The 144,179-nt window shown below is 36.8% G+C and overlaps 2 protein-coding genes and 1 pseudogene across 6 annotated transcripts; 2 read left to right on the top strand and 1 right to left on the bottom strand.

Moving 5' to 3' along the window:
* Positions 1–64,217: 64,217 nt before the first annotated feature.
* Positions 64,218–105,488, bottom strand: NUFIP1 (nuclear FMR1 interacting protein 1). Its single transcript, XM_074299139.1, has 10 exons — positions 105,098–105,488; positions 104,053–104,138; positions 102,246–102,344; positions 101,555–101,617; positions 100,999–101,075; positions 83,125–83,217; positions 78,557–78,807; positions 71,947–72,063; positions 66,924–67,156; positions 64,218–65,165 (listed from the first exon to the last, which is right to left on the bottom strand). Exons 1-10 carry the CDS (start codon positions 105,369–105,371, stop codon positions 65,016–65,018), a joined length of 1,443 nt encoding a protein of 480 aa, XP_074155240.1. The 5' UTR covers positions 105,372–105,488; the 3' UTR covers positions 64,218–65,015.
* Positions 105,489–105,584: 96 nt separating this feature from the next.
* Positions 105,585–143,813, top strand: GPALPP1 (GPALPP motifs containing 1). 5 transcript variants are annotated; one of them, XM_074299143.1, is made up of 9 exons: positions 105,585–105,754; positions 110,857–110,998; positions 116,311–116,412; positions 120,034–120,142; positions 127,631–127,765; positions 127,961–128,125; positions 132,006–132,104; positions 134,730–134,949; positions 143,381–143,813. In XM_074299143.1, the coding sequence occupies exons 1-8, from the start codon at positions 105,670–105,672 to the stop codon at positions 134,946–134,948; spliced, it is 1,056 nt and encodes a 351-aa protein (XP_074155244.1). In that variant the 5' UTR covers positions 105,585–105,669; the 3' UTR covers position 134,949; positions 143,381–143,813. The 5 variants fall into 5 exon arrangements, with proteins under 5 accessions (XP_074155244.1, XP_074155245.1, XP_074155243.1 ...); XM_074299144.1 differs by lacking the exon at positions 143,381–143,813 and adding an exon at positions 140,000–140,256; XM_074299142.1 differs by lacking the exon at positions 143,381–143,813 and adding an exon at positions 139,735–140,256.
* On the top strand, positions 117,798–120,020 carry LOC141560619 (ragulator complex protein LAMTOR3 pseudogene; annotated as a pseudogene).
* Positions 143,814–144,179: the final 366 nt, after the last annotated feature.

Raw genomic sequence — 144,179 nt, 5'->3', positions numbered from 1 at the left:
AAATTCTGGACCTCAAAGAAAACTTTCAAAGAGGACTCCTTTATCTTTGCTAATTACAAATCTACAATTTTTCCAGTGAGAACAGAACCTTCCTTTTGAGTTTTTTCCTGTTTGCATAATGCCCCAATTTTGAGACTATCCATGTCAGGATTTAAGTTTCTGATGAATGAGAGCAAAAACCCAAAGAGGTATTTGGAAATGTATTAAAACTCAATAGGATACATTTAACTTGTAGTCCGTAAATTTTTATTAGATTCAACTGGTGGCATAGAAGATACAACAATGAACCTGAAGTGAGGAGGAACTGAGTTCAAGATCTGCCAGAGATATATTTGAGCCATGTGGCTCCGAGCAAGTCACCTGACCTCCTAATTCTTAATTTCCTCATATTAAAATGAGGATAATAATAGCATCTACCTCCCAGAGCTGTGAAGATCAAAGGGCTTTGCAAACCTTAAAGTGCTACGTGCTTTCTCTTGTTATCATTGTTCTTTATGCTACAAGTCAATAATGCTCAGTAACTGCAAACATTGAAGTTGCTTTTCTTTACTGTGGTTTAAAAGAGAATGCCAGGTTTTTCTAGCCCATTAAAGCTCTGTCTCTAAATCTCTGTCCAGACATTCACAAAATGAGAGAATCTTGCATTTGGAAAAGGCAGTGGAAGCCAGCTAGTCCAATTTGTACAGGAACTCCTGTCTAACTTTACCTGCTGAAGCAGCTTTTTCTAGGACAGCACCAATAATTAGGAAGCTCTCCCTTACACAAATCCTGCATCTGACACTGTATAGCTTCCACCCATTGTGACAAGGTCTCATTCTGTACAGAAGGCTCTTCCTTAAATTTTCCTCCAAAGTTCATCCAATCAGGCTGATCCAATGTGTCCCAGGTTTTCCTCTAAGTTAAAATACAAACAAAACATTTTGTGGTTATTGGCACAACATCTGAGCTGTCCTTCTGTTAATCCAACAGCTTACCACCACGTTAATCTTCCAAAAATATCCCTTTCATCATATCACTAGCTTGCTCAAAAGCCTTCAATAATAATAGCTGGCATTAAACATAACAGTAATAGCCATACACATTTAATGGTTCTTCAACATGTGTAGGCAGGGGTATGCTGGAACCAACTCAAACTGGCTCTAGAGAACCCATTTGTTAAATTTTCAATGGGCATTTCAATAGTACCTTGAAAATGAGCAAAAGCTACAAATCAGAACTTGATTTATTAGTTTGCTGATTTTCTACCAAAGTGGTTTTGTGCAACAACTTAGTACAGACAAATCAGATTAAAATATAATTGAGAAATGTTTAACAAAATGACTAAAAATATGATACAACATAGATAATGTTATTTTGTGGTTTTCTAAATCTATATGTTGCCATAGGTTTCCATTTATATTTGAGCTTGAAAGCTCTGGTCTCTAGACTTATGTAAATGATAGAGAAAATGGTAGTACTACATATTAAACTTAAAAGTATGTTCTGTATACATCATTTTTCCCCAGACCTGATTATTAAACATTTACCAGCATACTCTTGCCTATAGGATAAATTCCAGCCTGCTTAGCCTAGACACAAGGATCTTCATAGTAATGATCTAAACTATCTTGATTGCCTGGTATTTGCTAACAGTAACTCTCCAGTCCAGCTAAGCTAGTTCAGTCACTTCTTGTTTTGAATCCTTCCTCAACTGTCAAAATAATACTCTTAAGCATAATTTTTATCTTACACCTCCCCTGCACAAGAAACACCATTGGCGTTCTATGACCTCGGTGATCAAATAAAAGTCTTCAGTTTGGTATTTAAAGACCTTTACCATCTTCTATTGAGGTTTTCTACTTGATATATTCTATGATTTAGCCAAACTGGACCTCTTGTTATTTCTTATGAATAATCTTCCATCTCTCTTTCTTCCTTTTCATCAACTAAACTCCATGTCTGAAATGTGAACTCTCTTACTTTCACCTCTTTATATTCGGAATTCTCTTCAAAGTTCAGCCCAGACTCCACTCCCAAAATGAAGCTTTTCCTAATCCCTTAATCTCTAGTGTCCTCTCCATAATATTACCTTGAATTTACTCTGGATATGCATATGGAAAGAAAAACAGTAGTGCAATGAATGTGCAACTCAAAGATGGTTTGACAAACCTCAGTTCAAATCCTGATAGATGTAGACATAGACAAAGACATGGACATAGACATAGATAGGATGTGTAACACATGAGAGTCATTTAAACTCCCAAAGTTCTGGGCATCTCTGTAAGATGATAAATTGTAGAGAACAAGCCAATTTCTGTTGGTAGAGTCTTTCTTAACCAGGAGTTTCTTTGGCCATTTTGATTGTACATATGCATATACATTGTTTCCCCTTGCTAGAATACAAGTTCTCTGAGGTTAGAGATTGTTTCATTTTTGTCTCTGTGTTGGCCACATATTAAGCACCTAATAAATACTTGTTGTTTGCTTGATTTTTCAGTACTTATGCATTCTTCATCATACTTCCCCCCATTTCTTCTCTACATATTCAAATAGAATATTTATTTTCTCCTCTCCATTTATTCAAATCCTATTCCAGGCACAGCTTGGGCTCTTTTTTATTCCCAAATTACCTTTGCCCACAATGTCTAGCTCTTTTTTTGATCTCTAGTTGTTTCCATCCCAGTCCTAAGTTGGAGTCATATTGGACTGTGGTCCATCTCTCTACATAACTCATTTCAGGCTTAAAATATACTATCTTTTATGACTATTTAGCTTTTTATAGGTGTAGGTCTTATATTCAAGGGTAAGGAGTATTCTTTAATTCCTTCATATTTTGCACAGTGCCTGATGTAATGTTATAAATATAAAAAGTACTTAATAATATCAACAAACTAAATAATGATTTATAACTCTATAGAAGTTAGTCTTATAAATTTGGATCAGTTCTTTATTTATGTTGGAAATGAGACCTTTAATAGAGAAACTTGCTGGAAAGATTTTTATCCCCAGTTAATTGCTTTCCTTTTCATCTTAGCTTTATTGGATTTGTTTATGCAGAAACTTTAAAATTTTTATGTAATTGAAATTAGCTATTTTATCTTCTATGATAAAAGCCAATTTTTTTTTTGATTAAGAAAAAGTCTCAGTATATAAACAGACAGTTCTCAAGGCTATCTATAAGCATATGGGGAGGGGGGAATAATGTTCCAAATCATAACTAATTAGAGGAAGCTAGTGGCTAAAGTTCTGGAATCAGAACTAAACCAATAAACAGTACTATGTATATGCTAAGTTCTGAGAATACAAAAATAGACAAAAGTCAGTTCTTGCTCTCAAGGAGCTTATAATAAAATCAGGGAGATAACATGCAAAAAAAATATATATATACATATATATATATATATACATATATATATATATATAATATATGCAGGATAAATAACAAATAATTAACAGAAGGAAGCCATTAGAATTAAATGAGTTTGCAAAAGGCTCAATACTAATCTAAGCTCAGATACTCTCTAGATATATTATCCAGGGTAAATCACTTAACCTCTGTTTGCCTCAGTTTCCTCACTGTAAAATAATAATAATAATAACATCTACTTCACAAGGCTGTTGTGAAGATCAAATGATATAATATTTATAAAAGTGCTCAGCACAGTGCCTGGCACATAGTAGCAATTACATAAATGTTCATTTTCCACTCTTAATTAGAGAATAGATATTAAAATAAGTCTGAATACCTCACACTCAGATTGACAAATGACAAAAAGGAAAAAGGATAAATGGAATAAAAGGGGTAGTGGGAAGACAAGCATATTGAGTCACTGTTGATGGAACTGTGAATCGGTGCAGCCCTTCTGAAAAGTAATTTGGAATTCTACACAGACACACAAATTGCTAAAAAATAAAAAAAAACAAAAAGTGTTTTCTCTTTGATCCAGTTATATTATTGCTAGGCCTATGTTCAGCAAAGATAAAAGAAATTTTTAAAATGTCTTATATGTACAAAAGCATTTATAGCATCCCTTTTTAATGGTAGTAAAAAAAAAAACTAAACTAAAATCTAAATATATGTCCATCAATTGAGGAATGGCTAAATAAACTGTAGTACATGAATGGTCCAGATACTCTTGTGCTGTAAGAAATGAGGAAAGAAATGTGGAAAAACCTAAATGCATTGATATAGAGGGAAATAAGCAGAACCAAAGGAATGATTAAAACTCTAATATCATAATATAAAAATAAATAATTTTGAGAATTTTTATAATCTGATAAAGACTGAAATGAACAAACCAGGAGAAAAATGTATATGCAGCATGTCTTTTCATATGAGGTCATTGTATTATTAATTTTGTTAATTATTTTAACTTTATTACAAAGGATAATTGGTGGAGTTGTAGTAACCTGTAAATGTTTATAGTGTTTATAAAATGAAACATATCAATAAAACTTTTCAACACTTTCTTAAAGATAAAAAATATTATCCATGGTACACTAAAGATCATAAAGATATTTTTCATTATATCTAGGTGAAGTTGGTAATACAGATATTATTATCCTCATTCTTTTAGGTGAGGACCCAGAAGCCATTTGAGATTAAATGACTTTATCAAAAGTCACCCAGCTAACAAATGGATCCAAAACTCAAACAAACCACTATGTCTTCTATGTGAATGCAGGTTCTTGTTGCTTAGCCATACTATTTGAATGATCCAGACTGACTCCTCCCAGAGTACCTTTAGTATAGGATTTTATTCCTATCTAATAAGCCTATTGTTGTTAAGAGTCTCAATCCCACCACTCTTCATTACTCCATTTGGGGTTTTCTTGGCATAGATAGTGCAGTGGTTGGCCATTTCCTTCTCTAGCTCATTTTACAGAAAAGGAAACTGAGGCAAACAGGGTTAAGTGACTTACCCAAGGTCACACAGCTAAGGGTCTGAGACTAGATTTGTACTCAGACCTTCATGAGTCTAGGCCCAGTGTTCTATCCATTGTATAACCTTGCTGCCCTCCTAACAGCTTCCAGAGACACAAGATCAGGATAGTAAAGCCACAGTTTTGTTAAAATAGAGAGGTAGTGTTGCAGAGTGAATAATATACTGAACTTAAGATTGGGAACACCTAGGTTCATAAATCTTGCCTTTCATTTTGTGACTGTGACCATGCTTTTTAATCTCCCTAAATCTGTTTCCTTATCTATAAAATGGAGATAATGATACCCATACTCCTACCTCCCTGTGGTAAACTCAAATGAAATGACATATGTAAAGTGCTTTGTAAACTCTTAGATACTACATGAATATCAATTATAATGCCATCCATATTGTAGAACTGTAGCATAGATTAAAATTTAGTGTTTGAATAAAAGTTTCCGTTTATTTGTTGGTTGATTGACTGACTTGTTGGTTGAATGATTCTTCAGATCATTCTGGCAATAAATGCCTGGATGGGATCCAATGTAAATCCAATGATTTATTTCAAACAACGAAAGATGGAGTTATCAGAAGGTACTAGGGCACTGAATGTGTTTAGATACCAAATGGATGCTCTTCTATCCCATGACCTTGAAGATTTCATAATAATAGAAGTCCCTGCTCATTTATGGCAGTTATTCATCTTGTTTCTTGTCAGTTGGGATTTCTAGGAATGATTTTATATTTGTTTTTGTTTACCAGAATTCATGCTTTGCTTTAGTTATGGTAAACTGCCAAAATGCCTCTAAATTCCCAAATGATTCCTCCTTCCTCATGTAGTGAGGAACCTGCCCTTCCCTAATCCCAAGGACAGAGGCTATCAAGATGTTTGTCCAGAAGAAATTGTACTTGTGTTTATAAAGAATTCTATATAATCATCAGCCTTTCCTCACCTGTTCTCCTCCAATTGGGAAATTCCTCCCTGGAACCTCCATTTGAGGAAGTACCCATACTACTTCAAATACTACTAATTCTAAGACTCTCTGGACCATACTCCATCTTAACTCAAGTGTCCTTCTCTTTTTCATCTCCATTTTCATCTCTTTCTTATGTTTAATTTCCCCTCTCCCATTAGAATATAAAGCAGCTAGATGGTACAATGCTAGTGTGCTATACCTGGAGTCAGGAACATTCATCTTCCTGAATTCAAAGCCTCAGACACTGTGTAACCCTTACTTATCTGCCTCAGTTTCCTTATCTATAAAATGAACTGGAGGAAGAAATAGCAAGCCATATTAGTATCTTTGCCCCCACAAATCCAAATGAGGTCAGATGCTGTTTTTCTTTGTTATTACATTTGTAATACCAGAGCATATAGTAAGCATTTAATAAACTCTCCCTCTTCTTCCCTTCCTTTCTCTCTCCTTCCCTCCTTCCTTCTCTTCCTTTCTCCCTCTTTTGCTCTCTCTCTCTCTTCTTCTTTCCTTCCCTCTCTCCTTCCTTGCCCTACTCCCCCCATCTATCTCTACATTTCCCCAGAGCTTGAGAGGTGAAATGGCCACATTGTTTAACAAAATCAACAGATGTGTTGGGACTTGAGCTGATGCTAAAGCATGATCATACTAGGCACTAAAGATTTCCTTCCTCAGCCCACACTTTTTCTTCATAACCCTTCTATGCATTTAGCATTAATTATTATGCATTCTAGTTTTCAGTATTTGTATCTTAAGACCCTACTAGATCGAAAACCCCCTGAGGAAAGGAAGAAATGATTCTGATAAATTACAGGAACTTTAATTCTCATTTTGTTCCCAACACAATGCATTCATGTTTGATGGATGAACAAATGAAAAAATGACAAATGTCATGGTATTGTGGGTCTAGGATTGGAAAGAATTTCAGAGATTCCCTTGTCCAACTACTTCATCTTACAGATCTGAGAAATTTGCTACCAAGATGTCTCCCTCAATTTTGAACATATCATCTTAGCATGACATATTATTTCTCCTTCCCACTCCTCTTTCGTATATATTTTAGGGAGGACTACCATCCACAAAACACATACCAGTCATAGGTTTTTTCCTTCTAAATTTAGGGACATTATTAATCATATTTGCTACCTTGTATCAGAACCTCTAATTCCTCTTTCTTAATACCTTAAATTCTGAACATTTGTCTATAAATATTTGAGTTCATGGGTTTACTATTGGCTGTCTTTTTGCATTTTGTCTCCTATGAACAATTGGATGATTCATTTTTTGTTTTTTCTTCATCGTTGCAACAGTCTATGATAAATAGTTTGCTGGACATACATTAGTCAGTTCTCCCATTCTATTCTTTTTTTTTTATTTTAAAATCTTTTTGCTTTAAAATAAATAGATTAGATTTGCAAAACATTAGGCAAATATTCTTACCATCCTTTGTTAGGCAAACTCCATCCCTGAACAGAAGCCTGTCATATGTATAATTTTAGCTTTAGTACAGAAATTCAAATTCCATTCTTAGTAAGTTGTTCACAAATTAATTTCTTCCTTTTACATTCCTGCCTGCTCCTGGGCAGCAGCAAGGAAAACAAAGCTTATCCCCTTGGAGTCTTCAGTTTCCAACTCAAAACTTCATAATCCTCAGCAGTACTTTCTAAATTCCTTCTGACAGCATCATTTGTGTTCCTTTGGTGTCTGCTTGAATAGTTCTAGTATTAGCTCACTATTTTGCAAAGCGCCTGTTCCTCTTCCATTTGGCAGTCCTTCAAATATCTGAATGGCAGCTTTTATATGTCCCCTTAACTATTTATCATGTGACATGGTTTTGGGAACTATTTTCATTCTATCCATACTCCTTTGAATGCTCTCTAGTTTGATAAAGTTTTTGTTTTTTAAATATGGTGCCCCAAACTGAACACATTACTTCAAATGTGTTCTAACACAGAGTATAGTGACAGTGGAGATATTAGCTCTCTTACTCTGAAAACTATTTTTCTGTTAATACAAGTCAAGATCATTTTAGACTTTTTTTTCTCTTAGCAATTTCTCATGTTTAGTCAACTGAAATTTATAGGGTTTTTTTTTAACATAAACTATGATAAACTCAGGCATTCATTATCCTATAGGTATAAAACTGACCTATCCATTAATTGATAACATCCTTGTTTAGCCTAAATGCAGTACTTAATCATTCATCCTTGTTCAATTACATCCTGTTGATTTTGGCTAATGCTCATCATTCCATCCTTTTACAAGTTTTTAAAATACTCTTTTTTTTTTTTTTTACCTATGATAGTCATCTAGTATATTTGTTCTTTCTCCAAATTTATGTCAGCAGTGAATTTTTAAGGTATACTTTCTGTGCCTTTGAGTGAATAATGAAAATGTTGACAAGGCTGGGTCAGTACCCTGAGCTACACTATTTCAAAAACTCCTCTTTCTACCTTCTATTCTGGATTCTAGGATTAGAATATCATTTTGTATCTATCTACAAAGAGTCAATGTTTATGAATATACTATAAGCAATCATTCTATAACAAGGTCAACTAGCTCTACTAATTGGTGATTTTTCTATGATACCATTCTTCACCTTGTATCAGTCCCATTGGTCTGACTCCTACAACTATATACTTGCTCTAATTTCATTCTTGTCCTTGTAACCTAGTCAGGCCACTTTTATTTAACTCTGGGAAAAATCAATTCAACCTAGACTGATTGTTTCAAAGCCAGACTCCGGGTCTGTATTTTACCACCTTTGAGTTTGGATGTTCTAATCCAATAATCAATTCTCTTTGAATACAGTTCTTTAATCTATCTAATTGTATTATGATCTAACATGCCTTGCTGAGATTTAGATGAATGTTTTATCTAAATAAACTACTTTATGAAACTTCCTTACTTTATCAATCTACAAACCTTTCGAAAAAGTAAATGAAGTTACTTTCATATGAACTGTTTGTAATAAATCTGTAAGTTTCCAGGGATCACTATATCCCTTTCTAAAATCTCACCAATTCTTTGCTTAACAATCTATGCTAGTATGTCCCCTGAGATCATTAGCTCTTAGTTAGTCTTAGTTTTCCTGATTCTTCAAATACCTTTGGGATTCTCCAAGATACAGTCTTCTTTATATTTTTTTTGACTGGTTCCACAGTCTTTTCCTTTAGCAACCTGAAGTGGGGACTGTCTCTTTAATTTTCTTTCTCAAAACTGAAAACCTGTTTTATGCTCTGCTTGAAGAAGACTTTCCCCAAAAAAGTTTTCACTAGAAGAGTTTCCAAAGGGGATACTGAGAACTGAAGTTCTTATTTCTTACCAAATCCATTCTGCCCAATAGACAGGTTAAGATCTTCATCTCCACTAATAAGAAGAGAGTCCCATAACAATGGATTTTGGGAAAGAAATTGCATTTATAAAAACAAAGATGGTAGAGTCTATAAATAAAAGGTTAGGAAGTTTGATGTTCCTGTAAAATTGATGCTATTACATTTTCATGGTAAACTGGAAGGAAACATGGAAACTGAAGTTGAGAGAATTTAAGGGACTTGCCTAGGGTTACACCCTTAGATTCTGGGGCTGAACTCATATTTTTCTGACTATAGGATTAACACTCTATTCCCTTAATTACTTTTCTTTTAAATGTAATAAGTTTGTTATCCAAATGGCTCAGTTCTAGGCTTAGTTGAAGCATTTGAGTTCAGACTAATATAGCTCAGAACGTCCCCAGTGGAATTTATTCTCATTGACAATGATTCTGGAGAACACTACTGAATCAAGTTGGTTTTGAGAACTTTCTAAGTGTTTGACTTACTGGGGTATAGAATTCCAGATTTTTATTCTTTCCTATATATTCTTCCACTTCTCATAAGCTTGCCTTCCCCAAAGTTATCACAGAATAGTCCCACTCACCCCAGTGGGCCCAGGTAAGAATCATGATTGGTTTTGCCCCTCATTTCTCATTTATGAGTTGGGACCTGAGATTTCTATAGTGTTTAGTGAATCAGCAGGAAAAACATAGCATGGCAGATGGTGGGTTGGTTCTCCACTACCCAGGGTGCCAGTGTCTGCTCAGTGAGCCTTTTCCATTAATACAGAGTGGGGACAGCTCCTATGCCTGAGTATATCCCTCCTCAGCCAGTCAGTCTCACAAAGAAAGGTCACCATTGGCAGCTGACATATCAACAGACAGGCAAATCTTTCACATGAAAGCTGCCCAAGGAAACCACCATAATCCTTTATTGTAAAGTTCTACATTAATAATGTGGAAATATGTTTAATATGATTGTACATGTATAATCTTTATCAGATTGATTGCCATTTGAGGGAAGAGGAAAAGGAGGGAGAAAAATGGAAATCAAAATGTTATAAAAGTAAATGTTGAAAACTAATGCATACATTTTTTAAAAAAATATGTGGAAGGCAAAAAAAAATAGTTCCAGTAATTGCTGTGTGACCTCATACAGGCCGGTGGGAATTCAGCAGGCAGACAGGCATGCAGGCAAACTGTGGGTGGATTAGTCTGGTGTTTAAATACAAACATGTGAAAAATCATGTATATTGAAAGGAAATTAAAGTCACTTTTCCCACTTCAGTTAAAGAGATGGTTTGGTAAATTCAGTTCAGAACTGGCTTCTGCATGGACGGGTCTTACTGCCAAAAACAATTATCAGAGAGACAAGTGGGGACTGATAACAAAAGACTGGTTGTCACTGTAATGATGTAGAGGATGGGGGAGGCGGAGAGGATACCATGTGTTGTCCCCATCGTCACTCTGGTGGATAAGTCCAGTTGGTAGGCTCCATAGAATTCAATGAACTGAATATTGTCACCAGCATGGAACTAAGAGAGCCCAGATCTTGGGCTGCCAATGTCAGTTCCCATAGCTGACTCCCTAGGCTGGGTGCCAAGGTTGTTCAGTGAGTCACAGAGAGAAACTTACACAAGGAACATCCCTTGAAACAGGATGTGGCCCTTTTGTAGGGAACTGGAGGGTGGTCACCCCACCCCACAATCTTTCTTTCTATGGGGAGACCCTCCTGTCAGTTTGGCCACCTTTTTAATTCCAGGAAACACATTCCTTTCTTGTGGATTAGGAACAACTCGGGGGGAGTATGAGTGTGTGTATATATGAGTATGTGTGTCTTAAACAAACGCTGTTAAATTGTCTATTGTGTAAGAGCTAAAATTTTCCCCCTTCAATCAATTTACCCCTCATCTGAAGTAGACATTACTGAGTGTCACCAAATCCTCTGTATCAGACAGTGACCACTATTGTTTCTCTGAAACACTGGCTCATTTATATGCTGGAATATGACCATCTTGGAAATTCCAAATTAAGAAGCACTCTGAAGAGTTGAACCTGCTCAGGGGAAAGAAGAAGAAGAAGGGGGAGGGGAAGAGACTTTGAAGTGTTTAAAACAGTGATCAGGAGACTGCTATCATTTTCACTTACTGCGATCATAACCATGCATTGATCTCATCTCTTAAATTCAGTTTAAGATATCTTCTCTTCCACATACACTGCAAAAAAATACAGAACATTTTAGGCTCTAGAAACTTCATCTTGGGATTCTTAGTTATGATTCCAGGATTGTTGAAAAAAGATTTCCTGGAGTTATTAAGAAAGTGTATTTTTTTCAGTTTATAGAAATATTAACCCGTAAGAATTCACTAAAATCCTGTGTTATATCTCCAAAGACAAAATAATAGCCACAGCAATTCTAGCTGTTCAGTTGAACAGAGTACATATCTAGAGAAATAGTATATAATAGTCCTGTTTACTGATGACTAAAATCTTATAAACTCTACTGTACACTCTAAGTTCCAGCACTAAGGGCTGGGAAGATGTCCTCAACAACCAAACACAGAAATCTATATTAAGAGCTATCTCAGGGGAAAGAAACACAGTTTCCCCTTACTTCGATTATCACCTCTCCCTCAGAGCAGGAATGAAATGTTCCTCTCATTGATCAGGGTTGACTTTGCTACAAATAATATGTTTCTGAAAAAAAATAATATGTTCCCCAATATTCAGAACAGAATTAAAAAGGACAAAGACTGAAGACAAGACTTCCAAGACAGAAGGAAAAGTCCCCTATGTTGGGATAAGGGGTACACCTGTGATTTCATTGGTGTTTATATAATCTCCCCCCTTTCAATGTGAGTTAGATTTGTGGATTTAAAAAGTGATCTAGAATACTTAGTGGTTAAATAGTTAGTCCAAAGTCACCCAGCTAAATGTTAGAAACCAGATACATAGGCAAAAAGATTTACAGCAAAATGTTTTAATGTAGCAAAAAACTGGAAACATTTTCCCCCAGGTGGAAAAATCTGATTGACAGATGATTAAAAGTGTGAATGTAATGGTACATGATTAGCTAGTAAAAGAAGCAGGAAAACAAGCTATCCAATGACTCACGATGAAAGAAAAGAAAAACAATATTGAAACACAGAAAAATTTGGACCAATGAAGTAGCCAATGTTGAACTTAAGGAGCTAATAGTAAAAGCCATCCTTCATTATTATTATTATTATTTTGCTGAGGCAATTGGGGTTAAGTGACTTGCCCAAGGTCACACAGCTAGGAAATGTTAAATGTCTAAGGTCAAATTTGAACTCAGGTCCTCCTGACTTCAGGGCTGGTTCTCTATCCACTGTGCCACTTAGCTGCTCCTAAAAGCTATCCTTCATGACTGTAGTGTCAAAATACTGAATTGGACTTTTAGTTCTGCTCTCTATACTGACCTAGCTTTGGGTAAATCACTTCTCAGTCTGTCTGGACTTCTTTATTTCTCCTCTACAAAAGAAAGGTGTTGAATAGCCTTCAAAATTCTTTCTACCTCTTATCTTTTAACAGATAGTTGATATAATATAGATGCTTAAAAAGCATCTATATATATTTTATTATATATATTTTTATTATAAGGAAGAAGTCATTGCAAATTGAGAATGATGCATAGAAAAAAGACAATTAAATATATGGTTTTAATTTCTTTTTTAGGTTAAATATGTGTAATTCTTCTAAACATATTTCCATGTTCATCCTGCTGCACAGGCAAAAAATCAGATAAAAAGAGGAAAACATGAGAAAGGGGAAAAAACAAGCAAACAATAATAAAAGGTGAAAATACTATGCTGTGATCCATATTCATTCTCCATAGTTCCCTCTCTGGATGTGGATGGCACTTTCCATGACAAGTCTATTAGAATTGTCTTGAATTTCCTCATTGTTGAAAAGAGCCAAGTTCATCACAATCAATAATCACATAATCTTGTTATTGTGCATCAATGCATACAAGTTTTTCCAGGATTTTCTGAAATCAGCCTCCTCATCATGTCTTATAGAACAATAATATTCCATTACATTCATATACCATAATTTATTCAGCCATTCTCCAATTGAAGAGCAACCACTCAATTTCCAGTTCCTTGCCACTACAAAAAGGGCTGGGTCCTTTTCCCTCTTTGGTAATACCTTTGGGATAAAGACCCAGTAGAGACACTGCTGAATCAAAAATTTTGCATGATTTTATAGCACTTTGAGCATACTTCTAAATTGCTTTCCAGAATGATTAGATCAGTTCACAACTCCACCAACAATGTATTAGTGTCCCAGTTTTCCCGCATTCCTTCCAACATTTATCATTATCTTTATCTGTCGTCTAGCCAATCTGAGAGATGTGAAGTGTTACCTTAGAGTTGTTTTAATTTGCATTTTTCTAATCAATGAGAATTTAGAGCCTGTTTTCATATGACTAGAGATGGCTTTAATTTCTTCATCTGAAAATTGTCTGTTCGAACAGCTACACCCAGAGAAAGAACACTGGGAAAATGAGTATGGACCACAACATAACATTGCCACTCTTTCTGTTATTGTTTGCTTGTATTTTTGTTTTTTTCTTCTCAGATTATTTTTACCTTCTTTCTAAATCCAATCTTTCCTGTGCAACAAGATAACTATATAAATATATTGGATTTAACATATACTTTAACATTTATACATTAACATATGGGACTACCTGCCATCTAAGGGAGGGGGTGGGGGAAGGAGGGGGAAAGTTGGAACAGAAGGTTTTGCTTGAAAAATTATCCATGCATATGTTTTGTATATAAAAAGCTATAATAAAAACTTAAATTAAAAAAGAAAATTGTCTATTCATATGTTTTGACCATTCATCAATTGGAAAATGGCTTGGATTCTTGTAAATTTAAGGCAACTCTACATATTTTAGAAATGAGGCCTAGAAACAATAGCTGAAAAATTTCTCCTCAGTTTCTGTTTCCCTTCTAATTTTGGACATATTGGTTTTATTTGTGCAAAACCCTTTTAATTTAATGTAATCAAAATTACTCATTTTGCATTTCATAATGTTCTCTAGTTCTTCTTTAGCCATAAATTCCTCTATTCCCTACAGATCTGAGAGTTAGACTATCCCTTGTTCTCCTAATTTGCTTATAGTGTCATCCTTTATTATAAATCACAAACCCATTTCAATCTTATCTTGATATAGGGTCAATGCCTAGTTTCTGCCATACTATTTTCCAGTTTTCCCAGCAATTTTTGTCAATAGTTTTGACAACATTTTTGTCAAAATGTTTTAATTTCTAACACAGTAAACGTGGATAAACAGTAGATATAACCTACATAGACAAAAGTTATGTTGAGACTCTTATGTAATTTTTAGAAGCATAAAGGGGCCCCAAGGCCAAAAAGTTAGAATGGCTATAATAGACGTTGTGCTAAATGTTGGTGAATGTAAAGAAAAAGTGAGAGCAATCTCTGACCTTAAGGAGCTTATAAACCAATAAGATAGTAGGCTAAACTAGTAATTGAGGTTTATCTTTAACTTGAAAGTAGTCAGTTACTAAACCAGTTTGTATGTAAGTCTATTTCCTAACACATTTACATTTGAAACCATTGAATTAAAAACAATTAAGTAATGTTAAATTCTTGATTGTTATATTAATAAAAATTAATAAGGCTTACCTAACCTTCAGCATCAAATTTCTTGCTAATCTTTCAGACTATTAGGTAAAAATATTACTATTGGGGAAGATGACACATACATAAAGATATAGGCATTGAGTAGAAACACAGAATTTATAGGAGGGTTGTAATAGGGTTAGAAACAAGATTTGACTACTGATTGGAATAACTGGGCTGAGGGAAAGTGAAGAGTTGAGGGTGACCATGATTGTTCTCAGGGAGGTTTATGAGGGCTAAGATACTTAGGGAAGTGGTAGTTAGGGAAGGGTATTTTAGTGTGAGAAGTCACAGGGAAGGTAAATGATTTCATAAGTCTTTTCACAAGCACTTTCCTTATGCTAAAGTAGTTTTGAGTGGATTATTACCAATCATATCAAGAGATAGAGAAAGGAGAAGAAAGATCAAATAGAAAGATAATTAGAGATCTGGGGCTGCTAGATATAGTGGATTCTTACCAAATTGTCTCTCTACTTTCTTGGCTTCTTTCCTGTCCATCTCCCTTCTTCCTTGCCTTCTTAACCTAACAATTTGTTTTTGGGGTTTATTATTATTATTAATTTATAAAACGTATGCAATTTTTCAGTACTGACCCTTGCAAAACCTTCTGTTCCAACTTTTCCCCTCCTTCCCCCCACCCCTTCCCCTAGATGCCAGGTAGTCCCATACATGCTAAATCTAATGTATGTATACATATTTATATAATTATCTTGCTATACAAGAAAAATCAGATCTAGAAAGAAAGAAAAAAATCTGAAAGGGAAAACAAGAATGCAAGCAAACAACAGAAAAAGTAGAAATGCTATGTTGTGGTTCACACTCATCTCCCATAGTTCTCTCTCTGGGTGTAGCTGATTCTCTTCATTACTTAAACAGTTGGAATTGGTTTGAATCATCTCATTGTTGAAGAGAGCCATGTCCATCAGAATTGATCATTGTATAATCTTGTTGTTGCCAGACATAATGATCTCCTGGTTTTGCTTCTTTCACTTAGCATCAGTTCATGTAAGTTTCTCCAGGACTCTCTGAAATCATCCTGTTGGTCATTTCTTACAGAACAGTAATTATTCCATATCTTGTTCAGTCATTCTCCACTATCCACTCAGTTTCCAGTCTCTAGCCACTACAAAAAGGGCTGCCACAAACATTCTTGCACATACGGGTCCCTTTCCCTTCTTTAAGATCTCCTTGGGATATAAGCCCCAAAGTAACATTGCTGGGTCAAAAGGTATGCACAGTTTGATAACTTTTTGAGCATAGTTCCAGATTGCTGTCCTAAGGGTTGGATCTGTTCATAGTTCCACCAACAATGTATCAGTGTCCCAGTTTTTGCACATCCCCTCCAACATTTGTCACTATCTTTTCCTGTCATCTTAGCCAATCTGACAGGTGTGTAGTGGTATCTTAAAGTTGTCTTAATTTGCATTTCTCTGATCAATAGTGATTTGGAACACTTTCATATGAGTGGAAATAGTTTCAATTTCATTATCTGAAAATTGTCTGTTCATATCCTTTGACCATTTATCAACTGGAGAATGTTAGCCTAACAATTTGTTATGCATTCATCTTGTTGATTCTGTACTACAACTGTTTCTGTCTGTGTTGTTCTTTGGTTTCCTCATCGCATCTCCTCCTCCTCTCCTCTCCACTAAACTGCAAGATTCCTGTGGGTAAGGACTTATCTCATTTGCTCTTCATATCCCACCTAGTTTCAAACACAAGTACTGGGCACAAAGCAGGTGCTTAACAGGTGTTTGTTGAATTGAATAACTTTCCATTTTGCACCTTTTATTTGACTTTTTTCCTTTCCAGGAATTACTAACTTAATAATCACCAACACATGCTAACAATAAAAACCTCCCACTTTGTCCCACAGACCAGAGGCAAAGACTGTTCCCAGCACAAAACCCTCCCAAGGGTCTTTTTTTAGTACTTGCCTGATATAAGAACTGAGAAAGCATTAATCAAACATCCCCCCAAGAAAAATGGTCTCTGGCTTGATAATAATGTTCACAACCAGGCAGTCTTTCCTTTTTCTTTCTCTTCCTATCCTAGAAGCCAAAATACAGACAGAGGTTCCAGCCTACCGAGAATTTCCATTTATATGAAAAACACATGGAAATTCTCAGTGGAAAAATTGCAGAGATAAAGATCTGCAAGACTGGATGCTCTAGTATGTATAGAACAATAGAAAGACAAGTTCAGGGCCTCTACATATCCTCTACACCGTGTCACCCCAACTATCAGAGCTTCCCACAAAATAATAAACCTCCTTCAAGTCCCAGTTTTATTCTTCTCCAATGCTGAAAACTTTTTTCATTTACAGAAGACAACCTGGAGATATGACCTAACACAGCTTTGCCAAGACTTTTAAAGTGGTTTTCAGCTTGCAACATTTCCCCCTCCTTCTCCAATTTAACTAAGATCATAAAAAGCTAGGGTCCTTTAAGATAGACACTTTTTTTGCAGTAGATTTCAGCCACCATTAATTATAGAGAAAGTCTGAGGTAGTCCACAAATAGAGAGAACTGGTCATGACAGGCTTCTGCAAGCCTCAAGAAATTCAGAAATACTAATCCCAACTACTTCTTTGGACCAGTAAGTAGGTCAAACCTCCCTTCTTCTTTATGAGCAGTGAGGTGGTGCAGTGGTTAGAGTGCTGGGGATGGGAGTCAGGAAGACTCTTCTTCCTGAATTCAAATCAAACCTCAGATACTTACTAGTTTTGTGATCCTGGACAAGTTATTTAATCCTGTTTTCCTCAGTTTCCTCATATGTAAAATGAGCTGGAAAAAAAATGTCAAACATCTCCATGATCTCTGCCAACAAAACTTCAAATGGAACCATATGACTGAGAAATGACTGAACAATTCTACATGTTCAATGACTTTGGACAAAAGTATCACAGTTTTATAGCTGGAAGGGTCTTCCTCAGTCATGTTGTCCAATTTATTCACTTTATCAAAGAGGAAGATGAGATACAGAAGATCTAATTAACCTGGCCCCCAACTTCCTAGCCAGCAATTTATTACCTCCTGTGAAGGAGGACCTTGCTCTCTATTCTTACAAGCACAAAGTCCACAAGTGATAACAATTCTAAGATTTTCTCTGAACTCTATAAAATCTTCCAGTGCCAAAAGAGTATTCAATGTGCCTTCTTTTCATCATGACAAGCAGGGATTTTGGTACAACTGCTTTATGGTAGGCTCAATCCAAGCCAAACTGAGATAAGTGAGTTGAGACCATGGTGTTCACTATGGCAGGAAGAGAAAAGGAGATCATGGAATAAGGCGTAAATAAAATGGATTTATAAGAGATAGAGCTATCCCTGGCAATTCTGGTGGCCAGAGTAGACATCATAAAAGAGACAGGGAAAGCCAGGCATTTATAAGACATCCCTAAATCAACTTGTTGAGACCTGGGACACAAGTCTCTATGAAAAGAGACCCTAGGACAATAGCATCATAGGAAAGCAAACATCTTCCTCTACCATGGGTGGGACACCCTAAGATTGCTAGGAGGGAACAGGAAAGGGACAGGGAGTTAAGGAAGAGCTAAGGAGAGATGGTGCAGCCTACCATCTGGTAGTACTTATTTTAACTAATTATGATTATTAACTCAATACTATCTTCAGTTGTTTTACTTTCTGGCGGAGTTCAAGAACTGTCAGTACCTACTAAATTTCTACACTTGTGTGCAAAGCCACTATAGTGCCTGGTTAGGCTTCTGATGAATCATTTAATGACTCCATTGCCTTTTGTTTGTATAGCATTTAGCATGGAGGACCAGAATTCTGTGTCCCTAAAAACTCCAACCATCTGTTTAGGGGATTATGTGAAAGGAACCAAGATTCTCCTATGAGATCCAATTTCCCTATAAAAATAAAAATAAAACACAACAATCCCACAACAACTGAGTAGAGGCAAACTTTATCTTTGAACTTTGCAGATATTGTTTTGTCTTTTTTTTTTTAAAGAAATTGGAGTTTTGTGACAACCCTGCACCAAATAAATCTATTGGCTACATTTTCCCAATAATATATGCTCACATCATGTCTCTGTGTCACGTTTTGGCAATTCTCATGGTATTTCAAATGTTTTCCATTATTATTATATCTGTCACGATGATCATTGATCTTTGATGTTACTATTGTAATTGTTTTGGGGCACCATGAACTATACCCATATATGATAATGGTAATTTAATAAGTATTGTTTCTGTTCTGACTGTTCCACTGACTAGCCATTCCCCTATCTCTCTTCCTCTTCTCACGCCTCCGTATTCCTGAGACACAACAATATTGAAGACTGTTATATAAACTAGGTTGATAAAATAGCCACAGGGTTTCAGAGGATTGACTTTAATTTTGAAACTTACTGTGAGTAAAATGCCATCAAATAATATTGCATGCTACAGAGAAAGCTTTCATGAAAGGAAAAGTCAATTGATTCAACAAACTTCATTGTTATCAGCCAGTGTTGCTACAATCATCCCAATCTTCAGCAGCCACCATCCTGATCCATGAGCATTCATCAACATTAAGGCAAGCACCCCACTCCCATCGGCAAAAAGATTATGACTTCCTGAAAGCTCAGATGATGATTGATTTTTTTTTTTAACAATAAAGCATTTTTAAACTAAGGTATGTACATTGTATTTTTTAAGACATAAAACCATCGAACACTTAATTAAACTACATTGTAGTGTAAATATATCTTTATATGCACTAGGAAACAAAAAATTCATGTGGCTCACTTTATTGCCATATTTGCTTTATCACAGTGGTCTGGAGTAGAAGCCACAATATCTCTGAAATATGCCTTTGCTATTTTCAACTACAATAGTCATTTATCTCTCATTCAAAGTCTCAAGGAAGAAGATTGAGCCCAGCTAGAGAGTTTGAGGTAAAGCAAGCTAAGCAAGAATACCCCCTTCTTTTTTCTAGTAAATTTATTTATTTTTAATACACATTGCTTTATGAATCATATTAGGAGAGAAAAATCAGAGCAAAAAGGAAAAACTATTGTAAAGGTAAAGAAGTGAACATAGCATGTGTTAATTTACATTCAGTCTCCTTAATTCTTTTCCTGATGTAGATGGCATTTTCTGTCAAAAGTCTATTGGGGGGGCAGCTAGGTAGTGCAGTGGATAGAGCACCAGCCTTGAATTCAGGAGGACCCGAGTTCAAATTTGATCTCAGACACTTAACACTTCCTAGCTGTGTGACCCTGGGCAAGTCACTTAACCCCAGCCTAAAAAAAAAAAAAAAGTAGAAAAAGTCTATTGGATTGCTTTGGATCACTGAACTACTGAGAAGAACCAAGTCTTTCATAGAGGAGCATCACACATTCTTTTAAAAATTTTTATTAAAGCTTTTTTATTTTTTGAAACAGATACATAGATAATTCTGCAACATTAGCCCTTGCAAAACCTTGTGTTCTAGTTTTGCTCCCTTCTGCCACTCCCCTGCCCTAGATGAAAGTAGTCCAATATATAGTCCAATATATGTGAAACATGGTAGAAATATATGTTAAATTCAATATCTGCATACATGTTTATACAATTATCTTGCTGTATAAGAAAAATCAAATCAAACCAGAAAACAAAATAAGGAAGAAAATAAAATGCAAGCTAGTAAGAACAAAAAGAATGAAAATGCTATGTTGTGAACCACACTCAGTTCCCACAGGCCTCTCTCTGGATGTAGATGGTTCTCTTCATCATAAGATCATTGGAATTGGCCTGAATCACCTCATTGTTGAAAAGAGCCAAATTCGTCAGAATTGATTATCATATAATCTTGTTGCTATGTACAGTGATGTCCTGGTTCTGCTCATTTCACTCAGCATCAGTTCATATAAGTCTCTCCAGGTCTCTCTGAAATCATCCTACTGGTCGTTTCTCATAGAACAATAATATTCCATAACATTCATATACCAAAACTTATTCAATCACTCCCCAACTGATGGGCATCCACTCAGTTTCCAGTTTCTTACTGCTACAAAAAGGGCTGTCACAAATATTTTTGCACATTTGAGTCCCTTTCCCTTCTTTAAGATTTTTTTGGGATTTAAGTCCACTAGAAACAGTGCTGGATCAAAGGGTATGCACAGTTTGATAAATGGGCATAATTCCAAATTGTTCTCCAGAATTTTTGGATCTATTCACAATTCCACCAACAATGTATCAGTGTCCCAGTTTTCCCATATCCCTTCCAACATTCAGCATCTTTTCCTGTCATCTTAGCCAATCTGAAAGGTGTGTAGTGGTATCTTATAGTTGTCTTAATTTTCATTTCTCTGATCATTAATGATTTAGAGCACATTTTCATATAACTAGAAATGGTTTCAATTTTTTCATATAAAAATTATTCATATTCTTTGACCATTTATCAATTGGAGAATGGTTTGAATTCTTATACATTTGGGTCAATTCTTTATATATTTTAGAAATAAGGCCTTTATCAAAACCCTTGAATGTAAAAATTTTTTCCCAGTTTATTGCTTCTCTCCTAATCTTGTCTGCATTAGTTTTGTTTGTATAAAAACTTTTTAACTAAATATAATCAAAATTGTCTTTTGTGATCAATAATGCTCTCCAGTTCTTCTTTGGTCCCAAATTTCTTCCTCCTCCACAGATCTTAGTTTACCAACTATTCTATGTTCTTCTAATTTGTTCATGATAATCATTCTTTATGTCTAGATCATGAACCCATTTCCACCTTATCTTGATATGTGGTCTTAGGTGTGGGTCAATGCCCTGCTTCTGCCATACTAGTTTCCAGTTTTCCCAACAGTTTTTGTCAAATAATGAATTCTTATCCCAAAAGCTAGGGTGATCATCACACATTCTTGTTGTTAATTGTGTGAAGTGTATTACTGGTTTTGCTTGTTTTGCTCTGCATTAGTTCATGTAAAACTTTCCAGGCCTTTCTATAATCAGCTTGTTCATCATTTTTTATAGAACAATAATATTCCATTACCTTCATGTATGACGCCATTCCCCACATGTTGGTCATGTACTCATCTTCCAATTCTTTGCTACCACAAAAAGAGCTGGCACAAACATTTTTGCACATGTGGGTCCTTTCCCTCCTTTATGATTTCCTTGGAATAGAGATCCAGTAATGGCACTGTTGAGTCAAACCCCCTTCTTGTTTCTGATACTTCGATTAGTAAAAAATCTTCTGCTCTGCCTCTGGTGACTTCAGCAATGATCCAAGATTCTCATAGAAAAGGAGAACTTACTAAAGGAGTCTTTCATTCTCTGACCACAGCAACTCACTTGAAACCTCCAAATGCTACTGAAAGTACAAGTCCAGCTCGGCTGGGACAACAGCATCTGAAAGCAGAGTTGAAGCTTAGGATGGCAATATTACGAATTTCAGTGGCTATCATGTAAACTAATTGGCAGAATTGGAGTTCTGCCACAAAGCTAGGATCTACTCCTCTGTATCTCCCCCAAAATGATCTCCAGTTACCCCTAAGATCATAGATATGCCCCCAAAGCCTCAGACTTCAAGGGAAAATGTCTTTACTCTCAATGTTGGTGCTAGAGCAGAATCCTAGGATTGTTTTTTTTTTCCTAAAGGATGTTCTTCATCTCCACTCCCAAAGGTCTAGTAACCTGGCATAAATATCTAATTTTTCTCAGATTCACACCAGGCAAATTAGTACCTTTCCTTCCTGCATCATGCACTTGAATTTATAGTCTACATTCTGTTTTATATGTATCTAACTTGGAACTGTCTGTCCAAAAGATATTTGTCTTTCTTGTTTGGACTTCCTATTAAAGAAAAGGGATGGTGGTATCTGGCTTTGTTCTGTAGTCACACCCTTCAGTGCAGGTGTAACTTAAGATAAATGCCCTTTGAATCAAGCAGGGTCCTGGCAGTTTCAAAGTCCTGAGATTCTAACTTTAATTCTTTAAAAGAAAGGCAGATCCAGGGCAGCTAGGTGGTGCAGTGGGTAGAGCATCAGCCAGTCAGGAGGACCTGAGTTCAAATGTGGTCTCAGACACTTAACACTTTCTAGCTGTGTGACCCTGGGCAAGTCATTTAAACCCAATTGCCTCAGCAAGAGAGAGAGAGAGAGAGAGAGAGAGAGAGAGAGAGAGAGAGAGAGAGAGAGAGAGAGAGAGAGAGAGATCCTTTCACTCCTTTTGATAATGTAACCTGTTTAAGTCACTTCTCTTTAGTATAGAATAATACACATCTCTATATGTATATATGTATATGTATAAATTTCCTCAATTCGTGTTAAAACATTTTTAGTATTTTTAACATTTTAAAAAAGTTTTAAAAGTTTATACCTTTCTGGATCATAGATCCCTATGGCAATCTAGTAAAACTTAATGATCATTTTTAGATAATTGAAGGGAATGCTTAATTTCAGTTACAAGTTAATAAAAATAAAGCTGTAATTGTTTTACCATCCAAGTCTATAAACCGCCCTCCCTCATAAATCTATCCAGCAACCCCTGATGAAGGACCCCTGCTTTAGAAGAACATTTTTAATATTCTGTTTAACTTCACATGTGCCTTTTCAATGGAGGGAGAGGTTGGGGAAGAAGGGAGATAATTTGAAACTCAAAGTTTTAAAAATAAATTTAAAAAGTTGTTTTATATGTAACTGGGGAAAATAATGATTAATTTAAAAAATAGAAGAACATTTATAGATATAGAAATACCTCGCCCACACAAAAGCTCTCTGAAGGTCTCCAATAATTTTCAAGAACAACAAATAAGTCCTAAGACCAAAAACTTTCAGAACCACTACTCTAGGTTGTTTTTTAATTTTTTAACCTAGTCTTAAATATGGTGAGTAACTGGTATGATATTTTTCCATCTTTTGGTGGACCAGGGATGGACTACAAACAAATGGATCCATATATAGGAGGTGTTCCATACATGACACAAGCTAAAAGTGTGAATTTTCTGGGTAATTTCTTCTTTCCTATCCTGTGTGGGAGATGATATCCCCCTCATTTAAGGATAGATAGAGAATGGATCTACTACTTGATTTTTCTCTTGTTATCTAATTTCCTATTTTGTCTAAACTAAATGTTTTGTCATAAAATTTTTGGTCTGCTGGTAAAAAAAAAGAAAAAGGCACCGATAGGGACTCGAAATAAATGCTTCACTCTGAACCTGGATTATTGAGAAGTTCCAAAAGCAAGTGAAACCCTACTTACAAGTAATTAACCTGAATATATATATATATATATATATGCATATTTTTTCTGTGTCCATAATAATAATTTGACTTTAGTCTTCATGCAGCAGAGTGGTATTCAGAAAAACACTTGAAGTCAGAGGACTTGAGTTCAAAATTTAACTCAGTTATTTAGTGCCTATATGATTTAGAGCAAGTCACTTAATTCTGAGTCTTAGTTTTCCTGATCTATAAAATGGGAGACTTGTACTAGATGATTTCTGAGATTCCTTTCTGCCCTAAAGTAATGATCCCATGATCTTAAGTTATTCAAGGAGTTGGGAGATTTGGCCTTGTTTAATATGACCAAACACGAAGCAGGAATTATTTAATTCTATTTCCTGCTGTTTGCAGTCATTGGAACTCTGTGTTATGATCAATTTTCCTGGACAGGAGTTTTTGAAGACCTTGGTCTGTCTGTGTTCTGATTTTCTACCAAAATAAAAAGCATCAACCTTGTGGTATAGTATTCGGACATGATTTCTCTTCTTGCTTTCCATCCTCCAGCAATGGAATAGTGCTTTTCATTGTTTGTTTATTTCTCTGAAAATTAAACATGTCCCTTACAAGCACGGGGCTTCACAGGGGGCTGGTCTTATATTTTCTAATTCCACACTCTACTTGTATGTCTCAGGAATACCTCAAATTTATTAGAGAAGATAAATCTCATTCTCTCTGTCCCACACTCTGTCTCTAGGGATGTTACCAATCTCTGGGGCTGTCAGCAAATCTACCCTTTTTTTCACAGCCCACTGTCAACCTGTTGTCAAATTCTACTTCTTTCTTCTTCCTTTTTGTAAAGTCTCTATCTGTCTCTCCTATCTCCCTCCCCTGACTCTATTTATCCCCCCCAAATCACATGGAAAATAACATTTAATCCCTATAAAATAACAACCAATCTCTAATCTAAACAAGGTGTGGAAAAAACTCCAGTTTCTGATAATAATCAGACTGACTTCTCACCTCAAATTCAATGAACAAATTTGATGCTTTTAAATCCTAGAATCTGTTCCTGAAATCTCCTGCCCTTGTGCTGGCATTTATAAAGAGAGCACGGGGTAGAGATGCTTGGAAGAAAAATCATACACAAGCAAATTTAAATGATTTTTGCCAAAAAGGATTAGCTAAGTTTATAAACAAGGAAACAGTTAAGGCACAAGCTGACCCAACTGACTATAGTTGTTTGACGAATATTGCTGAAACTCACTAATAGCAGTCCCTGAAGAACAACAAACTAAACTGCAAGATCCTGTTGTTTGCTAATCAGCAGAGACAGACAAGGACAGAACTGGCCCAAAAAACACTAATGTTTTCTATGCCACAGAAGTTTAATTCCCCATCTCTCTGTCATGTGGGTCTTTGCTATTCAGTGAGGGACATTTCTCAAATCAAATTCCAGGCCACTGAAGCATAAATATCAATTTTCAGAGAGCTCAAAACATCCTTCAAAAAAGACTATTTCCATATTAAGATTTAAAACATACCATTGTGAGACAGCCAGCTAGCTATCTACCTTTCACAGTGGGGTACTTATGGGAAGCCAATTTTGGTCCAGTCGCTTTCTTTTCCCCTCTTAATTAATGTTAGGACCCCAAAAGAAGAAGTGGACTATCAACCATGATCCACTAGGATCTCTTGTTTTGGAACCAAAATCTCAGCCTGAATCCCAGGTCAACCACTTCCTAGTTGTGCAACCCTGGCCAAGTGACTTCATCTCTGAGTCTTAACTTTGTTGTTATTGGGTTATTTCAGTAATGTCTGATTTTTCATGATCCCATTTGGGGTTTTCTTGGCAAAGACATTGGAGTGGTTTGCCATTTCCTTCTCCAGTTCATTTTTTGGATGAGGAAACTGAGTCTTAGCTTACTCCTTTGTAAAATGGTAATAACACTTACCCTGTTGCCTCACAAGGTTGTTGTAAAGGGAAGGTTAAAAACTATAAAAACATAATTTTTTGAAGGGGAAAGGAAGAAGAACTGGATTAATCCTATTGACCATGGCAAATTATTTAGCCACTGTGAGTCTAATTTACAGGGGAAGGACCATTTGGCCTCTGAGGATAGTCCTTTCTAGTTCTGGAACTATGATTCTATGGTTTCATCAAAGTAGGGGACTCCTAGTGTGACCACTCCTTCTATCAATATGGTTTAGCAACTGTTTTACCTTGTAGATTTAGAAAATTACTGAAGGCCCTAAGTTGTTACTTACCCAAGAACATAAAACTTCTAGTCTAGAAGTCAGACTTGACTTCCTGACTAAAAAGTCAGTTTTTATTTAAAACAAAAAACAAAACAAAAAACAAAAACAAAAAAACAACACATCAGAATGTCTCACCTTGTCCATAAATTCCTGCTGCTTCAAAATTTCTAGAGGATCATCTCATGTCCTTACAACCACTCAGTGAGACAGGTAATTCATAAAAATGAAAACTAAGGCACATGCTAATTTGGCACACAATAAGGACCCTGACTAGTAAGTAATAGACTTGCAACTGAATTCAACATCTCCTGAAATAGTAGCTATGCTTCAATAAATCTTTCCTTTAGCTGTAATCCTGACAACCTGGACATTGTTGTCTTTTAAAAATAATATATAACACTGAGGTCTGAATATGCCCAAAGAATTCTGATTCTAGAATCCCTTGACAATTTCCTCAGTATCAGTGTGGCTATATTTGGTAATAAATTATGGGAATCTTGGACTTCAGTACCCAAAAGTGAAATGTTCTCTATTAACACATTATGTAAGCCATAAATCCAATAGTACAGCATTTAATTAAGACACAAAAGAGAATAAAGTAATAGTGTAATTCTCTTTCTTCTGACCTCAAATAAAAGTAGCCTTTAAGGGAATTATGATATAATTTTTTTCCTTAATCCCTGCTAAGTCCCAAAATCTAAAAGGGGAAAGCAATACAGTGACCTCCACACCTATGACAAAAATCTTAGGAGTTTAAACTATTTCTTGATAGAATGGATGTCTTTGATGCATACTTAGTACAATTTGTTATGGTCTCTTGTCTCAATTCCAGGGATGTCAGGATTCTTTTGGGATGCTGATGTTTGAAAACATTCCACTATTCCATTAATTTTCCCTTCTAGATCTAGAAATCATCTATTCCAATCACTGTCCCTCTTCTTTTATGCCTTTTGGTCATCTCTACAAGTCCAGCTCTGTAAACTTTCAATATTAAAGAATTAATTAAATAAAGAATCCTTTATTAGTGTAGCCTGGGTGTGCTAACAGATCCACCCAACTGGGCAGTGTAGCCTGCAGGTGTGGTACCTAATGTGCCTTTTGCCTTCAGTTTCTATTGAATGGATCAATCACCACAACCTGTACTCACACTGATAGGTCTGTACGTTTTCTCATGGTGGAAACTACCTAATGAGAACTCAGAAATGTATCTTTCTTATCCAAGAGATAAGGTGGGAAGAATATAATCCTGCTATTCATGACCATAGGGGGCTTCCTATTTACACAAAAATAGTCATCATATCAGCATTAACTCTTCAATTTTTTTAAAAAAATTTACTTCAGTTCCAAATATTCTCCTCTCCCATTCCTCTCCATTCATTGAGAAAGCAATTATATATATGAAGTCATTAAAAATGTATTTTTACATTAGCCATATTACAAAAAGGAGAAAAAAGCAAAAAATATAAAATTAAAGAAAATATGCTTCCATTTGAACTTGGAGTTCTTTAATTCTCTCTCTGGAGATAGATAGCATTTTTCATCATGCTGTTGTTAATGAGTCATTCAGTCATGAACAATCTTCCATAACCCCACTTGGAGTTTTCTTGGAAAAGATACTGGTGGGATTTGCCCTTTTCTTCTCTAGTTCCAGCAAATTTCACAGATGAAGAACTGAGGCAAACATTGTTAATGACTTGTCCAGGTCATACAAATAGTAAGTTTCTGAAATCAGATTTCAACTCAGATTCTCCAGATTTAAGAGCCAGTGCTCTATTCACTATGCCACCTAGTTGCCCTTTTCATCATGAATCCTTTGGAATTGTCTTGGACCACTGTATTGATCAAAGTAGTTAAATTCTTCATGATTGATTGTTGTTATAATTTTGCTATTATTGTATACAATGTTCTCCTAGTTCTGTTCGTTTCACTTTGTATCAGTTCAATTAAGTCTTTCCAGTTTTTTTTCTGAACCCATCTATTTCATTATTTCTTACAACACAATAGTATTCCATCATAAATATATATTACAATGTGTTCAGTCATTCTTCAATTGATGAGCATCTCCTCAATTCTCAATTCTTTGCCACCACAAGAAAAACTGCTAGGGAACAGCTAGATGGCCCAGTGGGTAAAGAATCAGCCTTGAAGTCAGGTGGACCTGAGTTCAAATCTGACCTTAGACATTTAATACGTCCTAGCTGTGTTACCCTGAGCAAGGCACTTAACCCCAATTGCCTCAATTTTTTAAAAAAATTGCTAAAAATGTTTTTGCTGTGTGTTGCACATGAGTGTTTTTCCTTTTTCTTTGATCTCTTTGGGATATTCATACTAGTGATATTTCTGGTTCAAAGGGTATATATAGTTTTATAATCCATTTGGATATAGTTCCAAATTGTTCTCCAAACAATTACAGTTTATAATTTTATCAACAGTGTATCAGTGTACTAATATCCCCACACTCCCTCTAAAACTAACATTTTCCTTTTCTGTTTTGTCAGTCAATTTGATGGGTATGAGATGAATCTTAAAGTTGTTTTAATTTGCATTTCTCTCATTATTAGTGATTTGTACATGATTATTGATAACTGATTTTTCCCCTGAAAACTGCCTGTGTACATCTTGTGAAAATTTACCAACTAGGGGATGGCTCTTATTTCAATAAATTTGGCTCAATTCTCTATATATTTAAGAAGTGAGACTTTTATCAGATAAACTTACTGTACAAATTTTCTCCTAGTTTCCTGCTTTCCTTCCCTGTTAATATGGGCAATTTTTTCATCTATTTCATTTAGATTAATAGTTTCATTTGTCATAAAGTTGGGCAAAAAAGCTCCTAACAATTGCTTTAATTTCATCTTCATTGGTTATACATTTTTGATACTGGTAAATAGGTTTTCTCCTTTTTAAAAAAATCAAATTACTCAATGGTTATTTTATTGGCTTTTTATAAAATTAGATACTAGCTTTATTTATTAGTTCATTTTTTGCATTCAATTTATTAATCTCCCATTTGATTTTCAGGGTTCCTTATTTAGTGACTAATTGGAGATATTTAATTAGTTCTTTTTTAAATGTGCTTTTTATTTGCATGGCCAATTTTTCATCAGTTCTTTCTCTCTTCTATTTATGTAAGTGTTTAGTTACACATTTTCTCCTCAAAATTGCGATATTATATTTCTAATATGTTTAACATATATTGAACTACTTGCCATCTAGGGAAAAGGATGGGTGAAGGGGGAGGAATTGGAACATAAGGTTTTGCAAGGGTTAATGTCACCGAATTATCCATACATATGTTTTGAAAAATAAAAAGCTTTAATAATAAGGTATATTCACAACACAAATAAACAAAACCTGCTATGTTGCATTCCACAAATTTTGGTATGTTAATTCATTGTTATCACTCTCCTTAATGAAGTTGTTCATTTTTCTATGATTTATTCTTTAACCCACTCATTCTTTAGAATTAGATTATATATGCTCAATAGAAGACAAAATCAAAAATAATCAAAACATTATGATCCATTTATCAACCTGGGTCACACTTTCTTGCCAATGCATTCAGTATCCACAGCAATAAGATGGCACATACTGATACAGTAAGAAGACATTTAAGTGAAGAAGTCCATGTGTCCAGGGCAACTTAGTACACGGGACTGCAGGTCTTGGTATCCTTGATCCCTTTAGAAATATTCTGCAACAAAGAAAGCTGCTTCTTTGCTAATTGGTCTCTTTTTAGTCCTCAGTATTTTCCTAGTAGAAAAAGCTGTTCCTTTTCTTGTGTCAAACCAATGAAGTAGTGACAAGTCTTTCTGCTCACAGCCATTCTTAGCAGGGTGCTGAGAAAAATGTGTTATGTTCATTTAGTGACAAGCAGTTCCTTTAAGTTGAAGAAATGCCAGGCTCTTTGGATCTGAAAATAGCAAAGGATTCCACTTTCTGTGATCAATTCTAAGTCTCTTCTCACAGCAAAGCTTGAATTTCCCCCTTCTATTTCTCACTCAGAAAGGGCAAAATAGGTATCTAAGAGGTTTTGATGGCATTGAAAGAAATAACCCTGCCTATTCTTTGTGCAGCAGCAGGTTTCAACTTTCTACCAATGTGTTTATGGCAACTTTTCCATACTTTTTTATCAGTCAATAAAATAATGTTTCTTTTTTAATCAGCAAATTCCCAGCAAAGCAGCTGAAAGCCTTTTATGTTTTTGATCCCAGTTTTTTGTATCTTTTCCTGTGCACAGCTTATTCTCCTGCTTGCATCTTTCTCCTCCTATAGCTTCTTCTCTATCAGAGCCTCCTAGTGGTCAGTAATTAATCTTTACTTTATGAAATAAAACTCAAGAAATCCACCTTCTATTAGATTTAAATTCAATAGTGCTAACAGCAGCAGCAGCAACAATAACAAATTTATACAGTACTTTTAAATTTGTAAACTGCTTTATAGATATTTTCTCACTTAATATAATCTTCCCAGTCCACAGTTACTTGATTTATGAATTTGTCATTTACAAATTTTAAGACTCTGAAAAGTCACATGTAAATAAGCTAATGGACAGCAATACAATACTCATAGCCATCTGTCTTCAACAAGGGGTTTTCAGTACATTTTCCTGAAGGCACCTTTCCTTTCATTATGAATTTAAAAAAAAACTATCCATGAAAAGGGGTTCATAGACTTCACCAGACCACCAAAGGGTCCATGATATGAAAAAAAAATTAAGAATCCCTGCCCTACATGTAGAGGGGAGATTAGATTTAGAATGTGACCAAGAGCTTAAAGAGAAATTATAAAGTCATGGGACTAGAAGAGATTTGTTGTTGTTATTGTTTTCAGTCATTCACTTATGTCCAACTCTTCCCCTATAGACCATACTATCCATGGGATTTTCCTGACAAAGATATTGGAGTGGTTTGCCATTTCCTTCTCCCTTGGCTGTAGGCTTGGCCAAACCAACAGTATTTTAGGGCAAATGAAGATTTTTAAAAAACATCCAGTAGCTTCTTTTTCAGAGTTATGATACCCAAGCCTCAAGAAATATTTTCTTATGCCTAACCTAAATCTGTCTTATAGCTGCTTAATCTAATTTCTTCTTGGTTTCTCCTCACTGAAGACAGAGAACAGCTGGTCAGAGAGATTCATTCTAATTCAGACATCTATATCAGAGGGATAGGAAACCTTCTTTACTAAGCTCATCAGAGGTACTATTTCATCAAGCTTTCTTTTACTAGTTTAGGAGGAAGATTTCCTATCCTTTGAATAAGTATACTCATTATATGATAAATCCAATCCTGAAAAATATTTTAAAAAATTATTTTTCAGCATCACGTTGTCTTTAGCTTCACATTAATCATTGATGTAGGTAGCATCCTGAAGACCCAATAAAAGTAAATAGCTCTCAAAATTTTTTATCTGCTACATGGGCAAAATTCTACAATAACATGACAGCTTCAGGGAACTAAATTTTTTGATTTGTCTTTGATGTTCATATTTGTTTCCTTGCTTTTTTTTTCTGTTGTGGTGGAGTTTGGGGATTTTTTGTTTTATTTTGTTTTGTTTTTGTGGGAATAGAAAGGGTAGATTGGTGGATATGGACCACTGATGTTCTATGCATGGGAATCCCTTGAAATGGAAAATGCATTCAACAATAAAGACCAGTGACTCATCTGTAATCTGAGCAGTGTTTTGTCACTGTTCACAAAACTAGTATTTTTCAGAGATTGATCTGAAATCCAGATCTTGCTAATGTCAAGCCAAGACCCTAAGCACTATGCCTTACTACCTCCATAGTGCTACAATTTGTTATTTAGGTTGCTATGTGGTATAGCAAATATGCAGAAAGAATATCATCCTACAATCTATGATTAAATGGTTCCTTTTCTTTGTTCTATATGGACTAAATAAATATCAATCTTTCTAATCAGTGTGACACCTTTGAAACCAAGGTCCCATATTTTGTAGTCATTCTCTAAGTTGTATTTCAATTTCTTAATTCCAATTTGCATAGATAACTGTAAGCTTGTCAACCTAAAACTTAATAGCAATGGCCATGAAGAGCAAAGAAGCAATTCCAGAATATCAGGACTCAGAATAAACTACAAAATATACTCCTCAAGGACACTGTTCATATTATAATTCTACTTTTGTCGCTCTTCATATTATAATTCTACTTTTGTTGCTCTTCTCTGGCTCTTCTCCAAATTCTCTACTTATGTCTAAGTTGTATATTGTAATATTAATTAATATCGTGCCCTAATTAGTCCCTTCATAGTTTCAAAGACTTGATGATCACCCATGACTTCATTATTATCCAAGTAATTTAGTCCTCATTCTCCTTGAACATATGGTAGCATTTTACATTGTTGGACACGATGTCCTAGATCCGTATGCAACCTCAGCAAGCAATACCTTGTTACGGATGATCTATCATCTCTTTAAATGCCTCCAATGACAGAAAACTCCCTCTCTTTAGGGGGAAGCCCATTACAATGTTGAAAAGCTCAGTTTATTAGATGCTTCTTTCTTATGTTGAAGAAAAATCCACCTCTTTGAAACTATCATCTCTTGGCTTTCTGAAGCCTTCCCTTTTAATACAAAAACTTTTCAAATATGGAGATACTCTGGGTCTCCTTAGTCTTTTTTGCAATAGCCTACCAAGTTACTGGGCTATCTAACTTAAGGGAATCCAGTTCTTTCCATTATTTCTTAGAAAACAAAGTTTCCAGCCACCTCACCAACCCTACCTTTCTCTGAATATACTCCAATTCTCTCCTCTTTTTGGCCTCTATGCTCTTCCATTTTTGAGGAAGGGGATTATATTTCTACCCTTTTTATATTTTTCTGGCTCTTCCCCTTCCTCCTCTACTCTAACTCATGTGTTCTTTAGGGCTTACCTTATAGCTTCCTCTCCTTTTATCTCTTTCAATAATTTCTTGCTTATTGAAATAATCCTGCCTTGTGGATTCAATTATCATCATGCTGGTGATCCCCAAATTAATATTTATTCCTTTAGCATTTTATTTAAACTTCAGAATCATCTACCGCCTATAGAATACCTTCACTTGGCTTTTCTGCTGTCAACTTAAATTTGACATGATCAAACTAAGTTTATTTTGTTTCCTTTCATACCTCCATTTTCCTATATCTGTCAATGATATTACTATTTTCCAGTTCCTCCAAGAGAAATGTATTATCAGTTTTTTTCTTATCCTTTCTCAATATAATAATCACCAAATGCTGTTGATTCTTTCTCAGAAATGTCTCTCACATTTCTGTGATAGAGAATGTCTTCTCTATCCTCACTGCAATCGCCCTCAATGTAGATATTCATCAGCTCACAACTGTATCAAACAACAGATGTCTTAGTAGAATCTCTATCTCTATTTTTCCTTCTTTAATCTATTCTGCAGGATCATCACACTAGCATTCCTAAAATGTCATGTCAGTTTCTTACTCAAAAAAAATTCAGTGGTTACCTACAAAATAAAATTTGAAATCTTTATCCTGCCTTTAAAGGCTTTACCTGCCTCTTCCTAGTCTATTCAACTTTATTTCCCATTTTATCTTCTATTTGGCCCAATTGATCTGGTCTTCTTCTTCAGCAACTCATATTCCTCCTCCATATTCATGCATTTCACCTCATATTTCCTTCTGAGAAGCCTTGGTTTCCTTCAGGGCTTTATCTCAAGGGCTACTTTCTATGAAAAGCCTTTCTTGACCTATTTAGTCGTTGTGGTGCTATCCTTTCTCAAATTATGCTGTTTCTCTTTCTCTTTTTACATGTTGCACAAGCATATATAAGAGAGAGAGAATGTGGCATAGTGGATATAGGGTAAACCTTTAAATTAAGAAGCTACAGGTTCAACTCTTATCTTGACACAAAAGTGAGCAAGTCACTAAACATCTTAGCACTCTAAGCAAATCTTTATAAATTGCAGAGTAAATATGCCCTATGTTGATAGAGGGAGACTTTTCAGTAGCTCCTATATCAATCAAATGACAGTTTCAGTCTATCTCTATTCTTATATGTTATGTTATCCAGTGAAAAGCAGAGACTACTTTCCATTTTCAAATTTTATTTTCAGTACCCTGGACAGCGCTTTGTGAACTAGAGGGTCTTAATATGACTATTTAATTGAACCCAAAACTTTCCTCAATATAGTCTCCTATTTGGAACAGTCATCTGTCTCCTTTCTCCCATATCTCATCCCTTGAACCTGGTTCACTTCCTACCTACTCCATAAGGCCTTCCTCATTGTACCAGACCAGAGTAAGCTCCTCTCTGAGTTACTAGAATACTTATAGTCTATGTTGTTCATTCCTTTAAATGCTACTAGACATTGCTACTTAATTGTGGTAGGATTGTATGTCATGCTTTCCTGTGACATTTGCCATCACTTTATAGGTGGGAGTTTACAAGGTTAGCATTTGTGAAATTGTTTATTTCCTCCAAGGTATTTGCTCTTGCGGTACAGAAATAATCAAAACTGACATTTATATATCACTTGAAAGCTTGCAAAGGCCTTTATATTTAAAATTTCATTTGATACTCAAAATAGCCTGGTGAGGTATGTAGCGTAGCTATTATTACATCAATTTTTACAACTTAAGAAACTGATGCACAAAGAGATTACATAAATTGGACAAGGACACAAGTGTTAAGTGTGTGGGGTCAGATTTAAACCCATTTGACTGTGAGGCAGTATTTTACCCAGTAGAGAAGCTGTCATTAGGTGGATGATGCTATTTCTATTATGTCCTGAATCACTGAATTCAAAGAATGATTAACGGGTTAACTAAGTCTTGCTTTTTTGTACAACAATCTAGTGAGGTATATGCTAGAATTATCCCTAGTTTACAGATGAGAAAACTGAAGTAAATAGAAATTCATCCGTGTAGTAAATGTCTGAAGCTCACAAGGAGATCAGAAGAGTCAAGACATAGACACTTTCAGGGTCTCTCTGAAGAATTTTGGCATCCATTGCCATTCACAGGAGACACTGTCACAGAACTACCCAGCATGGCGTGCTTGGATCAAAAAAAGTTCTGTGCTTTATGAGCAAAGCAGAACTACAGTAATTCCAAGAAAATGTGAGATACACAAATTTAGAGACATCCCTGCTCCAAATGTTCATGTGGACTATTTGTGCCAGATCTGTGTTAAAGCCTACCAAGCTCATATTGATCTGATCAGCCACAGTCAGACACACTGTTCCTTGATCCCATTTTGGTCCTCTTTGAGTATGAAGGACAACAACAAATAAAGTGTCTGAAGCAAGATTTTAACTTAGATCTTCCTAACTCCAAGGGCTACAGACCTTATATCATCTAGCTGTTCTTTTTTCATCTATACTTGAATAGACTGATGAGACCAATGACCACTTTACTTAAGAATTGATATTCTATGTTATACTTACTTTTACTTTTTTGTTTTTTATAGTATTTTTCCAATTATATGTAAAGAAAAATTTTAGCATTCATTTTTCCAAGATCTTGAGTTCCAAATTTTTCTCCCTCCCTCCCATCTACTTTTCCTAAAATGTTAAGCAATTTGATATAGCTTATATGTGTGCAATCATGTAAAACATATTTGCAGATTAGTTTCAGTTATGAAAGACTGGTGAGCAATGTAGCATAGCTATTATTATTACATCAATTTGTAATTGATGTAAAGGGGGAAAAAACACAAAAAGTAAAGCAAAAATAGTATGCTTTGATCTGCATTAGTCCATTAGTTCTTTATCTGGATGTGGATAGCATTTTCTATCGTGAATCCTTTGTCCTCTTGGTCCTCTTGGACTATTACATTGCTGAGAAGAACTAAATCATTCACAGTTGATCATTATACACAGTATTGCTGTGTATAATGTTTTCCTCATCAATCTAAAAGGTATATAGCAGCACCTTAAAATAGTCTTAATTTCCATTTTTCTGATCAAAAGTGATTTAGAGCATTTTTCATATTACTAGAAATGGTTTTAATTTCTTCATCTGAAAATTGTCTGCTCATATCCTTTGGCAATTTATCAATTGGAGAATGGCTTGCATTCTTATAAATTTGCTGCTCATCATTTCTTATAACACAATAGTATTCTCCTGCACTCATATATCACAACTTAGCCATTTCTCAATTGATACACATCCTCTTAATTTCCAATTCTTTGCCCCCACAAAAAGAGCTGCTATAAATATTTTGTGCATTTTTAGATGCTTCCTCCACTCTTATTTTAACTATCTCTAGGATAGAGACCTATTAGTAGTATTGCTAAATCAAAGGGTATTTTGCTTACTTTTTCAAAACAAGTATCATCCCTCTCTGACCTACTTTTAGTTTTTGACCTAGTAAATCCCTCAATCTTGGTCTGTCCTGCTTATGTACTATACTTCAGTCTTGAAGATGCTTATATGGATTTAAGCTCTCTTGTCTACTTGCTTCCAGTTTGTTCTCTTGTGGCCTCCAAGATCCTTGCTAGCTCTAGGTCTATGATCCTATGACCTCATTCCAGATAAGGCTACATCAATATCTCCAACCTATCAAAGAAATCCAAGTGCTAATCTTATCCTCCTATATTTTAGATTTGGCCTTCTCCTCCCCTTTGTCATCAGCTCAGCAATAGTGACAGCACTGACTTTTAAGTCAAAGAACCTGAGCTTGAATTGGGGTTGTATCCATCACCAGCTGGGTAACCTTGAGCAGAGGGCAAGAAAGCTGGTTAGGTTGTAGGAGGAGAGTAAGTGCCTTAAGCTTTAGATGCCTCATTTTCCAAAACATGGATCCTTTCTGTGCTACCTACTCACTTACTGAGTTAACTTTGAGAAAAGTTCTCTTTATTTCTTGTTTAAAATTTTATGAAATAGAAGTTTGTGATATTTCATACAATCTTTAATGTTCCTCTTTATGTGTTAGTATGTTTGTGTTGGCAATTGTTAAGTTCATTTTTTTAAAAAAAGAATGCAATAAACTAGACTCAAGAGTTACCCCTAATGTTGGCTTTGAATATCTCTTTGAGTATCACTCTTCAATTAATCTTGCATATACCCACTACTGTGCCTGTCATCTCTCATTTATTTTCTTATCTAATGGACATGTGCATAGTGAAGTACAAAACCCAAAGCCCTCCTAAAATCAAGGTGGATGGTGTGTTTTGCTTTTCCTAATCTTCCATGCCTGTCACTCCATCACAAAAAGAAATTAGATTCATCTCCTAAGCCTTGTTTTTTTCCCCTCAAAGCCCTGTAGATCATTACCCAGTATCCTGTGGTCTTCTAGGTGTTTGCAAATTGATTTTTTGATAATTTGTTCCAGTGTTTTTCCAGGTATCCAGTGTTTTTCCAGCTTTCTCAGATGTGTAAGATGGATAAATTACTTGTTATATTTTTGCCTTTTCTCTTCCCTGTGTTAACTTACAATACAATGTTGTATTTCCATAGGGGATTTTAGAAACTGTATATCTCCATGGGGATATAGGCACATTTATGCCAAGACATATGCATGGCCATATGTGTCTGTGCATATAGCAATCTGTGTTTTCAGTGAGACACAGAATTTTACGTATCTGTATCATAGGGACTCATAACTGCACCCAAATCTAAAAGCATGTTTAAAACATCTGGATATTCTGGGTACTGTCAATAAACTGGGCTCACAGATTTCCAGAAAGTGTTTATGTAGTGAAAAAATAAAGCATGGCTTCAAATGGGAGAACTGTGCTGATCACATTCACTTGGCTTCTAAGTGCATCCCCAAAAGTTGGCTATCTTATATTCTCCCTTCTTTGACTCAAAGACTGCCTGAAATCAGGATGGAGAGGGGAATACAATCACACTACAAAAGACATTGCCATGAGTTTTGTAGATGGCATATCCTAATCCTATTTATGATATCTCTCACTCTTATCTTTCCAGTCTCAGACCCTACTCCTTGATTGATTCAGGGACATTAGCTCCTTACTGTTCCATCAACAAGACACTCCTTATCTTGGCTCTGGACATTTTTTCTGGTTGTCCCCCATATCAAGAACATCCTCCCTCCAGTTCTCCATCTACTGCCTTTCCAAGCTTCCTTTAAGTCCCAACTAAAAGCTCATTCTCTACAGGAAGCCTTTCCCGATGTCTCTAAATTCTAATGTCTTCTTTCTCTTAAATTATTAAATTAAATTTCCCCAAATTATTAAAATATTATTAAATTATTTCTATTAAAGTATTAATAATTTAAATTATTAAATTATTATCCTGCAAAAAGCTTATTTGTACCTTTTTGGGTGCTTGTCTCCTCCACTAGATTGTAAGCTCCTTGAGGTCACAGGGACTGGCTTTTGCCTTTCTTTGTATTCCTAGTCCTTAACATAGTGTCTGGCACAAAGCAGGCGCTTAATATATGCTTATTTTCTGATTGACTGGGTTTAATAGTTTCCCTAGTAGAACATAAGCCCATTAAGGATAAGATCTGTTTCATTTTTGTTTTTGTATTCCTAGTACAGTGTACATTCTATAATCACTTAATCAATGATAATCATCATAAATAATAATAATAATAAAGAAAGAAGACATTAGAATTGGAACAGTAAGGAGCTAGTATCCCTGGATCAAAGAATATGTATCAAGAAGTAGGGTCTGAGACTGGAAAGATAGAGGGAGCGATGTCATGAATAGGATTGGGATATGTCATCTATAAAACTCACGACAATGTTTTTTTGTAGCATGATTGCATTCTCCTCTCCATCTCCATAAAAAACCCAATGAAATTAGAAGACAACCAAATAGATAATGAGCTGGGTGCACCAGCCATTTTCTAATTAAATATTAGGATATTGATTTTTTTTTATCAATCATATACTCTTGAATTTGGTGATTGTCCATTAATGTCTTTTAAAATGGTCAAAAGAAAGCTGGAATTGGCCAAAATCAGATTAATTATAATGATCAGTCTTGGACCTGAAGTATAAGTGATGAAACATGTTATCCTTCTCTGGGTACAGTAGTAGGGAGCTGTGTATAGAATATTGCATTTGTTGTAAGTCAAATTTACTTGACTAAATATGATAAAATTACAGATTGGAAGGATTTGTAAAGATGTTAGAATTAACCTAGTGCAACCCTCTCCTTTTTATAGTTTGGAAAACTTAAAATTAAAACTGAGAAAGGTTAAATGGCTTACCCAATATCATATGGATAGTAGTCCAAGAGTCAGGATCTAAATCCAGATCCTAAAACACTTTTTTTTTACAAGGGAATGGTGGTAGCTGGAGATGGTATATTGAGGAATTTTAAAAAGAGAGGCAGCCTTGATGCAGTAAATAAAGACTTGAAGCTGCTGGATATACTTTAGGTAAGTCAGTTTTTCAGTGCTCTATAAAGCTCTTTAAGACAATCATTTTAGAGAAAGTGAAGAATTGCATTGCTAGAGGGAGTTTTCTTATGTGAGAGTTTTCTATATTAATAAAATCTCAGATCTAATCACTGTCCCTATAAAAAGAATCAGTAAAACCAGATGAAGAAAAAAGATATATTTGATCTAGAATGTGCCAAAAGATAATAATTATTTGGCTTTGCTCTGAAAAATCCTGAAAAATTATGAAATATAAAGATTTCTTTATATTTCTTTCTGCTTCCCAAATGAGCAAATCTCGGAAAATTTTTACATCAAATTAACAGTGAACCTTGAAAAGTGATTTTCCACATCACTTTCCATAGCCTCAACTGTAGAAAACAACTGACAAGCTATCCAAAAGCACAGCTTTCATGGAAAAGAAGGGCAGCTTAGCTTTTCAGGATATTTCTTAAGGATTTTCCCTACAGGCAAATGTCTCAATATGCAAGTCAGGTAACCTAGTATGGAACAACATACAATGTAACATGAGGAAAGCCATTTTGACCCATCTATATTAGACATGGTTTCCCATTCTAATTGGAAATGTTATGAATTTTAAATTTTGTTCTTTAACTTAAAATTTTTAATTTTATATTTTTAAGGACAAGAATAAATTGAAACAACATCCTATCATCTTTCTTCCTTATTTTGCACTTCTCCCCTATTTAAAAAAATATCAACTTTCTTATCCTTAAGAAAACTAGTCTTTGGATAATAAAACATTGATTTATTTAATGCCTCAAAGAAACTATGCTGGGTACTACAGGAGATGCAAAGAACCCTAAGATATAATAGAAATCTTTCCAAAGCTTATGGTCCAGAAGGGGCGATAGGATATGAACTATAAGGTAGTTAATATTGTAAGATAATAAAAAATAATATGGTAAGGCAGAGTAAAATAAGTAAGTGATTGGTGGGAAAGGACTTGAGGATTCAAAGAAGACTTCTTGACTGAGTTAAATCTTGAAGAAAAGGAAACAACAAGATGAGTTTCTGCCTTCTATTCTTAAGAATATATTCAATATTCAGGGAAATGGTTTCTGATTCTAACAATTCTGTAGTGTCTGGCTTTTTTTTTTCTTTTAAAAGGGAGCTATCTTTTACTTTCAATCCCTTAAAACTGCCAGCTTTACTACAAACAAATGCTATGGTGGGCAATCTGCTGAAATATCTCTCTTCTTGGCAGTTATAGTGGATAGCCAGCTCTCTGGATGAAATAATAAAGATGACATCTTGGATCAAGTCACCCACCTCAACAATAAATGAAATAAGCTCTGATATCTACCTACAGAGATTCTTCCTAGGGACTTGATCCCAGGGTCTTCTCCTTCCTGTGGGTCATTCATAGTGTTTTCTTCTTCACTGTGTGGTTTGATGCTTTTGTTACTGTCAACTACATTTGACTGAGTTATTTATATCCCTAAGAAGGTGAATTTAAGTGATAAACTCAAAACTGGGTCAAAATACTCCTGGACTCTGTTTCCTTATAGTTTAGTCTTTGCCACAGAAAAGGTTTTTAATCGGTTTGCTTTGTTTTAAAAAACACCTTTTATACTCCCATATTATCCCTCTTTCTGACCCACCTCTACACTTTTTTTCCCTCAAAAAATGGAATTATTGATGTTTCCTCCTCAAACATTGATCTCCGTATATGACTTGGAGTAAAATGTGGGAGGATGTTCTCCATAAACTTTTACCTCATTGGATCCCAATTCTTTGTATTCTTATATCTTAGGTTTTTTCTTTCTTTCTTTTTTTTTCCTTTTCTTTGTCTTTCTTTCCTTTTTTTTTTTTTTTTTTTTGTGAGGCATTTGTGGTTAAGTTACTTGCCTAGGGTCACACTGCTAATTAGTGTTAGGTGTCAAAGGCTGGATTTGAATTCAGGTCCTCTCAATTTCCCGGATCAATACTCTATCCACTGTACTATCTAGCTGCCCCATAGATTTTCTTTTTTTTTTTAATGAGTTTAATAATTACAAATAAACATAAACATTTCAACATACAAAGAACAACAAAGAAAGAGATATGTATAGTACATAGCAAAAATAATTCTAATCTTATTTCTATATGACAGGTCATGAGATATCATTCTAGACATTCTATCTTCCACACTTTGCGAGGCTGTTAAAATGTACTCATTCCTTGCTTCCAAGTTTTAGAATATTTTTTGTTGTTTTTCAATTGTGTCCAACTCTCTGTGACCCCATTTGGGGTTTTCCTAGCAAAGATATTGGAGTGGCTTGCCATTTCCTTTTCTAGCTCATTTTACAGATGAGGAAGCTGAGGCAAACAAGGCTAAGTGATTTAGCCAGTCACATAGACAGTAAGTGATTGAGTAGATTTGAACCCACTGCTCTATCCACTGCACACCAAGCTGCCCTTAGAATCATTAGTATCCTTCAAAGCTCAGTAGAAGCACTGCTCTCTACGTGATTTCTTTCCTGAAGCTCCTAGTTGCTAATGTCCCCTCTTACCTTGAATTTACTTTGTATATGTTCTATGTATATACACGATGTTTCCTCCAAATAAATGCAAGTCCTTAAGAGTAGGCCACTTTTATTTTTGTCTTTGTGGTTCCAGAACATACAGTTTCTGACATACAGTAAATGCTTATTGATCGACTGATTGATTTACACAATTCTTAGCTCTATTTCCAAAACAATAAAGTGTAAATTTTAACAATAAGAGAACATTTAAAGAATAAACAAATGCATGGGAAAACATAGGGAAAAGATAGAAAATCTAGTGGTTTTTTTTTTTTTTAAGTCTCTACTGTTTTTATGTGCAGTTTTTATTTCTAACTGATAGAAATGTGGAATAGTGAATTTTTGCTCCTCCTTACTTCGTTTTAAGGGCTGTTTTGAGGACCCCTAGAGGTTATATGAGAAAAGTACTTTGCAAATTATAAAGCACTATATAAATGCCTTCATAATATTTTACATATATATATGTGTATATATATATATGTATATATACATATATACATATGTTGCTGACAGTTTGAAACAATACTTCTCATGATTCACAGGTAAATAATAAAACCCCAAGGTTATAAGGGTTATCAGTAATCATCCAGTCCAATCCATCCATGAACAAGAAATCCTTTTACAATACACCCCACCAATAGTCATCCACTTGAGGATCTGAAGTAAGGAAGGGGAAAATCATGACTTCTTGACACATCCCATTCTATTTCACACAGTTTAAATTGTTAGAGGAGCTTCCTTACATCACACCTTCACTAATAAATGTCCACTAATCTTCCTGACTTCAAGCAAGTCCAGTGCTCTTTTCACAATGTTCTACTGCCCTAAAGTTTAATAAACATTTTACCTTATGTAAATATATGTGTTTGTATATACATATACATATATATTTATGTGTACGTATAAAGCACTATATAATAAAGACAGCTAGGTGGTGCAGTGGATCAAGTACCAGGCCTAGAGTCAGGAAGACTCATTTTCCTAAGTTAAAATCTGATCTGTCTCAGACCCTTACTAGCTGTGTCACTCTGGGCAACTCAATCTTGTTTGCCTCAGTTTCCTCATCTGTAAAATGAGCTAGAGAAAGAAATGGCAAACTACACTAGTGTCTGTGCCAAAAGAAAATCCAAAAGGCATCATGAAAAGACAGACATGATTAAAATAACTCAACAACATATAAATGCAAATTGTTGTAGCAATATAATAGTATTATTACATAGTGACTAAAATTTATTGCAGTTCTAAAATTCTCTGTCTTCTTTAATTAGGAAGAAGGAATAAAAATATACTAAGAGATTTCTACCTCTATGACCAAAAATTTTGTGGTGCTTGTTTTGTTAAACTTTAGAGGAAGTAAAACATTGTGGAAAGAGCATTGAGCTTGCTTGAAGTCAGGAAGATCAATGGACATTTATTAGTGGAGGTGTGATGTAAGGAAGCCCCTCTAACAATTTAAACTGCATAAAATAGATTGGGCTATGTCAAGAAACTGGTTTCCCCTTTCCTTCAGATCCTCAAGTAGAAGGTGGAGGACCATTGATGGGATGTATTGTAAAAGGAATTCTTGTTCAGGATAGATTAGACTGGATAGTCACTGACAACCCTTCTAACCTTGGAGTTTTGTGATCTATCTATGAATCATGAGAAGCATTGTTTCAAAATATTTAAGCAATCAACAAGTATTCATTAAATGGAGGCACTGCTATCCACTGTTGGAAGTAAGGAGGTCAGACCGTGAAAAAAGACAAGGACAAAAGTGTGAGGAACAAGAAGACTAGTTTGGCTGGATCACAAAGTGTCCATTGGGGTTATTAGAAAGCCAGGTTGGGACCAGCTTTGATAAGGATTTAAAAGCTAGAATTTATATTTGATCCTGGAAGCAGTAGGAAGCCACTGGAGTTGACTGAATAGAAGAATCACATAGTTCAACCCATATTTAAGGAACATTTAGTCATAGTATAAAGAAGGAACTAGGGTTAAAGGGGATTAATTAGGAGGCTATTGAAATAATCTAGGAGTGAGATGATAACCACCTAAACTTAAAGTGGCATCTGGGTATGGAGAAAGAAGGGATCAAATACAAGGGGTGTTTCGAAGGCAAAAATGGCAAGATTTGACAAGTGATTGGATATTTGAGATGAGGAAGAGAGGGTGGTTTAGGTTAATGTTGAGGTTACCAAGCTGGGAGATTGGGTGGAGGATTGAAATAGTTGGGGAAATACAAAATCTACCGAAGTTTGGAAGAAGAAAGATAATGAGTTCAGTTTTGAACATGTTAACTTTGAAATGTCTTTGAGATATCTAGTCTTAAATGCCCAATAAATAATTAGTAATGAGGGACTGAAGCTCAGGGGAGAGACTAGGACTAAATATAGATACCTGAAAGTCATCTGCATAGATGACAATTAAACCCATGGGACCTGATGAGGTTACTAATAGAAAGTTTTTGTGTTCTAGGACAAAATTCACACAAATATTTCCATTCTTGGAGATCAAACTATATAAAGTCCCCTGAGCCATAATTGGTTAGCCAGCTTTAACCAGAGTATAATGGTGTTTAAAGTATACATACAGTAATAACAATATGAACACATTTTATAGCACTTTTTACCAGGAGCTTTCTACCCCCTGTAGAATACGCAGATTTTAACTCTGGCATAGCTAAGGAGGACATGTCTATACACTGCGTTTATCAGCATTTATGATATCGTTGAAAATGTTTTACTGATGTTTTATTTATAATTCTTTGCAGCTAGCCCAAATTCTCCCCACTTCCTGGTCATCTCCTCCTGATATTTCTTCTACTTGGACTTCCAAGACCATTTTCTCCCCACCAGAATTTGGGACTCCTTCCCTGGCTCCAATCAAGTAAGATTTTGCCTTTTCTTGCCAGGATCAGCCTCCAAGTCAGGGACGACAGGATAATTCTTCCCGGAGTTCTGTCTGTCTGTTTGTCCCTCTATCCACATTTCTCTTTCGCTGTGTTTCTATCTATTTCTGTCTCTTCGTTCCGCTGGGTCTGAATGCATCGATTTCTGTCTCTGCCTCTTTGTGTGTGTGTGTGTGTGTGTGTGTGTGTGTGTGTGTGTGTGTGTGTGTGTGAGAGAGAGAGAGAGAGAGAGAGAGAGAGAGAGAGAGAGAGAGAGAGAGAGAGAGAGAGAGAGAGAGAAACAGAGAGAGAGACAGAGACAGAGAGAGAGACAGAGACAGAGAGAGAATGAGAGAATGAGAGAGAGACAGAGAGAGATACAGAGAGAGAGAGACAGAGAGAGAGAGATACAGAGAGAGACAGAGAGACAGAGAGACAGAGAGACAGAGAGAGATACAGAGAGAGAGAGAGATACAGAGAGAGAGACAGAGAGAGAGAGAGACACAGAGAGAGAGACAGAGACAGAGACAGAGAGAGACAGAGAGAGATACAGAGAGAGAGACAGACAGAGAGACAGACAGAGAGACACAGAGAGAGAGACAGAGAGAGAGAGAGACAGACACACACACACACAGAGTCCCTTTCCCCGTGTCTCTGCCCTGCCTCTATCTCTTCAGCACCGGACAACCGTAGTCTCTTCCCCAGCAAAGCCCGTCCCCAGACCACTCCCGCCACGCTCATTGCACGGAGGGATATGTCATTGTCCTCCCGTTAGGCTCAGGAAATGTGGCCGCAGCGTCCACGTTTGGGAGCCCCTAGCTCCCCCTGACGCCGGCTTTCTCCCGGCCTGGCCCCAACCGCGCCCCCCACGAACGTCCGAGGGAAGGCCGGCCCCCGCGCTCCCGGAGGCCGCCGCTGCCGTCTCTCGGCAGGCTCTCTCCCGCAGCTCGGCTCGGAGCGGACTTGGAGCGGCTGCTAAGGGGGCCCGAGGCCCGGTAACCTTAGCTCAGGAAACTGGAGGCTCCCCGCGAGGGCCCGCATTCATTATGGATGCAGCGCCTGGTGGTTTTTAAACAAACCCTCGGCCTAGACTGCATTCCGCCCGGGGCCACTCCGCTTTCCACCAGCTCCCGGTGTCACCCAGAAAAACTAGGGCGCTGAAGTCGCCGGAGACGGGCCGGGAGTGCACGAGACCTGGGCCCGGATCCCTCACTGGGTCACAAGCGGCACGCGCGTTTTCCCTATCAGGGGAGGCTTTGGAACCTATCTCAATTCTGAAGTTCCTGTTCTCATTTCCTTTCCCTCTCCGCCCATTCCAGGGGCTCATAGGCCACGGCCTCCCTGAGACCAAAATGGGCACGGCCTTCCAGGGCCTCATGGTGCCGGCGGGGAGAAGCCGGGAGGCTGCGGGTTCACCTGGCTCAGTGCAAATTGGTTCCGTCGGGTCCAAAGCTACCCAGGGATCAAATAGCAGCAGCCAGCTTACATGACTGAAGTCATAAGCACGGTCCTGCCCTCAAGGAGGATGGGGTTTAAAAGAGACAAGAGAGAAAAGGAGAGAGAAGGTAGCCAGAGACAAAGGGAGAGACTGAGACCCAGAGGAAGAGAAAGACAGAGAGGGACACACAGAAAACAAGAGAGAGAGAGACAGAGAGAGGAGAGAGAGAGAGAGAGAGAGAGAGAGAGAGAGAGAGAGAGAGAGAGAGAGAGAGAGAGAGAGAGAGAGAGAGAGAGAGAGAGAGAGAGAGAGAGAGAGAGAGAGAGAGAGAGAGAGAGAGAGAGAGAGAGAGAGAGAGAGAGAGAGAGAGAGAAGAGAGAGAGAGAGAGAGAGAGAGAGAGAGAGAGAGAGAGAGAGAGAGAGAGAGAGAGAGAGAGAGGATAGAAACAGATATTTATGAAAGACAGACAGAAACAGAGAGATAGCAACACATAGAAAAACAGATAGAAACAAGAAACATCGTAGAAAGAGATCCAAGAGAGAGATTCAGAGGGACAGAAACAGAAAAAGATAGAGATAGTTGTAGAAACACAAAGAGAAACATAGAAAAAAGAGAGTGATAAGGACATAGAGAGAGAAACACTAAGAGGGAATAGTATTCAAAGGGACAGAAGAAAAATCCTTCTACAGGTGCCTTTTATACCATCTCTCCTATCTCCTTCAGGATACTGAAATGAAAATAAGGTTTTGTTATTTATTTATAATTAATTAATTATTAAACACATATTTATTGAGCTAGGGCTCTGCTCAAACTTCAGGATTCAGCATGGAGCTCATGAGCTCCATAACAATCCTTTAAGGGAAGCATTACAAGAATTATTATCTCCATTTTACAGATGAAGATAGGTTTATGAAGAAACTGGTACAGTTTCTCTTCTCCCAGAGGAAATAACAGGTGCATGTATATAAATTATTTTAATACAAAGGATAAAGCAAAAGTGCTATGGAAGTTTAGAGAAAGCTTTGGCACCTGTGTTGCTTTTTAAAGGCTGGGTAAAAAGTGAATAAATGATGCTGATTGGGTGAGAGAGGATATGCCTTATTAATTAGTAAAAGAGAGCAATGGGGCACTGGCCTTGGCACCTGGGTTCTAGTCTAGCTTTGTCACTCATTCACTGGGTACAACCATGGTCAAGTGACTTAAACAATCGGGAGCTTTGTGGTCCCTCCAATTCCTAACACTGATTCTCTGAACTCCATAAATCTCACAATCTGTAAAATGGGGAGGATAATTCCTGGAGGGCCACCCTTACAGGAGCTCACATGAGACAATTTAAGTAGAATGCTTAACGAACATTATAATTTACAACTCATTCTGGAGTGAGACCCTATGCATGAAAACATGTAGAAAAGCATTGAGTTTAATCCTTATAAGAATGCTGGAAAATGTGTGCTGGTGAGAAACCTAAATAAACTGAATGTGGGAAAACCTTTAAGCAAGCAAAGCTTAACCATTACTAAATGGGAGATCTGGATTTGGAATCAGAGAATCTAGATTTGATTTTTTTTTATTCTACTCCTGTCTCTCTGTGTGCCTTCTACCAACTGAGCTGTAACAGTTTTAGAAAGTTGTCCAGGATTGAGTGTTAAATGACTTATCCAGAGTCAAATGCTAAAAGGCATCAACCCCAGTCTTCTTGACTCTAAGGTGACCTTTTATGCCATACTACCTCTCTCCCTCCTCCCTTTCTTTCTTTCTTTTTTGTTCTTTCTTCCCTCCCTCCCTCCTTTCTTTTTTTCCTTCCTTCCTTCCTCTTTTTTCTTCCTTCTTTTCTTCTTTCCTTCCTCCCTTTCCTCCATCCTCTCTCCTTTCTCCTTTTCTTCATTTGTTTGTTCCTCAGTACTTGTGATTTCATTAGAATGGGGAATGTTGATAAGGACACTGGGAGCAATGTGAGTCAGTATCTGCTCTGTAACTTAAAGCTCTGCAGAATGGCCCAGGGTTCTAACAGATTAAATGATTTATGCACGCTCATGTAGCCAATGTGTGTCAGAGATGGGACTCTTGAATTCAGCCTTTTCTGATGCTGAAGACTGCTTTCTATCAACCAAAATAAACTGCCTCTCTTACTTTGCTCATTAAGGGTTTTTATCCTTTTCAGAAATAATTGCATTCTCTCAGCTGCACTACAAATTACTTTAAGGTTAGTTACCAGGTGAAAGGTATACATTTGACACCACTCCTACTCTTCACTGGGGAAATCACTTCAAAATGTTTAAAAGAGACTTCTGCTTTCTGACTGCCTTAAAATTAAAAGACAATATTCAGCCCAGAAGAAAGTTTCACTATGAAACCAGTGGTCCTCAAGAAAACGCATGTATTTTTTTTCCCCTTTACCTATCATTCTGTTCATCTCAAATCCCTTTGACATCATACCCTATAATTGCCTCCTTTTTCCAGTCCTTGATGGCCCTACTCCTTACAAAGACAAACAGATGCCTTTGATCTAATCCTTTTCTGGCTCCTCAGGAACAACATATTCACAGAAATTCCAAAGCACCTTATGAGAAATCACTGTTCATAATGAGTCTCACAAAAAGAGAGGGAAGATTAGTATTTTATGGTTTGTTTTTATTATTGTTTCTATTTAGGACCAAAGATCCTATTGGTGAGGAGAGTCCCCTCTCCCAGCACAGAATTACACTTCTCTGTCACTTAATCTGAAATGTCCTCTGGATTACAGTAAAGTTAATCCTTTTAGAGTAGAAGGAAATCTTGAACCACCAGATCTTTTTTCCCTTGACCATGAGGTTGGCTTTCAGTCAATGAACTGCCTTACAGTACAACTAATATTATAACTCAGTGCTTTTCTAGATGAATTCTTCCACTCTCCACTAGGGAAATCACTTCAAAATGTTCAAAAGACACTCCTGCTTTCTGCCTGCCTTAGAATTAAAAAACAATGGTCAGGTTGGCTTTTAGTCAATGAACTGCCTTTCAGTACAACTAGTATTAATTCAGTACAGCTAGTATTATAACTCAGTGCTTTTCTAGAAGAATTCATCAAAGTTCAGAAAAGCTGTAGCTTCTTCAAGTTTAGAGCTACTCATGAAATTTAGTTTGATGGAGATGACTCAAACATAAGTCTTTTGACTCCAAATTTAGAAATTCTTAGATTATTCTGTGCTTTTAAAGCACAGAAAATATTTCTCTTGAAGTGTGTTATGAGCTATTAAATATAATGTGAATCATGATGAAAGTCCCATAACCATTCACAAAGCTAAGAAGTCTTTCCATTTGTCTATTACTCAGACAGGACAATTAGATGAAAAAGTGGAAGAGTATCGAACCTGTAGTTAATTGCAAAGATCTGAGTTCAAATTCCATTTTAAGCACTAATTATGAGTCTAGGCAATTCACTTAATCTGTTTGCCTCAGTTTCCCATCTGCAAAATGGAATAATAATAGCAAATAAACTACTTAAAATTGTTGTTAGGATCAAATGAGATATTTATTAAGTGTTTTGCAAATCCTAAAGCACTATGTAAATGCTAGCTATTACTAGAAAGACCTCAGTCCAAAATTTTAAAATGCCCAAGTTTTACTAATAATATTAATGTGGCTGCTTACTCTCCAAAGACGCCTGGTTTTAGTTTTTGTTTTTTAGCTTTCCAAAGACAATCATAACAATTTATGAAAGGAGCATTGACAGTGCAGAAAATTTTTGTCATGTTAAGTAATAGAATCCCAGAACTATGGAATCATAGAAACTGAATCCTTTGGGTCAGATCTTAAAGTTCTTTTTTTAATGACCTCCAGGAAATATGGTACCACCACAACCCCCTTGGGAAACCAGTTTTAGCACGTAGGTACTCTACCCAGTTCTTCATATCTAACTCAAATCCTTCCTGCTGCAGATCATTGTGGAAGCTTCCATTCCTTAACCAACAGTACGAACACCATGTTCCTGGAGGGAGGAAACAACATGAATTTTTGAAGTTTGGCCAGCCTAGTAAGAGAGCTGCATTTCTTTAACACTGCACAAAAAAAGCTTTCTCCTTGTTGACACAAAGAATAGCTATTAATTCCCATGTGTCTAAGGCTGAATCTATGCTGGGCACCTATCCCATTTTCTTCACTGTTTGATCTTTTTTTTCCTTCCTCCTTAAGAAAACACATTGTATTTACAGGGCATCTATATTAGCCAAAGAGATTCGGTGTGCGATTCAGTTCACAACAGCCAGTCATTCAAGGGTTTGGGCCTGGTTTCCATTTCAGCAAGCAAAACTTGGCTCTGAATCCATTCTTTATGCGGACATTTAAAACAATGGCCACAAGACTTGGCTGTCTCAACCAGAGCCATGTCTAAAGGAGGCACAGACTGATAGACATCATTCTTATCAAAGCTTTTTGGATAGTACCACCTACCACTGTCACTCACTCAGCCATGGGGAGTGGATTTGCAGGATTCACTACAGGATTCAATTTCTAATGGGGCCTGCTTGCTAACGCAATGAGGGTTAACAGTGTTCCCCAAGTGTTTACTTGGATTATTTATACTTCAAATAACCCAGGAGGACTGCAACACCCTTGGGAGCTCTCTGTAAGTGAGGTGGCTTCTCCCCCAAGGCTGCTGCTTAAAGCCAAAATTATATATATATATGTATGAAAAGGAAACAAAGGACCATAGATCAGGTAAATTATGTTGAAGGGATATGTTGACTTCAGTCTAGCACCTCAAGGTCAGAACTGTTTTGGATTTAGGGGAAGGGCTTAGAAAGTATATATGCAATATATAATATATTAAATATATTAAATAAATATATTAGAAAGTATATATTCAATATATAATATATAAAGATAATGGTCTTCCATTATAGTCCACATTGAAATGATCAACACATTACACTTATAATTTTCTAATTTATATTTTATACATAATAAACACATCTATATTTCTAATTTATATATTATATATATATATTATATAATGGTATTAACGCCTATGATTTTTCACATTTCTAATTCCATTCATCTCCCTGTCCCCTTTTTTATACAACCTAATAAAAGGAAAGCTAGAGAGGGGAGAGACAGACAGACAGAGGTAGGGTAACAGAGAGAGACACAGAGACAGAGAGACAGATGGAAATAATCTCATGTTATTCCTTTTAAGTATTTTACATCCAGACAAATGGCACTGCTCTCCCTCCATTCTTCTCCTCTTCCTCTTCCCCATTTCTGTAGTTATGCTCTTTCTGTCCTTCCCATACCTGGATGGAATGGCCCCTGGCTTTTTCCTGTTTTCCCTCCTCCTTCAATAGCTGGCTCGGATGCCTTTCTCCCTGATCCACCTCAACCACCAAGAGAAAGTGGTCCCTTTCTCCTCAAAGTGCTCCTGTCCTTTGCCTAAATGTCACTAAGTTCACTTACCTCATCCTCTTTTATCATATTTGCATTTGTTCTTTCTTTCCCTGATGCCCTATATTATTGTAGATTCCTGGAGAAAAGGACCGATATTCCATCTTTGGATCTTCCATGTTTTGCATAGCATCAGGTACATGTTAAATGCTTAATAAATATCTGTGGGATTGAATTGAGTTGAATTGGGAATGCTTCTTAATCTGAAATCATGAGTGGTCTATGACTATCAACCAACATGAATAGACTGTGATCTCCAAGGTCTGGCTTCTTGAAAATGGGCTTACTTACATAACCTGTCAAAGGTCTTGCCATGTTAAGGAATGAGTAGTAAAGGAGGGAGATTATTTGGAATTCAAAAAAAAAAGAATATTAAAATACTAAATTAAATTTTAAAATTAAGTAAAAAGGAATGTTAAAAATTAAAATTTTAGAATGAAATTATTTTAATTTATTAAAGTAAATTTAGAATTAAAGTCTTTAAAATTAAAATGTTAAAGAATATTAAAAATTATAAATTTCAGGTAGCTAGGTGGCATTGACCCTAAAATCAGGAATCAGGAGGACCGATTACAAATCTGGCCCCAGACAACACTTACTAGATGGGCAAGTCACTTAATCCCAATTGCCTTGCAAAAAAAAAAAAAAAAAAAAAAGTCTTCACATGTAATTGGAAAAAAAATCAAATACTACTTTAAAGTGTCTCATCTGTCCAGAGAATCCTGGCTTTGGGTGAGACACTGGATGTGTAGGCTGGAACTAAAATAGTTTTTAAATTACCTGTGAACTTATATTATTCATGTCCCCCCCCAATCCCTGTATACAGCTTTTATGTACATAATGGTTTACATGTTGAATTCTCCATTAGTGTGAACTTCTTAAGAGCAAAGATTGCTTTTTCCTTTCTTTGCACAGTTGGTATATATGAAACAATTAATAAATAATTGTTGATTGACAGTTATGCATTAAGGCCTAGTAGTACCTTAAGGTGAAACCATGTTAAAATGTTTTTGAAATCTCAATTTTGGCCCCAGAAGCTGACACAGTCCTTTACATACTGCCAGTCTTCCAGACCATTTTTTATTTATGCATAATAGAAAGGGAATTGGACTTAATAGTATCAGGAGGTTTGAGTTCAATTCCTGGCCTTGATAGTTCTGAAATTATGGCATTTGGGGCAAGCTTTTTTATCTTTCAAATATTTCTAAAATCTCAAAGCACTCTAATATCATTAATATAGTAATCATTATTTATAATAACAGAGGCAGCACAATATACTGGAAAAAGCCCTAGGCTTTGAATTGGAAGAACCTTGTTAAAATTCTGTTTGTCATTATAATTACAATTTTAAAGAAGCTCCCCCTCACTAAATTTGATAGCTTCTCCACTCTTTTCCAACTCCAAATTTATATTATGATTATTATAACAATATTTGGGCCTTATTTTGGTGGCTCTTTTCACTGGCAGATTCTAATCCATTCTGACCTTGTCCACTCCTGTCATGCTCTTCCATACATCCTCCAGAGTTGATCTATCCTCCTCTGAGCTTTTCAGCATTTCCTGGGTACCAATTGCAGCACTTGGCTGTCCAACTGTTAAGCTTTAGTCTCACTGACTGACCGGCCTGTTTCTTCTGATCAGATACTTCCCTGAGCATTATCCCTCCTACTACTTCTTGCATGCCCAGTCATTATTGGGAATATATTGTAGCCTATTACAGATATAGCAATGAGAACAATAAAAACCCAAGTTCTGAATGAAACTTTTAGGAGTTTAGTAGAGAAATGTTGGCAAGGTTATCACAAAAATTAAATGAACCAGAAAGCAAAAACTTGTTCATTGCCAGCCCTCTATCAGAATATTTGCATACTTTCCGATCTCAGTGAGAGCTAATGTTTATATGGCACTTTGGGGTTTGCAATCTTTTTATAAATAGGGACATTTGAATTGTGGAGAGGGAGGTGTGTGTCAGGATTTTCAAGTGAGTCAAGGGCAGTAATCTGAATAGCTAATGACAAGCTCAGTATAGATGATATATGGGATAGATTAGCAAGATGGAAGAAATTGGGCAGGATGTATGACATGTATGACATCCTGTAGAATTTTTTGGAATATATTCCAAATACTGATTTTTTTCCTCTTAACATTTGCCTTTTTCTCCTAAAAGTAGAAAAATTTTGAAGGGAAAAATTGCCTTTGACTAGAGTTAAATTCTACAGAAGTTGGATTCTAAGTCTCTAATAGGTCATAAATGTCGGATATATCAAGATTATTGCTGACACTGTCCCTTCTCCATCTTCTATCTTATCCTATACTCTGCCATTATAGAATTTCTAGATGTAAAAGCTAAGTTTCTTTCTGTCACCTGGGGAAATGGTAGCAAATTCTGCCACCTTATTGTATTACAAGATAAAGCAGGAACTGAGCTCCACTAATTCCACTGCCATCTCTGAGGAGAAAAGCACTAAGTAACAAGGATAGAGAAGTCAAGGAGAACGTGGCATGTGGGCAGAGGGCAACAACCACTGTACTATAGGACTACTAGTTACCAACTGTATAATAGGGCATGAATTTAGCTTAAATTCCTATTTGCCAATGATTAGTCGATTCTAACAGCCCACTCCGGAGAAGTCACATTTCTTCTGTCACAAATTCCTTCTAGCCCCTGCCTTCCCTTGAGGTAATTTGCTTGACTGTTCCAGGGATATCACAAAGGAATTGCCAGTATTTTTCCATTCAGCCTTTGGGGGTCTAAAAGCTCTTTTTTTCCTAAAGGCCTCAAGTCACTCAGAACATGGATGGAGAAACCCAACTGGTGCATCTTAAATTATTTTTTTAAATAAAATCAACTTATATCTCTTTATATCCCAGATATTTCCAAAGATGTTGCTCCCTTCTCCCCTTGTTTTATCGGTGGGGCTTGCCATCTCTCTAGAATTGGGAATCCGGGGTATTCCTGACTCTGACTGACTGGGCTGTCAGCTTAGAGCCTGCTGAAGCTGCATTCACCAGAGAACAAGGCTGCTGAATAATAATTGTGTCTACAGATTCTTTCAATAAATCTGGATTCACTTCATAGCTAAGTTTCTCCTGAGCCTGAGCACTTCCTTCAGCCCACTGTGTTTCCCTGAGTTTTTATCTAGTCCTCTTCAATATAATACAGCCTAAGGAAATAGTCTGTTATGATACAATCTATCACATTTAACAGAGTGAGGTAGTTTTCCTTTCTAAAAGACTCAAGGAAATGACACCCCAGCTAGTCATCCTCAGCCATGTTTTAATTCAGTATTTTCTCATTTTTTCCTTGCCTCTTTTTTAAAAACAGCACTTCTTAGGGATTTCATAGTTTATGTTCATTGCTTTCTAAAATGACACCAGAAAATATCTTCTCTCCAAACAATACAAGGTATATTTCCTTGTCCCATTTCCCTCAAGCCACCAAAAATAGTGTAAGTGCTAAGTTCTCACCTAATTTGAGCCCTGGTATTTTTAGCTATGATCCAGAAAGCAGTTTTTAAAACTTTCCCCAATCTGGAAATAAGGAGCAAGGAACTTGCAACCCTATAAAGGACTGATGACTTTCAGTCAGTACTTTTCCTTTTTCTCCCATCAGTATGATCTCAGGACGTTCCTGATAAAATAATGCAACACCAAATGAAACACATTATGCTTTATAAAACTTTATTCAAAGAACAGATTTATTTCCATTTTTCTTCTCTAATGCTTAACAACACTTTTCTGTAAACTTTTGTAAACAATGACTGATAATTAGGTTAGTATCTTTCCATCAATTTGTAAGGAGACACTAAGGGACTTGCTTCCCCAAGGCCACCAAAGATAAGGAGCAGAGCTCCCTTGGTGAAATGGGAAATGGTGAAAATCCTTTGCCTTTGAATTCAAAAAATATCAAAGATGGGTCATGCTGTATTTCTCTATTTCTCTATTTCAGGTTAAGTCAGGGGGCAGGGCCAGGCAATTGTCTCATGCTGGATCTCATCACTTAGGCTGAGTAAAATTTTAAAAGGATTCTCAGTTGACTGTTGCCATCTTCTAAAGGCAACACACTAGTCTTTTAATAGAGCTAACTAAAAAGAAGGCACTACAGAGGAAAAAAAAATGTAATATAAACATCCCTTAGTTTTTTTTGCAAAAATGAATTAGTAAGTTGGGAAAAGAAATGGAAAGGAGAAAAAACACCACCTCTGGTTGCCTCTTTTTAAAAATGTGTACTAATTAGCTCCTCATGCTACCTCTTATCTTATTGAGCAAATTAAAAGATCGATTAAAAAAATACTAAAGCCCTCAATGCATAGGTGTAAAGTCTAGGAAAACAAATTCCCATGTTAGCTATGTCAAAAAATTTGAAAGAAGGTGAATGTCATGCTTCATTTTCCTTCTTTTGGACTTCAAGTTTATCATTGCATTAATGAGGTCTAAATCCTTTCAAAGTTGTTTTTTTTTTTTTCTATCAAATTGTTATTATCCTCATTCTTTTCACTTTATCCTTCATCAATTTATAAAGATCTTTCCAGTTTCTTAAATTATTTATCATTTTTTATGGCATATTTATTATTATTTGTTTATCCAATAGAATTTGTTCCCCAATAGTTTCCAATTTCTGGTTACCATGAAATGAACTGCTATATATACTTTTAAGCTTTGTCTTTGGTTTTATTTTGGTCTGTTTTCTTTTACAGCATGACAATTATGCAAAACATTTCCATAAAAGTCACATTGCAAAAGAAAACATAGTTCTCCTCCCACCCATCCCCCAAAGAAAAATAAAGTTAAAAAGAAAAGTATGTTTCAATTTGTGTTCTGACACAATCAATTCTTTCTTTGGGTATGGATACTATTTTTCATCATAAGTCCTTCAGAGTACCTGAATCATTGTACTGTTGAAAATAGCAAAGTCATTCACAAGTTGATCACCCCATAACATTGCTATTTGTACACTGTACATTTAACTTTACTTGAGTTTATGGAGGACTTTCCAAGTTTTTCTGAAAGCATCTTGGTCTTCATTTCCCACAAAATAATAATATTCCATCATAATCACATAACACAATTTATCCAACCATTTCCCAATTGATGGGCATCCCCTCAATTTCCAATTCTTTGCCCTGAGAAAAGAACTGACATCAATTATTTTTGTTTTTCCTATTTCAAAAAAATATCTTCTGGGATTCATGCTTAGTAGTAGTATGTTAGGTCAAAGGATATGCATGATTTTATAGCCCTTTGGGCATAGATGATACCTTTTGATCTATTTATCTATTGGGGAATTAAAAAAATAAAGTTGGCTCTGGAACTCAATTTTTAAAAAGAATGTTGAAAATAGTTTTTACATATAACTGGGGGAAAATGAAATGCTAAATTAATTTTTTTTTAAAAAGGAGCTGCTATAAATGATTTTGTATATGTATGTGTGTATGTGTATTTATAAACACACAAACACACGGATAAGAATGGATGTATCTTTTTCTTCTTTCCTTGATTTCTTTGGGGTGTAGACCCTAAAGTGACATAATACAATTCAGTGACTCTTTCAGAATAGTTACAAATTGCTTCCCAAAATCACTAGACGAACTCACCGTTCATTAACATGCATTAATGTACTTGTTTTCTCATGGCTCCTTCAACATTTGTCCATTTCTTCATTTTATCATCTTTGATAAAGGTGAGGTAGAACTTAAAGTGCATTAATTTGTATTTCTCTAATTATTAGTGATTCAGGGCATTTTTACACGACTGTTGATTACCTGGATTTCTTATTTTGAAAACTGCAGTTGACATCTTTTAACTATGTATTGGAGAATGGCTTATAAATCTGAATAAGATTTATCTTACATATCTTAGATATGAGACTTTTATTTTAAAATGTACTTTAAGTTCCAGCCACACCCAGCGAAAGAACTCTGGGAAATGAGTATGAACCACTACATAAAATTCCCAATCCCTCTATTTTTGTCCACCTGCATTTTGGATTTCCTTCACAGGTTAATTGTACACTATTTCAAATCCCGGTTCTTTTTGTACAACACAATAACTGTATGGACAGGTGTACATATATTGTAATTAACTTATACTTTAAGATATTTAACATGTATTGGTCAACCTGCCATCTGGGGGAGGAAGTGGAGGGGGAAGGAGGGGAAAAGTTGGAACAAAAGGTTTTGCAATTGTCAATGCTGAAAAATTATCCATGCACATATCTTGTAAATAAAAAGCTGTAATAAAAATAAAATAAAATAAAATGTGCTGCAAACCTTTTTTCCCTATTACCTGTTTCCATTTTAGTTTTGTTTGTAAAAAATTTTTAAATTTCATATTATCAAAATTTTTCTTTTTATCATGTGAAGCTCTCTATTATTTGTTTAGTCAGGAATTCTTTCCCATCTGTAAATCTAAGAGGTTTTACTCTTTGCTCCTCCTACTTGTTTATTATGTGAATTTTTATGTCTAGTTCATATACACATTTGGAGCTTATAAGGTGTTTTTGGCCAGACTGCCATCCAGTTTCTCATAAGTTTTTTGTCAAATATCAGAACCTTCCCATACTATTTATGGTTTATCAAAAACCCAAACTATATTATTGTACATTGTCTGTGTGTTTGTTTGCATCTGTATGTTGTGTATCTAATTTATTCCACTAATGGTGTTTTTTTTTTTTTTTAATTTTAACCATTACCAATTGTTTACTTCTTTTTAGTAAAATTCAAGATCTGGTACTGATAGTTTCTTGGCCTTCTCATTTTTTTGGCTGGTACTTCATACTGCTGACCTTTTCAGCTATAGTACATTAAAACCCTCAGGTGTTCCTCCCCTCCCCCCCCAACTATCTAATTATTCTTCTCTCATTTTGTATGTTTTATATAATTTTTTAACAAAGTGTTATATTTCTTCCTATTGAATTCCATCGTATTTGTTAAATTCATCTCATTCTCTGGATTAACTCTGCCACCTCACAATTTTGAACATATGATCTATGCCTTTATCCAATTCATTGATTTTTGTAAGATTATAGGATCACAGATTTAGTTTGGGAAGGCACTTTGCACTCATTCTAGTTCAATCTCCTTATTTTCCAGATGAGGAGCTATACAGCCCAGACTGTCCAAGGATTCTCATGGCTAACAAAATAGTATAGATTTAAATTCGGACTCCAAATCTAGTACAATGCTCTTTCTACTTGCTGCTTCCCAATCCTTCTCATCTCTTCTGGAATTCAGAATCAAACTCCTAGAGAAAGGTTATTTATAGTCACTGCTTTCGTTTCAGAGGCAGTTAAGATGGTGCAGAGGAACACTGGATCTGGAGTCAGAAAGGCTTGAGTTCACCCAGTGATACCCAGTCTCAAACATTCATTAGCTGTACAAACCTCAGCCAAGTCACTTTGTCTGCCTCAGTTTCCTCAAATATAAAAGGAGGATAAGAATAGCACCTACGTCTCAAGATTGTTGGGAGGACCAACAAAAGTGCTTTGTAAACCACAAAATGTCATGTAAATGTGGGCTTATTTGTTATTTTTGTTAAGTCATGTGGTAAACCTTAAAGTGCTAAGTAAATGTTAGCTATTACTATTACTGTGAAAGTACTCTGCAAATCTTAAAATAATAGCTAATAATAAAAATGACAGCTAACATTTAAATAACACCTACTATGTGCCAGGCACTGTGCTAAGCCTTTTACACTTATTATCTCATTTGACCCTGGAGGTAGGTGCTAAAATGGATATCCCCAAACTGAGGCAAACAGGTCGTCTGACTTGCCCAGGATCACACAGCACTTGAACTTGGTTAAACAGTTATCAGCACAGTCTGGTGGAATAGAACCACTGCATAAGACAACACGAAACCAGACATAGCAAAGGAACTGAAGTCCCTCAACACAAGCAACTTAAAACTGGAACACGAAGTGGAGCTGGCAGGACAAACCCATTTAAATACCACAACTGAAAGTTCAGGACTCTGATTTCCCATTGTAAAATGGGTTTTTCAAAAAAGAATTTTACATGCTCTTTGTTGTTGTTCAGTCCTGTCTCCTTATGACCCTATTTGGGTATTTTTTTTTGGGGGGGGGGGGCAAAGATACTGTAGTGATTTGTCATTTCCTTCTCAACTCATTTTACAGATGAGGAAACTGAGACATACAGGGTTAAATGACTTGCCCAGGATCACATAGCCCAAGATATGAGGCCAGATTTGAACTTGGGACCAAAAAAAAAAAAAAAAAAAAAAAAAGCCTCCTTGACGCCCAGCCTGGCATTCTATCCACTGCACCACCACTGCCCTTAAATCCTCTTAGTGGAGAACAAACTCTAGAAGTCAGGACTAGGAAAAAGAATGGGAACATAAGAAAATCAAAGATGAGATGGGAACTGAAGATCTGACTCCAGAGTATAAGATATGCTGCTATCAAACATTCTAAGTGCTAGCGATGAAGGATGCTCCTGTGGGAATGTTAAGAAATGGGCTGTGGAAATCCGGATACAACTCATCCAAGGAACTCAAGAAAAGATACTTGTATTCTTCCATGCACAAAAAGGTTGACACATCACAAAATATCGAGGCTCAGGAAGAAATGTCTACGTGGTGTCTTTCTGAGAAGACTCAAAAAATGTCCCTGACATCAATGTAATGTGTATTTATAGGATGCAGTGCACTCTGGGGTGCGGCATATGGCAAGCATGATAAAAACAAAACAGGATCTCATTCTTGATCCTGAAATTCCAGCCTGCTAAGCTTCTTTCAGAGAGACCAACACCACAGAATATTTAAATCCACATTATTTGCATTTCCCTCTCTCAATCTTAAAGAACAAATAGATCTTTTTTTTTTTTTTCACCTTAGCAAATTTCCCATCCATAGTTTTAGCTAATAGTTATATGTAATATATTAATAAACCATCCTGGCTAGATCACATCTGGGATACAGGATTTAATTCTGGAAGACATATTTCAGAACTAGAATAAACCTGAGGATTTAATTCTGGAAGACATATTTCAGAACTAGAATAAAACTAGTCAAATCATTTTATTTTATAGATAAGGAAATTAAGGTATGATTGCATCTGGGAAAGTGAGTAGCACTTTCAACAACCCCAAGCTGTCTCCTGACATTTGAGCCCATCATTTTAGTAACAATATTTTTCCTGTAATAGTAGATGCTCAAGTGATGGACCACCACCATCTTAGAGAAATCAAAATTACAGGTGGCTCAAAGAGCACTGGAGACCCCCATAATGCAAGAGGCAGCACATTATCAGTGATACACAGTGAGCAAAAGGTAGTATAAAAGACATCCTCAAGCTAAAGAGTCCATTTTAACACCACTTTTAAAATACCTACTGTGTACCCAAAAGCACACATGTGCTAAAGGAGAATACAGTGACAAAAATTAACTTTCCCTGCGCTCAGAGAGCTGATGTTCTAACACAGGAGACAACATGCATATTAACTAATAAATAGAAGAGGGAACAGTGGTCCCCAGGCAGTGGGTTAGGAAAGGCACTGAGGGGATCAGGAAAAGATTCCTGTAGAAAATGTGGCCTGAATAGGATTTTGTAGGGAATGAAGGACTTTAAGATGCAGCAGTGAAATGAGAGCACATTTCAACCATAAAGATTAGCCAGATCTCCCTTTACACCTTAAAATTCTAATGCCTTTCCCTCTGTTGACCATTTCCTATTTATCCTGAGCAGAACTAGTTTGTACATAATTGTCCTCATGTTTTCTTCATTAGTCTGAGCTCTTTGAAGACAGGGACTGTTTTTTGCTTTTTTTCCTCTCCCCTGGTGCTTATTAGCACAGTGCCTAGCATACAGTAGGCACTTAATAAATGCTTACTGACTGACTTACAAAAGGGAATCACTGGAATATGTTGAATGGAGGAATGACAGTCAGATATATGCCTTAGAAAACTCAAATCATAGAGCAAATAGACATGAGAAAGGGGGGTTGGTGGCAAAAGGATGTTGCAATGAAATCCATTGATAAGCATTTATTTTAAGTGTCCACTATATGCAAAGCACTGTGCTAAATGTGAGGGATTCAGAAAGAAACAAAGAACAGTTCTTGCCCTCAAAAGGCTTGGGGATGGAAAGTGTGGTCTGGCCTTGGGCAGTGGCTCAGTAACTATTTCAGCACAGCCTCTGAAGGTCTGGCCAGAAGGGTGCTGTCCTAAGTAGGAAAGTGCAGGAAAGGAACAAGAAGGAAAGACATTCTAGCAGATGGTTTCTGCATTCTGCCCATTTTCTCTCTTCACACAGATAATACATGTCCTCCTTGCCTCCACCTCTTAGGAATCTCTAGTTTCCACCAAAGCTCAGCTTAAATGCCATATCCTAAACCTCCTCAAGCTGCCATTGCCTTCCCCTTAAATTACCTTGTAGTTATTCTGCACCCACTTCTATATACATGTGTTATCTCCTTCTATAGAAGGTCAGCTTCCTTTGTAGGAAATGTTTCCCTTCTGCCCTTGTATCCTTGTATCTAACACAGTAGGTGCTTAAATAAAACAAACTAAAGCTTGTTTATTCATTAAGTATGCCTGCCACTCATTAGCAATGCCACAGGATGGGCCCTGCATAGCATCCAACACTGGCAACATCTAACACTCTCAACACCATCATCACTATTATTGGAGGAAGTTCACAAAAACAGCCATCCAATCATCTCACCATTAACTAACAGGATCCAAGAGCCAAGATTCCTCTCCATCCCATGATGCAAAATGTGGTCAATATCACAGAAACATTTGTTGGGAGGCTCAAATGAGACAGTGCAAAGTGCTTAAGGTACAGAATAAGCGCTATATAAATGTTAGTTATTATCATTATTAACAGTCTGGGAGTATACTATACAGAATGCAATCACAGTGAACGAGTAGGTAGAAAAAGGGATCAATGTACATCATAAATAAAACAAAATTAAATTCACATTCTGTTGGCAACTGAGTGTGCTTCAGATTGTTTTCCTACAGAATGAGATGAATGTGAATATATTTCCACCTGAATACCTTTGAGTGTTGATCAATATTTAATTTCATCTAATTTTAATCCTAGGCTGAAATTTTTGTGGTGTTAGTCAATGCAGCAAATTTCTTCTTTGGGAAAACCTCTAATGCAAAGCTACTGGAGTCTAGTTTGGGGAGTCCTTTAGAGTGTGAATGAATCAAGCAACAAGTATTTATCAAGATGTGAGGGGCCAGACATCATGTGAGTTGCTTGGGATAAAAAGGCAAAATAAAAGCCCCCAACTTAAAGGAGCTTATATCCTAGTGGAAGAGACTGTACACATATGTGTAAGCACAAGCAGATACAAAAGAACCTTTGGGGAAAAGCTTCATGTAGAAGGTGACTTTTGAGCTGAGCCTTGAAAGAAACCAGTGATTCCAAAACGGAGGAAAGGAGCATCTCAAGCTTTGGCCAGTGCAAAGACGTAGCAAGTGAAAAGGGGTCGTGTTAGAGGAAAACACTAAGGCCAGTGCTGCTTGATACCAGGAGAGAGAGAAGGGAATGAGGTAGAAGACGACCAGAAGCAAGTGGACAAATCAAAACTGCCTGACAGGCTTTCAAAGACAGAGAGAATTCTACGTCCTGGAGGTGGTGTAGGATGGTGAGGTCTGTGAGTTAGATGGAGGGTGGATTGGAGCACAAGAGTTCCTTGCAGGTGATGGCGGCTGTTCAGGGAGGTGATAAAGACGTGCTGGGGAAGTTCCAGAGGAGAAAGGGCACTTACCCAAGAGATGCTGCAGATCAGACATGGGAGGGAAGGGAGTCGGGGACGACCCCATAGGCGTGAGCCAGGATCGCAGAGAGGATGGTGACAGCCCCAAAGAGAACTGGGATCGAGGAGGGAAAAGGGGAATGAGCTCCCTTCTGCACAAGATGCGTTTAAGGACTTTGGGACATCCAATTAGAGACATCCCCTTGGTGACGCAAGGCCGAAGGGCAGAGCGGAGGATATATCTAGATAAAGAGACCTAAGAAGTATCGTCACCGAGAAGCTAATGAGATCACTAAACAAAATGCTACAGAAGGAGAAGAGAAGCCTGCAGACCAGAGCCGTGGCTGCCTGCAATTAGGGGTGAGCTGGAGGAAGATCCAGACGAGGGGTGGTTATACTGAGAGAACTGGGCCACAAACACTGAGGAAAGGGAGAGTATCAAAGAAAAGCCAGTGATCGATAGGGTTGAAGGCTCAAAGTGAGGCCAAGAAAGATAAGGACTGAAAAAAATACTGGCAGAAGTGCACCAGACTGATTTCCTAAAAACTGGTCCTTTCTAATTTTAGCCTGATGTGTAAAGCCACATATAATGAGGGAATGGAATACAAAATGAAAAGGACACACAAACAGAAATCCCTGAGGCAAGAGACCTCAATGGCTTTATTCAAAAAAAGACTTACTTCTTAAAAATAAGGATAAAATTATCTTTATGATGAACTAACTGAAACTTAGGACCTAAGCTTACATTATTTCACCAACACCGCTTTTGCTATAAAATGAGTTGAACCTCATTATTGGATTTTACATGCTTTTTCACTAGAAAAAAAACAATGGTCCAAACCTGAACTATAGCAAAGAACACTTAAGTTGAATCTACAGTACAAATTGAGAGCATGTCTACACAAGCATTTCAAAGTGCAACATGTGGTTGAGCACAGCTAGATTTGAACCTAGGTGCTGGAGACTAAAACAAGTAAATTTGAACTTGAATTTTACAGTCCTAACTTGGGAATCCCTTTTATTTTTGTTCTTTTCCTTCCTCATCAAAAGTCAAAAAACTTAATTCCTTTATTGTGCAAACATTTTGTAAAAGCTACAACTTTCCTCCCTCCCCTTCCCTTGCCTCTTGGTCTCTGCATAACTGAATTATACATTTTAAACTACAATCCCATAATCCAATCTATGGGTTGCCTCTGAATTTCCCTGGGCATTGGAAGTAAAAAGGAAAAAATATTTCACCAGCAAAGCTTGTGCACAATGCCAACGGCACAGAGACTCAAGATTCAATTGGCATCTCCAATGAAAGCTTTGAGAATACAAGATCATGTCTTACATGAAATTTATCAATTAGAGTAAAAGTTCTCCTTTCTGTCCAGATGTCTTTGTAGAGTTAGCCTCCAAGATACCAGGAGGCATTCTGGATAGGTATGTTCATGATTCTGAAACTTCAGATACCTGGTCATTCTCAGTTTTTCTGAGTGGCTCTGCCTTGGAGTTAAGTCCAAAAAAGTCATTCTGGATGATGTATCGAACGCATTGCAAAATCACATTTCTTTCATGTCTTATGTCCGGTGCTAAAAGCTGAAAACAAAAGAAAAGATTCACCAGTGAATTAAATATAAGGGAAAGATGGTTTGCTAACAATTGAGTTATGTATAAATGAAGGGCTACACATACATGTGGAATTCTTAGAAAAAATAACTAAGTACATTACATTTAACTTACACTGTGATGCAGTCATTCATTCAAACTTGAAATAGATGCTATTTTGGACAGTTAATATTAAAATGAGTTTCTTTAGCAGAAAGGGAAGCAGTGCATCATGGATGTTATGTGAATGGCCCTTGGGTATCTGTCCCAAAGGAAGGCCACAGTGATCCTTTATTTGTTAGCCACCATAAAGACTTCAGAACCTCCTAGAATACCTAATCTAAGGTGAGAATTGGTGTTTTGTGGAGACTTTTTGTACCCCTTGGCTCCACTCCAATGTGGAAAACCTGTCACCGGGACCTACCAGGTCCTACTGTGGGGTTCTGAGGAAGGTTATATAGCAAGTCCCAGGGTCTCTTGTAAACATAAAACCAGTTAAGATGGACTGAGTTCACTTGAGACTCATTTGCCAAGATGAGAACTCATCCCTCAGAACCTCTTAGGGTTTTTTGTTTTGTTTTGTTTTTAAATCTGATTAGGCTAGAAGTGGAACCCTTCCCTTTGCTATCAAATTACCCCAGGCAGATTTCAAGGGCTCCCCCAGATTCTGGGAGCCCTCTTGCACTGACATGGGTCTGCAAACTTGGAAGAAGGAAGCTAGAAAAATGAGAAAATGACGGGGAGAAAGAGAAGAAAAAAATTCAAGAAATTGGCCTTCTCTGAAAAGGGAAATTAAAAAACCAAATGAGATAGAATTAAAATGAGAGTTAACCTTTGTAGACCTCTGAAAAACTAGACTCAGAAAGCTGGCACTATTGCTACTATCATCATCATCATCATCATCATCATCATCATCATCATCATCATCATCATCATCATCATCATAAATCATTGGAAAAGTAGAGAATCCCTGAAGTTTAAGAAGCATTGTCTCCAGTAGGTGGGACAAGCTAATATGTTGCAAAGAAACATGGCTCTATCAAATATCATTTCTGATGCTAAATAAAACCAGGGAGATAATATATTTAGTGACAAGAAACAGGGATTTAACTTGGTTACCCCAGAGTTTTACTCTGTGATGTTAAAAATTATAAAGTAGTTATAGATATAGATATATTTATATCTATATATGTATATGGCATTTTTGTTTTACTTTCCTGTAGTCAAACTACATCTAAATATACATTAACAGGACGTGGTGATGAGGGGTATTTTAGCATTGGTAAAAAAATCTTACCAGAGGAAACTCAGATTTTTCACAGACCATCAAATAAAGGAAGTTAAAGAAGAAAAGCATTTATATAATACCTATTATGTGCTTGGATCTGTGCTAATGGCTTTTATAAATAATATCTCATCTTATCCTCAAAACAACTCTGGGAGTTTAAGTGTTTTGTTGTTTATTATTATTAGCATAGTTGTGGTTTGGTGATGGTGCTTACCAGAATGTGGTAATGATCATTCTTCTATCTTACATTTGTTTAAAGATATGTCTTCTTAACTGCATCATCATCTCAGTGAAATCTCAAATATTAAAAATCAATCTCAACTTATATTTCCCTCCCATCTTCACATCTAAACTCTCATGTTGTTGTCAGGTTCAGTTTAACTCTGATCATTTATCAACCTTAAAGAGAAAAAAGCCAAACCTTCCATCCTCATGGCAGACTATGAAGAGAAATCCCTTACCATCTCTAGGAGCTGTGGACGTCTTTTCCGTGGTTCAGAAATTGACTTCTTTCTGTAGACGTTTTTCTTATACCTAAAATTTTTTTTCATCCAATTTTTCCTTAAGCTTTTAATCTTAGTCACAGGGTGGTTTCTTTCCTGTTTCTTGATATCCTGACTTGGACTCTGAGGGACATCACTGAGGATGACCTGGTTTTCTGCTGAGGGCTCTACTTCTATCTTGACGGAAGTTTCTAAAACAAATAGAGCAAAACAAAATTATAGATCTTTTAAAAAAAAAGTGGATGAATTGATGGAAGAAAAGGATGGAAAAAACGAAGCAAAGTACTTATTGTGTGCCAGGCACTGTACTAAGCATTTTATAATTACTTTCACTAAATCATCAGAAAAACCTGAGAAAGTAGATATCATTATAATACCCATTTTACAGTTTTTACAGTTAAAGGTCACACAGCTATTAAGTGTCTGAGACCATATTTAAAATGGAAAAAATTAATCTCTCTGTATACAGACAAGCATCATGGAAGACTCAGCTGAAGTTATGAATCAAGAAATTAGAGGATGAAATGGTTTTGATTGCATGAACTTTTTCAGCAAGTTCAGTTGCCATAGAAGAAAAGTAGAGCAATCCAAGGTCTGTGATTAACCCAGAAATAATTTGGAGGCATTAAAGAGTAGCTTGTAAAAAGACAAATAATTCTAGGATGCAACTAGTGAAACACTAAAATAGTGAAGCTGGTGGTGGATGCGAAAAATGATGTGTGGAAGGGAGTGCTTGAGACAACAAGGTTTGGTCAGGAGACCAGAGATTCAATTTTTAAAAAGAAGAAAAAAATAGATCTAGTGTAGATGAGAGAGAAAAGGAAGAACAGGAGATTGTGGAAGGAGAATCACTTCATGGAGTAATTCTGAAGAAGGCACGTCTCTGATAGAGCCACACCATGGTATGAGGACACCCCAGTGCTGGGAAGGTAAAGAGAGCATGCAGGCAGATTGCAGGAAGATGATGGCAGAATGGAGAAGAAGAGGACCAGGAGATCTTTAAACACAATGTTTCTGTCTATCCTTTCTCCAAGGTTTCCCCCACCTTTTTACCACTTAAGTTTCAATTGCCTGATCAACCCCTTCCACATAACAAGGTTTGTGACTACATAAATTCAGTCTCTGCCACCATGTTACCTCCTCTTGCACATGTGCTGATGAATCAAAGTGGAAAAAGCCACGTGAGTGTTCTGGGCCCACCACAGATGTGTCATCTCAGCTGGGTCGGACCTTTGAGAGGCTACGACAGCCTCCCCACTCTCCTCAGAGGCTCCTGCAAATCTTTTGTCCCCAGACCTTCTCCAGCCCCTCAGCTAAGACTCTCCTCTTTTGCTCCCCTCCTCAGATGCTCCCCCACACCCCATCTTGCACAATGAAATGGCCTTCCAAAGAGGAAGGCCCTTCTTCTCTTCAGGCCTTACAATCAGATTTCCGGCCTTCTCATTCCACCCAAACTGCTCTCCAAAGTTGCTACAGATCTTAACTGCAAGTTCAACGGCCTTCCCTCAGTCTTCCCTCTCCTCCTCAATGCTCTCTTCTGTCTAGGCTTTTAGGAAACCACTTTCCTGATTTTCCTCCTATGGATCTGACCACTCCTCCATTCCTTTGTTGCCTTCTCTTCCAGATTACATACTCTAACCATAGGTGTACCCTAATGTTCTGTCCCGGGTCCTCTTTCTCTCTCTACATCAGCTTCTATGGATTTAATTATCACCTTTACGCTGATTATCCTCAAATCTACTCCAGACCTCCAGTCTGGCATCTCCAATTGGCTTTTGGACACCTCAACCTGTATGTCCAGTAGATATTTCATGTTCAAAACAGAATTTACTATCTTTGCTCCTAAACTACACCCCTCCACCCAATTATTGTAGAGGGCTACCCCCAGTCGCTCAGGCTCACATCCTAGACTCTTCCCTACCTCTCACCCTACCCTGTACAAACTGTGGCCAAAGCCTCTCAATTCTGCCTTTGTAAGATCAAATACAATTTTTCTCCTCTTATACTGTCATCCTTCTAGTGCGGGCCTTAACCCCCTCAGGCCTGGACTCCTGCAGTAGCCTGCTAGGTGGGAGGGGGTGTCTGTCTCAAGTTTTCCTTTTCCTAAAGTGCATGTCACACACCTATCCCCACCCCCAATAAATCCAAGCTCCCTGTTCCCTTCAGGATCAAACACAAGGTGGTACCTGATGTTCAGAGCCCTTCATATTACTGTAGCCCCTTCCTACCTTTCCAGTCTGTTTACACCTCGCTCTTCAAGTGAGTAACGCTGGCTTCCCAGCTGTTGCACAAACAAGATATTCTCTCTTCACTCTGGCGGTCTTCAACACTTCGAACCTTCTTCCTCCTGTACTCTGGTTACTGACCTCCCTGGCTTTTGAATCCCAATCTCATCTTCTGGGAGAGAGTCTTCTCCAACTCCTCTTAATTCCAGCACCTTCCCTCTGCTAATTATTTCTTATTTATCTTCTAGATAGGTTGCTTTGCATGTATTTCTTTGCTCTTCATCTCCTCTATAACTAAAATCTCCTGGTGTAACATTTAGCACATGACATGAGTTTTCACATTCCTCATAGGCCCCCAAAGTAGCCTTCCATTAAGGGATGATTTTCTGGCACAAGCACAAGAATCTTGGTCCTACAACTTCTCTGGCTCTGTCACTTTGTGCTTTGCTGTGCCAGGAAGGAAAAGAAGATGGGAAAAACATATGGCAGGGTAGAAGGTGAGTCCCCAAGTGGTTTGGGACAATTACAAATGAAGTGCTGGGGAGGAAGAGTTTCAGCTACCAAAGAACTGGGCCACTCAGTGTTTCCTATCATTCCCTCCCACTTCAAACACTGGTCCCATTATTTTAAACCAGATGCACAGAAGACAAATCAAAGCTTGCTGCTGCAAAGTGCATAAGACTATTACCTGTCACAAACAAAGCTGATAGGAAAGAAATCTGAGATATTGTGTTTGAAGAATAATTCCACTTTCACATTAGGTATATTGGACACAAGAGTAACAAAGTCTTTGTTCTTTGTGAAGGAAACAGGGAAGCCAATCAGCTAAGGGATATTCTATTAAATAAAAAACAGGCTGGTTAAATTTCAACTCAATTGGCTGAAAATAACACAATGTTTCATGTTCATAATACAGTGAATATCATCCCCCCCAACTTTTCTTTTCTTTAACAGACCTACACTTTTACTCATATGTGGAATTTCCTCTGTCACTGTGGATGGACACTTTCTTTGCAACTTATACAGTCTTGGACATTTGGCTGAGAAGCTAAGAAAGTACAAGATAACAAATCCAGTAGGTATCAAGGATAGGAACTCTTCCTGATTTTAAGGTCAGATCTTGATCTACTTGGCTGCTTCTTTAAATGTCTTCCTTTGCCTCTGTCCTGATCATCTCGGGTCCCAAAATATCTAAGCAAGAACAGGCACTAACCCAGTCAATTCCAAGAATGTTGTCCATTCCCTATAGGGAAGATTTTGCCAATAAGGTCTCAAAATTTTCACCAATCTCTTCAACTTCATTCAGACCTCTTTTCATGCTATAAACCTGGGTTTTCAGACCCTAAACTCTCATTTTCATCATAAATGAAATCATAAAAGGAAAAACCCATGAACTCTGTCATGGCCTGGTTGGAACTTGGCCTCTGCTGCAGCAGAAATCTGTACATGTACTAAAACTACCTTAGTTATTCAGACAACATTTTAACAAGATTTGCATCTACATGGACTACAGAACTACTACGCTAGGTCAGGCCAATAGTCTATATGGGGGAAGGGGATAAACATTTATATAGGACCTACTATGTGCCAGCACAGTCCTAAGTGCTTTAAAAATGTTAACTCATTTGATCTTTATAACAACCTTGTGATCTTCATAACATAACCCAACCCTAGGTGCTATTATTGTCCCCATTATATCAGTTGAGGAAATTGGTGAATAGATAAGTGACTTGCTACTAAGTGCCTCAGGTAGGAAATGCTTCTAAGAGTGACATTATTAGAGAAGGAATGGTTATTATGATGGAGGAGAACATGGAAGAGCTGAAGAAGAGGAAGGAAAAGAGGAAAAGGAAATATGATGTTGACAACATTACACAGACAGAGTGTCCCAAAAGTCTTGATGTAGTTAGAGGGTTAATTTATTAAAACTACACTAAGACTTTAGGATACCCTGAAATCATCTTGTATATAAGTAGCACTTAACGGTTTTTTAAAAGATTTTCACATACATTATTTTAGGCTGCCCTTCATGATCTCATCCCTAAAGGCTAAGAATTTATGTTTCACATCCTTGACTTTTCTAGAATGACTCACTTCTAAATAAAAAAAAAAAAAATCACTCCCATTTCTGAGGGCATATGCTTTGCTGAAAATGAATGAAACAGAGCCAAGTTTGCTTTAGTGGTTTCCACCACTCAAGCCTGCCAACCTTTGTAGGCCAGCACCCAATGTGAAGAATTTTTCTCCACCCATGAGAGGTGCTGTACATTTTAATGGGCCTTTTAGGCTGGTTCTTTGGTCCTGTGTACCTTTCCAAAGAGGTATGGAAAGGGAGTAGAGAAAATGAATGATGGTTTGTTACACCATTTAGCATTCCCCCTTCATTCTTTTTAGTCCTTGGATCTCATGCTTTTCTCCTCTCCTCTCTAATCTTTTTCTGCCTGGCTTGATCTAATATATACATTAGGCATCTAATGTGTTTCTATCTGCATAAAGAGATATAAATATAAGCTCAGGCTCAGCTCCTTGAATCTGTCTCACTTTCTTTCCTCCCAGGCTGTTCCCACAATTCCCTGAGCCTCTAGGTTTCTCTCTCCCATGTTTAACATTACCTCTCATGCCAAATTAAAATGGAACTTGAAAGTCAAAATAAAGGATGTGCAATGCAATATGAAAGGGATTTAATAAGTAAATTTCATACTAGAGATTATATTGCAGGAAAAAAAAAATGATTCAATTAAGCAACAACTACTCACCCTCTGGCTCACTCTCTGATCCCGACATGTTCCCATAGTTAGTCATCAGTAAGCCCAGGGCCGAGGTGACTTCCTTGGGGATGACAACATTTTCTGGCTTCTCCTCCTTGTCGGACTCTAGAAGAGAAGGAAAAGAACTTGAGCATCTTGTCTAGATTCCCACCAAGTTGCTGGAGCTGGTCTCTCTGCCTTAGCCAGCATCACTGAACATCGGAAATGGTTTTTAATCTGACCCACAAGTTAAGCAATCCCATTCCTGGTGTCTCTAAAGGACACATTTTTAAAGAGGCAGCAAATCTCTCTTTAGTTTATGCTCTTCACCAAATGGAAGGAACAGAAAAACAAATGGATACTATACCCAGCTCAGGTACATCTCATAGCTTGAGGATGTTAGTCCTGCCTTCTCCAAATAGACTTAATTATAGACTTTGCTATTAATTACAGGTCATACAAACAACACAGTAATGTGTTTAATCTGATCAATACAAGTCTTATACCCCTAACCACCGCCAAACTAAACCAAACCAAAAACACAGTTCCTATCAAGGAATGCAGAAGTATTTTCATTTTAAAATAAAAATGTTTAGAGGAAACCACAATATTTAAACAATGCTACAGAGCAGACTCTTAGTCAAGGAATTATATTGAAATGAAGACATCTAGAGCTTTCAATATTCAGAACTTTTAAAGATTCTAAGTAAAAAAGCAAAACTATTTCAGGAGGGTAGAGGGGGGAAGGAACCGAATATGGGAATTCAATTAATATTAAAGCCTATGTCAAAAAGTGAGGCTCCTGCATTAGATCAAGAAGCAGGCCTCCACATTGGCCTGGGTCAAATGCCTATATTACTTGGCAACCCTGAAATATCCCATCACATTGCCCTGGATGATTGGCAAAAAATGAAGGCTGATGATAGGCTTAAGCATAGTCACTCACTTGTGTAAGACAGTGCCAAGCCAATCCACAGGCAGCTAAAGGGAAAACCCAAGGATGTCAAGGAACCAAAGGATTCCATGGCTTGTGTGCTAATCACTGCCCTCTTCTGGAGGGAAAAAGGCCTTTGTCAGGCACAGCTGTGTCCTCCATTAGTTACACTCAATACAATTTGCTCTCTTAATCCACTAAAAGGAAGGGAAAGAAGAACCTGCAGTTTGGAAGAGATTACAAAGCTATGATATTTATGTAGATGGTTCCAGGGAAAATAAACATGAGCAGACAAGTAAAGGCCAAGCTGCAAAACCATCATCCAGTCCAAGGTGGTGTGTGGGGCACAACATAATGACAGTTTTGACTTCTCCATCCTCTCTTCTACTTCATTTACACTTGTCAGGAACTTTACTTTTTCCCCATTACACAAAATTTCTTCTTCTTTTTTCCCTGAGGCAATTGGGGTTAAGTGACTTGCCCAGGGTCACACAGCCAGGAAGAAGATATTCAATCTTGGGAAACATCTTGAACAATATTAGCTCCCTTTTAGCACTGTTCAGCATGTCCCTTCCAAGAAGGATCTAGCTCATCAGGGCCACTGTCACTAGGAAGAATCCCCAAGACACCCAAACAATAGGCATTTCCAACAGAGTCAACAGTGAGTTCAGTCACAGACTATTAACCCCACACTACATTCCACAAACAAGTTTTCTGGCTTAGATGCTTAAGCCAGGGCCAAAATTACTTAACCTATGCAGTTATCAAGTAAGAATGAAAAGATACAAACCGTTGTTTAGTTCCCTTGTGCATCATTCTAAGGCAGCAAAGGCCTAAGGAGAGCCAAACTGGATGGCTCAAGTTTTTATTCATAAGTATATATGAGGACAAGCTTAAGAGCACTTTAAAAATGCAAAGCAATCTTCACTCATTTTTAATAAACACAAAACAATACCCTCAGTCTTTTTAAAAATACTAAGTGAAAAAGTCAAATTATAGAAATAATGGTGGCAAAAACATCAGGACAGTGAATTTTTTCTTCTCACAAGCTCAAAACCTACGTGGAGTAAGAAGGAAATACATATATTTAAATATCATACCCAACAGCATTCTCATTTCTTTGAAACACAAAATTACAATAGAGGGAATGGGAAAGGCAATAAGCATTTATATAGTGCCCACTATATTCCAGGTGTTGGGTTAAATACTTCTGACAAATATCTAATTTGATCTCAACTGAGAATACATCACTATATAAATATATATAAATATATATATATATATATATATAAGTTTTTAAACTCAGTTTCTCTTTTGGAATATTGGTAGCAAAAATCTCTTTCTGCTAGATTTAAATATTGATTCTCTTTTTCTATTTACGATTGAGTTCTGTGAAATAACTATAGCTATTTAAGAAGTTGTATCCAGAAGGTAACTCAGAAATATATTCAGCTGGTCAATCATCCAACATATGTTTATTATCTACCATATATGTGCAGGGTGCTATGGGGGTACCAAAAATAAGACACCATCTCTGTCTTATGGGAAGTTACAGTATATTAGAGATAGACATGTAAATAAATATGGCACAGGTAAGAGGGAGGAAGGATAGAAGAAGAGGGGAAGGACAGAAACAGTCACACATAGAGAGGGAGTGAGATCACTCTGGCTTTGGGGAGGGGATATATAAGGAACATAGCAGTAGAGAAAATTTCATGAAGTAGAAGAGACTTTCAGTCAAGATGGGGATTTAAAAGATGACTATATAGAGAGAACACATGCTCTGCACTGCATACAAGCTGGGTGAAGGCATAGGTCGCCAGCACGCCTCTGAAGCCCCATCCATTCCTCTAGCCCTCTGTGCATGTAGGGAGCAGAATCCACTTAGTTCAAAGGAGCTTCCAGAGAAGTTTCCCGTGCTGCCCAAGTGCAAGCCCTCTATTCTATTCAAGGCTTTCATTTCCTTTCATGTTGCTGTGATACTAAAATGTGAATGTCCATGAGCAGAAGTAAGGAAAAACACTTTAGAATGAGATCTGGCCAAAGACTTCATATACTATAATGAAAAATGCTAAGCACTCCATTAGCAGAAATTTTGTCAGGGCCTGTTCCCAATGCAGTAAATTCTTTACAGTATAACTGAAAACAATAGCCTCTAGGTCACTGGTCCTCAAACTTTTTAAATAGGGGGCCAGTTCACTGTCCCTCAGATTGTGGGAGGGCCGGACTATAATAAAACAAAAGTTCACACTCTGTCTCCGTCCCTCAGCCCATTTGCCATAATCCGGCGGGCCGCATAAACGTCCTCAGTGGGCTGTAGTTTGAGAACCCTTGCTCTAAGTGATCTGTAAGCTGGTCCAAGCTGTGGGGATCAATGTCCCTTCTTAGTCTGAATAAAATTCTGAGTCAGGACAATCAGAAAAGAAACTAGGATGGGCAAGACTGTCAGGAATTTTCCATCCTTAGTGACTTGACTCTATTCTGATGGCCGTGCATACTTAATCTGATGCTGCTGTCATCAATGCTCATCTGAACATTAAATAATAGGATCAAATCACATTATACCACTGTCTCTCTTGCCCCTGGATTATGGGATAGAAAGAACTAGAATGGTGAAAGGTGAAGAATAGAAAGTTCTTGGGGAGTATTCCATTTTGGCCACCTTTCCCTCCACCTATCCGCTCCAGTGAAGGCTTGTGTCCTTCCCTTCCTCCAATGTTTCTATATTGCAGAGCATCAAATACTATGGCTTGGATCACAGAACTGCAGAATTGTAAAGAATCCTAAAAACTGTGTAGTTCAATTCCAACTGATGCATGAATCCATTCTGTAAGAGGCCTTACAAATGACTGTGTAGCTTCAGCTCACAGACCTTCTAATAGTCATGAAAAACTCCCTGTTTCACAAAGAAGCTCATCTCCTTTTTGGGAGCAGTTTCATTTGTTAGGAAGTTCTTACTAATACAGAGCATGTAATGTGTCCTTCCTATGGTCCTTAACTTTGCCCTCTGGAGCTAAGTGGGGCAAGCTGAATCCTTCAGTTCTGCAAATATCCGGGCTAAGACTCCTAGATCTATTGGCAATCTCCTGCAATCCACTATGGTGCACTGACTGTTATTTACCTCACCTTTTAGAGAGAATGATTTTCTAAGATTTAGAGGTACAGGGCCCATAGAGATCAGCCTCCAGCCCAAACTCCACACTGTACAGGTGAGTAAACAAAGACAGCTAAGTATGTCTCCCTTAATTCTTCTCTTCTCCAGGCTAAATATCCTTAAATTAGTCAACAAATTTTTACTGGAAACGGTTTTGCTTCTCTTTACTAACCCAATTTACTAACCTTTTATTTGTCAACACCTTAGAACATGGCGCCTGAAAATAAGTACCTACAACTGCCTCTGGCAGAGTACAGCAGAATGATCACATTCCTGTGCCCAACATTATGCTTTTATTGATTAGGTGTTAACCTGTCCAGTCTCACCATCGGCCTTCCTCTTCACAACCTGCTCTCCCACCAAACTAAACAATTCTTTTTCCACCAAATGGAAACTAAGAGCGACAGTTCAGCCAATACACCCTTTTACACCATTTAACTTCTTTGATCCTTAGAACAACCCCGTGAGATAGGTGCTATTACTATTCCCACTTTATACAAGAGAAAACTGAGCCATATAATGAAGCTAAGTACCATTCCCGGAGTCACACAGCTACTTAGAGTCTGCCTGAGTTCCAGGCCAACACTATGTCCCCTTCAGATCTCGGGTGGACAGGACCTCCTTAGAAACCCAGCCTCCTCTTCTTTATTAACAGAGAGACTGCAGCTCAGAGGGGTTCAAGGGCCCAAAGGCATGTAGGCAGCACCCACCAGAGGCTCTGATTCGAGCACTAGCCCCAGTCTGCCAGTCTATCCTTGGGTCCCCAGAATCCCCAGGCCTGCAGTCACCAGCACCAATCTCGGTCCTTTGGGTTCTCTGTACCAGGATGTGGCCTCAGACTCCCACTAGGTGAACAGATAGCCAGGCAGCTATGAGTAGGGCCTTGGAGGCCCATCAGGGAGTAGCTAGGGGGGCTCCTCAACTCAAACCAAAATGACTTGTTTCTATGGATGATGGGAAGGAGAAATTCTAACAGGAATACAAAGCCATATTTTTAAGGCTCTCCTATCAAATCACAGATGACAGGATGACAGATTCCGAGCTGTGTCCAGTGCTTTAGGAAGTAAGAGCCAGAGTAAGAGCCTTGCTCACATGATCAAGCTTCAGATAAACACGAATAAACAGTTTTGTTGGATGGCAAAGATGCCAAAGCACAGGGATAGTTCGGAGTTGGGAAGACCAGAGTTCAAATGTTGCCTCAGACATTTTTGAGTGGTATAACTGGGCAAGTCCCTTCCTCTGGGCCTCAGTTTCCTTACCTGCAAAATAGAGATAACAGAATCCAAGTTGCTGAATTGTTGTGAAAATCAAATGAGGTAACACATACAAAGCACTCTGCAAACCTATCAAAATGTTAGCAAATACTACTACAATTATTACGATTTTCATTATTGTTAACTTCAATCTGTCAGCCATCTCCTAGAATTCTCCCAGTTGTCCCAGATTTACACCTTCCTCTTTAGAGAGTGATTTTATAGTATTTAGAGCTGGCAAGGGCACCAAGAGATTACCTGGGCTCTCATTTTATAAATAAGTAATCTAAGGGCTAGAGGTACAATCAGACCCACCACTTGGGCAGTAAGTGGTGACCTGAAATTCAAATCCATAGGAGGCCAGAACACACTTGAGGGTCAAGAAGCCCAGCTCTTCCCAGCGCCTTTGAAGACTCAACCAAGCTCCTGAGCCAACCCAGGCATCCAATCTTCCAAGTAGTCATGGGGCAACAAAAACTAGCTCGATTCAGTCTACTAGTACAACAAAGTAGGTGGAAAAGCCAGCAAGGAAAAGCCAGTTTTAGGGAGGACAGTTGGGTGTATGATGCAGCAGGGTCCAGACCAACACCAGTCACTTCTTCTCAGCATCTGCAAAATGAAGTGCTGAATAAATCCTCTCTAAGATCCCTCTGGCTCCAGAAGTGGATCTTTATTTACTTTTACATCTTCAACAGCACCTGACACCTTCCTCCTGCTCTGAGGATTTAGGAAAGAGGGCTGCATGACGACGTCTTAAGGGCCCCCATCTGAGGCAAGACCTGTGTCACTCTGCCTGGCATTTAGCACTTTCAAATTCCAGCCAGGATGAATTCACAGCTGGGTGGCCGTAAGAGCTGATGTACCTCTCTGTTCCCCGGGCTCCTCATCTGTAAAACGAGCAGGTAACTAAACTCACTACACCTTTCTACAAAACCAGACTGCCTGTGGCCAATCAGAGAGGAAAAGAGAGGAGACAGAGGAACCAGATACTAAGGGGGAGCCTAATAACTGGGGCATGACTGAACCAGCTGTGGCATATTAACATAATAGAATGAATTCTTCTGTGAGATCCTTGGTAAATGTGAGCTAAAGTGTGGGGAAAATAACTCTTTATACAATAACCAAGGACTAGTTCCAGAGATCTACTCTAAGTCGGGTAACCCCCCTGCTGATGGGTGATGGACTCAAGGTACAGCAAGAATCATAAACACTGGACAAAAGTGATAGAAGTAGGGGGAAGAGGGCTGACGTCCTCCCACATTTCCCCTGGGACCTCACCAGCCTCACTGTCAGCCAGCACACTCAGAGGATCTTTCTGAGAGACCTCTGTCTGGACTTCATGTGGCTCTTCTGCTCGACAGCTGCCTGGAGAGGCTGCAGGAGATGCTTCTTGGGCCATATTTTCACCAGTTTCTGGCATTTTCCAGCCTCCATGCCATTTCTGCCACTTCTGCCACTTCCTGTGCTTCCCATACGAATGCCTCCCGGCCGCTTCGTTTGGATGCTGTTTCCACTTCCTATGCATCTTTCTGTTAGATACAAAATGTGGAACTGTTTAATAACAAGGATTTTATTTTTAACTTTCTAAAAAACATTTTTTTCAGGTAGAAATGTAATTCTGAGCACCAGACCCAAGCAGTGTCTGATGCCCCCTCTCTACATGAATGCAAACCCCTCCTGAAAGCAGACCTATTCTTATCTAAACTTTTTCTTTTCAGCATAGTGCTCTGCATAAAATTTTATTATGAAAAGGGCACTGATCTCAAGAAAATAAGAGCTGGAAACAAAATAAGATATTTAACTTTTTTTAAAAAATAAGGCAGAAGAAGTGGAGAGGTCATTGCCAATCTCACAAAGCTTAAGTTACTTTAAAGTAACTTTAAAGTACAGGTAAAAGACTGGTTGACAGACAGATCAGTGAAATCCAATGCACTAAATGTGAAGTGTTTACTATATGAGAGGCACATCCTGGGCCAGGAGATAAGAAGAACAGATATGACACAATATTCTCTGTCCTTAGAAATTTTAGGGTCTAGTGAAAAACACAACGGCTCTTGCTATGGACTCCCCATAAGAACAAAATCTATCTAGTTAACAGAAACAACCAACAAAGAATTGTAAAAAATATAAAGTCACAAAGTGTTACAACCCAGGCTTTTTTTTTTTTAAACAAGATCCATCACAGACATTTTCTATGATAAAAAAAATGACAAGTGATTGTCTTAAGGCCTGAGGATAGCTATGCAATTTTGTAAATATATGCGAAGAGGAACCTCTCATGATTAATACTAATTAGTGTCTGACTCCATGATATAAACCATCCTTTTCTGAACCCCAATCATACACAAAAAACTGCTACAGTAACTTGTCTTCAGAGAACAGAAATACATGCTCCCTTTCTTGGGAGAAGGTGCCTGTAAATGAGCAGAGTAGGAGGAGGGCCCTATTGCTGGATGGATGCATCAGCGTCCCAAGCTAAGACTAGATCCTGAGGTTAGCCCATCAATGAGACCTGGCGTCTCCCCGAGGATTATAATCTTCCCCTCGTGCTTGGAAGCTGGATCCCCAGAGCTTTCCCTGTGTCCACTATGTCACAACCCTGGGCACAGGGACCAGCTGATGTCCTTGGTCCTGGATGAGCCATAGCCACTAGAGAAGCTGAATAAGGATCTACTTGGGAGGCACATCCCCAGGAACGCCTTTCTGCACAAGGATGGCTGGGGGATGACCTGCATCTTGACGGTCTTACTACGAACCGTGAGTTCCTTTGTGATGAAGACAGCCAAATAGTGGGTGTGAACCTGGCTACCAACCCAGCAGGTTCAGTTGAGTGGGGTTCGCCCCTCACAAAGGACTGATCTGATTCACCCTGGGGTCATCAAGCACCCCAGACTGTGCCATAATGGCAGGGTGGCCTTGAACTTACACAGCCCCCACTCTGGTGAACATGCCATCACCAGGCTGGGCCAAAGCTGGTGCCAACTTCATCCCAAATCCACCAAATCTCAAGGCCTTCAGAGAGGACTCGGAACGAGCCAGGTATACCTGATCTAGTGCAGCCCTCACCCCCTTCCACGCCCCCAGATCTAATACAGGGATCAGAACTTCCTGCAAAGGTGGCTGTGAGCTGCACGGCTATGTCCAGATCATCACATCAACTTGGAACTTCACAGCGACTCAGCACCACCTGCCCTTGGATACGTGACCACCAAGGGCTTGCCCAGATCCAAACTCGTCACCTCCAATCTGTGGAAGAAATTCACTCTACTCCAGCACAGGGCAGCCCATCCTCTCTACCCTCTATGCTTCTTTATGTATTCTCTCTGCCCAGTAGATTGTGAGCTCCTTGAGGGCAGGGACAAGGATTGTCTTTTTTCTTTCTTTGTACCCTCACTGCCTCCTTGCCATGATACCTGGCACTTACCGGGCATTTAACAAAGACTTACTGATTAGTAAACTCTGAAAGCTTAGCTTGTTTCCACCACCCTCTCCCATCTTCTAGCTCCTGACATTCTCACTAACAATCTAGATCACTCTCCTATTCTTGCTCTAAGCAGACTGTCCATTAATCCATGAGATGCTAAATGTGAGAATTAAAGTGTTAGCTAATAAAAGGCTAACTGCTTGAATTTGCATCTTAAAACCCATGGAGTTATAAAGACTGACCTTCTAAAACAAAGTATATAAAAAGAGGAAAAGCAGACTCCAAAATCAGACTTAGAATGAAAATGAATAGCTTAATCTCTTCATCTTACAGAAGAAAAAACCTGAACCCATAGTCTGAGTGAGAATTGGTCATAAGTAATAGATTCCAATTTAGACCCTCTGAATGAAAACTCTTATGTTCTTTCAAGTCTACCAGACATTTTTCCAAAGAGACCCTCTACCTTGCCAGCCAACAGATCACCCCCTTGCAACTATGCTTCTAGGCAACAATATCAAGTACTCCTGACAAAAGTTCTGGAAGTCTACCCCCTTGAGGTGAAGGAAGGAACCAACAACCATAAGATCACTTTTTCCCCATCGCACTGGAGCAAAAAGGTCTCAGTACAGCACTATTTCAAAAGGAATGATACCTTTAAGATCCTTATGGAGGTACTAGGAAATCAAAGAAAAAAAGTTACATTTTTAGGGATGACCATAAAAGAGTGAGGACAGATTTCTCAGATATCTTAGAGAATTAATCTCATTACATGAGAGAGCAGGTAATTGAAAACAAAGGGGATAGAGGCAAGGATAAATATCAAGAATTCAAAATTCACTGTTGATTTCTTTCTAAAGTCAAGACTTGTATGTCCAAATGGTTAATACTCAATTTCTTAAAACCTTAATATTCCTTAAATGTGATATGCAATTCACTATTAGAACCACAAAAGCACAAGATGAATTTTATCCCACCATATTTATCAGTAAATAAATTGCTAAGCAAATAAACTGCTAAATTCTCCAACTACAGAATCTTCATCTTTTTCTTTTTTTTTTGTCCCTAATTTGCTAATCAAAAAACCCAAACGGTTGAAAATGGCAGGCTGAGTTTATGGTTCTAAAAATGTGATCCTTTATACCTATCGCTGTCACACTAAGTACCAAGACCTTTCATCACATATTCAAGCACATCTATCATCACTATGTCTTCCTTTTAAAGTCATACTTTGAAATTCAATATTTGAACATTTTACAGTAGAAGAAACTGAATCTGAAGAATTTTTAGATGACTTGCTCCAGTTAACACATTTGAAAGAAGTGGGATTTGAAGGACAATTGGAGTTAATTCCTACTTCTAATCCATCCTACTCTGAAACCCTGAGCAATACTACTCCTGCTGATACTACTACTACTACCAGTACTGCTGCAGCTCCTGCTATTAAGACTACTGCTAACAACCACTACCACTACCATCACTAGTAGTAGTGCTTCTACCACCACCATTATTACTGCTACTACTAGTACCACCACTACCACTACTAAGAGTAGCTAGGACTTACATAGCATTTTAAAGCCTGTAAAATGTTTCAGAAACACGACCTCATCTGATCCTCACAACAACCTGGGAGGTAGCTCCCCATTTTACAGGAATCTGAGGCAGAAAGAAGTTGGATAGTTAAGTGCTAGAGGCCACATCTGAACTCAGATCTTCCTGACTCCAGGTCCAGTGATCTACCTACTGTACCTCCAACTGCTTATTACTTAAGCAAAATTTCCCTATAAAATGAAGATACTGAACTAGATTTCCATCCTCACTGCAAAGGACATTTCCAATATTAGACCTATAATATTTAGCATATGAACAGAAGTAGTATGGTAGTGCTGAACTTACACAAGAAGGCATGAGTTCAAATCCTCAACACTAGGTTATCTAATGAGAGGGAATTCCCTAAAAAGAAGCCTTTTTTTAGATTTTGCTGTCTGCATCTGTAAAATGGGAATCACATACATGGCAGAGCCCTCACTTCAAAGGGTCATTGTGACACTCAAATGAGATGATCCGAAGCACTTTATACACCTTAAAGTGCCTGGTACAATAATCATACATCATTTTATGAAAGGCAGCATAGCAGAGAGCAGAAAGCAGGCTTTGGATTCAGGAAGAGCTGGGTTCAATTTCAGTGTCATTTATCTGAACTGGCTAGGCCAATGAGAAACTTTTTTTTAAAAAACAGCAAAGAATAAAGTCTCAGTAGTTTCAGGAAAGCTGTTATAACAAACTGAATGGCAAAGGACTAGAGAACTTTTGGCACCGGTGAAGGTTATGCTTACTATCTATAAATATATTCTATTAAAATAAGTAATAAGGAATACAAGGAAATAGAAGGGATTGAGCAACTGCTCATTAGAAAAATACTCACCCAAACTGTGTAGTCGTCAATACTTCTCCCCGCTGCTTTTTTTCCTCCTGTAACAGTTTCTTCTTTTCAATATTGGCTCGGGTTGGAAAGTTTCTGCAAAAGAATTCCAATTATTTCTAAAATATTTCTCAGCATCTACACAGTTAAGACACTAAAAAATTTCTGCATTTAATTAATATTTATTTAAATCAAAGAGTGACAATTAAGCTACAGGCGTTTTATTTCTTCTAAAGAGATATTCTTCAGTTGCTTTTCAGTTGTCTTAAGCTCTGCCTGATCCCATTTAGGGTTTTCTTGGCAAAAATTCTGAAATAATTTGCTATTTCCTTCTCCAGCTCACTTTATAAATGAGAAAGCTGAGGGAAAGAGGGTTAAGTGACTTTCTTAGAATCACACTAGTAAATGTCTGAGGCTGGATTTGAACTCACAGGAAGATGAGTCTTTTTGACTCGAGGACCAATACTCTTTCCACTGGACCACCTAGCTGAGATACTCTGCTGAGATACTCTAAGAGATGGGTAAAAAAGAAAAGCCAGAGGTTCTCTACATAATATTCTCAACAAGTTCCTAAAACAAGGAGAAACTATAAAAACTGTAATAATGTTGGGAAAAGTTTTCAATCATCTTGCCAGAATAATTAACCACCTATGGTAAAGGATAGATGTGGTATACTAAAAAAAAAAAAATAAGATTGATACTGACTTGGGCGAGGATCCCTCTGTTGCATACACGCCAAAGTGGACAAATATGACTGGGAGCACATAACCATGGAGTGGGTGAGGTCATGACTTGGTTATATGCTGAGTTATCAATAAAGAGGTATGAAATCCAAGGCAGACCTAACAAGCAGGGTTTTAAAGGTGTGCTCCTGGTTCTGGTTTAATATTTGCACTGGAATAATGAAAGAGAAAAGTACAATCTTTATTTAATTTAATATATATATTTAATTTTTTAAATATGTATATAAAAAAGGTCTTTTGATATAAGCTCATTCTTCTTCCATTCTTTTCATCTCAAACCACCCACTACTTCTGACATCTTCTCCTATTTTCTCCTCCTTTTATTGTCTGACAAGAACACAACCAACCTCTGAACATGTTCCTTCCCTATAGTCCACTCTCTCCCATCCCTAGAAAATCTACACCAAACCCAACCATCCTTTCAAAAGCAGTTATCCTATCTCATTCTTCCTTAGCTAGACTCCCAGAAAAGATATACTTGTCATCTTCACTTTCTCTCCTTAACCCTCTACAATAATTCCCAACAGCACTCTCCCTCCTAAGTCAGCAACAATCTCTTGCTGACAGTCTTCCCCCAAATCCTTTTTCTCAGCCATCTTTACCTATCGGCTAAAACTGACACTGGTGACCACCCTTTCCTTCTTCAAACTCTCTTCTCTTTGGGTTTTCCCCAAACTGCTCTCTGCTTGTTCTCCACTTGCCTAACTTACTGGGTCTCCTACATCTCACTCCGGGTGACCCCCAAGATCTCATCCTAACTTTGTTCTCCTCCTCTACATTCTCCCTTAGTAACCTTTATTAATTCTCATGGGTACAATTATCACCTCTATGATTCATAGATATAGGCAAAGAAATTGATAAGTGAGAAAAAAGAAAAGATAGGTAACAAGAGATGAATTAGGCTAACAGATAAAGATGGGTGATAGGTATATAGAAACCAGACAGACAAATGGACAAGGAACATGTGGACACATGATAGATACAGGTAATAGGCAGATAAGATGGATAGGTAATAAGTGATAGGAGAAAAATAGATAGCTCAAGCACCACCTTCTGCATGAAATCTTTTCTGGTGCCCCCAACAGGTAACAATTCCCCCTCCCAAACTACTCTGAATTTAACTACTTGCCATATATTTATGTGTTCACTTTCATTTTATGATTGTCTATGTACTTGCTGTCCCTGTTAGAATGTAAGTTCCTGAGTAGAGATTTTCTCACTCTTCATCACTGTACCTAAATCATTTAGTACACTGTCAGTGCTTGCTAAATTCCACTCTGCTTCTTTTGCTTGGTTCTTTAAATCTTGCAAATGACAAAAATCTAAATAAAATACACAGTAGCTCAGACCCAGGAAGAAAAGATCAGAAAGTAGTATACTGGTTCTTTTTTTCAAAGCTGTAATTAATGTGAAAATAAATTTTACATGACAACACATATATAATCTACACGAAATTATCTTTGAATACAAAGAGAGGTAAGTAAAGGAAAGAGAAAAATATAAAATTTTAAAATCTTGTAAAAATGAATGCTTAAAAAAACTGTCTTGACATATAATTGGAGGGGAAATGCTATTTTTAAAAAAGTGGTACAGTAGAAATAGCATTGATGATTGAAAAATGGTCAGAAACAACCACCATAAATATATTTCAATAAAGAAAATTTAGGGAGACTTATCTGGATGAGAGGGGAAAAAAATTATACACAGGCAAGATGGGAACTACAGATAAAGAGCCCAGAGGGACCTCAGATACCACCTGATTTCATTCTTTCATTTTTCAAAGGAAAAAAAACTAGAGAGGCTAAATGGTACTGGTCCCAAAGGTCCCAAAGGCAGGAAAGATTAGAAACACAATACAAACCCAGATCTTCTCATTAGATCCCATGCTAGTGCTACTGGACCACACAGCCACCCAAGTGAGCTGGCTGGTTATAAACAAGAATAAGGGAACATGCTCTTGGGGTCATGACAAAGAGATAATAAGAGACCCAGCAACAAATTACACAGTCAGAGACTTTTAAAAAACAAGCAGGACTTCAGCAATTCACAACTTACCCCATCTAATAGTGTTTCAACCTGGTTTTTAAGTCATTATATTGGGAACATAGAACATGGTTTCTTATAGAAGCAATGACATACATAAGGCCAGGTTCTCAGACCAGCAAGAAGAAGGAAGGGAGGAAGGAAAGGAAGAGAAAAAGAGAGGGGGAGGAAGGGAGAGAATGGAAGGGAAGGAGTAAGAAAAAAGGAGAGAGGGATGAAAAGAGGAAGAGGAGGGAAGGAGAGAGTGGGAAGGAGGAAGGAAGGAAATTTATTTATCACATGGTAACTGAAATATAATCTTTACTACCATTATTATGGATCCCAGCTATGCCATGTAATGGTACTTATATGGAGAATGTACTTGTAGTTATAAGTTGGGGCTAATACAGAATCTCAATTTCTCGTGCCTTGGCCAAAGGCCAAAGGTTTTTGGAGGGCAGCGAGAGGCCAAGGCCAAGGTCTCCATGAGCTTGTGGATTAAGAAGGTGAATGACAAGAGGGCCTGATGTCTGTGTTAACTGGGAGAGGGGCCAATCTTGCCACAGCTAGCAAATGCTTCTTCTGAACAGGACTGCTCTCCTTTTCTGACCCACTGCCCAATTGAAAGCAGTCTTACTTCTAATGGGTATTAATCCCTCAAAAAGTCCCCTGACATTCTTCAAATTTTCAAAGACTTTTTACTGTTAACAGCATATCTCCAATACTCACCTTCCCATCCCCACTTTCTTCTACTTAGATCTTACAGAGAAAGACAGTTCCATATGGGGATTAATCTTGACTTGCTTAATTACAAAAACTAAAATTTGCTGACTTATCCAACAGAAGAAACACAGGTTTCAGAACCAAAGTCCAAGAAGCTTATGGCAGGGCTTATAGCATTTGATTACAGGAACTCTTTATTACCTAATTCAACGTGAGCTAAACATTTACACAGAACATTGAGAGGCAGGGCCTGCTTCTGTTCCCCTGAACTAGAGCGGAATGTGAAAAACGCAGAGGATTCAGAGCAGATCGATGAAGAAAGGCTACAAGAACTACAAATATCCAGCTGGTGAAAAGAAAGTTTGCAAGGTAAAAACAAAGAGGCCTTTTTTTTTTTTTTTCAAGAGAGGATGGTTACTGGCTGTTCTCTATCTTAAGACAAACTGCAAAAGAGCTTGATAAGGTAGGATGATAGCTTTCCCTTGGCTCCACTTTGTCTACACCCACACATCCAGGACTACTCATCTCACTGCCCATCTAGAAACATACTTAGCCTCTCATGTCCATTCCTAAAAGTCTCTTATCCACATGAAGGGAACCACTGTGACTGTCTAATTATGTGTATCCAGTCTCCGTAGGCACTTGCTATCTGTACCTTTTACATGAAGATCACAGGATTAACAATTTAGAAAGGAATAGATTGGTTATTTTTTTCCCCATTTAACAATATTTTATTTTTGCCAATTACATGTAAAGGTAGTTTTTAACATTCACTTTTATAAAATGAGTTCCAAACTTTTCTCTCCCTCTCCTTCCCCACCCTTCTTTTACTCCCCAAGATAGTTGGTAATCTGATATAGGTTAAACTATTTCCACCTGAATCATGTTGTAAAAGAAGAATCAGAACAAAAGGGAAAAGCACAAGAAAAAAAAAAAAAAAAAAAAAAAAGGGAAAATATGCTTTGATCTGCATTCAGTCTTTCAGTTCTTTCTCTGAATGCAGATAGCATTTTTATTAGAATTGTCTTGGATCACTGTCTTGCAGGAATTAAGTCTATCATAACTGATCATCACACAATCTTACTGTTGCTGTGTACAGTGTTCTCTTGGTTCTGCTCATTTCACTCTGCATCAATTCATACAAGTATCTCCAGGCCTCTCTGAAACATAACTTATTCAGTCATTCCCCAACTGATGGGCACCCACTCAGTTTCCAATTCTTTGCCATAATGGTTGGTTTGTAAAAACATTGAGATCGACCTCCTCATTTTACAGAGAAAACAAAGGCATAAATGCTAAGTGGTTTGTCTATAGCTACTTAAATTTGGTGGGATTTGAAGCCAGGGTCTCAAGTTCCAAATCCAGTGACCTTTAGGCTCCCTCCCACCTCTCACACCTATGGCCCTGCATATACTCTGGGATTCAGTGACACTTGCCTTCCAGCTGCTCCCCGGACTAGACCCTACATCTCCTAAGTCTAGGCATTTTCTCTGGCTATCACCCCTGCCCAGAATAATCTTCCTCCTTTTCTTGGCCTCCCAGCTTCCCTGTTGCAGGAAAACTCTTCCAATCCCCCTTTATTCTGCTGACATCCTTATCTGTGTATCTCTTGTTTGTATTACTTGGCAAGTTGCCTCTCCTATTAGACCAGGAACCTTCTTTTGCTGTTTCTTGTATTCCCAGCACATAGCAGTGCCCAGCACATAAGAGGCACTTAATAAATGCTGACTGACACTACCTCTCTCCAATATAGAACAAATATTCCAATAGACATCAATATCAGCTACTGGCAAATGATGATCACAACAGACAAAAACTTCAATGAGAAAATGATGAATAAATAGGACTTCCATGTCAGCATTAAGAAAAAACTCAGCTAAATATGCATAAGAAGAGAGAAAACAAAGAATTCTCCTTCTCTGGAAGTTTTTAAGATCCTTTTCCCAGCAGAATTTCAGTATAATCCTGTGAGATGACCTCACAAAGTCTCTTTCACAATCCTAAGAGTAGTTAATTAGAGGAATCTGGGAAATGAGTTTATATATTCTTCCAAGTTTTATCTTCTTCCTACTTGCCCAAATGAGGGATATTAAATTAGAAATAAATAGGGAAAGTGAAGATACTAGAAAACAAAGCCACCTCAAGAGGGGAAACAAGAAGTATTCAATTTAGTTAAAAAGACAAAAATTCAAGCATTATTTAAGCTGTCTCTGAAGCACACTATGCTCTTACAAACAATCCGGAACCCAGCCCACCAACATAAAATACCTAATGCTTTTTACCTCCACCCTCCAGGAAGCAGGAGCTGTGAGAAGAAGGAAAAGCCCACCCTCTTAAACAGTAGGACTCTTTGATACAGGATACAGTTCAAGTTCCTGAAGTACACTTGGAATAACAAATCCAGAGAATACCAAGGAAAATAATTTATTCCTTGTTCAAACAATTATTTAAGATCAAAATCTGCAAAGAGTGTCTTCCCTTAGGCAAAACAACCCTAATTAAGCACCCCAAATCTGACTGTGCCAATGGCTGTGCTCAGACATTGGTTTTTAAGCACCTACTGTGGTGTTAGGCACTGTGCTAAGCAGTGGGAACACAAAGAAAAGGAAAAGCCTTATACTGCCATGTCATCATGTCAGTTCATTCTGCTTAAACCAAGGTTTCAAAAAAAGATCTTTTCAATTCACTCACTATAGGAGAAAGGTGAATAGTTCAGATTCCATAGTTAAGAGTGAGAAAAGATCTGGAGCTTTCAGCAGACTGCAAGCTCACTGTGCATCAAGAGGATGGCCTGGCAGTCTAAAAGATCAATGTTGTACCAGGATGCAGAAAGATTAGCACAAGGAACTGTGCATCCCCCAGTCGGGTCATATAGGGAACACCGGTCAGCTCTAGGAGCCAGTCGGGCCTATCCAAAGGGCCAGTGGGAGGATGAGGGCTCCGAAGAACATGCTCAAAGAAGATGATCTGATGAAGGGAGCAATGCTGGGCCTGGAGACATGAAGAGAAGACTCGGGGGACAGGGGGCTGTTCTTCCAGTTTTAGGGCAGAGCAGAGCAATCAGATAGGCTCTGCTTGGCAGAGGGGAGAACAAAGTGGGACAAGATGCAAGAGGCAAATTGAAGCCTGTTAGGAGGAGAAAAAGGAGAGCAAAACCTCACCAAAACAAGTGAGTGGATTCCCACTCACCGGAGGCCTGCAAACTGGCAGAAGGAGCCTGGAGAAGTCACTTTTGTTCAGAACAGGATTAGTTACAAGAGAGCTTCTGGGGGCCCCTCCAACTGGACAGGAGGCCTTCTGCAAACCTGTCCAGGCTGGACAGGGCTAGTGGGAATCACGCCTCTGAATGTATAAAGAAATGCTTTCAAAGTGCCATGCCAGACTCAAGAATACAAGGATGCCTACGTTGGGGATGCCCTGAACGCATCTATAAAGACTGGACCAGGAGCCAACCTGCTTCCCAGGTAATCCTTTTTCCTTAGCCTTTCTGAGCTTCTTTTCTTCATTGTAAAAAGAAGGGGTTGGATCCCTTCACCTTCAAAGTTCCTTCCAGCTGTAGATGTACAATCCCAAGGAAAGAGTCAGAGTCAGGGGCTTCCTAAAGAAGCTGCTCATTCCTTCCTCTCAAGTATTTCCTTCTTTCTGTCCTTGCCTTGTTGGCATTCCAAATTTTCAAGACTTGGCATAAAACAGAATTCTCTCATAACCAAAGTTAACTACTAAAAGAAACATGTAATGACACCACCTAGTGGACTACAGATTGGAGTTGTTTTTCTCCTTTTAATTTCACTTTAACCACAAAGTTCTACTACCTTTTTTGCTTAGGCCAAAGCATGGAAAAGTCATCTAAAAGAGACAAACATATTTGAAAAGCTAAGCCTTTCTAAGCAATTAAGTCATCTACATACACAGAGAGAGACAAGAGAGAGACATTTGAAAAGCCATGCCTTTCTAAGAAATTCCAAAAATGCCACTAAAGGGGAAAAAAAAAAGTCAAACAGCCTCTGGTATAGAACATTAAAATTTAACTTTCAATTAAACACAGTAGACCTCCTTTACTTACCTTTAATTCAGCTAAAGAAGTAATTTACAAAATGAATCTTTGAAAAAAATCTATATCCTACACTCTAAAATTTTTTCTGAATAATTTTGAACAATTTTAAACACAACCGGTTTGATTCAATATGTCTTCTAAGATAAGCAAGAACATGAAAACTTTAGGAAGAACTGTAAAGGTGCTATGATGGGAAAGGGAGATTCTTCATCTTCTGATAGTTTTGAGCACAAGAGATCTGAACATATTCTGGCTCTGTGACTTAATATCTGGCAAGTCACAGACTCACTCTAGGACTCGATTTTCTCATCTGTAAAATAATTAAGTTGGGAAAGAGCATTTCTAGGGCCCCTTTCAAGCTCTAAAGATTTTATGATGTAGTGAAATATAGAGAAAAATCTACAAAACAAGACCTTCCAATGTGAATCCTGACATTTGGTGACTTCAATATAAAATTCACATACAATTAAAAAAGAATTACTGATAGAAGATTGTAAAATTACTTCATTTTAAAGGAAAATTACCATTTAAAAATAATTAAGATGAGTTTTTTTTTCACAAAAACAACAACAACAACAACAAAAAAAAAAAAAAAAAAACCCAACAAAAAAAAACTAATACAGAAATTTATACTAAGGAAATTTTAAACTTATTTTTCAAGAAAAATCAAGCAATTTGAAGCAGTACTCCAAAAAATTCTATCAAACACATGTATGAGGAAATCATATAAGAACATCTGGGAATGTCGATAGATAAGTGCTACGGAAATGACAGATGATGAATATATTATGAAGACCTTCTCAGGAATCAGATGTATAACTATTTGGCTTTTAAGTACCTCAAGGGAAAAAAAAAATCTATAACTTATCTTGGTAACTAGTTCTGGTATTTAGAAATCCTAAATGAAGATAAGTTTAAATTTTTTCTCCTAAGAAACTTTAGTATTTTAGATGAATATTTAGGGAATCCATATCTAATTGGCCCCTACTAGGTGCAGGACACAGGCTGAGGTCTGGCTTGGGAGGGCTTAAGGAGGAAAGAAAAAAAGAAAAAAGAAAGAAAAGACTTTTATTCTTGTCCTGGAAGAGCTAACATAATTTATTTGAACTGGTAAAAAAAAAAAAAAATGATTGAAGACAAAACAATTTATCAACAAGTATAAATTATATTTGAACCTATACCATCATCTTTTCCCAAAACACCCATTTCCAGTTTCCAGCACTGGCCTTCAAGCCTCAGTCTTGCAACCTTGGGGGTCACCTTTTAATTAAATTGAAATGAATCCAACATATGAGCAACTTGCTGGTAAATATGCCAGAACATTGGCCACTAATCTTAATTCTGACAGTCACAACGCTATTTCATGGCCAGATCACCTCATATTCTGAGTCTTCTGTCACAAGGTCCAAATCAGGCTCCTGCCTCTAGTAAGGAAGACATTTGGGAAGGTGGAATCTGAGATGGCTTTTATGGGTGGATGAGTATTTCACAGGCAAGAAAGGAACAAGAATATTATACTTAGTGTCAGTAGCACTCAGATAATACTCTTGAGGATGTTTATCTAAGAGCTAGCATTGAGATGGCACTTTAAACTTTGCTTCTACATATGCTATCTCATATGGGCTTTAGAATGACCCTGTGAGGGAGGTATTTATATATCATCCTCAAGTGATAAATGAGGGAACTGAGGCTGAGGAAGTCTGCTAACTTGCCCAAGAATGACAAATCCACCAAGTACTGGAGGCAAGTTTGACTGTGCGACTTCAAGTCCAGCATTCTATTCATCGTTATCACTTGGCTGGGTAATTACCACCTTCAGCTGGAGCCAGTGACCTAGAAAAGATAACACTGGAGCCAAAGACCCCCAGTTCAAATCCCCATGGATCTCAGTTTACTGATCTATAAAGTGCTGGAGTCTGCAATCTTTAAAATCCTCTTCCGGTTCTCAATCAAGTGAAGGGTTAGGCTCTTCTCACAAGTCTGCCCCCTCAGCACCCCAACTTCTAACCACAGTCCTTAACAAGCCCCTCACCAACTTTCTGCCCCAGGTTCTTGATGACCTTTCCTCCAATTTGTACTCATCAGGAAGACTGAGCAAACCCACCGACTAAGTGAATGAGCACTTGTTGCACAGAACCACAAGGGGGCAAAGTCTACATTAAGAAATGAAAGCAGCTACTTCCACAATCCCCGGCTTCATCTGATTTCTCACACAATGAGAATTTGTGTTTTTTACAAAGTGGCAGAAGTACTATTAGTTATGTTATTGAGCACAGTGATTCATACATTAAAAGGGGGGAAACTGACAATTCTTACTCTTAGGTAAAAGTCTCCAATAAGTTATAACTTATCTCAGATACAAATTCAAACAGACCAATAATGAAAAGATTTTCTAAACCTTGACTAACAGCCTTGAATGTCTACTATTCAATAAGACTGTAAGGGCTAGCTAGATAGGGGGTTACAAAGGATACAGAGAAATGTAAGATTGGTTGGAATTGGCCTCTAATTGAGATGATAAAGACACATACATGAAGAAAGAGAACATCCTCGAAAGTAACATGAGTATTACTGGCATTAGGTATGAAACTCCTTTGTTCCCCCTCTTTCTTGTGAAATATCCAGCCACCCTTAAAGGTCATCTCAAATACTATCTTTTAGGAGACCTTCCACATCTTCATCCATCACCCCCTCAATAACAACTTTCTTTTTCTTTCAAGCTCTTTCAAGCTCTCTGCTTTGTGCTTTTTCAATCATGGTAATATTATAAGTTCCTGACAGGCAAGGATTTTATTTTATCTAAATTACATATTTTCCTAACACTCCTTGTGTATATAAAAGGCCCTTAATAAATGTTTGCTGTGTTTAACTGAATTGAGGCTATTAAAAAGACTGCACAAAGATACAAGGAAAATATTATGGGTGTAATTATTATATGACTTAATTTTTGTATCTTAAGTTATAACTTAATAAAACCAAGAACATAACTTGGAGCAGAGGTAATAAGCATAATCTCAGATGAAACAAAAGCAAAAATAGACCTAAATGAAAGAGATAATTTGGAAAACTGTATTTTACCAAAAGGTACCACAGACAGTGAAATAAGGAAAAATTCTTTACAGTAATTTTTTCTAATAAAAAGAATTGTAAATTGTATTCATTCATTGAGGAATGGCTGAACAAGTTGTGGTGTATGATTGTGATGAAATACTACCATGCTGCAAGAAATGATAAGGGTGACAGTTCTGTTGCAGAGTGAAGTGAGTAAAACCAGAAAATCATTGTACATCAAATCAGTTATATTACTGTGCACAATAATCAATTGTGAAAAAGTTAAGTTATTCTGAGCTATCAGGCAATCCAAGACAATTCCAAGGACTCATGATGAAAAATGCTACTGAGAACAAATTTAAATATAATTTCTTTCACTTTCTTTAAAAAAAAGAAAGGAAGAAAGGAAAGGAGGGGGGCAGGAAGGGAATGAAGAAGGGGGAGAAAAAGTGAGAAAAGAGGAAAAAGGGAGGAAGGAAGGAAACTTTGTTAGAAAATTTCCTATATAAGAAATTTGCTAGGAATAATGGAAAGTAGTGTAGTAAAAAGGAAGTTTACAACAGGATTTATACCATATTGCCTAAGTTTAAAAAGGATATTTGATTTAAATATGAAAATTTCGAAAAGTTACATTATTTTTAAAATAAAAATAAAAACTATGGAGGTATCTTTCATAACTATGGCTATGGAAAGAATTTTTTTTAATGTATTTTCCAAATACATGCAAAGACAGTTTTCAACATTCACCTTCTCAAAACCTTGTGTTCCAGATTTTTCTCCCTTTTTCCACCCCCCCCATCCTCCGCCAAGACAGCAAACAATCTGATATAGGTTAAATGTGTGCAATTTATCATGCTGAGCAAAAAAAATCAGATCAAGAGGGGAAAAAAAAATAATGAGAAAGAATAAAAACTGTAGAGGGTTGGAACTCTGAAAAGGTGTACTTAAGATTCAGTATAGTTGATGAGATAATAATTCTCTAGCTAGTGATGTATTTACTCTAGTCAAGTATATATATACTTAAGGTAATATGGTGATGTGATGGCTCTCCTGACAAGTTGGTACATACTCACGTGTGGTTGGGCATGCTCTGTGTGAGTTGTGACATGACTGTACTGGAGTATTTAAAGGAATCACAGAGGACTCTTGCTCTCTCAGCCTTGGAGATCTCAGCCACAGAGAAGACTTCAGACTCCAGAGTCCAGACTCTATCTTTGACCAGTCATGTGTCTACTCTTCTGCCTCCTTCACTTCATTCCCTCACTAAACCCAAGGCCTCTGGCTGACCCCAAGGCCCACCAGAGAGCTAGCCAGGACATTACAAAAAAACAAACAACAAAAAAGGAGAAAATGCTATGCCAAGTTTATCCTAGTTGATCATCACAAAATCTTGACACTAAGTCCCTAGGGGTATACAGACAAGCAGGAATAAATCAAGATAAGGAGGGCACTAAAATTAAGAAAGATTAGGAAAAACTCTTTAGGAGATGAATTTTTTACTGGGTCTTAGAAGAAGTTGGGGAAAGCCTTAAGCATAATGAGCACTCCAGGCAGAGAAAATGCCCAGAGCTGAGAGATGGAGGGTCTTGTTAGACACAGACAGGAGGTCAGTGTCACTGGAGGGAAAAGTGTGTGTTGGGGAGAAAGGTATAAGAACACTAGAAAGATTGGAGGGAATTCAGCAAGGAAGGGCTTTGTATGTCGAATTGAACATTTTACATTAGATTCTAGAGGCAATAGGAAGTTACTGAGGGGTAGAATCATGATCAGATCTCCTCTTTGGGAAGAAGGGAGGCTGAATGGAGGTTGGACAGGGGTGGAGAGAGGCTAGAGGCTGCAGACCCCCAGGGGGCTACTGCAGTAGTTCAGGCATGAGGTGATGTGGGACTGCACCAGGAGTGGCAGTGGCAGGAGTGCAAAGGTGAAATCAAATCGAGATAAGAAAACAGAATAGTGGAAAGGTTGAGGAAAACAGGCACAAATGCCCCACATACAGTCTTATCACAATAATTTCCCTGATGCCCTGCCTGAGCTTTTAAATACAGTCATTGACCCAATTTAACAGCACTGACTTTTCAATAAGAAGGGATTGCTTCCTTCTCTATCTGCTCCCAAGTTCATGGAGCAAACTATTGTGATGGGAAGGGGTTTGATAACCTGGACATTTCCACTTTCTCTCAAGTAAGTATCCTTAAGCTAATATCCATGAACTTGCTTTTTTGGAATATTTTGATCCATGATTTTCAATATAATTGGCTTCTTTTGTAATCCTAGATTTTTTGCATTTAGAATTATTATCCCGAGGAGTCCAGAGGTTTCATCAGCCTGTCAAGGAGACCCTTGCCACAAAACAAGTTAAGTAAGAACCCTCAGTCTCTAAAGGAAGATGGCTCTGAATCTACATCTCTCCATGAATCCTCCAAAACATGGGCAGAGACCTACAAGGGTTCCTACTCAATGAAAGACAAGCATCAGTAAGCAAAAAGTTTTTTCCCCCCTAGCAAGAGGACTCCTAATTTGTCTTATTTCATAACCTCTTTCTTCAGAACACTGACAACCAATGGGGAAAATATCTGCAGAACTGTAGTTAAAAGAAGTTTTTGTCCTTCGGCTCCTGCCCACACCTCCTTCCAACCTCGAGGACTGTTATAAGATAGACATGCCTGTGGCAATTGGGAAATATTTAACAATTAAGTAAAAATGTGATCAAATAGTGTTATTATATAGACTTCTAAGTCAATATGGGCATGCACATGGATCTTTATGGATCATGTAGTCGCTCAACAACTCCGGGGGGGGGGGGGGGGAGTGACTATTCCATAAATTTAAAAATGATACAGGGCATTTCCATTAGTGAAAGTATAAGCTTTAGAGCTTAATATGAGATTAAGACTTTGGGAACAGCTTATAAAATGAATGACTATTATGATGCTGATAATGTTGGTGCTTCAAAGATTTCCACCAGATTCACCAGACCACCTCATTTTCTCATACTCTTATTAACTTATGATTACTTTATCCATCACTTTATTTCCATCATTGAGCTTCTTTCTAGGAGGCACTTTCCCTGAATATGCCTAATGGTCCAGTTGGCCAATAGTTCTTCCTTCTTTCCTGGAAGCAGCTCTTAAAACCCCACAATTTCAGCTAAATAAAATGTGATACCTAACTAATGGAGTATTACTGCATTTTAAGGAACAATTGCAGTAAAAAATTCAAAGAAACACAGAAGGGAACAAATAAGCATTTATGCAGAGAGAACCAGAAAAACAATATATTCAATGACTGGAAAACTTAAATTGTAAAACTTTAGAGGTAATAAATGTGTCAATACAGTGTCTGAACTTGACTGTTGAAAAGAGATGAGCAAAAAGTCTTTCTGTTTACTGCAGAAGTAGAAGAATACATGATTCTGTGTATATTTTGTATACATAATCCAAAATGTGGGAGCTGTTTTTGTAGCTCTGCTTTTTTGCCTTTCATTTAAAATGTTTATATAAAGCTCATGGGAGGGTGGGGAAGGAGGGAGGAACCATTTTCAGAAATAAATAAACAAAAGGGAGTCAAATGAAAATATTTTTAAAACTCCATCATTTCCATCAAGTCACCATAGACAAACTGCTTCCTTCCTATTTAGAAATTTAATGCTTGTGACTTCTTCACTCAAGACCCAAACCCTCTCTTTGCTAATAAGTGACCTATTTATTTAAATGAATTGGCTTACTGATGGCCCTAATGCAGTAATGTATTTGTTGGCCTGAATTAAGTTTAACAATTAAGTTTCTCAACAGTGAAAATAACTAATTCACTTTATTCCCAGAGCTCTATAATCACCCTTTAACCAACAATTTTGATTTGATCACATTAAGTACACCAGAGAAAAACCAAAAGCAATTCCAAGAGGCAGAATGGAAGCCAGGTTAGTTTCACAAGGTCTGATTAAGACTTCAGCTGATACTGTTTCTCTTCCCCTTAGATCTATTGTTTTGTTTTGCTTTTAATTTTCAGATACAGAGAAGTAGTGCCTGAACTGATTAAGGTACCACAAGAGCCTTCAATACTGTTTGTTATCTGTTGTTCAGTCATTTTCGTGTCAACTGTTTGATTCTATTTAGGGTTTTCCAGGAAGACCAATTGGAATAGTTTGTCATGAGGAAACTGAGGCAGTTAAGTAACTTGCCACTTAACATTTAAGTATCACACAGAATGTGTGATAATATATCTATATATTATATATATCTATAATATATAATAAGTATCTGTGGGGAAATTGTGAACTCAGGCATTCCAGACTTTATCCACTTCACAACCTAGGGGCCCATTTACATCGCTAACTTAGCTCACCCAACCTTTTATGTCTAGGAACATTCTTACTTCTTTTGGCTACTTCCTTTAACAATCACATCTCACACATACATATACGTGTCTGTATACATAGCAAAAACCTGCTTTTTCTATTCTCAACCTCATTTTCCATGGAGAGCAAACGGTGAGGGGAAACCTTATTACAAACATAATCAAAAAAAACATATCTCCATTGACTATATCCAGAATTATCTGTCTCCTGTACTCCATGGCTTTTATCTCTCTCAAAAGTGGGTAGAATGTGCCTCATCATTAGTTTTACGTTCCACATTTTTATCAAGGATACCCTTAACACATATATAATTTATCCTCATAAAAACTTTACAGAAGTAATAAAATAAGCATACAGGTTGGTAGTTACTAAGATCATCTTCATCTCCTTTTTTGGGAAAACTTTAAAAATCATGTCAACCTCCTCTACCCCCCAGAAAACTTTATTTTTTGTGTCCTTGGTCCATTCTAATTAATGTTCCACTCTTCATTTTTTTTAGGGCCATTCCCATCTCTTTATAGAGCACATCAAGGATTGAGACTCACACCTAGTCCTTCCACTGTTATTCAAAGATGAAATTTTGCTACAAAAATTTTGCCAGAATTGCTGCATTTTTCTTCTATTTGCTGTTCTCATTTCATGTTTAAGTGCTCTTGGGGTGACTTAGCTTCTCTGGGTCTCATGTCAAGTATCTGGAGCTTCATTTTTCCATTGCACAAAATTCTTACTTGTATGCCTCATGGAATGAATGACCAAGATCTTGAATGCTTAATTATGGGAGTATGTAAGCTTGAGCAAATTCTATCAATTCCATCACTAGTTGGGATTTCTTATTTCATGCTTTCTTATACAATCAAATGAATAAATCAAATGACCCTTTGCTTTGTGTGACTGTTTTGTCTTTGCTATTTTAATGATGGTAGGAAGGCAGCAAAAGGCATCCACAATTCACCATTTATAAACAAATGAGTTAATTGTGACATCAAAGTGCCATAATGGATAGATTGCTCAGGAAATATTAAGTTCAAAAGCTTCCTCAATAACTTACTAAGTAGGAGCAGCTAGATGGCACAGTGGAGAGAGCATCACCCTGGAGTCAGGAGGACTTGAGTTCAAATCCAACCTCAGACACTTAACACTTCCTAGCTGTGTGACCCCAGGCAAGTCACTTAACCCCAAATGCCTTCCAAAAGGAAAAAAAAAAAGATATATTAATAATTTACTAAGTGACATGATCTTGAGCAAGTCCCTTAACTTCTCTAAGCCTGTTTCCTTATCTATAAAATGGAAGTAAGAAAATCTAGTTCATCACATTATTGTGAAGATCATAAGATCTAAAAATTTTTAAAGTAATTTGCAAACCATGTCACTTAAGTTGTAATTTAATCATTTAAATCATATTAGCTATTATTAATAAAAAAAAATGAGTGATTCTTGCCCAAATATTATTATTGATAAACATATGCCTGTAAAAACTGAAGGACACTAACATTGATATTCTCGCTATAAATGAAACCAGGATATAGAAGAAAGTTGCAGTGAAATGGAAAGATGGGTCCCAAATTTTCCTATGAGACAAATTTTAACAAGCTAGCAAAGTTGGTTTCATTTTTGCCCAAAGGCAACAAAGAAACATCAAGGGCATCTCACTTTGCTGTAGTTATGGTGAAAATAAGCAAAAAGATCACTCTAAAGAGAGCTGCATTTTAATAGTGACATTTATGCAAAGCAGACTACAGTAAAAGAATGAGGAAAATAGAGATCAGATTGCATATTCTATCAGGTTTGGTCAATAGACAGGTTAGTTTTGATTAAGTGCTTCTCTTTTTCTTCTTCTTTCTTGGTACAATACAAATACAGGAGCTTCAACCTGACCTACTTCAATAAGTTATGGTGCCAGAGAATAGAAAACAGATAAGGAAAAAGACAGCAAAAGAGATTATCAACATTTCCTACAGACTTTGAACTGATACAAAGTAATCACTATATATAAGAAGACGAGAAACCCCAAAATCAACTTGGACAACAAATACCTCTCTTTGCCAAGAAAAGAGAGATGGAAGCCAAGGATAATATCGGTTTAGAATTTATATTTTTAAAAGCATGGGAGGAAAATTTAAGGCATTATACACTAGAAAAATCCCACTACGATAATGCCTATATAGATTAAGACAAAGACCAACAGAACTAAAGATGACATCTAATGTTATCTAATCTAATCACCCCATTACACCCTTCCCCATTTCCTGGACAAAAATCATTTGCCTGGGATCACGACACTACCTATGGTCAAGACTAGCTCCCAAGTTTCTAATTCCCAGTCTAGTATTCTTTGCAATCCACAAGAGCAATGTATTTCATTATCTTAAAAATACATAAAAAGTACCACAGGATGATAGACATATTTAATTATCTTATAAGAAGAAGGACATCCTTTCATAATAAGAAAAGTGATAGGCAAGGAATCAGATTTAAATCTGAGCACATGCTCTGATCAAAGTTAGCACTTTGGGGAATCTACTGAAACTTTTGGCTTTTTCACCTGTAAAATGGAGGCAAGAATACATTATTTTATTTACCTACTAAGTGTTTGTGATAAAATGTCACTCTAAATCTAAAAATGCTCTAAAATACAGCAGAAGTGCTAATATTACTACTAGTAATAGAAATAATAAAACAAAGTTCATTAAGTCACCACCTTCCAAATCTAAGAAGAATAGTAACCAATTATAATAATGTTTATGGATCCTGTCTCCCAAACCTTCAGACTGCTATTTTATTCAGTCAGTTACCATTCCTACTTCTCTAGGATCAAATTTCCTGAGTTCTAAAAATGATGTGTGAGGCATAAAGTCCAGCAAACTCATCAATCTGAAATTCCCAGCCTTAATAGAAAAAGATTTAACCCCTTCTGAATTTTTACTCACTTTCTTCTCTCTTCTCTCCACTTTTCAATCTCCTCTGGAGTATCTAATTTTATCCGCTTGGTACCAGGAGCATGCACCTAAGAAAGAAAAGAATGTTTATAATGTCAAAGTGAATCTGCCTCTAATTATTGGGAATCTGATCAGATCTCAGGGGAGCAATGGAGGTTTCACCTAGAAAACCAAGTTCAGCACCAGCCATGGCAATAAAGTTACCAAATGAGTAGTTATTAGTTATTTTCATGTTGTGTTTCCCCCAATGAATTATCTGGGTCATGATTAATCCAGTGCTGTCTATCAGGGAAGAGAAAGTTGTACTAGTAATGAGGTTCTGCCATATCATTTTAACAAAATTATATAAATCTATCATATAACTGATAAAACATTAAGCCTCCTATTCATCTTCTTAATTTGACAATGAAGTAGCTGAGGGGATAAGAAGACTAAAAAATTAAATATCACCATAATCCATCCTATGCCATAATCACTGTGGAGTTGGTAAACTACCAAAGAAAAGAGGATGACAAATCTAAACATAAACACAAGAGTGATAACTTACGTTTCTCCAGTGAATCTGAACAACCTTTTCATGAGCACTAAAACTGCAACCATCCACCGAACACTGAAGTAATTAAAAACAAAGCATAACAAAACATTATTCACTAGTTTCATATGAAACGTATCCTACAACAAGACAGACAATGCCTATATCCGATTTGTTCCTATTAAGTCAATTAAGTTTTTCAAGGTAAAACTTTTTACCTCTCAATGTCAAATCAAGAACAGAAAAATCATTCCAGAGCAAAGAGAGATTCAGAAAGAGATTCATATACTGAAAATGGAGATTAAGTATACTTATCAGTTCCTTTTGCTACCTGAATGAATATGCCAGGATCATAAAGGGGGAGGGGGGGAGAAGAGAAGAGAGAGAAGGGGGAGAAGGGGAGAGGGGGAGGGGAGAGAGAAGGGGGACAGGGGGAGAGAAAGAAAAGCACTCTGAATGAAGCTTAACTATTCTTAAGAGTCCTTAAAGGGAAGTTTAAGAAGAAATGAAACTCCCCACAACAGAGGGTATGGCCCAGAACAGGCTGTCAATTTCTCAAATCCTGTGATCAGTTCAATTTCAGTCTACTCTGCTAGCTGTTAGGAAGCACTAGGATGCAACATTTATCAAAGTTACCAATCTTATGGAAATAAATTTGAAATTGTTAAGATACAAAATTAGGGATCAATCAGAAAAGAAAACTTACTGTTCTATGCTGAGAAATGTGCTCATCATATTTTTCTTGATTTTTAAAGCCACGATCACAAGTATCACAGAAATGGGTATAAACTGGCTCTTTATTTTTCTGTGATTAAAAAACAAAAGCAATCTTTTTATATATTTATCATTTTTTAAAAAAGAAAACCTTTAATAAACAGTTACCAAAACAACTTCAATATCAGAATATGAATGATAACTAGAAAATAAATTATTTTGATTAAATACTAACATTAGAAAATATTTACCTTCCCTACTTTAGTATCTCGCACCCAAAACTAATTTGCATTTATTTTGTCTATATTCTGCATATTTACATACACACACATACATATATATGTTGTGTCTCTTTTTAGGGTACAAGCTCCCTGAGGACAGAAACTATTTCACTTTTTCCTTGTATTCCTGAAACCTAGAATAGTGCTTTGCATATGGCAGATACCCAATAAATATGTGTTGATTTAAATGTAAAGAAATAAATTCTAAAGCCGGCTGGATTTCTGAAGGAAATATACTAAAACAGTCATGAAAAATGAATATAAGATCTTTAAAGGAAGCTAGTTAGGAAGAAGTCTAACAGTATCCAGTACAATATGTGTGGTATAATCACATTAAAATATCTCCTATCCTTCTATTTCCAATATTTTGATTTAAAGAGAATCTATGGCTCTTGGGGGAGATCTATGACTGGTACAGGTAGATGTTTTCGGTTCATTTAGATAAATAGGACACAAAGGAAAAGAGAATGATACTAGCAAAATGAGACATCAATGCATCATCTGGAGGTTAAATTAATTTTTGTTTAAGTATGGCCCAAGGTTGCATTAGTATAGTCTATTACTTTAAAAAATAACTTGAGATGAGAAAAAGAAAGTTTTCTCTTTTTTTGCAAGATTTCTACTGTATGATAACAGAGAGACAGAGGAAGAAGAAAGTACAGATTTGGATTTCAATAGTGGAACAAACTCTATTGAGGACACTTTCCTCTAACAGTACAAGTCAGCAAATATTCTGACTTGTGTATACAAAGTCATAATGTGTCAGAGGAGGAACTAAAACTTTGATTTTCCAGATTCCAAGATCATCTTTCTATCTACTAATCCAAAACAAAATGAATCCCTGAATGCCAGCTAATCATTTTCATATTTTACCATTGTAAATTTAAATGATTACTTAACTAAAACTTTTTAAAAATTTTTTCAATATTTCAAAGGTGGAATTATTCCAAGTAAATATATTTAATATTTATATTAAACTCAACACTTACACGGCATTTACATAACATTTTTACAAAATTATTTTATATGGAAGTTTTCAAATTAAAAAGTATATACTCTACCCAATACACAAAAAATTCCTAACTTGAAAGTTTATGATCAATATCACAATTTCTTAAAAATGTGACTCATGACCCTATATGGGATCTAATAACTGATTGTAGGGGTTGCAAAATCATGACTATCAGTGTTTGACTTGTAGATCTATTTTACATAAATATATATTTATAAATTTCTCAGGTGGAAAAGGTTCAGGAATGGAAAAAGTTTAAGAAGCCCTGGTCTACAGATTGGGTAGACTAGACTCTCCACTGCATTCACTATAGGAGTTTGGTAAAAAATAATAATAATAATAAAATTAACACAGCCTACTGCATAGCATGCCCAAATACATCACCCCCCTCCATGTGTGATCAACATTTAATTAATGTCTAGAGAAGAAACACTATCACAGGAGGAAAAAGAAACCCAATCCACAAAAACCTTACACAGGCAACAAAGAACACTTTTCTTTAATACCTTTTGTCTCTGGTTTCCACCTTGCTGATTTTTGAAATTTCGATTTGATCTGTCATGATTTTTCCTAGGGAAATGATAGTTTCTGCCTATGAAACAAAAGGGGAACCATCATTATTTTTAAACTATACATCACAGGGTATTTGTCAAAAAGCAAATTTGGTAGAACTATAGTAAAGAAGCTAGATATTAGAAGAAATATACAACTAACTATTCCTCCTTCGGGAGGAGGTGAGTTAGGCGAGATGGCATTTTCACCAAAAAAGCAGACTCAAACCAACGTTAGGGTGATTGGATGTCAAATGTAGATTTTGACCCAGCCACTCCTCCTCAACCTCTGAGTTTCTTCTTCGGGTCCTTCTAGAAATCCTTTGAAGTACCAGAAGCCTTCCCCCAGGCCTTCCAAAGATAGCAGGGCATTCATTCCATAGACAGATAACAACTACATTTACTTCACAGGGTCACCATAAGGATAGGATGAGATAATTATTTGTAAAATGCTTAGCATGCGCTACATAATTGCCTCCCCTCTTCAACTGAATGACTCACTTGGGAGGATGCGGAGTTCACTTTGGTACAGCAGATAGATGTAGCAAAGTTTGGAGCACAGGGAGGCACTAGTGCTTGATCTACTCAAAGATTCAAAGAAAGAGCGAGGATGGATGTCATTTGAATGACAAGGAGAACCTTTGGTATTTTTCCTTCTGAATATTTTTCTGCAGTACAAATAAAAACCTTCCGGGGATTGACATTTTACACAGTGCTAAGAGAAAAATGCGTGTTGGACACTTCGCGGGCACTTAGATGACGTCTGAGATCCCTTCTGGTCCTAATGCTGCGATTTTGAAGTGATTTGAACAAGCTCCCTCTCAGTGAATCCGAAAATTGGGAGGGGTAAGTAGAATGGTCGAGAAGGATGCGGTTTCCAAGTTAATGAAAGATGCACACGTGGGGAGGGAGAGATAACGGAAGAGGGGGAGGGGAAGAAAAACGGAGGGGAGCAGCGCTGGGGAATGCACTACGGCGGAGGGAAAGGCCTGCGGCTTACCTGGCTGCTGGTACCAGTGTCCCTGCGGAGGCTCGAAGCCTTCGTAGCCCGGAGCCGGCGCCCAGGACCAGTCTCGCGCCGCTTGGAAGTCCCAAGAGTTCTCGGAAGACTGAGGCAGGTGCGGGGAAGGTAGATGAGGCGGTGGAACGGACGGTGGGGGCGGTGGAGGAGGAAGCACCCAAGATGTCCAGTGCGCAGACTGACTAGACTCGGGCCCCGGGAGCGTCAGCACCGGGGGCGGCCCGGGCGGAGGGTACCAGCCGAATGGGTCCATGAAACCCGGAGGGCACGTCTCACCCGGGAAAGACTAAGACTAACTCGTTACTCCGCGGACACTGCGCAGCACGTGTGCTAAACTCCGAGGCGGTGACATTATGCGTCACTTCCGTTCAACCCGTAAACATACTGAGGGACCAATGTTTATATCGTAAACGTCACTTCCTCAGCGCCGGAAAAACTCTTCCCGGAGTTCTACTGCCCCCACCCCCCGGGCCTTGCGCGTGCGCATTGAGTGGGTTGTGTTTGTGGGTCCGGCTGCCTGGACTGTGGAGCTAGGCTGCCCGCGGCCAGCGATGGCCAGGGACCTGATCGGCCCAGCTCTGCCCCCGGGCTTCAACGCCCGAGGGACTGCGGAGGAAGAGCTGGATCTGAGTCCAGGTAAGCTGGGAGGGAGGGAGGAAACGCGAGCCCTCCCGGCCAGTGGGGACCAGCCCGGGCGCCTGTGGGGGTGACGAGGCCTGCTGGGTGCGGGGCTGGGGAGCCCTACATGAAAACGAAACTGGCCCCGCCTTCGGGGATTTTCCTTCCTGCCCAGGGAGACAGGTGCGGGTCGAGAAATACGAAATAGGTTTTTTTTTGGGGGGGGGGCAAGGAAAATTATTTGGAGGGAGAAATTGGGGAGCCCTGCTGGGCGGAGCTAGAGGGATTCTGCCGCAGGGAGGGGGGGGAAGGGTGAGGAGCTACATCTCCACCACGTTCATGATCTTTAATCACGCTCTTTAAAGCTTGCACATGGGATCTCCTTCTTCGCGATGCAGTAAGAAAAGAAACTATAGGAACAGGGAACAAAGTCATCACTGCAGACGGGGTGGAAAAGAACTTATTCCAACCGCCTCTTATGTGATTCTCACACGAGCCTTTTTGGGGCAGAGGTGAGGGACCTGCGTAGGGTCACCCAGATCTTAATCTGATTCAAACTCCCTGCACTCTATTCCTCCGCCTGCGGAAGGGACTTGTTTGGAAACAAGGAGGCGGGGAACAAGCAGGAAGTCAGGTTAGTTGGAACTGGCCGTGTGTCCATCTGGAAAAGTAGACCGAGAGTAAGACGGTGACGTCGTTTGTCAGTCAGGAGGCATTTGAGACAACAAAATTGGATGATTTTGGGCTTGGAATTAGGAGATTCTGAGTTCAGATCCCCCTTGCTGTCTGAGTTGAGCAGATCACTTAACCCGTCAGCCTTGGTTTCAAATCTGTGAAATGGAGGTAAAAAAGAATATAAAGGCATTTCCAGTTTCTAGTCAGATGCATTATAAAGCAAGAAGCAGGCCTCCGTATAGCAATGATATACCTCATCATAAGATCCTAATTTTCGGGGGGGGGGGGCGGGGGGGGGGAATGAGAAATCTCTATAAAAGAGCAAGTGAAGGAAAGGGAAAAAAGCAGAAGAGCCTTAAGGGTTTTTTTGTTTCGTTTGTTTTGTTTTAGGACAAAAACAAAACTGGAAATTAAATGATCAGTTCGTTTTATTTCTGCTGCTGAGACTGTTTGGGGGGAATTGGCTTATTTATGTCTTGAACAGATTTTTTTAGCTTTCTGAACTAATTAATAATGAATTAAGTATTAGTAAGAAAGTAAAAATGATACAGAGGAAAAAATAAAGAGATTGTGATAGCTTCTTAGTGAAAAAGGTTCAGTGAGTCTGTTTTCTCTAGGATAAAATATGTCCCGCCCAATGCATAGGAGCAGACCATATTTTTCCCCCTTTTTGCATCTCCAGCCCTTAACACAGTGCCACAAATAGTGTTCATTAATAACAACTAATAGTGCTAGCACTTATACAGCGTTTAAGGTTTTCAAAGAGTTTTACTAACATCTCATTTTATCCTCTTAGAGGAGGTCTTTACTGTTAGTGCTTTCCCTCAGAAACTACATTGTGTCTTGGTTGACTATTACTTTGTATCTAGTTATATGTGTACACATTTTCCTTCTTAAAGAATATGAGCTCCCTAAAGGTAGGGACTGAAACATTTTGTGTTCCTGGCACCAGCCCAAAGCAAATACATGATAAATGCTTGCTAACTGCCTAATTGTAAAGAATTACTAATCAAATTCATCCACTTAGTAAATATCCAATAAATTGTTTAATAAATTGATTGGCCTGCACTAGACATTATAGGAAATACAAGAAAAGAATTTTGAAATTCACCCTGCTCCCAGCAACTTTATAGTCTTTTTTCATAAAAAAGAGTATGTCCCATTTTTGTAACAGCATACCTGTACTATAGGCGACTTCAAGTTCTCCCACCCCTCAGATACTCTCCTAACCATCACTTCTTTTGGCTCCATTTCTCTTCCAGTTTGTACCTTGTAGCTCACAGTTCACACACAGGGTCAGACCCAACTTGAGATTGTATCCACCCTCTATCTCCTTCCAATATTCTTTTTCATGATCCTGCTGAACAGAGCTGTGGGAAGTTCACCACAGATTTGTCATCTATTTCACCTAGGATCTTCCTGTGTCATAAAAAAACCTTTTACTCTTTTCTAATTGGCTGCCTCATTCCTCACAACTGTAACTACCAAACTAATTACTACAAACAACTCAGCCTCCTTTTCATTCACTCTATGCACTCTAATCATACTAGCCTTATACAACACACCATCTGTGCTGACTGTCTCCCATGCCTGAAATACCTCATACTATCTTGTATTTTATATTATCTGTATACAGATAAGACCAACAGAAGGTAAGCTTCCTCCAGGCAGTGATTGCTTTACTTTTGTTTTTGCCTCTTTAGAACTTAGATAATACCCAGCACAAAGATGGCACTTAATTGGTGCCTATTGTTAAAACTGCTACTTTTAGAGGTTTTGATCTTGATTTTATTTCCTCAACACCTAGCACAATGCTATGTAAAGCAAAAAGCTGATTTCACACTTCATCATTGCTCTAGTTTTTTTGTAGTACCATATGCTGTTCCTTGAATATTATCCTCATCTGTTGAAATTAATAACTAATTCACAGTATCACAAATTTAAAATAGATTTATAATCACTATAACTGTACAACTGCTGTAAATGAAATTACTCCTCAATCTGTGCTACTTCCTGATAACTTTTTAAATACTTAATGTAGTCATTCATTTTGTTACATATTTTGCATGGCTATATAGCATATAACAAAACTAATTAGATTTGGTGTAGCTAGGTGGGCTAATAACTCTGGAGTCAGAAGCATCTAAGTTCAAATCCAGCTTCAAGCACTTAACACTTAGTAAATGTGTAACTTGGGACAAGTTGCTTAAACCCAATTTGCTCATACTTTGCCTCCTCCTCCCCCCCCTAAAAATACCAAACAAACAACAGCCAACCTAATTAGATCATTTTAAAATCCTTTCAATATCCAAGTGAAAAGCAGCATGGCAGATTGGCCAGAAAACTGACTTCCAGACCATAAAACCCTGCATTCATGTCCCACTTTCACCACATCCTGGCTGTGTACCTCTCCTGCACATCACTTAACTTCTCAATGCTCTGGGCAACTCTGTGACTATAATTTTCAGAGAGAGTCTCAACTTGCTTGGCTAAAGGAAATTCTTCTTTGGGCATTCTGTATGCCTATAAAATGACAGGACAAGGCAAAATCCAAATACCTATACTGTACCAGCCAATTTAGAATTAGCCTGTTTCATTGAAATCTTAGGACGTAGCAAAGTCAGAATATTTTGCTACCTCCTAAGATTTCAAGTGCCTTGTTCAATCATTCAGTTGTGTTTTACTTTTCATGACCCCTTGGACCACATCTGTCCATGTGATTTTCATGGCAAAGATTGCTGTAAATAGTTTTCCATTTCCTCCTCCAGCTTTATTAAACAGTCTGAGCTTAAGTGCTTTCTCTAGGGTCACAAAGCTAGGGACTGTTTGAAACTGGATTTGAATTCCAGTCTTCCTAATTATAGGTCCAATGCTCACTGAGCCAAATTGCTTGGAGGTAGAATGTGTTTCAATGTTGTGTTATAAGTGGAAAGGGGAAAAAGGAGCGGGGGGGGGGGGGGGGGGGGGGGAGGGGGAACAACCTTCCTGCTTAAAACTTTAAAATCAAAAGCAAAGAGGGAAAGAAGAGTATGAGTGAGAGAAAACCATGCCAAAATGGCATTCTTACTCAAACAGAATCCCCATTCTGGGGATGATCTCCCTTCACCCTGGGTGATGGTGCCATTCCTCGTTTACTAGGTAAACCCCTAATCAGAAGTGCATTAGGAATATGAATTCTGTAAACTAGTCCAATTTTATGGACTGAGAAAACTTAGGCAGTAAAAAAAAATCAAGTATCTGTTCAGATAATTCAGTCTAAAATAATTTGATTCAATGATTTGAGTCTTTCTATTATATGGTAGTCTATTCTAGGCATTTTCCAAAGTGTAGTGTTCATCAAACACTTATTAAATGCTAGTATGTGCAAAGTACATGCTAAATGCTGAGAATATAAAGGTAAAAAGCAACCAAGTAAATTCCTTAAGGAATTTGTAATCTGTTGAATTCTAGAACAGATTAAAAAAACCACAACCTGTTCCTACAAAAACAAACAAACAAACAAAAAACAACCTGTTCTTTTTAATGATATAAAAGAACATTAAGGAAGATTGAATCTATCAAGATATTGAAGATAACTAAAGGAGATATGCTTTCAAGTTTATCATGTTATGTATTTAGTGAGAAATAGAAAGCTGCTAAGTAGATTGCTAAGTATTGTCAGTAATAGATTATGCACACACAAAAAAGAGAAAAGATATTGTAAAAGACACTTATGAAAAGAAAGACTGGTTGGTTATATAGTAAGAGAAAGGGAAGACAGATGAGTAATCTGAATATTACATTGGTAGCCTCAAAATACTAACAGACTTCAAGAAGGTCTCTCCTGCTTTGGAAAGATTTTATGGATTACATCAGGCATTTGTGATTATCTCAGTGTATTTCCTTCACTTATGCTGAATACAACCCCTGTATTACTTTGTAGAAAAACTGATTTAACCATAAATCCATTACCTTTTAGCCAACCTGGTGATGAAGTGTCCTGGAATCAGCCAGACTTGTCCTTAAACAGTTCCATCACCTAGCCCTTACTCCAAGGCTTTCCAGCTTGGTTGAGCCTGTCAAGAGTTTACACTCTTCTGAAACTTTGGGTCATCTATATACCACTTAAAACACCAGAAGAAGTAAGGAACTTTACTGAAGGGTTTAAGGAAGACAAAGATAGAAACCATACAGAATGAGAAGTAGATCTGCCTTTGTGAAGGCCACATAAAGGAAATTATAAATCCTTCAAAATATCATTACTCCTAAATGCTGAGAATAGGGGAAAATGTCATCCCTTTGCAAGCTGAATGCACATAAGTTAGGGGGAAAAAAAAATCAGATAGGATATGCTAAGTATCTAGGTGAATGGCAGACATTTGGCATTGTGTGAATACATAGGAGAGCTCATAGTGCTTAGGAAAGTTTTCCTAAAGGTTACGGCATCTCTAACAAATCTTCTTTAGTTGCAGGACCAGCACTGCCCCCCAACTATAAGAGCAGTAGTTCAGACTCATCATCCAGTGATGAAGACAGTGATTCTCCTTTGCCACATCAAGGAGGAAAGGAAGATTCTGAAGAGGATCATGACACTGGTCCAACCTCAAGGTTGGTCATTTTGGCCATAAGTCACTGTTTAAACCTTCCCTACAGCATTGTCTATAGTAGAACAGTTGAATGTAGGGAAAAGGACATTTTATCTGAATTATGTAAATCAAAAGGTAGAAATGATTTCATTAGATTTTATCATAAATTGAATCTCTTAAAGGGAAATTAAATTAAAAGTATAATATGGAGCTATTGTGTTTCAACCAGTTGTCTTTTATTTACAGACTTTTCCTAGAGATGTTTTGCAAATGACTATCCTAACCAAATCCAAAAAATAATATCTGTCTAGAAGTTTTTAATGTAAGTTAATTTGGTTGAACATAAGATTTATTGGGGCTAGCTAGGTGGCCCAGTGGATAGAGCACCAACCTTGAAGTCAGGAAGACCTGAGTTCAAATCTGGCCTCAGGAATGTAACACTTCCTAGCTGGTGACCCTAGGCAAGTCATTTAACCCCAATTACCTGGGAGAGGGGGAAAGGAACAAAAGATATACCTTCTAAGAACATCTCTTTAAATCTAGCCTACTCAAATATTCTATTGTATAGCCTTTTGTACATTTTTACCCTTTTGGAGAAGGATTTATATCTATTTCCTCATACTGCTGTTCTTTTACAAATTTTTAAATTTATTTTAGTTCTACATTATTGTTTCCATTTATTCACCCAAAGGCATGTGTAGTCAGTCATTCCTTAGACCATTTGAACATCTGAAACTGTGCTGCCTGTAAGACCTTGAGTTCTTCACTCCTCTAGCATAATTTCCTGTCTTTTTTTTTTTTTAAACTCTCACAGCTTGATGAACCAAATCTTCATTGTCTTAGCTTCTTCTCCCTTGATCCCATGCATTGTCAATGATGATCTCTATGTTGGCTTTATTTCCCACCTTTCATAGGTTTGAGTGAGATATTAGTCATTTCCATGAAAGTCTGCACTTCATTCTTATCTCCTTTGGCTTGTTACTGTTCTTTAAATCCTCAACCCATGTGGAATGATCCAACCATTCTTGAGAGCAATTTGGAATTATGCTCAAAGGGCTAAAACTGTGCATACCCTTTGACTCACTAGTGCCGGGATCATAAAAGTGTGAAAAGCACCCACATGTGCAAAAATGTTTGTACCTGCTCTTTTTGTGGTGGTAAAGAATTGGAAAGTGAGTAGATTCCCATCAGTTGGGAATGGTTGAATAAGTTATGGTATATGAAAGTAATGGAATATTATTATTCTATAAAAATGATGGAGAAGCTGATTTTAGAAAGGCCTGGAAAGATTTGTACGAACTAATGCTGAGTGAAATAAGCAGAACTAAGAATACATTGTACACAGTAACATCAAGATTGTCTGATGATCAAGTATGAAATACTTGGTTCTTCTCAGTGGTTCAGTGATCGAAAGCAATCCTTGTGTGATAGTAAGTGACATCGTTTCCCTATCTCTCAGAAAATCATCTATCTACCAAAAAAGTTGAGGCTGTCAGTTGTGAATAACTTCAGTATTCTGCCATAACTCACAACATCTCTGAACCCTCATCCATACTCTCTTTGCTTTAGTGTCAGTACTGAAGTTGCCTCTTTCCTTGTTCATGCCCAGATTTTTGCTCTTGATCTCATCTCTCCTGCCTCCTCGTAGATTCTAATCAATCCCCTCCCTTTTCATTAATCAGCCATCTCTTTCCTGGTGCCTCCCAGTATGCTGAAGCCTCGCCATCCTTAAAAAAAAAAAAAAAAAGGCATTCTTGTCATCCAGCAAGCTATGTTCCTATGTCTTTTCCTCTTTACTGCCAAACTTCTGGGAAAAAAATAGCCTGTACTTACTTCTTATTTCCTTATTGCTCAGTCAGTTGCTTAGCTCTTTTTGCTAATCTCACAACTCTATTGAAATTGATCCCTCTAGTACCAATAATGGTACTTTGTCTTTATCCTCTGTGACTTTTGCAGTATTTGACAAGATTGATTGTCACTTTCCAGATTGATAATTTTCTCTCCCCCTGTTTTTCCTGACACTGTTCTTTCCTGTTTCTTTTTAACTTGTTCCACTGTTTCTTTCTCTTTTTTTTGATGGTTTATCTTCATGTAATTGACCATCTTCATACATATCCCCAAGCTCTGTCCTTGGTCCTCTTCTTTTCATTTTTCAATAAATTCGATTCGGCAAGCATTTACTATGTGCCCTATTTTGTGCCCAGAACTGTGGCAGCCACTGGGATATAAAGACAAAAACAAAGCAATTCTTTCTCTTAAGGAGCTTATATTCTACTAAAGGAAAGCAACTTGTGTATAGATAAGTAAAAACAAAAAGTAAATTACAAAGTAGTTTGGGGAATGGGGTGTTGTGGAATTACATATCACCCTTGATGGTCTCTTTCCTTCCCATAACATCAGTCATAGAGCAAGTGCCTTACAGATCTCTATATGTAGTGTTAGTTTCTCCCTTCACATAGCTTGTAAGTACTGACTAAATGTCTCAACCTTAAATCCTTCATTTGGAACCACACTTAACATTATCCTCCAGATACATGATTTAGTTCTCTAAATCAGCTCCTTTGCTCAATTCCCTATTTCTTTTGATAATAGCATCTTTCTAGGCTTGAAATTTTGATTTTCTTTTTAACTAGTCCTGGTTGTTAATACCTCCATGAACTCCTTATTTTTTGCTTTGCCATAACCTTCCTGACCCTCTGGATTCCTATAATATTTCAGTAACTAGTGTCCCTCCTTTTTTTCCTTTCGCTTTCTTATTCTTCACATGCCTTGCATAGAATCTTTCTAATAAATGGTCTGACCATATTACTCTCTGGTTGAAACACATTGTTTGAAAAACATTCAGAGGCTCCCAGTTGTTTCTTTCTGTCCTTCTTGTTTCACCTGATACCCTTTGTAGAATCGTTACACAATAAATGTGTGTTGCATTATAACTGTATACATCCAACTACTTTGTACAGGAAATTAAAGAATAAGCAAAAGCAGCACCGGACCTGGACTTAGTAAAGCTGAGTCCAGTTATTACTTTGTCATGGATAGGCTGCGTCACATTGGGACAATCCGCCAGCTTTTGGGGGTCTGAGGTTCCCAAGTCATTTCCAGCTTCTAGCTTCCCCCTGAAAGATAAGAGGGACTAGAGGAACTATATTTACTATATACTATATGTATATATATATATATGTATGTATATGTGTGTGTATATATATATATATATATATGTATATATATATATATATATATATATATATATATATATATACATACACACACACACACACAAATATTATTGAGCACAATATATTCAATATATTGAACTTTGAAGAAGAGATACTTTTCCCTTCCTCCTGGTGCTCAGGTAAGGATCCCATCTTTGTACTCAAAGCAGAGCCCTCTCATTTAATTAGTTTCAAAACCTCTTGATACCATCCCTTCCTCTTGCCTCTTTTCCCCCAGTCTCTAACAGTGATGTAACTCTTCTCCTGGGCAAGACCAGCTCCTCTACATGTGTGATGGATCAAATCCCCTTCCATCTTCTACAACAGGTATCAAACTCAATCCCCTCCGTGTGTGTGTGTGTGTGTGTGTGAGATATCTTCAGCATCTCTCTTTATCCTTATTTCTTCCCTTCTGCCTTCAAACATGCCCAAGCCTCCCCCATTCTTAGAAAATCTACACTAAATCATACCATTTCCTCATGTTGTTGTCCTTAATCTTTCCTCCTTTTCTCACCTCAACTCCCAGAAAAAGCTGTCAGTACTTGTTGCCTTCAATCCCTCTCTTCTGACACATTTCTCAATAGTCTGACTTTTAGCTCTATCATTCAGTTGAAACTTTTCTTCAAAAAGTCTTCTAATTGATAAATCTGGTGGTAATATCTCAGCCATTACACTTCCTATCTCTTATTTTTGACACTATTGACCCCCTACCTCCACCTTTCTCCTTTTGTACTCTCTTGGAGCTTTCCTGACATCACTCTCCCTTTTCCATATTTGGCCACTATTTCTCCATTTTCTTTTCTGACTTATTACATCCTGTAACTGTAGGTATTCCCCAAGACTGTCCTAGGTCCTGTTCTCTTCTTTTCTCTCCACTCTCTCTTTTGGAAACCTCATCAGCTTTCAAGGATTTAATTATCATTTCTATACAAGTTAACATGAAGAGAGAGAGAGAGAGAGAGAGAGAGATGTGTTTGTACACATATAGCTATCTGTAGGTAGATAACTATAGATTTCTGTACATCTATTTTGTCTATTTTATATACATCTCTAGCCTGGGTCTCTTCATTGGGCATCAGTTTCATGTTACCCTTTGTCTATTGGACACCTGTATCCTTAAACTCAGAATGGCCAAAACTGAACTTTTTATCTTTCCTCAAAACTATCTCTTCTTCCAAACATTCTTATTTCTGTTGAAAGCATCACTATACGTCCATTCATCTAGTTTTCTGTTCTCAGTTTTAGATTTCTCCCTCTCTGGCATTCTACAAATAGAAGCAGGAATCAAATTGTACCTTTTCTATCTGTATCTCTCAGTTCACAGTTACCACCTTAGTTTCAGGTCCCCCCATCACCTCTTATTTTTATTATTTCATTCATTAAATGAACTTTTATTAAGTACCTAGTATGTGCCAGGAACTGTTCTAAACACTAGCAATAGTGCAATGTGGCTAATATGGAAGCAGGCCATTAATTGGTCTCTCCTCCTTAAGTCTCTTACCAATCCAGTCCATCCTTCACACTGCTTCTAAAGTAATTTTCCTTCAGCAGAGCTATGATGTCTCTGAAATAAACTCTAAATCTCTCTTGAGTTTTTAAAGTCTTTTACAACTTCAGCCTGCTTTTACAGTCTTATTTTGGCTCATATATCAACAGGTTAATGTAAAAATTAAGCAAATTATTTGGTAGCAGGCTTTCTTATGCCTCTTGAGACTATCAGTATGAAAACATCCTGTCCCTAAAGTCTTCTTTACATAGTTCTTAAGAAGAGAATTGTGTAACTTTTTATCTTAAATACACTCCTCTCATGGGCTTAGAATGTCTTTATAAAACACACTGTTGGTTTGTTGCTATTATAAAGAATAATGAGACTTCTTACTAAAGTTTAGACAAACAAAAAGCTCTAGAAAAGGGTTATAATAAAAACTTATATGTCATGTAACATTACTTCATTCTTTCTTTAAGGACTTCCATTTTTTCCGACTAGCATTTTGTCTTAATCTGCTGAGTATGTGATTTCCTATAAAATATGAGAGATTTTTAAAACAAATTTTCCTGAAATAACTTTAGGGTTGTGTTTCTGTTATATGTAAACAAAGTGAAATTGCTTCCTTTTTAGAAAACGGAGAAGACATGAAAATGAAGGTGATGATGATGATGATGGCTTTTTTGGGCCAGCTCTTCCTCCTGGATTTAAAAAGCAGGATGATTCTCCACAGAGGTAACTCACATGAAATAATAGTACAAGTTGGTCTTTTCCAAGTAAGATTCTTGTAATTAACATATTTTATTTGTTGGTTCTCAGGAGTGGACAACCATCAAAGTTCAGTTAAAGTCCCACTTTTGACACATTCTGGCTGTATAACTAGGAAAATTGCTTGACCCCTCAGTGCTGTAAGCTCTTTTCTAAGACTAAAAGTTCTGGAGAAGGCATTGGCCTTCACTGTTAAAGTTGCTCACAAATTTCTTTGTACCAGTAGAAATACAATTTTTGTTCCTATTTTATTTCCTAAAGACTTTTTTCCTTAACATAGTATTTCTCTATTGTGTCTAAGATGGCCATTTACAATAGGTGCCTTCACTTTTTTTTCCTCTTGCTCTTTCTAAACCCTTTGCAGCCTGGGTTCCAGTCTCATCATTGAAATAAAACTGCTCTCTCCAAAGGCACCTGTGACTTCCTTATAACCCGATCTAATGATCTTTTCTTAGTCCTCCTCCTCAAATTCACTGCTGCCTTTGACACCATAGCCCTCTTCTCTCTAGCTTTTCATGATGTGCCTCTTTCTTGGCTCTATTCCTTTGACTGACTCTTAATCTCCTTGGCTGTATTTTCATCCAGGTTTTGATCAGAATTATGGATGTCACCCAGGGGTCTCTCCCGGGCCCTCTTCTTTTCTCCCTCTACAGTGTCTCACTTTATCATCTCATGAGTACAATTATCATCTCTACACCGATGACTTTCATATCTATTAATCCATCCTCTTTCTTTTGATGTCTGGTCATCTCTAATCTCTAATACTTTAAGGTTTTTAAACTCAACATTCTCAAAATGGAACTCATTATCTTTTCCCCTCTAAACCTTCCTCTCTTCTGAATTTACTTGTTATTGCCAGCAGCAGCACCATGCTTCTAGCTGCCCAAGCTCAGAAGCTATGGGTTATCCTTGACCCCTCGCTTATACTCTACCACATTTCCAATCTGTTCCAAAGTCATATTGGTTATACCTTCACGAGATATATCTCTTATGTTTCTTTCTCTTTACTCACAGAGCCCTTGTTACCTTTTGCCTGGATGATTGCAGTAGCCACCTGGGTAGTTTCTCCCTATTCCTTTCTATCCTCCATTCACTCACCACAGTGATTTTCCTAAAACATACATCGGACCAAATCATTTCTTCCCCCCATGCCTCCACTTAGTAAACTCTCTGTCATCTCTACACCAGAATAAGACAACATATCAGGTGCCTTGAGCCAAGCATTATGCTGAGAGCACTGGGGATAAAAATAAAAGCATAGAGTTCTTGGAGAGCCAGGCCCAGGAAGTCGCTTCCGTTGTCTTTAAAGAAGTAGTGTGTTCTAGAGGAAGTGGCTGTAGCAGTCAGAGCTACCTGCAGCCCAGGACTGCTGCGGCCTGGTAGCCTAAGCTATGTGTGGGGACTGTCCCTACGGGAGGAAGGGGTTCATCGTGGCAGATGATTTGAAGAGATTCCTCTACCAAAAGTTACCAAGTGTTGAAGATCTTCATGTCTCAGACAGGGATGGAGTACCTGTTATCAAAGTGGCAAATGATAATGCTCCAGAGCATGCTTTGAGACCTGGTTTCCTATCTACATTTTCACTTGCAACAGACCAGGGCAGCAAACTTGGACTTTCAAAAAACAAAAGTATCATTTGCTACTACAGTACATACCAAGTAGTCCAATTCAATCCGTTACCATTGGTGGTGAGTTTCATAGCAAGCAGCAGTGCTAATACTGGACTGATTGTCAGCCTAGAAAAGGAACTTGCCCCATTATTTGAAGAGTTGAGACAGGTCGTGGAAGGTTCTTAATCTGACTGTGGCTGACCTTGACCATATTGTTGTGATCCCAGTGAGTTCAGTCCAGCAAACTTGACTTCATCAAGTAATGTGACTCCACACACTGAGAAAAGACAACTTTGCCCAATTTAGATTGAAGATCATATTTATTATTTTTAAATTGATGGACTGTTGTGTTGGATTTTAAGCTCAATTCTTCCATAGTATGATTTCTGGGGAGACCACTAAAATGGTTCAGTATCTATCACAGCTTCCATGGAGTTTAGCTCAGCTACCATTAAGGGATGAGATTCTTATCCAGTGGATCAGAATCAAAATGTTCCTGTGATCCACATGAGCCACCTAAAGCTCCCGTTGTGTTTAATACATACAGGCCTGCAGTAGGTAATCCCTACTCTATATGCTATTGCTTTATTGTGAATAATAGAGAACTTATTTTTATGTGTGCCATGTTGTATGTCTGCACTGAGAGGAAAATAGCCTCTAACAGCAGTAATAAATCAGTACAATCACTAAAAAATAATAATAATAATAAATAAAAATAAAAGCATAAGACAGTCTCTGTCCTTGGGGAGCTCCTAATCTAATGGAGGAGACAACAAACAAAAAGAAACTGAAAAGTAGAGATGGAGATGAGGGCAGGGAGGAGGTGACCCTGCATGCTAGGTAGCCAGAGCAGGAAGTTATTGAAAGATAGAGTTTCCTAGTAGATTTCATCTTGCAAAATGATGAAGTCTGGGAAAGTAGGTGGGTAGAAAATGATGAGAAGAATCTTGAGGCATCTAAGAGGAATTGTCCAGTGTCTGCCTTCTAGGCTCTCCTGTTAGAGGCAGGAAGTGCTTTGTCCTAAAAAGCCCCTTTTTGGTCCCTTCTATCTTTACAGTCTCCTTAACACTGTACTTTCGTCCCCATACTTTATAATCCAGCAAAACTGCCTTTCTTGCTGTTTTTCATACAGATCATTCTATATCTGGTTTGTGCCTCTTTGCTGGCTGCACCTTAAGCCTGGTATGTTCTCCCTGTTGGTCCCCTTCTCTCACTGGAGAGTTCCTTCTATCAGGGTGAGGATAGGCAGTAGGTCGGACTAGTCATGGCTCTGCCTGTGCTTTGAGTCTCCCTGGGCTTCACCTCAGTGATCCCATACAAATATCTTCTCCCCATCCCTTCAACTTTTCTAATGTGTTTTTAAATGTGTTATTTCTCCATATTGAAATCTAAACTCCTTGAGATCAGAGACTGACTTTCTTTTTGCTTGTATTTGTATCCCCAGCACTCAGCACAGATCCTAATGGTAAATAATTTAAATGCTGCCTGCCTGCTCTTACCCTCCCCTTCACCTCCTGTTTCTCTGGCTTCTTTCAGGAAACTCCTTAAATGTCCATGTCACCTTACACTTTCCATTCTCATGATATCTTATTTGATTCTTAATATATTTGGCTAGATATCCAAAAATAAAATAATGAAATAAATTTAAATAGTTATCAGAAGAGATACTTAACTCATCTTAATTTAATAATTAAAATACAGTTATATTATGTAGCTCTTAAAAAGAGTGACACCTCAATGCCTTCAAAGGTTGAAAATCACTGAAAGAAGATCCAGTTGTTGACTAATAGAGAACTGAAGTAAAATGTTTTTTTTTCCTGATTTCTAGTAGAAAAATACTTACTAGAGAATTCCTTTTTAAAGTAGTATTTGAGTAATTTGAAATTTTTTCAAGATACCTGATTTTTTGTTAGCCTCATTTTTTGTATGCTTTTATGTTGAATGTATAAATAGCTATACACTTGATTTTTATTTTTAGGCCAATTATAGGTCCTGCATTACCACCTGGTTTTAACAACAGAACACAGAAGAGTGGGGAAAACAGAGATGATCTAGGATTACCAGCTTCATCATCTTTCAACTCTGAGGTTTGGAAAAAGTGAATTTTAAAAGTTAAGATGAATGGAACACTTTGTACCTCTTTTATCAAATTTTTACATTATACCTTACTTCATAGTGATTTCTGTACACAGTTTATTGTTCCTCCTAAATCTTTAATCACCATGAGGTCACAGACATGTTAAGTCATTTTTTTCCCTCCCAAGTATTTATTTTATGCCTAGTCTTCAATTAAGTAAAGAATTATGGTCTAGAAGATTATGAACAAACCATCCATGAACTCCATAAGAAAAAGTCCCCAGGGCCAGATGCATTCACAAGCAAATTTAAATACAGTTAATCTCAAACTATTTGAGATAAATAAAGAATCCTACCAAATTCCTTTAATGACACAAATATGATACCTAAACCAGGAATAGCAAAAACAGTAAAAATTATAGACCAATTTTCCTAATGAGTACCAATTTAAATTTTTCAATAAGATACTTGCAAGGAGATTATAGTAATATATCACAAGGATCATACATTATCAGGTGTAATTTATACAAGGAATGTAGGGCTGGTTCAGTATTAGGAAAACCATCAGCATAATTGGCCATATCAATAACAAAACCAACAGAAATCATATGGTTATTTCAGTAGATGCAAAAGAAGCCTTTGACAAAATATAATACCCTCACTAGAAAGCATAGGAATAAATAATGTAGTTTTCCTTAAAATAAGTCATATTTTTCTAAAACTATCAGCAAATATTATCTGTAATAGCAAGTGGGGCAAGGATACCCATTAATACCATCATTATTCAGTATTGTACTAGAAATGCTAACATATAACAATAAGAAAAAAAATGAAAGGAATTAGAATAAGCAATAAGGAATAAAATCATCACTTTTTAAAAGTTGATGTGATGTTAGAAAATCCTAAAGAATCAGCTAAAAACTACTTGAAATTATTAGCAGAGTTGAAATAATTTCGGCGAAATTGTAGGTTACAAAGTAAACCCACATGAACAACCAGCATTTCTATATATTGCCAACAAAGTCCAGCAGCAAGAAATAGAAAGAGAAGTTCTATTTGAAATTATTAATAGATAATATAAAATATTACATGGAGGGAGAGATCCTACCTGTCAAGACAAACCCAGGATTTTTTCATTACAAAACATTTTTCATACAAATAGTCAAATTTAAACAAATGGGAAAGTATTAATTATTCTTGGATAGACCAAATTAACATAAATGACAGTTCTGCCTCAATTAAACCATTCATTCAGTGCTACACCAATCTACAATCAACTTACAAAAACTGTCTTATTGAGCTAGAAAAAATAATAACAAAATTCATCTGGTCAGTATATCAAGGAAATCAATGGAAAAAAAAATGTGAAAGAAGTTGGCCTAACCATACCAGATATCAAACTGTATTCTAAAGCAGCAATTATCAAAATAATCTGGTACTAGCTAAAAAATGGTGGTGAATCAGAGGAATAGAGTAAGTGCACAATACATAGTAATAAATGACTATAGTAATCTAGTGTTTGATAAGTCCAAAGATCCAAACTTTTGGGAAAAAATTTCATTATTTGGGAAGACTGGAAATCGCATTTCACACTATATAACAAGATAAAGCCAAATTGGATATATGATTAGACATAAAAGGCATCATAAGCAGTTTAGGAAAGTATAAAATAGTTTATCTGTCCAATCTCTGGAGAGACTTTAGATCACAAAATGTAAAATGTGTAACTGATCACTTAAAATTAAAATTAAAAAGTTTTCACACAAACAAAATCAATGCAGCCAAAATTATAAGGAAAGCAGAAAATTGAGGGGCAATGACTATCTCTTATAAAGGCCTCATTTGAATAGTGCAGTTTTCAGACAAAAACATCAAAGCTATCTGTAGTCATGGAGAAATGCTCTAAATCACTACTGACTGGAGAAATGCAAATCAAAACAATTCTTAGATACTACCTCACACTCATCAGATTGGTTACCAGAGCAAAAAAAGGAAAATGTTAATTCTTGGAGGGGATGTGGGAAAACTGGGACACTAATTCACTGTTGGTGAAATTGTGAACTGATCCAACCAATCTGGGGAGCAATTTAGAACTTTGGCAAAAAAGCTGTAAAATTCTGCATATGTTTGATTCATCAAAACGAATCTAATTGTAATTGCATGTGAGTATGTATGGGTTGTAGTAAAGAATTGGAAATTTGAGGAGCTGACCATCAATTTGGGATAATATTGTCCTCTTAAGAAATTACAAAAAAAAAAACTTGATTTCAGAAAATCCTGGAAAGACATTTATGAATTGATACGAAGTGAGAACATTACACAATAGCATGTGGTACAGTAAAAATCTGTGAATAACTTAGCTGTTTTCAGCAATACAATGATCAAAGGCAATCCCAAAGGACTTATAAGGAAAAATGCTATCCATCTCTAGAAAAAGAAGTAGTGTTGTCTGAATACAGACTGAAACATATTTTTCTTTCTTTTTCATTAGAGTTTTATTACACAAAATGTCTAACATGGAGATATTTTACATGATTGTACATGTATAACTAATATCAAATTGTTTACCATCTCAGTGAGGGGAATTCCAAAGGATAGACTTTAAAACTTAAAACTTAAAAAAAAAAAAAAAAGAATGTCAAAACATGTTTTATATGTAATTAGGAGTAAATAAAACATTTTTTAAAAGTTTTTCATATTAAAAGGAGCTAATACACTTCCTTTCCAGAATTAGGATTTTTTTCTGATTTGTTTGATTTTTATATCCTTTTTTTCTTGTTTCTCTTCTTTTGTTTGTGCTATATTTCATTGAATATTTATAAGAATGTTTCCACTAAGTGCTTCTATTTTTTTCTTAATAGCATTTTGTTTTCAGCATTTCGTTTTTGTAAAACTTTGTGTTCCATGCTTTTCTCCTTACCTCCCTCTCTCCAAGGTAGCAAGCATCTGATATAGGTTAAATATGAGCAATCTTTTTAAACATGTTTCCATATTTGTCATGTTGTGCAAGAAAATTCAGAGCAAAAGAGGGGGAAAAAAAACCACAAAGTGAAAATACTATACTTCTATCCTCATTCAATCTCCATAGTTCTTTCTGAATGTGATTGCCATTTTCCATCCCAAGTCTATTGGAAATGCTTTGAATTACTGCATTCGTGAAAAAAGCCAGGTTCATTACAGTTGATCACCATATAATCTTGCTTTACTGTGTTCCCTGGTTCTGCTCACTTCATTCAGCATCAGTTCATGTATGTCTTTCAAGAATTTTTAAAAATCATTCTTCTTATGATTTCTTACAGAACAATAATATTCCGTGACCTTCATATACCATAACTTATTCAGCCATTCCCCAGCTGATGGGCATCCACTCAGTTTCCATTTTCTTGCTGCATTTTTTTTTAATTGAGGAAAGGGATAAAAAAGAAGCAATGTCGATTACTTGTGTGATTTACAATCAGAATACAGACTCCTACATCACTGACTTTACCAGTGTTGTGAAACTTAGGCAAGAAAGACTTTTGTCTACACTGAGATTCAGAAAAACATTATGGTACTATGACATCTTATATTACATGATTACAGCATTATTAATTAGTTAGCATAAATAGTAAATGTCTAGTTATCTTATTGAAAAATTAGTTCATTCTTTCTGCAAATACTTATTTAAGCATCAGCTATGTGCATGACTGAGCACTATGAAAGCCACATCAATATGTTGTAGAAAAGAAAGTGATTCCTATTGAGAAACAATTTTACTACAAAAATTTTAAATAATTTTACTTTCAATAGAGTCAGCATTCATTTGTAGTATGTATGGTTCGTTGTAATCCAGTCTGTGGGGGTGATACAAAAAAATTAGAATATACAGTTGTAGGCCACCTACTTGTTTGCTTTTCTTTTTTTTCCCTCTCTGTGTGGTATTTTTTTTTTCATAGCTTAGGGAAAGTGTCCCATAAAATCACAAGAGGATTTTGTCTGTTTATTGCAAATTTCACTAAATATGATTCTTGTGAAGTGCTTCTTTGTTTAACTTAGCAATACATAGACTTGTTGTATTTGGGTTTCCCTTCACATGTTCAGCCAAACAAATCAGTATTTGGACCAAGTCACATAAGGCAATGGGCCTAACATAATTTGAAAGAAATCAGCATTTTAAATCTAGCAATATGAAGAATATCAGAAGGAAAGCAAGTTAGATTAATAACCCTTAGAAAGGGACAGATTAAATTTTCTGTGCTTAAATAAATTTTTGGAACTAAGAACATTTTAATTGAACATCTTCATGGTTGTAGATCACTAAAATATAGACTTAGAGCTTTCTGGATATTATATTTGTGGGGCAAGAGGTAGAGCTGTTTTTCAGAATTAGCAGTTTTAAAACTTTTCTGTAGCAACCCTCTGCAGCAGATGTCAGGGAAGGAAAAAAAATCACTTCGTTGCTCTGTGATGTCTGTTACGTGTGTGTGTGTGTGTGTGTGTGTGTGTGTGTGTGTGTGTGTGTGTGTGTGACACAAGTGTCTTCTTTGTTCATTAGTGTGTATATGTTTGCCATAAGACAAAGGAGACCTTGATGATATTCCTGTACATTAAGGCAGGTCAGGAAACTAGACATTAGTCTGATTCAAGCCACATATGGAAATATTGTGGGCCACATGTTTGACACCTCAGGTCTCTCCCTCTCATTTTAAAGATAAAGATAAAGAAATAGAATCCTTTCTGGGTTAAGTAATTTGACAAGGTTATATGACTAATGTAACCTTAGTAGCAGAGTGTAGACTAAAAGTTAGGTCTTTTTGACTCCCTAGACAGCAATCTTTCTACATATGTGACTGTAATTTCTTATTAGAATTTATCACTCCATCTGGATGCTAGGAGCAGTTCTCTTTCAGCTCTTCAGTTTGTTCTCCCTCATTCTTCAAATTTGGTACCTAACTCTCCCAGGCTTCCTCCCCACCTTAACTCTTTCTGCTAGGGTTCTTCAAGGTACATGTTGATGTTCTCCTCAACATTCTAACTTCCCTATTCCTCAGTGCCCTCAACTCTCATGACTTAATCTCATATCATCCACATGGATTTACTTGAGGAATCAAAAACTCCAAAATCTCTGATCCTGAAAAAATGTCCATCCTCTCCTTTATTTTTACTTATTTTATTCTAAACTTATAAAATAAAGCAAGCATTTCCATAGCATAATAAAATAGGAAAAAAAAAGATGATTGTACATGAAATTACTTGCTGTTTTTAAGTACATAATAAAGTTTTCATGTAACTGTCTTTTTTTCCCCCTTTTATTCTTCCTTATTTCTCTCCTTACTTCACCCTAAAGATGGCTACCAGTAGGTGTGTATGTGTGTATGCAATATGTGTAAAATCATTCTATACATGCTTCTATTTTTCAGTTCTTTCTCTATATGCAGATAGCAGCTTCCTTCATATGTCCTTTGTAGTTAATTTGGGTATTTATAAATATATATATGGGTATTATTATATTCAAAATGACTTTGTTATTCAGAAGCATTCTTAAGTCAATATTGTCATAATGAACAGTGTTGTCTTGGTTCTGCTCATTTTACTTTTTATTATTTCATGCAAGATCTTCCATGTTATTCTATGATCATTGAACTCATCATTTCTTACATCACAATAGTATTCCATCACAATCACATGCCACAACTTGTTCAACCATTCCCCAATTCATGGGCATCTCTGCTATTTCCACAAAAAAGAGAGCTGCTGTAGCTATTTTTAGAACATATAGGTTCTAAATCATTTTGGGAAATAAACCTAATGAATTCTTTCTAATTTTTTCATATCCCTTCTACCCTTTGTTACTTTCCCCTTCAATCATTTTAGCCTGTCTAGTAAGTATAAAATGATATCTCAAGGTTGTTTTAATTTGCATTTCTCTAATCAATAATGATGTAGAGCATTTTAAAATACAATTATAAATTGTTTTATTTCTTCATTGGAAAACTGCCTGTTCATATCCTTTAACAATTTATTGTTAGATATAATATTATATTTATTTTTATATATTTATTTATATATATATATATATATATCATTAGATAAATTCATTTAGAGAATTCTTATAGATTTAACAAATTTCTTTTGGTATTTGTGATATGATACCTTTATCTGAGAATTTGTCTATAATTTTCCCCCCAATTTTCTGCTTTTCTTCTGGTCTTGGCTGCATATGTTTTATTGGTACAAAAACTAAAATTTGAAATTATCCATTTTATACTTCACACTGCTCTCTACCTCTTGTTTATTTATAAATTGCTTGCCTATCCATAAGGCAGATAGATAATGTATTCTGTGTTCTTCCAGTTTTCTTGTAATCACTCTCTTTAAGTCTAGGTCATGTGTCCATATTGATCTTAGCTTGGTAAATGGTGTAACATTAGTCTATGTCCAGTTTCTGCCAGACTGCTTGCCGGTTTTCCCAGAAACTGTAGTTATAGACCACTTGTACAAGAATGCTGGCAGTGAATTTCTAGAGAAGTGGTGGAATAAGTAGGACCTTAGGAATCTCCTCTACTAAAATCCTACTTACCAATTCACCAAGTGAAAAATCTCTAACAAGATTGAAGAACTACTGTTTTTAGTACTTCTTGCTTGTAAAATAAAAGAGAAGCAGCATTATTTAATTCTGTACACAGAACTGAAAACAGCATCATCTATCTTAGTGGCAGCTTGCTCAGCTCCTTCATTTTATAGATGATTAGTCTAAGATCAAGACAGTTTAAGTCACTGACCTAAGATCACACAGTGGGTTACTTAGACGTAGAGCTGGAATATTTAATTGGGGTTTTTCTTTATTCCAAATCCATTGCTCTTTCTGCTATCTTACATTATAAGTGACACTGAGCAAAATATCTTATTTGTGAACGTTCTTTCCAAAACTCATTCAGTGAAGATAAATTGGGTTCAGTTATAAAAATGCATAGACTATACTAGAGCATATTATACACTCTTTTGAAATTTTGGAAGACTGAATTAAATCTCAGATCTGTAGTCTCCATTAACTCTGGTACTATGTTTCTTTTTCATTAACTGCCCTGAATTGTGCTCCTTTTGACCCATGTAAAATAATGCTGCTTCCCAGAGCCCCTAATGTATATCTAGTGTATACTAGAGTATATCTAGTTCTACACAAGAAAATGAGATTGAAATGAATTAAGTCCTTTCAAGAATAGGGGAACCTTTCCTCCTCATCCAGTTTTTTATTTTATAGTTAATAGTCTGGACTGTAGAATCTTTTACATGCTAATAATAAGGATAACGGTTATTATTTTTTATATAATACTTTTCACTCATCTCATTTTAAAAGGCAGGTATGATCTCATCTTATGCACTTAGCACTGCATTATACAATTGGTACATTTTTTTGATGTGTAGGTAATACTATAATTTATAAACTTCATTTGCTTTTTAATACTATTGGTCCCTCTAATTCTTTTGTTTAATGTAATAGTTATGTTTTATTTTAAAAGGGAACAGAAAGTAGTGAAGATGAAGAGGCCATTGTTGGACCAATGCCTGCAAAAGGACCAGTTGACTATAGTGTAACTAAAGAATTTGAATGGAGAGCTCAAAGAATGAAAGAAAAACTCACTAAAGGAAATGATGTAAGTATTTTAAATTTCTCTTTGGTGCTTATTGCTTGGTTGTAAATTTAGCAAGTCCATTTTACTTTACTGATTGACTGTTAACTGACAGCAACTTTGTCAAAAGCAACAATTGAAAAGTATAATTAGTAATTGATATAAAATGTTACATGTATTCTTATACTTTTTAAAATTTTAATTAAATATCTTACAAAGGATGAGTCCAGACCAGTTACAAGGGAAGCATGGATGACTGAGCTCCCTCCAGAACTGAAAGGCTTTGGTCTTGGCCCAAGAACTTTCAAGAGAAGAGCTGATGACAAATCTGGCGATCGATCAGTTTGGACAGATACTCCAGCCGACAAAGAAAGGAAAGCTAAAGTAAGCATTATTTCATTTACCCATGGCATACAGATTTTAAATAAGACAAATTTTATTCAAGAGGTGTGAGCAAGAGAAAAGAATCATATATAGTTTCAATTTCTACTAATGGCTAATAATCTATAGCAATCTCCTTAAGATATGAGTCTGACCAGGTCACTTCCCAATTCACAAGCTTACACTATCTTCCTGCTGCTTCTGAGATCAGACACAGACTCTTCTGTCCAGTATTCAAGGTTCTACTTTTTTTTAACTGCAGTTTGTGTTTCAGTTTTGTTTCATATTACTTTGTTTCGAGTTTTTCCCAGATGTGATTTACCATCTGCTTTACTTAACACTTGTTCCTTCCTTTCTCCTTCCCTTCCTTCCCTTCTCTCTCTCCCTTGCCTTGGACTGTTTCCCTGAAGCCTTCCCCTGAAATCTTCCCAGCTCCAAGTGATTTTTGCTTTATTTTCCTGAACCACTTTGGGAGAGCTCTCCTTTATCCTATCATAGCTTTTCTTGTGTTTTTACACACATAAATCTAGACCTGTGATTTCATAGGAATGTAAGCTACGTGAGGACAGGGAATATTTGACTTTTAGACTTTTTCCATCTTCATTGCATAGTATAGCATAGATCCTTAATAAATTTTTCTTGAATTGAATGACAAAAATAGTGAAGTCAAAAGAAGGACTATTAGTTATTAGGAAAAGATAATGTGCTTAGTCTTTAAGTATGTTAATTGAAGAACTTGTGGAATAGCTGAGTAGAGAGAAACCTTATAGCACTTTGAGGAAGAAGACTGAATGCTTTGAGAGAGATTGAGGAGTGACCTCATAGCATAAACAGCATGGAACCCAATTCAGTTGTTCAGGGAGGAAGTGTAGAAAGAAACAAGAGAAGTTGCTTAGATGAGCATGTGGAGAAGCCCACCTTGAGTAAAGGAGACAGAAGAAGCAGAGAAATGGGAGACAGGACGGGGAAGAGCTATGAATTCATAGCCCTACCTGAGGAATTATCTATATATAGGAGCTGTCTATTGCTGCCCTCTGGCCACAATCACATATGGGAAAAAGCTTACTTCCTATTGGTCTGGGGATCAGTCATTGAACAATTCAGTGACATTCACTTGGTTGACTTGTGTTTAATATTAGAAAATGTTAATTGGGGGGGATTCTATCTGAATTTGAAGCCACGGGAACATTGGTACATTAGGTAACATACCTCATATGTTTCAGAGGTAGGACTTCAACTCATATCTTTCTGGATCCAAGATGAGCTCTCTTTCCCCTACCCCCTTTCTAAAAATCAGGGGAGGGAATAGGGAAAGAAAGAGGAAAAAACCTGCCAATAATGCTGACAATTCGCACATTCATGTTTTTTCATCTCTCACATCTTTTGTCTAAATTCTCTTATAAATCTGCCACAAGCAGCCCATTGGATGCACTCAGGACCCACCCCTAAATCAGCTGACATTACTTAGGGACTATGGCCCATTCAGGCTTTCCATCCATTGTCTCTCAAACTTGTTTCAGGACCAGTCCACATCTCTTTAATTTCTTTTGTACTGTTTCTTATGAACAGTTCTTGTCTGCTAATCAGATCGTAGTGTTCTCATACGCACCATGCACTTCTCCCTAGCCTTTTGAGTGACTCATTATGTTTATTCTTCAGAGATTGTATTATCCCATTATTCATTATTCATAGTAGAAGAATATTGGTATTAAAAATATGGGCCTTTGTTTCAGAAAGAAGTTCATTAAAGTAATATCATTTCAATCCTTTGTGTAGTATACTTTAATTGCACAATACCATGATGGGTCTTTAAATGTACTATACAATTATCCAAATACAATCCAACCCACTCTCTTCCTCCTTTTCAGCGATCAATTCTCTATTCACTGTGTCCAAGTCATATATTGATGGTTGATCCTGTGGACCATCCTTTGAGTTGAACATCATAGTGTAGACAAATTACATTTTTTACCCACTTAGCTTTTCCAGTATATGTGGTTAGGCTGAACTCTTACATGACTATGGATTTCATCTAAGAGGTTGTACAATGTACTGGCACCTAATGTAACCAATAAATAGTTGTCTACAAACAGGAACTTCAAGACGACTTCATCACTTAGAGGGAATCTCTCTTCAATTTGGACCCTGATAGACTCTACATAGAAACCTTTGGCAAGCATATGTACCCATGTTTTATATTTACAGAGGAAAATTTAACAGAGTAATCTTTTAAGGAATTTTATATAGCCTTAACATATGAGAGAATCCTAACTGGAGGAGAGATTTTTTATGGTGGCGTTTTGCTGTGCTAAATCAAGGACTTTTTTAATCAGTAGACTGTAAAGTACAGTTAAGTAATCCCCTCTCAGTGAATAAGTGTGACCATAAAGATGTGGTTTTCTGTCTAATAATAAAACTGCATATCCTTTGATCTAGCAGTTTTTTTTTTTTTTTGTGGTGGCTAAGAATTGGAAATCAAAGCAATACCCATCAATTGAGGAATGGTTAATTAAGCTGTGGTATATGATTGTAATGGATTATTATTGTCCTATAAGAAATGATAAGCAAGATGATTTCAGAAAAGCCTGGAAAGACTTATATGAATTAATACATAGTGGAGTGAACAGAATCTGCAGAATGTTTTACACAGTAATAGCAGTATTGTTTGATGAAGAATTGTGAATGACTTAACTATTCTCAGCAATACAATGATGTAAGACAGTCCCAATGATTGGGGATATTCTCTGCCCTCAGAGAAGTAACTTATATTATTTGCATATAGACTGAAGCATGCTATTTTTTTCTTTCTTCCTTTCATTTTTTTCTTTTATTTGAGTCTTCTTATGCAAATAAATGGTTTACATAATTGCACATGTATGACCTTTATCTGATTACTTACCATCTCAGGGTGGGAAAGGAGAAACAGATTTTGAAACTCAAATTATAAAAAAAAAAATGTCCAAAAGTGGGGTGAGCAGGACCATCATCCATCTTGGAAAATTTGGGAAATCGGGACACTTAAAAAGGCAAGAAAGCATAAATGTTAGTAATTTTTAACATTTTGCACTGCTTACAGCCATCCCTAGCAATCATTATCCAACAGCTCTTGTAGAGATGGAACCTGGCAGGTAATTGCCTTTCAAGACCCAGAAATTGTGAAGGACCAACAGACTCTTCCTTCTGTCTTGCAAATGAAACCTTTCAGTGTCAACTCCCCCATTGGAATATAAGCTTGTAAAGAACTAGGATTCTCTGTTCTTGTATCCCCAGCACTTATCTTGGTGCACAGAATAAATATTTAGTAAATACTTTTTTATTCATACATTCAGTAACTAAAACGGATAATGGAGCATACATCCTAGTTTAAGCAACAAATTACAGCCTAAAAAAAGAAAGAAAAAAAAAAACACATGTGTGATGCTAGGTGACTAACTTGGCTTTACTCAGGATCATACATTTAAAATGGAAGAAGAGTATAGGAATAATTTAGAACAATCCTCTCATTTTATAAATAAGGAGCTGATGTGATCCTCATGGATAATGTGTATGACATTGTCAGATTCTAAAAGATAATTTCATGGTGCTGGTAAAATTACAAAAGCCTTAGAGACACAACACAGAATTTTAAAACAAAACTCTCTTCTCTCTTGTTTTACCACAGTCATTTAGCCTCATTATACTAATACAAAGAAATTTAGATCTTAGCTCTTCCCATCTGTTTTCTATCTAATAGTACTATTAGCATGACTAATGGGAGGGAACCTCATGACCCAGTCTTCAGTATTTTGTTACAGTTTAATCTGAATATTACTGGTATTGACATGTTTTTACTTATTTTTTTTCTTTTATGATTTAGTAATAATTTTTTTTTCCCATTCACTAGGAAGCACAGGAAGCAAAGAAACTAACCAGTAAGAATGATGAGGAACGTATATTATCAGTAAGGGACAAGAGATTGGCCGAGCAGGTGTCTTCATACAATGTGAGTGATAAAACAAAATGCTTCTCTCCTTTATTTTAACTTTTCCCACCCTCACTCTAATCCTCAAAGATATATACATGTACATATTACACCTGTTTATTTCCCTGCTTCCCTCTCTCTGCTTTCTCTTGAAAAATACCCAGCTCTGTTCGTTTCCATGGTAATATCACTTCAGCCTTTTTTTTTTTTAACTGCTGCTGAAAACAGTGTCAGACTTTTATAAAAATACCCTTTTGTGTAGGATCTTTTTTATATGTTCTCATATAATATTTTCAATTTGTATTTTATTTAAGTGACTCATGTCAGAACTTTGATTATTAGGGATAGACAGCCCTTTTTCTGAAATTGAGAGCCTCTCAAAGTTACTACAGATCATCAGTGTTCAAGAGTTTAAAGGAGAAACTGGTTTGGAATATTTGATGTAAAAGCCTAAACCCAGCGCAATCTAAAGGAATCACAGTTAACAGATTAATTGAGAATGTCGTTGTCTTTTTTCTTTTCTATTATAGTCGCTGGTATTTCTAAAAAATGCTTTCTAACTTCAAGAAATTTATACAAGTCATTGAGATTTTAGAACCCAAAGATTTTTTTCATTTCTTTTTGATGAAAATTTCCTCACTCCTCATTGATACTCATTTCAGTAGTTGTAACTACAGTCTTAAAGCTTGCCCCTTGGTCACACTTGCCTCTTGCTTACAGCATATACAGTGTTATTGAAGAGTATCTTCCTGGTTAACTTCCTGTGCTCCAGCTCAGACAGTAGCTATAGAAGAAGGAGCATCTCTTTTCTTGTCATTATTAAGACACCCAAAGGAAGAAAAGGAAGAGATATTTTAGTTGTTGTTCAGTTTCTAATGGCCACAGTCTTGTTTCATTATTCCTTTCTAGTTGCCCTTCATGGAAAGTCTGGTGTAAACCATTGCCAAAAATGAATCTCCCTGCACTTGATTATGGCTAGCCTTCTGATTATTGAGTTTGAAGCTTATCCACAATAACCCATTCCCATTAAATCAGTCAGATACTAAGCTGCCAGTCTTCAAGCAGAACTGAGTAGAATTAGAGATGACTAGATTTGAAGATATTTCCTATTGAGTCTGCCTCTCTGATCAACTTCAGAGCCAAAGATGATTACTTTAAAATATTTATTAAGAACTGTCATCCCTCCTCTCTCCTCCACTTTCACAGCTATTGATAATTGAATAGAAGTCTTATTTTCTTTTACCAAACTCTTCTTTCCTATATTGACACATTGAATTGTATAGGGTGTTTCTTTGCATCCCTAATGCTAGCTAGTAAACTGAAAGAAAGAGGCTTTTATGTTCACAGTGCAACATTTAAGAGTCTTTCCACGATTTACAAGAGACAGTTTTTCCACCTCTATATTTTAAAAACTCCAGCAAATGGTAACTCATCAAGAGAACAAGTATGTTTTTGGTCCTCCATTGATAATCTGTAGCTTATTAAGTTATTATTAGAGAGCATTGCTTTATGCACAAGTATACAACCTTAGAATAATTATTCTTACATGGAAAATAAAAACTTAAATTTTTAAAACTTATTTTTCTTAACGTTTTAAAAATTGGCTAGTATCACACATTTTCCTAATAGTTTTCTCTCCAGATTATATTGAGAAGATATACTTCTCATTATATTTTCACTATTTATTTCTCTCCCATAAATTTAGCATCTTTGGTCATATTTATATAACATAAACTTTGTTATGTTACCTTGGTAATAAAATAGTACAATAGAAAAATCACTATATTTGGAGTTAGAAAGTCTGCATTTGCTTTGCCATATTCAACCTGAAAGATTGGGCAACACACTTAACCTCATCTGTAAAATGAAGCAGCTGTACTAGGTGACTTCCAAAGTCCTTAACTTTAATTGGGTTTAATCTCTTTAGTACAGAAATACTCAATTGACTTATGATGAATCTATTATTTTTCAATTCATATATTTGATTGTTACTTTTAGTTCTGGCTTTTTGTTTTTCAAATTTGTGTCTCTCCTTAATTTCTCAGCCAAAAACCTCTAAATTGGTTAATTATCACTCTCAATCTTTCTTTGAATTTCTTCTTTGTACTATTAGAGATTAAGTGACTGTCACTGAAGCACCATTAATGACTGAAAACACCATTTTTTAATAGCCCTGAAATAAAAATTTGGCTTTTCTAGCCTTTCTTTCACCTTTTCCATATTTTTCCTTTATGTAATAATATAGTAATGACTATCTGCTGCTCATGATTATTATTGAGGAATATATACTATCTAAATTTTAGCATCATTTGATATATTCATGTTAAGAGGCTCTATAAGATCTTATAATTTTTTTTTTCCCCCTTCAGTCAAACTCTCCACTGGAGTATTAAAATGTTTGCAGATCCTTAGATCTTTTTTTCTCAGTGGTTACAGCTAATGTAGGTCCTAAACTGTCCTAAAGGTTACATTAACTGTACTTTTCCCCTATCTTTGGTTTTTGAAAAGGCAGCAGGGAGTTGGACATTACTCTTTTTGATGTTGACTACTATTATGGAATATACTTCAGCAGATTTCATCATTGTGATGTTCATGCTAAGATTTTCATTTCCTCTTCCACATATGCCCCTTTCTACTCCACCCCAGGATTCAAAAAGATCGGAATCTCTTATGGACATACATCACAAAAAATTAAAGAACAAGACAGTTGAAGATAAAAATAAGCCCCAGGAGAGAAGGCCATTTGACCGTGATCAGGATCTCAAAGTCAACAGGTTTGATGAAGCCCAGAAGAAAGCTCTGATTAAGAAATCCAGAGAGCTAAACAGCCGGTTTTCACATGGCAAAGGCAACATGTTTTTATGATGTGAGTATCCTACTCTTTACAGCAAGGTGTATTTTCATACTTCTGTACTTTGAAGTTATGGATTCATTTACTAGATGTGTAAATAGTCTTTTATTTGTATGCAAAATGTATTTTATTTTAAAAGACAGCCAATTATAATACTGCCTTTCTGTATAAATAAAATCTTTGGTTTTTGAAACTCAGCTTGAAAAGAAAATGTAGTTTAATGACAACAATCTCTTGCATTGGAATTAACAGTCAAAAAAAGAGCCTTGCTTTCTGAAATGTTAAAAAAAAAAAAAAAAATTTAAATGTAATCATAAGTTTCAGAATTGACATAAAGCTATAGTTAAGCCCTAGGAAAGTACAGCTCATTAAAAGTAAAAGTAAGGAGATTTGTCAGCAGTCTTTTTAGAAACATATATTTAATTTAACCAAAAAATACTGTTTAAAAGTAGTTTGCCTTGCCGTGATGATTCTTAAAGACTGTTCTTAAAGTCCAAGATGCTTCTTTTTTATACTCATTCCCTAGCTCTATTTTATATTACGGAATGAGATGATGATGGAATAATTAACATTTCTTTCTTTAAAAAACTTTTATCTTTATCATCTATTCATACCTTAAACTGAAAAACCTATTAAAACAATCATAGATATTTTACTGACTGATTAAGTGGGGAAAAAAAAACATTTAAAGCTATAGCTATAGATGAATGTATTGAACCTTTTTATCCTACGTCATGGAGGAATGGGATGGACTGGAGAGGAATTGTAATTTCATGTAGTAAAGTAAGTGAAGGATAATTCTCTTTGCCCTACCTTTATTTTGTATTAGTCTTTTCTTTTTAGTCTATTCTTTCATATTACCTTTTATTGCTTTTAAAATGTGAAAGCAGAAGAAAATAATGATCCGTATATAGAATGCAATACTCTCTGCTTCTTTGGATTGGCTTTTCTATTGATAATTATTGTGAGCTTTTCTTCTCATTATTTTATTATGGTATAAAAGCTTAACAAGCACAGGATGTTGCTATAAAATCATTGAAAGTTTAGACCTGTGCTAAAGTCCTTGGAACCAGCACCCTATAAGATTGTTGCTATCTTCACCAACTTTGACCACAAATTATGCCTCCCTGATTCAGAGTCTACTATGAGGGAAACATTTGTAAAATGTCTTCTAACCTAAGATTTCTGGGCATTTCTCTCTAAACAGTAGCCTGTTCCAGTAATCACTTCTTAGTAAAATTATTGTTTTGTTTTGTTTTGTTTTTAAATAGAAATAGGATCTATTATGTGTACTTGAAGGTAAGAACAATCATTTTTTGTTCAGGCCTTACAACAAAGCCATCTTAACCTTTGGATTTTCTTAGGGAGTAAATTTTCATAGTTTATTCATGAACATTTAAAAGTTTTCAGATAATTAATTTATTTAGGCAGCTATTTTAGAGCAATCATGAATGCCATTTTATTTACAGATGGCTAAATCCCCTGAATAGGAGAAATATAAGTGGGAGATTCATGCAACCTTTAATTTCATTTTCCCAAATAAAGGTATTAAGATAACTTGTTAATACTTTAAGCAATTCTCCTTACTACGTTAGACATAAAGCTATAATCCCAGATGCAAATTTCATTACTCATATTCTCTAACAAATTAATCACATTTGTTCCGCTGGTGCTTTGTTCTGGTTTGGAAAAAGCACATGGGGCTAACATCCGTAATGAGAAAATTAATTTTTATTGAAAACTCAATTTTGGCTTTTCACCATCTTATGTAAATGGAATGAACTGTTAGGTCACATCATTGTACAGATAGATTTCCCTCTCTCTCTGTAGTATTGTCTCTCCTAACACTCACAAATGTAAATAATAGCTCACTAAAGAAGATGAAAAGATGAATTTATCACTTTCTAAAACAGAGTGGACAATGGTTTCACTCATATGTCACTAAACAAAGCTTAACTTCGGTTTGGAAAACTGAACTAGATGAATTTTGGAAAATTCAACTGGACAAGAATTCAGGGTGCAACTTTTTCTTCTTACCACCTTCTAAAATATAAAGATTTCCTTGCCTTCATTTAGTTTTGCCTTTAAAAATAATTTACCAGGATAAGTATTTTAATAGTGTATTTATATACAGCAGTTCTTTTCAGAAATTCTGGGAAAAGTCTTCGTGAAATTTTAAAGCTTTATTATCATTTGAAGCCAAATTTTATCTTTAGGTATTTTGTTACTCCTTTCTTAGGCAGAAAAATTAAGTTCAACATTAAGATTCCCAGCCCTGCTGTTAACACACGGAGTCATTTAAGTAACTTTTCTTTTTGCAACATTCTGCTTATTAAACATAGATATTCTGTGACTAATAAAATATTTTAGATTTTAAGATGATATTTTTGCACAAAACTCTTACAGTTAGCATTCTTCTCTCCATGCTGAGGAGTATATGCCGCCTCCCCCACGTCCCAAGGGAGGATATGCTCCCTTATATTCACATGTCTGTATGTTTGAAGGACACATTCATTGGCACACTAGATCCAAGAAGTTGCTTTGAACTACCTTTAATGACAGTCTAAGAAGCAAAGGGATAAGTACTAGGCTTGAGCTTTTATCTCTGAGCCTTCAGAGATCTAAGATTTCTACAGGCGTGATACTCTTGGCACTGTAGCAGATGGCCATTTATCTAGCCTTTGCAAATTCCTGTGGTCAGTCAGCCGGAAGGGAAGTAGCCTCTCCAAACATAGCTAAGCTGAGTCCTCCAATAAAAGCTGCACAGAAAATGAATGGATAGATGCAGAGAAGGAAATTGTTCTTCCCCTTGTTGAGCCCTTCAGAGGCTTTTTGAAATCCAGTCTCTGATACCATGTCAGAGATTTGGGTTTATCTTCACACCAACAATTGAGTTTAGGGAATTTTCAATTGAAAAAGAGCTTTGATTAATGAAATGTTTAGGAAGCATTTTAATGGTCTTTCCTTCTGACCTTAGCATTTAAGACTGTCTCAAGGAACAGCTGACATTGCCCATAAAGCAATTCCTTTAAATTGTGGGAAAAGCTAATAAGTCATATTGATTTAGATATTCATAGCTAATTGGTTACTAGGCTGTAGGTAAGTAAAAAGTTGTATGTGTATAAATTTTTTCTGGACTAAAAAGAATATGATAACAATGCTGTTTTTATTAAATAAACCAAACTCTTGTGTGTTTTATGCTCATACATTTGGATTAATCATTGTCCTCCAAATACCCATCTTGCTAACATTTGTATCTGGTTTTGATGATTGCTAAGTAATAGTTTAGGAAATTGCTTTATGCATTTTGTTGAGATTAGTTGCTACATATTCACCTGTTACTAATATCTTAGAGCTTTCTAATTAATTACTTTTTAATTACTCTTTTTGACCCATTTGACTATAAAAAATGTTATAGCATTCATACATAATTTGTCTTTTTTTTTTTTTTTTAAACAAAGCTGCTAATGTCATGAATAATAACACTTATGACAGCATTTAAGAATCTAAGCCCTTGGAAGATGGATTGTTATTACATATAGAAACCGAAGACTGCTTTACAAGCTGCCATTATCTCTTCCCCTTTTGGGCATTCATACATTTTGCTAGAAGAAATACTCTCCATTGAGTCATTCCTAATAAGAATTAGCATGAAGAAAAAGGATAGACAATCTGGCCCTCTGAACAGAAACAAATGAGGATCTGTACTGTATTATATCAGTGTATTTTGAATTTGTATTTGATGCCAAAATGGGATTTAAAACTCAAGTCATAAGAAATTATGTTTCCTTCTGCAGGAAAGGTTAACTTTTTAAACTCAAAAATCAGTTTACATTTATCCCTAGTGTGAAATATAAATATGGAAAATGGGTATAGGCTGCTCTCTCCAGTCTTGTCATTATGAACTTTACAATAAAAGAACTGTTTTTTAAAAAGTGTTTCCAAGATGAGATGCTTAACCTGGAAATCAAGGTTTGTTTAATAATGTAAAGTGATTTTTTCTGGTGTAAGGAGGCCTCACAAAGAAGTTATTGGGGTTGTTTGTTATCTTAGTGTCAAGGTGAGTGTTGAGGCTTTGTTAAATGTATATAACCCAGGCAAGAAAAATCATGATGAAGTTTAAAGCCCTATGCAATTCGGAGGAGGAAGGAGGAAGAAGGAAGAAGATAGACATTAAGTAATATTAAAAATCTCGATTTTCTACTACAAATTTAGTTTAATTAACATTTATTTAACATCAGCTATGTGCTAAGTACTGGGGTTCATAGGGAAGAAACACATAAAAAGCTTTTGTCCCAAAATATGCTGGATTTTGAAATCAGAAAGCTAAGTTCAAGTGAAGACTGCCGCTTAAAACCTCTAGACAAACTACTTAGCTTCTGCCTTGTTTTCCCTAACTAAAAAGCAGAGGTGATGACTTCAGAGGTCACAGCTAAGTCTGTGATCCTCAGGAGTGGCTGAACAAATTAGAAATGCCGGTGAATATTATTGTCCTATTAGAAATAATGAAAATGGATAGTTTCAGGACTAATTTATGAAGTAATCCAGAGTGAAGTGAAGAAACAAAAAGTTTATACCATAACATTGTGAAAGCAACCCTGAAAGACTTAAAAACTCTGTTCACAATAACTAACCACAGTTTGCAGAACCACTCATAAAACATGGTTCCTTCTGCCATAGAGGCAAAGGACTCAGTGCAGAATTAAGACAAATAGTCTTTGGACAAGGCCAATGTGGGGATTGTTTTTACTTGACTTTTTCAAAAGGCTTTTTGTTTGTTTGTTTTGTTTTCCAAGGCAGGAAGGAATGAAGGGAGATAAGAGAAAGAAAATAGATTTTTGTTCATTATGATTTTTTTAATGAAAAATCAAGTCTGAATTTATGCTATTCAACTGGAGATTCAACATGTGCTCACATAAATAAAGATAACGCAATAAAAAGAAAAGCACAAATTCAACTACCTCATTAGCTGACTGCAGAAAAGACCATCATCAGGTCATGCTTTACAAAAGCCCACCTAGCTGACTACTACAGCCATCTTTCTATCTGCCTTGCTTCTTCTCAGGACCTGGAACAGCACTTTTGCCCTCTTGTTTGGTAAGACTGGAACAAAGTTCAGATTCAACTAGCCTGCTTATACTTAGGTAGCCTCAAGCCAGACATGTTTCACAACCCAGCCAGCCTTGTCCCTTACCTTGGGCACAAAAATTAAAATGATTCTACCATTGAATTCCAATAGACTTGGGATGGAAAATGCCACTGGCATCCAGAGAGAAAACTATGGACATTGAATGTGAATTAAAGCATAGTATTTTCACCTTTCATTGTTGTTTGCTTGTTTTTCTTTCTCATGTTTTTTTCCCTTTTGACCCAATTTTTCTTGGGCAATGTGGCAAATGTGGAAATATGTTTAAAAGAATTGCATATATTTAACCTGTATCAAATTGTCTTGGGGAAGAAGGAGGGAAAAATTCATAACAAAGTTGTACAAAAATGAATGTTGAAAAAATTTTACAGGTATTTGGAAAAATAAAACAAGTTTAAAAAAAAAAAAACAACTTTGTGGACTGGCTTCTCTATGAATCAACACAACATCCTTGTGACTCTTGAGATACTCCTTTCCCTGGCCCCAATCTCCATAACTGTTGGTTCTCCCCATTAAAATTGTCCTTTTATAAAGAACATTTACAAAGAGACTGTCTCCTATTTATTTGACAATAAGCACTTAATATTTGTTTCATTCATCCAGAAAAGCTTCCTGAAAGGTAGAGCCTGAATACAACCTTAAAAGAAAGTAAGGATTTCTTTATGGTTCAAGGTATGTAGGTACTAGTGCGTAGTACCCATTTAAATAGAATTAAGTGACATCAGATCTGAGGAACTTAAGGGGGAAGTTAGAGGAGTGTGGTTAACCCAATCAGATGTCTGTAGTGAATTTAGCATTAGGGTCAGAAAAACAGCAGGTCAAAATTTTAATGCCAATCAGACTGGCAAGTGACTGCTACACTTCTACCTTAGATGATATAGAAAGACCCACTCTCAAAAACAAACAAAAAAATGAGAAAGGAGGCCAATGAGTTTTGAAGTGAAGGGGGGGGGGAGTCATTTTCAATAGTTATTGTATAAATTAGTCATTTAGTAAATGATCTTCTGGAGCATAGGAATCCTGAATTATTATAAGGGATTGGGGATTATCTGAAAGGATAAGAATAATGAGTAATATAGGAAAGCAAAAGAAAGGTGTGATTAAGACCTTAATATTTAAATTACTCTGAAAATTGAAAACATGTTAATCATAGAGCTATGAGGGACATCAGATATTATCTGGACCAATGTTTTCTAAACTTTTTTGATCAGACACCTCTCCCTATCAGTTAAAGAATACTGGTATATTCTCATTCACTTAGTTCAACTTTTTCTTGTTGAATCATTTCAGACATGTTCAACTCTTCTTGACTCCATTTGAGGAGCAGCTGTGTGGAGGATAGTATCACCAAAGTCCAGTAAAGAAGCCGTAATGAGCTGAACTAGACTTTGTGATTGGAAAGAATGAAAGGAAGATTGACAAGTCTTGGCAACTCTTTTGATAGGTGCAATGATGATGACTGAGAAGTAAAAATAGCCATTGTAAACCTGAGTGAAGGGAAGGATCCACTGAAATGTGTCATATAGATAGGATCCATCCAGGGTTGCTCATCTTTCACCCAAAATGAAGAGGAAAGTAGACAGGGCACTTTGATCACTGTGAGAGAGTACAGTCTCCCGTCTAGTGGGGTATCTACCATAATTATGAAGGGATCTGGGGGATAAGAGAGAGAAATGAGGAGGGGGGCAACAAAATAGTAGATCTCTATGGTATATGGGCAATTGCTGTTAAGACTGTAACTAATCTGAGGGTTTGACCCCCAAATGCAAGTTGGGAATTATATATCATAGAGGGAGAAGTGGGGGAACAGGACTCACACTTTACAGAAGAAACGGAGCTAGAATTCTAAGTCTCCTGACCCTGAGCCCAGTATAGAGAGTTTCACACATTACATTCCCTCCATTTACAATCAAATAAGTTTGCATAAACTTGCTGCATGGATCAGTGACAGTGGCCCAAGCAGAAACTGAAAAGATCTGAATTTCTAGCTTCCAGACCCAAGAAAAAAGAAGACGCCCTCTTGTGGACTTCTAGATAATGCAAATTTACAACAAACTCCGGAATTTGAGACTTGAACACTAGAGAGTATTTATTTCATTGCTGTTTTTGATTATTTTATTTCAAGTGCAGTTTTTTTTTTAAGTCAGTCTTTAGGTAAACCAAATTAAAAGTTAATAATCCTTGCTTGAGGATTGTTGAATGCTTCATAATATCATAAGCATATTGTCTCCACCCTGAATTTATCAAACAGACTTTCTTAAGGATGTAAGGATCTTGGTCCAAATGTCACAACCTGTCTCCCTCCCCCCCCCCCCCAAGTCATAGAAGGCAATCTGTATTTTTTTTTTTTTTTTTTTTTTGCATTTATCCTAGTAAGAAAGGGAGCAACTGTAGATTGTCACTTCAGAAACTGCCTCTTGGCTTGAAGTTGAAACTCCCCCGGCCATTTTTATGTAAATGTTCCAACCATGATTAGATAGGGCTTGCTAAGTATAAACACAGATGTTTTGTAGAAGCAATAAAGAGGGAGGGAGGGAGAGGGAGAGAGACAGACACTGAGAGAAAGAAAAGAAAGAGGAGGGAAAGGAGAGAGAGGAGAGAAGGAAAGAGAAAAGAGGAGAGAGGAAGAGGGAAAGGGAGAAAGAGAGAGAGAGCTAGAGTCTTCTGGAATACTTAAATTGTGGTTTGTAACACTGCATAATTTAGTCCTGCATTTTCTAAAAGCTGCATCAGGCAATCTCTGAATCTAAGGATTTTTTATTTTATTGCTTAGATTACTATGAATTTCTTTTCAGATTTTATTCTTGGTAAATTAATCAAATCAAAGCCTAAAGAGGACCAGGACTGTAAGACCATATCTTATCTAAACTTTTTAACTCAATCAGTGTCAGCAATTCTTTACACACTTAATAAACTTTTGAAGAATTAAATTAGCAATCGTCATTTCTTCTCTCAGTAATTTGCAAGATCCTACTAGTAACATAGTTTAAGAGCTAGAAGTTAGAGAGCATTTTTTGATCCAATGCCTTCCCTAGACAGATTAGGAAATAAAGGGCAAGAAATGAAAATACTTATTCAAAGTCATAGAGGAGATTTGACCAAATCCAATGCTGTTCTTGTAGGAGCAACAAATGGGGAATAAGGATCATGGGCAGATACTGAAGGATTAGATCTTTATATTTGTGACAGCACATGTAATGGATGCTTAATAAATAATGTTGGCTATTATGACTGGCAAATAGCTGTATTTTCCACATAAGATCAAGTATTTAAGAGTTTCACGTTTTCTGTTTGTGGCAGTTCTGTTTGTAGTGGCTAGAAGTTGGAAACTGAATGTCCATCAATTGGAGAATGGCTGAATAAATTATGGTATATGAATATTATGGAAGAAATGACCAGCAGGAGGATTTCAGAAAAGCCTGGAGAGATTTATGTGAATTGATGCTGAGTGAAATGAGCAGGACTAGGAGATCATTATATACTTCAACAACAATATTATATGATGATCAATTCTGATGGACAATGAGATGATTCAAGCAAGTTCCAATTGTTCAGTAATAAGGAGAGTCAGCTACACCCAGAGAAAGAACTATGGGAAATGAGTGTGGACCACAACATGACATTTTCACTCTTTCTGTTGTTTGCTTGTATTTTCGTTTTCCTTCTCAGGTTTTTTTCTTTCTTTCTAGATCCAATTTTTCTTGTGCAGCAAGACAACTGAATAAATATGTATACATATATTGTATTTAACATATACTTTAACATATTTAACATGTATTGGAAGACCTGCCATCTAGGGAGGGGGTGGGGATAAGGAGGGGAAAAGTTGGAACAAAAGGTTTTGCAATTGTCAATGCTGAAAATTACCCATGCATATATCTTGTAAATAAAAAGCTATAATAATAATAAAAAGAGTTTCCTATTTTCATTCTATATTCCTTTTAAGTGAACATCCTAAGGTTTCTCTGTACTAGGGCTTTACTACATTGGATGCTTTATAAAAGCTATAATTTATCACAGCCTGAAAATGGCATTACCTTTAAAAAAAATTAATTGACTTAAAGGATCCTGAAAATATTGGGAGATCTAATGGTCTTTG

The sequence above is a fragment of the Sminthopsis crassicaudata genome, chromosome 3 (genome assembly GCF_048593235.1).
Source record: "Sminthopsis crassicaudata isolate SCR6 chromosome 3, ASM4859323v1, whole genome shotgun sequence".
NCBI lineage: Eukaryota > Metazoa > Chordata > Mammalia > Dasyuromorphia > Dasyuridae > Sminthopsis > Sminthopsis crassicaudata.
This window is presented reverse-complemented; position numbering and strand designations above follow the sequence as displayed.

Coding starts and splice junctions, on each gene's coding strand:
- NUFIP1 (XM_074299139.1), bottom strand. CDS start 105,371: ATGGACCCATTCGGCTGGTACCCTCCGCCCGGGCCGCCCCCGGTGCTG. Junction 72,064..78,556: donor GCTGGCTGACAGTGAGGCTG/GTGAGGTCCCAG, acceptor CTTCTCTTCTAG/AGTCCGACAAGGAGGAGAAG. Junction 65,166..66,923: donor GTCCACAGCTCCTAGAGATG/GTAAGGGATTTC, acceptor TTTTGTTTTCAG/CTTTTAGCACCGGACATAAG.
- GPALPP1 (XM_074299143.1), top strand. CDS start 105,670: ATGGCCAGGGACCTGATCGGCCCAGCTCTGCCCCCGGGCTTCAACGCC. Junction 116,413..120,033: donor CAGGATGATTCTCCACAGAG/GTAACTCACATG, acceptor TTTTATTTTTAG/GCCAATTATAGGTCCTGCAT. Junction 128,126..132,005: donor ACAAAGAAAGGAAAGCTAAA/GTAAGCATTATT, acceptor CCCATTCACTAG/GAAGCACAGGAAGCAAAGAA.